At 39.1% G+C, this 144,179-nt stretch overlaps 3 protein-coding genes across 3 annotated transcripts; 2 read left to right on the top strand and 1 right to left on the bottom strand.

Annotated features, from left to right (window-relative positions):
• Positions 1-43,925: 43,925 nt before the first annotated feature.
• On the bottom strand, positions 43,926-88,993 carry LOC106085875 (neuropeptide F receptor). The gene is made up of 4 exons (XM_059362113.1): positions 88,688-88,993; positions 59,217-59,607; positions 54,325-54,494; positions 43,926-45,530 (listed from the first exon to the last, which is right to left on the bottom strand). Exons 1-4 carry the CDS (start codon positions 88,688-88,690, stop codon positions 44,661-44,663), a joined length of 1,434 nt encoding a protein of 477 aa, XP_059218096.1. The 5' UTR covers positions 88,691-88,993; the 3' UTR covers positions 43,926-44,660.
• Positions 88,994-115,135: 26,142 nt separating this feature from the next.
• LOC106085880 (sarcocystatin-A) lies at positions 115,136-120,163 on the top strand. The gene is made up of 3 exons (XM_013250324.2): positions 115,136-115,253; positions 115,335-115,450; positions 119,810-120,163. Exons 1-3 carry the CDS (start codon positions 115,185-115,187, stop codon positions 120,012-120,014), a joined length of 390 nt encoding a protein of 129 aa, XP_013105778.2. The 5' UTR covers positions 115,136-115,184; the 3' UTR covers positions 120,015-120,163.
• A 13,671-nt stretch (positions 120,164-133,834) lies between these two features.
• LOC106085879 (sarcocystatin-A) lies at positions 133,835-136,891 on the top strand. The gene is made up of 4 exons (XM_013250323.2): positions 133,835-133,974; positions 134,041-134,073; positions 136,166-136,281; positions 136,601-136,891. Exons 1-4 carry the CDS (start codon positions 133,906-133,908, stop codon positions 136,794-136,796), a joined length of 414 nt encoding a protein of 137 aa, XP_013105777.2. The 5' UTR covers positions 133,835-133,905; the 3' UTR covers positions 136,797-136,891.
• The last annotated feature ends 7,288 nt before the right edge of the window (positions 136,892-144,179 follow it).

The raw sequence follows: 144,179 nt of genomic DNA, 5'->3' as shown, positions 1-144,179 counted from the left end.
ACAAAATTGAATAGTGACTTATATTAATTAGACCACTCAATGTTCGTGCCGAATTTGGGTGCTTAAGTTTTCCAATTTTTACCGGATTGTGACGAAAGGGGTTTTACATATATACCCGAGGTGGTGGGTATCAAAAGTTCGACCCGGCTTAATGCCTTTTTACTTTTTGATATTTAATTTATTCTTTTGAGTCATTAATAGGCAAAAGTTCATTCATTCGTCCAAAAGGAAATATTTTTTTGAGAAATTCATCACCCTAGGGCACACTCTCCTAGACTTTGCTGTCGCTGGCTGGAACAGACGTCTTAGTCATTGTGTCCGTCATGAAAGGTTACTGTCTAATCGGAATACATGCTGACAGACTGAAGGTTGCAACTAACGACTTCTGCAGAAGCCATGACGATGTCGAGTAAGAGGAGATTATAGAGACTGTGTGGTTGTCCTGTACTGGCAGTCAAAAGGCATTTCACCTTAGGTTTCTCATTTCTTTGAGAACTTGTCGGAGTTAGCGGATATGAACATTCGCAAGTTGTTGAGCTTTTTAAAACTACCTGGATGGTTCAACGGTAGGAACTAGAAGATATCCATCTTTTCTGTTCTTGTGGTATCATTATGTATGCAAAGGTCTAAGTGAGTCTGATGGCAGATTGCTACTCAAACCTAATCTAACACATTATTCAAATCAAGTTTATGTATCCAATTTAAAATTTTTCGCACAAAGTTCCCAAAACAGTTTTCCATTTATTGCCAACCACTGTGTTACCGCCTTTGACAATAATTTGTTATAATTAAAATTGTATTTGATTTTCTTTTTGGAATCTTCAAAAATTCCCATCAAGTGATTCCCCAAAACTCCCATTAAAGTCATCATTAAATATTAATTAATAATTAAGTGGTTTTCGCAAAAAAAAAAAAAACTTTCTGACTTTTCTTTGCCATTTGGTGCAATTGACGTCATAAATATTGTCACTCATTAGGGGAGAAAAATTGCCATGAACAAGTTTAGAGCAGTTTTCGTTAAGCTTCAAAAATAAGAAAAAGTTTTGCCATCAAAAGAGCAACAATAAAACATTACCGTACACTAAAGTCGGCTCTTCGTTGGGAGTGTGCGGCACATTTATATATTTAGAAATAATCTCTGGGAAGTTGACAATAAAATAGATTTAACATTGAACTTGAGAAGATTTCCATTTAAAATTAATTAGATGTCATTTACAATTTGATCTCTACCAAATACAAGTCAAAATGTTTGGCCAAAAGGGCGAAGAAAAAACAAAAGCAACGAAAGCATAATGACCTTAATTAACGATAGCAATTAAAAGTAACAGTTATTTATATCATTTATAACTATTTGCGTATTGAGTTTTGTTGAATTGCTATAGCCTCCACCATAGGATGGAGGTATGCTAGTTTCGTTATACCATTTGTAACATCTCGATACATTGATCAAAGAGGGCGATACCAAAAACAGCCAATCTGTCATTAACTAAGAGCGGATGCAAGCAAAGTGCGCATGCGAACGAATCGCTGGGCAAACACTTAAAACTATGTAAAGACAAGTTGATTCGATTGCAGACACTGTCACTTATCTACTTTGGTCTATCTTTCTCTAGAACCAGAGAGTTCAACACGATAGCAGCAAAGAACCAACTTTATAGCACACTAGCTGACCCGAGCCCGCTCCGCTGCGCCTTCTTTTACTTTATATGGAACAAAAGTTTCCTTGGAATATTTATTTTCGACAATTAAAGATCTTGTACTGAAATACCACGGAAATTTGACTAACAGTTTAACAATATAAGTGCCTTTATCTGAATCCCACATGATCTTTATTGGTCTACGAATTTAAGTTTGGATGTAAGGTGTACTCCATTCTTATAATACTTCATTTCAGCCCGATATTCTCATGATGTCTGATTTAGTGGTGTTTTTAGGGGAGAGGTGGTCCCCCTGATACTTGGCCCTGAAAAAATATCGGCATCGTGCTCTTCTCTCAAATACCATACATTTAAACTCCATATTGTCATTGGCTTAAGAGGAGTTTACAGGATGAGGCGTCCCCCAAACACATGGCCCAAATTCGTTTTCTAATCTCAAATACCTTTCATTTGAACCACATATTGACATGGTCGAAAAAGTTTTTGGCTTTGGGGGTGTTTTGGGAAAGGGGTGATGCCCTAAATACATGGTCCTACATTTCCATATCAAATTCGTATTCTACTCCCAAATATCTTTATTTGAGTCCCATATTGCGATGGTCACTAAGAAATTGCTGTTTGTGGGGTATTTTGGGAAAGGGGTAGACCCCCAGAAAATTAGTCCCGAAAATGGGTATCAATTCTTGCTCTACCCCCCCAATTCCTTTCATTTAAACTCCACATATATCTATATATCATTTATTTGAACTCCATATTGCCATTGCCCTCAAAATTGGATATCAAATTCGTTTTCTAATCTCATTTAAACTCCTTATTGCAAAAGTCAGCAAATATGTCCGGTTTGGGGTATTGGCCCTAAAAACTATGAATATTTAGTTCCACTCTCCTTAAAACCCAAATTGTCTTGGTGAGCAAATACGTCCTATTTGGGGGTTGTTGTGGTGATGGGACGTCCGTTAGACAGTTGGCCCCTAATATAGATATCAGATATGCGGTCTACTCCCAAATACCTTTAATTTGAGCCCCATATTTCCATAGTCCGCAAACATTACCGGATTGGGGGGTGTTTTGGGGGATGGGCGGCCACTCAGTGAGTTGGCCTTAAAAATATATATCGGATACGTGTTCCACTTTAAAAACCCTCTTATTTGAGCCTATTGCAATAGTTAGAAAATACTTACTATTTAGGTGGTGTTGTGGGGGTGGGGTGGCCCATAGACAATTCTCCCGAATATTGAAATTCGTGCTTTACTCCCAAAGAACTTTCTTTTGAGCCCCATATTGCTATGGTCGTAAATTTGTCTCCTTTGGAGGATGTTTTTGGTGAGAGTCGGCCCCCCAAACACTTGGTCCCATTTTTGGATATCAGATTCGTATTCTACACTCAAATACCTTTTATTTAAGCCCCATATTCCCATGGTCAGTAAATAAGTCCTGTTTGGGGGGTGCTTTGGGGATGGGGTCCACCCCCCAGAAACGTGGTCCCACATTTGGATGTAAGATTCGTATTCTACTCGCAAATACCTTTCATTTGAGTCCCATATTGCCATGATCGGTAAATATGTCCGATTTAGGGGTGTTTTGGGGATTGGGTGGTGTTGTGGGGTGGGATGGCCCCATAGACAATTTTCCTGAATATTGATATCAGATTTGTGCTTTATTCCCAAATACCTTTCATTTGAGCCCCATGTGGCTATGGTCGTAAATGTGTCTCCTTTGGGGGAGGTTTTTGGGGAGAGGGGCCCACTAAATACTTGGTCTCATATTTGGTTATCAGATTCAAATTCTACACTGAAAACCCTTTAATTTGAGCCCCATATTTCCATGGTCAGTAAATAAGTCCAGTTTGGGGAAGGGGTGGACCCCCAGAAACGTGGTACCACATTGGGATATCAGATTCGTTTGTCTACTCGCAAATACCTTTCATTTGAGTCCCATATTGCTATGGTCGGTAAATATGTCCGATTTAGGGCTGTTTTGGGGGTTGGGGTGGTTCACCAAGCACCTAGCAATTGGATATCAGATACATTTTCTTATCCTAGATACCTTTCATTTGAGTCCTATATTGTCGTGATTGGTCCAAATATATGTTTGGTAGGTTTTAGTGTGGGGCAGCTCCCCTAGGTACCCCATCCGAAATTTGGACACCGAATTTTTATATTTAGGGTACTATATGAGAGCACACAAAATTTCGCTTAAATCGCACCATCCATCTCCGAGATCTGGCTTTTCTGAAAATTAGGGTAAGGGGGAGGGTCCGCCCCCCTTCAGATATCAAAAAATGTAGTACCCTTTATTCACCACGGGGTCATTATACACCATCTGTGAAAGTTTCAAGAAAATCGGTTCAGCCGTTTCTGAGTCTATAAGGAACACACAAACATATAAACAAACAAACAAACAAACCTACAAACAAACACAAATTGATTTTTATACATAAAATTAAATTGTAATTTGTATGATCTGGACTTAACTAAATCCAAAAACCAAACCTGGCCGTTTACACTGGGTTTTTGGGGCTATAAGTGCGTACATGCTTATACGTGAATGTGTATATCACACGCAACCATACACATATTACACGGTATTTATTTATATATTGTAAAACCTGCAAAAAACACAGGATTTAGCACTTAAATATCAAAAAGGTCATAAATCCGGATTTTATGGCCACTGTAATCGTACTCTTAAGAGCACCAACGAAAACAGATTGGTTGAGAATTATCCCCAGCATTGGAAAAATTTCAAACTATAAAATAAACACCCAATGTTACACCAACACTTGATTGTTGGCACAACTCATTGGTGACATTGTCAAGCGCATACTGATAAAGACAAGCCGAGTGTGTGTCTGATCGAATCAGCAGTAGGTAGTCGGGAAGTAGTCACAAGCACATACGAGGCGGGTTCGTGTGACAGAATGAAGTAGCCGAGAAACAGGTACGATAAATGGGGTTGGCGAAATGGCTTTATAAACAAGTTAAAAAGTTACTTTTTGGATCCAAACAGTACCATTTTTATACCCTCCACCATAAGATGGGGGTATACTAATTTCGTCATTCTGTTTGTAACTACTCGAAATATTCATCTGAGACCCCATATAGTACATATATTCTTGATCGTCGGGACATTTTATGTCTATCTAGCCATGTCCGTCCGTCTGCCCGTCCGTCCGTCCGTTTGTCTGTCGAAGGCACGCTAACTTCCGAAGTATTTTGCACAAATACTTCTTATTAGTGTAGGTCGGTTGGTATTGTAAAGGGGCCATATCGGTCCATGTTTTGATATAGCTGCCATATAAACAGATTTTGGGTCTTGACTTCTTGAGCCTCTAGAGTGCGCAATTCTTATCCGATTGGAATGAAATTTTGCACGACGTGTTTTGTTGTGATTTCCAACAACTTTGCCAAGTAAGGTTCAAATCGGTTCATAACCTGATATAGCTGCCATATAAACCGATATTGGGTCTTGACTTCTTGAGCCTCTAGAGGGCGCAATTCTTATCCGATTGGAATGAAATTTTGCACGATGTGTTTTGTTATGATATCCAACAACTGTGCCAAGTACGGTTCAAATCGGTTCATAACCTGATATAGCTGGGGACTTGACTTCTTGAGCTTCTAGATGGCGCAATTCCTATCCGATTTTGGTGCAATTTTGCATGACGTATTTTATTCTTACTTTCAACAACTGTGTCAAATAAGGTTCAAATCGGTTCATAACCCGATATAGATGCCATATAAACCGATCTGGGATCTTGACTTCTTGAGCCTCTAAAAGTCGCCATTATTATCCGATTTACCTGAAATTTTGTACGACGAATCCTCTCATGACCATCAACATACGTGTTTATTATGGTCAGAATCAGTCTAAAGTCCGATACAACTCCCATATAAATCGATCTCTCTATTTTACTTCTTGAGTCACCAAAGGGCGCATTTTACACAGGTCTCCATTATATAGTTTAATTGTGGTCCAAACCGGACCATATCTTGATATCGCTCTAATAGCAGAGCAAATCTTTTCTTATATCCTTTTTTGTCTAAGAAGAGATGCCGGGAAAAGAACTCGACAAATGCGATCCATGGTGGAGGGTATATAAGATTCGGCCCGGCTGAACTTCGCACGTTTTTACTTGTTTGCTCTTTCCGGCTCACAGAGGTCCAAACTAATCCCATACAATTTTTTTTTAAATGACTCGCGGGGGTACCGTGGTACATGCGATGTTGAAAAAGTATCATAAAAAGTACCAAGGTATGAAAATTATCATCCCTGCTGAGAAATAAAGAAATCGCATGTATCGGCAGAACAAATCGTAGGTACGAAAAGATAATGCAATGATTATGGCATGAAGAGTAACTATGTATACCGATCGACTCAAAATCACTTAATGATGCGATCTCTCATCTCTATCTGCCTGTCGGGCCGACCATGTGACATTGTGTACAAAGTACAGGTTGCAATGTTCATTCAATCATCTTCAAATTTGTCGAAGGTCAAACTTTTTTGGCCTAGACACGCAGCTTATTGAAATTAATGTGGTAATTTGGCCTTCGATCCTCACGAAATTTGCCATGGAGAATTCCCTTAAAGACTTGCGCCTTTTGCTTGAAATTTGGCACACTGAGCTGTGTAAGGTTCTTCAACATCCCTGTTTTATGTGCCATTGATCTGTTTTATTTGGATTTAGTTGCCATATATAACAATCCCCCGATTTAAGTTCTTCGGCCCATGAAATTTGGAATGGTTAAAGCAGAGGTTTTAGCGAGATCGTTGTACATCAACTCATGCATAAAACTGAAAATCGAACCGCAAATATTTTCGTAAATTCCAAAATATGAAGCAGGTCTCGGTTAAAGTTGAACAAGTAAAAGCGTGCTAAGTTCGAACGGTCCGCAGCTTGGGATCACTCCACCATGGATTCTGCTAAAACATTGGAACTTTATCTGGTTATAGACCGATTTGGTCCGTACTTGACGCAGTTGTTGAGAGTCATAACAAAAAACTATGTTCAAAATTTCTGCCAAATCAGACAAAAATTTCGACTTCCAGGGGCTCAAGAAGTCAAATCGGAACATCGGTTTATATGGTAGCTATATCTAGTTATAGACCGATATAGACCGTACTTAGCGCAGTTGTTGGAAGTCATAATATAATACTTTGTGAAAAATGTCATCCAAATCGGATAAAAATTGCGACTTCCAGGGGCTCAAGAAGTCAATTCGGATCATCGGTTTATATGGGAGCTACATCAGGTTTTTGACCGATATAGACGGTACTTAGCATTGTGTTGGAACAAACCACTATGTGCAAAGTTTCAGATAAATCGGGAGATCGGTCTATGTGGGATGGGGGTATAAAAATTTCGTCATTCTGTTTATAACCCCTAGAAATATTCGTCTAAGACCCCATAAAGTATATATAATCTCGATCGTCATGACATTTTAAGTCGATTTAGCCATGTCTGTCTGTCGAAAGCAAGCCAGCTTTCGAAAGAAATTTTGCACAATTACTTCTGATTAGTGTAGGTCGTTTGGGATTGTAAATGGGCTATATGACTTCCAACTACTGTGTTCAAATCTGTCCTTAACCTGTTTTAGGTGCCATTTAAACCGATCTGTGATGTTGACTTCTTGAGCCACTAGAGGGTGCGATTTGGCTGAAATTTTGTACAACAGCTACTCCCATGATTTTTAACATACGTATTAAATATTGAATCGGTCTATAACCTGTTACAGCTCCCATATAAACCGATATAGCTGTCATATTGACCGATCACCCTATAAGGAGTCTGAAGCCCATAAAAACTTTATTTATTACCCGATTTCGCTGAAATTTGCAACAGTGGGTTGTTTTAAGCCTTCCGACATTTGACCAAAATATGGATAAGATTGGTCTATATTTAGATATAGCTGCCATATTGACCGATCTCCCGATATAGGGTCTGAAGCCCATAAAAGTTTTATTTATTACTCGATTTCGCTGAAATTTAAAACAGTAGGTTATTTTTAGCCTCTTTATACCCGCCCTAAATATGGTTCAGATGGCTGCCATATAGACCGATCTCCCGATAATGGGTCTGAAGGCCATAAAAGTTTTATTTTTTATCAGATTTCGCTGAAATTTGGAGCAGTGGAACAGTTAAGGCCTCCCAACACCCGAACTAAATATGGTTTTGATCGGACTATATTTAGATAAAGCTGGCATATAGAACGATCTACCGATAAGGGGACCGAAGCCCATATGGTTCTGATCGGACTATATTTAGATAAAGCTGCCATATAGACCGGTCTGCCGATAAGGGGACTGAAGCCCATAAAAGCTTTATTTACTACCGGATTTCGCTAAAATTTGAAACTGCATTTTTCTGAGCCTCCCGATATCCGACATTAATATGGTTCAGATCGGTATATAATTGGATATATCTGCCAAAACGACCAATATTTTGTTCTTCAAAATTAAATAGTGTAACATATATTAGACCACTCAATGTCCGGGCCGAATTTGGGTGCTTAAGTTATTCATATATACCCGAGGTGGGTGGTATCCAAAGTTCGGCCCGGCCGAAATTATTGCCTTTTTTACTTGTTTCTTTTAATTTAGATACAAAAGTACATGCCAATCATGTGCGCCTAAGTAGAGAAATGACAAGAAATACGAGTTTGCTCAGCCACATTTCAATGGATGGATCAGATAGCCTCTTTAAAGTAATATTCCACAAATTTAAATCATCTCTTCCAACAAAATTTCTAAAAAATGCCTAACGTAATCAAAACAAGTAACAGGCAACCAAAAAAAAGTAGCATAAAAAATTTGTTTTCAGCAGACTTGTGTACTCAAAACAGCAGATTTTGTTAGTTGATATTGCAGAAAGAAATGTTTGCTAATACAGCAGCCCTATTTTGCTGAAACAGCAGTAATGTCCGCTTTCCCATTTTCAGCAGACAAAACCTGCTGTTTAAGCAAAAATTTTTGCTGTTATGAATAAGAAATTTGGTTGAGTGCGAACTGTCGTTTTTTGCAATTAAGGTAGAGATCGCATTTATTATCCAATCATCACGAAAATATGCATACATCACTTTCCAGGTCCAAAAATAGACGCTATGAATTTTGGGAAAAATCGGTTCAGGTTTAGATATAGCTTTTATATATATAATTTGCCCGATTTGCACTTACAAGGGTGAAACATAATTCTAAAACCACTCTGATGTTACACCCATGTTGACGTAATGAGGTTAGTAGATATATAGGAGATCATGGGTACCCAAAGATCGGTCCTGCTGAACTAAATGCGTTTTACTTGTTCTATTAAACACAACAAAACAATCGGCCACTTACTTCCACCCATACATTTTATTTTCCTGATTTATTTGATATCGTTCAAGTGTCTTAATCAAATCCATGGGATTGTCCTTAAAAATTACGAACTCATTTATTTTCTTTTTGGCTGCATCTCCACGTCTCATTTTGTCTACATTTGCGCACAAACTTAAGAAAGTCATGCCAAATGTCACGTTTCACTGGGCAGGCTATGTCAATGGATTCAATAAGTAAGTGACTTATTGAATCCATTGACATGAAATGTCAATAGAAATACATATCTCTCCGTCAACTCACCTCTAAATGGGGGTCGATTGCTTAACAAGTAGCACGTCAGCAAAATGTAATAACTTTGAGATTTTATTTTTTTTAGCACTATGGCAATGGGAAATGGACATAAAACAAGTAAAAACGCATTAAGTTCGGCTGGGCCGAACTTTGAATACCCACCAACTGGGAAATATAATCAACCACATCTAGTAAAAATACGGTGCACCATTTATCAACCCACAAAAGCTGCATATGAAACAGGGTTCGATCTGGAGCAAGCTCATTACGTACGTCGAGAGTCTAACACAAATCACGGTGCCAAATTTAAGCAAAATGCGGTAGTAATTGCTCCTCTTATGGACCCTAGAACCTAAATTAGAAGACAGGGTAGGGACAGGTTGGATGGCAGCTACATCCAAATGTCGTTCGATCACAACCATTCTTAGTATAGATCTTGAGGGTCCTGAAACAAAAATGACTGTGCTAGATTTCCGTGAAATCAGGCAATAAATGAGCTTTTTATGGGCCTAAGAACTTAAATCAGGAGATCTGTATATATGGCACATATTCCCAGAAAACGTTCGATCTTGACCACACTTGTTTTGGATGTCAAGGGTCTAAGAATAACTCGAAGTGCCAAATTCTAGCGAAATCTTATATATAAAATTAAATTTGTGTTTGTTTGTTTGTTCCGTATAGACTCAAAAACGGCTGAACCGATTACCTTGAAATATTCCCAGATTGTGTAGATTGGTCGGAGGAAAAATATAGGCTATATAATTTTTTGATATCGGGAGGGGGGCGGACGCTCCCCCTTACCCCTTACCCCAACAGAATATAAGTGGACCGATCGGGACAATATGGGATTCAGATGAAAGGTATTGAATAAAGAGTAGAGTACAAATTTCATAATAAATGTTAGGTTCAAGTATCTGGGGGGCCGCTCCAGCCCCAAAACCCCTTAAAATAGGTTTATTTGACGATCATGACCAAATGGGACTCAAATGAAAGATATTCGGGAGTAGATTACGAATATGGTCAGGAAGTAGGAATAGACTTTATAATTTATTGATAACGGTAGGGGGCGGACCCTCCACCTTTATCGCAAAACAACCACCCAAATTCAAAAGTGGACCGATACGGACAATATGGGTATCAAATGAAAAGAATGAGGGAGTAGATAATTAATCTGCCATACAAATTCATGTCGTAGTATAGGGGGGTCATCCGACCCCCATAAAAACGCCCAAAATGTGCACATTAGCCAATCACGGATATATGGGACTCGGTTTGTTTGTTGCGTATAGACTGAAAAATAGTAGAACCGATTTTCTCGAAATTTTCGCATATTGTGTAGGTTGGTCTGGAAGGAAACATAGGCTATATAATTTTTCGGTATCGGAAGGGGGACGGACCCTCCCCCTTAGGCCAAAAACCCAACCCAAAATCAAAAGTGGATCGATCGGGACAATATTGGTATCAAATGAAAGGTATTGGAGAGTAGAGTACGAATATGGTATTAAAATTTGAGTCAAATAACCCATCGGGCCGCCCCAACCCCAAACAGACATAATGAACGTTTATTCCAATGACGTTTATTCAAATGAAAGGTATTCGGGAGTAGATTACGAATCTGGCATACAAAATCAGATCGAAGTATAGGGGGTCACGCCACGCCTCAAAAACGCCATTAGACCCATTATGACTATATAATACTTGGCTGAACCGATTTTCTTAAAATTTTCATAGATTGTGTACGTTTGTCTGGAAGGAAACATAGACTATATACTTTTTAGATATCGGGTGGAGGCGGACCCTCCCCCTTACCCCAAAAACGTCACACATATCCGAAAGTGGTTCGATGGGCGCAATACGGGTATCAGTTTGGAGACCAGGAAACGAATACCGTATTTAAATTTGGGTCCAAGTACCCAGCGGGCCTTCTCCCCCCCCCCCCCCCCCCAACCCCAAAACTTCTCTAAGCAGATAAATTCGAAGTTCATAGCAATATGGGACTCAAATGAAAAGTATTGAGCAGTATATTACAAATATGGCATAAAACATTAGGTCCAACTAATGGAAGGTAGACCACCCCCAAATACTCCCTAATGGGTAAAATGTGTGTTAAATTTCAACGAATTTCAGCGTAATATATCCACCTTTTATGCGCAAATGCAAATTTTGGCCATGAACATTCAACTAAGGAACAGGGGCAAACTTCTCACTTATCAATGAATGCAGTCCAATTCAAATTTAAGCTCAATGATAAGGGGCCTCCTTTTTATAGCCGAGTCCGAACGGCGTGATGCAGTGCGAGACCTCTTTGGAGAGAAGTTTTACATGGCATAGTACCTCACAAATGTTGCCAGCATTAGCAGGGGAAAACCATCGCTGAAAAAATTTTCTGATGTTGTCGCCAGGATTCGAACTCAGGCGTTCGGCGTCATAGGTGGACATTTTAACCTCTGCGCTACGGTGGCCTCCTCAATGATGAGAGACCTTTTTTATTGCCTAGTTCGAACGGCGTCCCGCAGTGCGACACCTTTTTGGGGAAAATTTTTTAAATTACCATGCATGGCATTGTACCTCGCAAATGTCGCCAACATTATGAGGGGATAAAATCCGCTTTGTCCGATGCTCTCGCCAGGATTCGAACACGTTTAGCGTCATAGACTACAGTGACACGAATTCGATATCCGCATTCAGGGTGAAGTGTCCACACTCTATAAGAATATTAGAGAGTTAAAGAAGGCCCAGCGGAGCGGGCCCGGTTCGGCTAGTATCCAAATAAAATCTGATCTATACAATACTCGGTACGGATACTGAGATGTCTTTTACAGCACGCTGTGTCAAATTTCAGCGAAATCGCTTAAGAAATCCGCCTGTATGCGCATAAAACCTTTATGTGTGGCTATGTCAACATATAGTCCTATATAGCCTATATTCGAGCTTTACTTGCCTTTGGATAAAAACAAGAATCTGTGTTTTACGTCAATATCTCTACTTTTAAACACTGTAGAGTGTTTACAACAGAAACACAAACGGACAAACAGACAGACAAAGCTAGATCGTCTTAAAATCAATATAGGTTAGGTTAGGTTGAATGAGCATGATACCAGACATTAGATGTCTTAGTACCCGCCGAGACCAATTGTGGCCCATTGTGATTCCTCAATAGCTTTTCTCTCTTCGATCTGGGTGGATTAACTTTCGACCCCACTGACTGAACAATAAATAACAGACTTTCTGGATACAGTCCCCACCCGGATTGATTCTTTAATAGCCTTTCCCGCTTCAATCTGGGTGGATTAACTGCAGCCGTCACTGATTGCTTTACAATTAATCACTGTACCCTCTCGTACCACTTTGATGACAAAAGAATTCAATCTTCCTGGAGTCAAACCTCTTAACTACTCCAATGCCTGAAAGAAAAAAAGGATCCAGTATCTTATGCCTACTATGACTTAAGGTCGGACATTGGTATATTTCGATGTGTTGCAAACGAAATCATGAAACGAATATGCCTCCACCCTTCGGAGGCATTGTGGGTATAAAAATGTTCAACGACCAAACCCTGACCTTTGACAGTGAACTACTGAGTAACATGACCGTTATAGGTGAATGAAAACCATTACAAAGAATAATAAATTCATTCGGTTTACACTTCCTCACGTTCGTTAAAAAATCAAAGCAAGCGTCAGCTTCAGAAAAAACGCATAAAGCTTACATAATACCTTCAATGGCTGTTAACAATAAAACATGGCACACCGTGTTATCGATGTTATAATAAAATCAGTTTTTGATGTTAAACAAATTGGAGTATGGGTATAAGTATGAAATTGAATTTTAATTTGAAGCTTAAACTTGTGTGGACTACTTTTTCCCTGACGCCGTTGCCTTATGGTGAAATGATATGTTATGGAAATCAGGCAAAACCAAATATTAAAAGCATCGGAATGTTTTTTTAACATATTGTAAATTTGGGCAATATTTTCAACGGAAATCCAATTTGAAAGTAAAGGGTGATTTTTTTGAGGTTAGGATTTTCATGCAGTATTTGACAGATCACGTGGGATTTCAGACATGGTGTCAAAGAGAAAGATGCTCAGTATGCTTTGACATTTCATCATGAATAGACTTACTAACGAGCAACGCTTGCAAATCATTGAATTTTATTACCAAAATCAGTGTTCGGTTCGAAATGTGTTCATTCACCGTAACGTTGCGTCCAACAGCATCTTTGAAAAAATACGGTCCAATGATTCCACCAGCGTACAAACCACACCAAACAGTGCATTTTTCGGGATGCATGGGCAGTTCTTGAACGGCTTCTGGTTGCTCTTCACTCCAAATGCGGCAATTTTGCTTATTTACGTAGCCATTCAACCAGAAATGAGCCTCATCGCTGAACGGTGAATGAACACATTTCGAACCGAACACTGATTTTGGTAATAAAATTCAATGATTTGCAAGCGTTGCTCGTTAGTAAGTCTATTCATGATGAAATGTCAAAGCATACTGAGCATCTTTCTCTTTGACACCATGTCTGAAATCCCACGTGATCTGTCAAATACTAATGCATGAAAATCCTAACCTCAAAAAATCACCCTTTACAATAATTTCAAATGTCAAAAAAATTCTAACTTATATTAGGGGGGTAAAAAAATTAAATAAAAATAAATTTTAAGCTTTATATAAAATCGAAAAGGCGAAAAGAATTTCTTTTAATAAATTTTAATTTTTGTACCCACAACCAGTGTTGCCACTCAAGAAAATTATTTCCTACCAAAATTTAAGTAATATCCTGCCAGACGCGATCAAGACCTACCAAATTTTTTACAAGCCAAGAATGCGGTATATGTTTTTATACCCACCACCGAAGGATGGGGTATATTCATTTTGTCATTCCGTTTGCAACACGTCGAAATATCCATTTCCGACCCTATAAAGTATATATATTCTTGATCAGCGTAAAAATCCAAGACGATCTAGCCATGACCGTCCGTCTGTCCGTCTGTCTGTTGAAATCACGCTACAGTCTTTAAAAATAGAGATATTGAGCTGAAATTTTGCATAGATTCTTTTTTTGTCCATAAGCAGGTTAAGTTCGAAAATGGGCTATATCGGACTATATCTTCATATAGCCCCCATATAGACCGATCCGCCGATTTAGGGTCTTATGCCCATAAAAGCCACATTTATTATCCGATTTTGTTGAAATTTGGGACAGTGAGTTGTGTTAGGCTCTTCGACATCTTTTGTCAATTTGGCTCAGATCGGTCCAGATTTGGATATAGCTGCCATATAGACCGATCCTCCGATTTAGGGTCTAAGGCCCATAAAAGCCACATTTATGGTCCGATTTTGCTGAAATTTGGGACAGTGAGTTGTCTTAGGCCCTTTGACATGCTTCTTTAATTTGGTCCAGATCGGTTCAGATTTGGATATAGCTGCCATATAGACCGATCCTCCGGTTTAGGGTCTTAGGCCCACAAAAGCCACATTTATTATCCGATTTTGATGAAATTCGGGGCAGTAAATTGTGTAAGGCCCATCGACATCCTTCGTTAATTTGGCTCAGATCGGCCCAGATTTAGATATAGCTGCCATATAGATCGATCCTCCGATTTATGGTGTAAGGCCCATAATAGCCACATTCATTATCCGATTTTGCTGAAATTTGGGACAGTGAGATGTGTTAGGCCCTTTGAAATATTTCTTCAATTTGGTCCAGATCGGTTCAAATTTGGATATAGCTGCCATATAGACCGATTTCTTGATTTATGGTTTTGGGCCCATAAAATGCTCATTTATTGCCCGATGTCCCCGAAATTTGGAACAGTGAGTTAAGTTAAGCCCCTTGACATACTTCTGCAATATCGCACATGTCGGTCCAGATTTGGATATAGCTGCCATATAGACCGATATCTAGGTTTGAGATTTTGGGGCCATAAAAGACGCATTTATTGTCCGAAGTCGCTGAAATTTGAGACAGTGAGTTTGGTTAGGCTTTTCGACGTCCTTCTTCAATTTTGCCCAGATCAGTCCAGATTTGAATATAACTGCCATATAGACCGATCTCTGGATTTAAGGTTTAGGGCCCATAAAAGAGGCATTTATTGTCCGATTTCGCCGAAATTTGGGACAGTGCTTAGTGTTAGGCTCTTCGACATGTTTATGCAACTTGACCCAAAGCGGTCCAGATTTGGATATAGCTGCCATGTAGACCGATATCTCGATTTAAAGTCTTGGCCCCATAAAAGGCGCATTTATAATCCGATTATACTGAAATTTGACACAGTGACTTATGTTCGGCTTTTCGACATCCGTGTCGTATATAGTTCAGATCGGTATGAGGTATATGAGTATAAGGTATGAAATTTTCACCGAATTTTGATGAAAGGTGGTTTACATATATACCCGAGGTGGTGGGTATCCAAAGTTCGGCCCGGCCGAACTTAACGCCTTTTTACTTGTTACATCTGCCACAGTAGAGTAGGCCATTTTGACGTTCCATTTGCAACACATCAAAGCCTATAAACCTATCTTTTTAGGGTGGGGACACTCCGATCTGAATGCGGATATCGAATTCGTGCCATTGTAGTCTACGACGCTGAACGCGTTCGAATCCTGGCAAGAACATCGAACAAAGTGGTGTTTATTCCCTCTTAATGTTGGCGACAGTTAAGAGGTACAATGACATGACTGGTCATTTAAAAAATTTTCCCCAAAGAGGTGTCGCAAAAAAGGTCCCTTATCATTGAGTTTAAACTTTAATCGGAAAGCACTTATTGATGTATGAGAATTTGCCCCTTCTCGGTTCCTGTTGGTAATGTTCTTCTTTAGGGTATCTAAAAATTATATAGCCTATATTTTCTTCCAGACCAACCTACACAATCTATGAAAATTTTAAGAATATCGGTTCATCCAAGTATCATATTGTCATAATGGGTCTAATGGGGTTTTGGAGGAGTGGCGTGACCCCCTATACTTCGATCTGATTTTGTATGCCAGATTCGAAATCTACTCCCGAATACCTTTCATTTGAGCACCATATTGAAATGAACGTTCAATATGTCTGTTTGTGGGAGTTTTGGGGTGGGGCGGCCCGATGGGTACTTCCACTCAAATTGTAATACTATATTCGTATTCTACTATCCAATACCTTTCATTTGATACCTATATTGTCCCAATCGGTAAACTTTTGATTTTGGGTTGTGTTTTTGACATAAGGGGGAGGGTCCGTCCCCCTTCCTATACCGAAAAATTATATAGCCTATGTTTCCTTCCAGACCAACCTACAAAATATGCGAAAATTTCGAGAAAATCGGTTCTGCCGTTTTTCAGTCTATACGGGACAAACATACCGAGTCTCATATATCCGTGATTGGCTAATGTGCCCATTTTGGGCGTTTTTGTGGGGTGGGGTGACCACCCTACTCTTCGACATGAATTTGTATGCCAGATTCGTTATCTACTCCCGCATACTTTTCATTTTATACCCATATTGTCCGTATCGGTCCAATTTTAATTATGGGTGGTGTTTTTGGGAGGGTCCGCCACCTTCTATTATCAATAATATTCATAATCTACTACTGACCATATTCATATTCTTTGGTTTTGGAGCTGGGGCGGCCCCCCAAGTACTTGGACCCTACTTTATTATAAAATTCGTACTCTACTCTTGAATACCTTTCATTTGAATTCCATATTGTCGCGATCTGTCAACTTTTATTTTTGGGTAGTACTTTTGGGGTAAGGGGGAGAGTCCGCCCCCTCCCGATATCAAAACATTTTATAGCCTATGTTTCATTCCGGACCAACATACACAATCTGTAAAATACGGAACAAACAAACAAACCGACAAACAAACACTGAAGTTTTCCTAAGCTGGTCAAGCTGTAATAGTCTAAACAGAGTCCTCTCTGGCGACGAATCCTTTATAAACAAATCGATCGGCTGAAGTCCCATGATAACCTCTAGGGACATTGTCGCAGTAGTGTCGAAGGCATGAAGTAAATTTTGCAAATTTTGCCCATGAACATTCCACTAAGGAACAGGGGCAAACTTCTCACATATCAATGAGTGCAGTCCGATTCAAGTTTTTAGGCTCAATGATAAGGGGCTTCCTTTTTATAGCCGAGTCCGAACGGCGTGCCGCTGTGCGACACCTCTTTGAAGAGAAGTTTTACATGGCATAGTACCTCGCAAATGTTGCCAGCATTAGGAGGGGAAAACCACCGCTGATAATTTTTTCTGATGGTCTCGCCAGGATTCGAACCCAGGCGTTCAGCGTCATAGGCGGACATGCTAACCTCTGCGCTACGATGGCCTCCGAAAGCATGAAGTGCTTATATATTTTATTTGCTTGATATAATCTTGAAGTTAGATGGAAGCACGGTCGCTATGGTGCTCGGTGGGTCTGTTTGCGAGCGGGCACACTCTACTTCACGGTTAGGCACAGGGATTCCGCATTTGGTAGGTGACACACCCTAATACTTAGTCAGGCAGAGTAATTGCTCAGAGGCACACCCCAATACACGGGTGGCTAGGGGGCACACACTAATATACGTTACTGTTCGGGTGTCCGTCGGCTTCATTCAAGAAGACTTGGGCAAGATAATTTAGATTGTCCAAGCATAGAAGACATTGACGAAAATATCAACAGGATTACGACTGCACTGCTGGGGTCCTTCGAACATAGTTGTCCTCTTCGGGAAAGGAAATCAGCCCAAGGAAAATATGAAATTTAAAGAGGCTGGGGCGCGATAGTAATTGTCCACTTTGAAAACACTGTGCAGCCATTTCGCAACAGGCAATCATGCCAAATGGCTTCATCACCATTCATCTCATCATTGGTAATAAATTCTTGAAGTTCATATTTTTGTAATATCCTTTGCTTGGTTTGTTGGTTGCTAATAACTTTCGTTTGCGGTAAAAGCCCCAAGTAAGGGCCATTACCTTTAACCAATGTATAAGGTGCACATACATATTTATTGCTAATGGTTTTTGGGATTTGTGTTGGGATTCGGATCGATTCCATGAAGCTTTTCTTGTCTATGCAACACTTCAACTGTCATTCACACATAGAGAGAGAGAGAGATGCTTCCGAAAAATATTTAAACACATTATCAAACCCAACCGAATGACTTAAAGCCCATCACACTGCCTGTCCGACTATACGTCAAAGTCTTTCTCATCCGCCCATCATCTCAAACATACATAAAAGACGTTAGACTTTCATGACTTTTCGATTAGCATTTTTTATGAGTAAAAGTGAAAATATAAACATAACAAAATAAATATGTACATACAGTGGTGGCCAAATGATTAGGGACACTGTGTATAATATCGAAAAATTAGATTACTCAATGTTTTAAATTTCAGCGAAATCGGTTAAAAAATTAAGCTTTTATGGACCTTAGACCCTTTTGCTGGGGATCGGTATATATGACAGCTATACTTAAATATAGACCGATTTGATCGATATTTAGGTCAGATATCAGGAGGCTTGAGATAATCTTCTGTTTCAAATTTCAGGGAAATCGGGTAATAAATAAAGCTCTAATGGACTTCAGACCCTTTGTCGGCCGTTCAGTATATATGGCAGCTATATATAAATATAGTCCGATAAGGACCATATTTGGGTCAGGTGTCGGCAGGCCTAAAACTACTCACTGTTTCAAATTTAAGCGAGATAGGATGAAAAATGAGGCATTTTTAGTCATTAGACCCTTTATAGGGAGATCGGTCTATATAGCAGCTATATCCAAATATGATCCGATTTGGTCCGTGCAAGAACATAACCAGCGTTCATCAAAAAGATGTCTCTGTGCTAAATTTCAGCTCAATATCTCAATTTTTGAAGGCTGTAGTGTGAATACAACAGACGGACGGACAGACGGACAGACACACGGACATCGTTAAATCGTCATAGAATTTTACGACGATCCGAAATATATACACTTTGAAGGGTCGGAAATTGCTATTTCGATGTGTTGCAAACGGATTGACTAAATGAATATACCCCCTATCCTACGGTGGTGGGTATAAAAGAGTACCTGACTTTAACATAACATAAGGCCAGGACAAATTTCGTCCAATTTTTGCTGCGACAGCTGATTGGGAACAATTATGTAAATGCAAATACAAATTGCCCATGAACATTCCATTAAGGAGCAGGGAAAACTTCTCACATATCAACCAACCTCCTATTTATAGCCGAGTCCGAATGGCGTGCCGAAGAGCGACATCTCTTATGGGAGAAGTTTTAGTATTGCATGGTAACTCACAAATGTCGCCAGCATTAGGAGGGGATAACCACCACTGAAATATATTTTTCTTATGTTCTTGCCAGGATTCGAACCCAGGCGTTTAGCGTCATGGGTGGACATACTAACTTCTGCGCTACTAGTAATTTTCCAACTAGAATTTACCCCTTCTCGGTTCCTGGTGGTAATGTTCTTCCTAGGATAATGTTCTCATTAGGGGAGAGATGACAGCTCAGACATTTCGACTCAAATATGGATATCAAATTCGTGCAGCACTTCCTAATCCCTTTAATTTGAGCCCCATATTGCCATGGCCGGTGAACATGAACCGTTTGGAGGGTGTTTTAGGGCTGGGGCGGCCACCGGCACTTTTCACTGAAAGTAGATATCAAGTTCGTTCTTCATTCCCAACGGAAATGAAGCTCAGTTTAGGGCATGCTTAAGGGCGTATCCCAAAACACTTGGCTCCAAAATTGGATATCAAATTCGTTTTCTACTCTCAAATACCTTTCATTTGAGTCCCATATTGTCATAATGGGTCTAATAAACCATTTGAGGGATCTTTAGGAGGAAAAGCACCACCTAGACTTGAACGCAAATTTTAATGTCATATTCGTAATCTACTCCCTAATAACTTTCATATGAGTATCATATAGCCATGGTCGGCTAATATGCCCATTTGGGGGTGGGCTACCTGCCATTACTTGGACCTAATGTTTTATGCCATATTTGTAATGTACTGCCTAATACTTTTCATTTGATTCCCATATTGACACGAACTTCGAATATATCTGTTTAGAGCAATTTTGGGGTTGGGGGGACCGCTGGGTACTTGGACCCAAATTTTAATACCATATTCTTTTTCTGGTGTCCAATACCTTTCATTTGATACCCTTATTGTGCCCATCGGACCACTTTCGGATATGTGTGGCCTTTTTGAGGTAAACGCCGATATCTAAATATTATATAGCCTATATTTCCTTTCAAACAAACGCACACAATCTATGAAAATTTTAAGAAAATCGGTTCAAAATCTATCATATAGTCATAATGGGTTTAATGGCGTTTTTGAGGTGTGGCGTGACCCCCTATGCTTCGAAATCTACTCCCAAATACCTTTTATTTGAGCCTCATATTGAAATGAACGTCCAATATGTCTGTTTGGGGTAGTTTTGGGGTTGGGGCGGCCCGATAGGTACTTAAACTCAAATTTGGATACCATACTCGTATTCTACTCTCAAATAACTTTCATTTAATATCTATATTGTCCCGATCGATCCAGTTTTGATTTTGGGTTGTGTTTTTGGCATAAGGGGGAGGGTCCGTGCCTCCTCCGATCCTCAAAAATTATATAGCCTTAATTTCTTTCCAGACCAACCTACACAATATTCGAAAATTTCAAGAAAATCGGTTCTGCCGTTTTTCAGTCTATACGGAACAAACAAACCGAGTCCAATATATCCGTGATTGGCTAATGTGGCAATTTTGGGCGTTTTTGTGGAGGTGGGGTGACCCCCTATATTTCGACATGAGTTTGTATGCCAGATACGTTATCTACTCCCGCATACTTTTCATTTGATACCAATATTCTCCTTATCGGTCCACTTTTGTATTTTGGGTTATATTTTTGGGGTAACGGTGGAGGGTCCGTCCCCTTCCGTTATCAATTAATTATAAAGCCTATTCCTACTTCCTGACCATATTCGTAATCTATTCCCGAATACCTTTTATTTGAGTCCCATATAGTCATGATCGTCAAATAAACCTATTTTAAGGGGTTTTGGGGCTGGGGTGACCCCCCAGGTTCTTGGACCCAACTTTTATTATGAAATTCGTACTCTACTCTTGAATGCCTTTCATTTGAATCCCATATTGTCCCGATCGGTCCACTTTTATTTTTGGGTATTACTTTTAGGGTAAAGGGTTATCCAAAAATTATATAGCCCATGTTTCCTTCAAGACCAACCTACAAAATCTGTGAAAATTTCAAGGTAATCTGTTCCGCCTTTTTTGAGTCTATACGGAACTAACTAATGAAAAACAATGTGTTTATCATCAAAATAAATTTTTGTAAATTTACCACGGTGTCCTTAATCTTTTGGCCACCACTGTATAAACATACATGCCAGTCATACACATACATGGAATGACATTTCAAAGGAAAAAACTTTTAAGCAGAAACTTCAACTCCTTTTTTCCTTTGGCATTCCTGTAAATATTAGCTTGCCAAATATTTGAATATGAAAAAAATGTTTTTTTTTTTTAATATTTGCACTCCACTGTGTGCGTCTGTTTGTGTCATAATTCATTGGTATCCGCACTTCGCTGTGCGCTTTTAATTTCAATAAATCATGGGCGTTATAATCCAGCAACAAAAAGTTTATTGTAAATTTGCATACAAATTTCAAACATTGATTTAGGGCAAATTTGTTATTGACTCCTTGAGAGAGAGAGAGTGTATGAAGAAATGTAAACAAATTTAACAGTTTTGTGCAAGGATATGGATTTCCCAAATGAATGAACTAAACGTTGATTTCTTCAATGATAAGTTTATAGCTTTAGTGAAAAAATTAATTTCTTTGCTCTATGAGTATACTGGGTAAAATCATGAAGGAGCAGGGGGTTAACTTCTCACATATAAATGAGTTATGTCAGATTTAAGTTTAAGCTAAAAAATTAGGGACCCCTTTTAATAGCCGAGTCGGAACGGCGTGCCTCTGTGCGACATCTCTTTGGGTGGAGTTTTTGTATGGCATTATGCTAAGGTGGCCTCCACCAGTATACTGTATTCGGTATTATTATGATATTCATACAATCGCTTACCCCCTATTGTAGTGAGTATAAAAGACCCTTGCGTCGGTTTTACTAATGTGTTTTACTTGTATCTATTTGGGTGTTCCAAACAAAGAGATACAAGTAAAACACATTAAGTTTCGTCCGTCTGCCTGTCGCAAGCACGCCAACTTTCGAAGGAGTAAAACTAGGCGCTTAAAATTTTGCACAAATTCTTATTTGTGCAGGTCGGTTGGGATTGCATATCAGAGCCACGACGTCGGAGTCGGAGTCAAGCAATTTTCCCTGGAGTCGGAGTCGAAATAAATAGCTCGACTGCGAAATCGGACAATAAATGCGTCTTTTATGGGTCCAAAACCTTAAAACGAGAGATCGGTCTATATGGCAGCTATATCCAAATCTGGACCGATCTAAACAAAATTGAAGAAGAATATCGACGAGACCAAAAAAACTAACGGTCCCAAAGTTCGGCGAAATCGGACAATAAATGCGCCTTTTATGGGTAAAATACCTTCAATCGCGAGTTCGGTCAATATGGCAGCTATATCCAAATCTGGACCGATCTAAACCAAATTGAGGAAAAATGTCGAAGGGTCCATCACAACTCACTGTCCCAACTTAAAGACTATAAATGCGCCTTTTAAGGGCCCAAAACCTTACATATAGAGATCGGTATATATGGCAGCTATATCCAAATCTGGACCGATCTGTGCCATATTGCAGAAATATGTCTGAGGGCTTGACTTAACTCACTGTCCCAAATTTCGGCGACATTGGACAATAAAAGTGCCTTTTATGGGCGCAAGACCCTAAATCGACAGATCTGTCTATATGGCAGCTATATCCAAATCTAAACCGATCTGGGCCAAATTGAAGAAGGATGTACAAGGGCCTAACACAACTCACTGTCGCAAATTTCAGCAAAATCGGTTAATGAATGTGGATTTTATGGGCCAAAGGCCCTAAATCGGCGGATCGGTCTATATGGGGGCTATATCAAGATATAGTCCGATATTACCCATCTTCGAACTTAACCTGCTTATGAACAGAAAAATAATCTGTGCAAAATTTCAGCAAAATCGTATAGTAAATGTGGATTTTATGAGCCTAAGACCCTAAATCGGCTGATCGGTCTATATGGGGGCTATATGAAGATATAGTCCGATATAGCCCATCTTTGAACTTAACCTGCTTATGAACGAAAAAAGAATCTGTTCAAAATTTCACCTCAATGGCTCTATTTTTAAAGACTGTAGCGTGATTTCAACATACAGACGGACGGATAGATCGTCTTAGATTACACTGATGAATACACTCCCATCCTTCGTTGGTGCGTATAAAAACATATAAAATATAGAAAAATGCATGAAATCTTTATTTGAATCGATCGTGCAGTCCATATAATTTAATGTTTGAAGATTGTTTCATGCAAATGTTGACCGTGACTGCGCCTCAACTGGTCCATCGGCTTGATCCAGTTTTGGCATACTCTTTTCAACATTTCGGCCGATATCTCACGAATAAATCCTTCAATGTTGTTTTCCAATGCATAGCCCCACAAAAAATAGTCTACAGACATTAAATCGCACGATCTAGGCGGCCAATTAACCGGTCCCGAATGTGAAATAAAATGTTCACCGAACTCGCCTCTCAAAAAGTCCATTGTTACGCGTGCTGTGTGGCATGTGACACGGTCTTGTTGAAACCACATGCCATGCAAGTCCAGCTCTTGCATTTTGGGCAAAAAACAGGTTGGATATCATCTCACGTTAGCTCTCACCATTTACAGTAACGTTACGATTCGCATCATCATTGAAGAAGTACGGTCCAATGAAGCCACCAGCCCATAAACCGCACTAAACTGTGAGTTTTTATACCCTCCACCATAGGATGGGGGGTATACTAATTTCGTCATTCTGTTTGTAACTACTCGAAATATTCGTCTGAGACCAGACGAATTACCAGACGAATTACCGGGTGGAGTCAGTGTCGCAGGTTGTAATATTAAAGTATTACTTTACGCAGATGACATAGTAATTCTATCTGATTCCCCCAATGGTTTACAAACGATGATAAACTCTTTGCAAGGGTATTGCACTAAATGGCGTTTGAAAGTCAACTTATTGAAATCGAAGATACTTGTTTTTCGTAGAGGTAGTCGAATAAAGTCAGGTCTGAAATGGTATTATGATAATCAAGAGATTGAGATTGTAAACCGATACACCTATCTTGGAGTTGAACTTGCATACAATTTATCATTCAATACTCACTTACAGACTAAACTTTTGTCTTCCAAGATGGCTATAAATTCTACATGGTCGAAATATTTAGCCCAATCTAGAATATCGAAAAGTAATAAATTGAAGATTTTCACAGCATGCTCTAGATCAATAATGTTTTATGCATCACAAATATGGGGTTTCCAGAAATATGAATGTGTGGAGAAACTGCTAAGATTTTTCATTAAAAAAATGTTGTACCTTCCAAATAATACGCCAAACTATATCATGCACTTAGAAACTGGTCTACCCACTTTATATATGTCTACGTTAAAGAATCATTTTTGTTATGTCAGCAGAGTTCTGCGTTTAGGATCACACAGATTGCCACGAGTACTTGCAGAAAAAGTTTTGGAGTTGAAAATATATTGGGCGAAAGAATGGTCAAATATATGCGAAAAGATACAATACTTTCCTCCCAATCATAACGTCCCCGTTTGTTATTATTGGAAGGAGATTATTGACAATTTGAGTACTCACGAACGTAATGATTTTTGTAGCAGTGCAAATAACTCGCAATTCCATGATCTTTATTCTTGCTTACAATACAGTCAAATCCCTTCTTGTACTGCAGATCTATCTGCATATGCAACAGGTTTGATTATAAAAGCTAGAGGTGGCCTGCTTGACTTGAATGCCAAACATTTCACTGGAAGAAATAACTCAAATGTATTTTGTTCAATTTGTAATTTAAACCAGCCCGAAGACACATTACATTTTATTGGAGCTTGCCCTATTTTAGCAGAATACAGAACAATATTTTTTGGCAAGCGTGTTCTTGAAGAGAGTGAAGTTATTCAGATACTAAATGGCACGAATTTTCTTTCACTGTACAAATATATTATTGCAAGTTGTAAATATAGAAAATTAATTCTAAATGAATACAATATCTAATCACATATGAATTCTTTTTATTGTATAACTTAATATGAGAAAATGGCAAACAGCAAATCGCTAAGCCAAACATAGATGTAGAATACGAATCATTTATATATAATTTATCGAGGAAGTAACATAAGCAATTTGTAAACTCATCTATTAATTAAATAAAAAAAATAAAATAAATATTCGTCTGAGACCCCATATAGTATATATATTCTTGATCGTCGCGACATTTTATGTCGATCTAGCCATGTCCGTCCGTCTGTCCATCCGTTCGTCTGTCTGTCGAAAGCACGCTAACTTCCGAAGGAGTAAAGCTAGCCCCTTGAAATTTTGCACAAATACTTCCTAATAGTGTAGGTCGGTTGGTATTGTAAATGGGCCATATCGGCCCACGTTTTGATATAGCTGCCATATAAACCGATCTTGGGTCTTGACTTCTTGAGCCTCTAGAGTGCGCAATTCTTATCCGATGGGAATGAAATTTTGCACGACGTGTTTTGTTATGATATCCAAAAATTGTGCTAAGAATAGTTCAAATCATATAAACCGATCTGGGGTCTTGACTTCTTGAGCGTCTAGAGGACGCAATTATTATCCGCTTTGACTGAAATTTTGCATGAGATATTTTGTTATTACTTTCAACAACGGTGCTAAGAATGGTTTAAATCGATTCATAACCTCATATAGCTGCCATATAAACCGATCTTGAGTCTTGACTTCTTAGGCCTCTACAGGGAGCAATTGCTATCCGATTTGACTGAAAACTTGCATGAGGTGTTTTATTATGACTTCCAACAACTGTGCTGAGTATGATTCAAATCGGTTCATAACCTAATATAGCTGTCATATAAACCGATCTGGGTCTTGACTTCTTGAGCCACTAGAGGACGCAATTAATTTCCGATTTAACTGAAATTTTGTACAACGGCTTCTCTCGTGATCTTTAACATACGCGTCGAAAATGGCATGAATCGGTTTATAGCCTAATGGAGTTCCCCTATAAACCAATCTTACTATTTTACTTCTCCAGCCCCTAAAGTGCGCAATTCTAACTAGATTTGGCTGACATTTTACGCAATGACTTCTACTATGGTCTCCAATATTCAATTCAATTATGGTCCTAAATGAACCATAACTTGATATTGTTCCAATAACATAGCAATTCTTTTCTTTTATCCTTTGTTTTCCTAAAATGAGATACCGTGGCAAGAGCTCTACAAATGTGATCCATGGTGGAGGCTATATAAGCTTCGGCCCGGACGAACTTAGCGCGCTTTTACTGGTAACTTCTCATTTGTTTGTTTCAAATATAGGTGATGGGAAATTTAGGATAGTTTCGATACTATCGATATTTATTTTCTAAACTACTGAAAATATCGAATATTGCGATTATCGATAGTTTGCCAGCTCTACTACTTAAGCGTGTTTGTGGTTCAATATCCAACAATGTAAGTTTGGTGCGAAATTTAGTCACAATAGCCCGAGTAGCCGCTTAAGTAGGTCGATTATACTGACCATAAAATGGAAGAAGCTCGCGATGAAATTTCATAACAGAGCACTCATTTTGATAATAAAATTTAATAATTTGCAAGCGTTGTTCGTTTGTAAGACGATTCATGGTTACTTTACAGATCAAACGGAAGATATTTAACAGTGAAACAAAACACGAAACGTGCTGTTTAAAACAGTGTTGCCAAAAAGATGATAGTTAAAAAATCACCCTTTACAATATATACGGTTTTTTGTCGAAACTCTACATACTAAACTTACCCGGCTTAGCCCGCATACCCAATAGGGTGTAGGTTAACAAAAGTCCGCCTTTTCCCGACATAAGCCCGTCCCTACTTTTTGAATTTAACTTTTGTATCGCGAGCTTAACATTTGATTATGATGAGATTCATAGCGTATAATTCATAGAGATATCGTCGCCATATAAACCAAACACCAGCAAAACTAGCAAACTGAACTTTTCACTTCTTTTACTTAAACAGTAGTTTCCATGGCTTATCTCTTTATTCATCTGTAGGCTATTTTAAGCAGAAATACTTTTTGTAAATGTACAAAAATGTGTTTGGAGCATGTCGCTAAGATTCCTTACCAGAAGAAAGAAAGTCCTTCCGTGAATATAAAACAAAGTTTTTTTTTCTGTCTTCTCCTTGTGTATAAGAAATATCAAACTTTTTTGAGGACAAATTTGTTTACAACTTTTGTTTACTATTTTTTTTTCTTTGTTTGTCAGAAGTCATCATATCAACAATATTAACTATTAGAGTCGCATTTAAAGCCATAGCGTCTTTAGTTTGCCAAAAGTTTGTTTCTTGGAATTGCCATGACTTTTCTGTCTGTCTGTCCTTTTTACTACTGCATTTAGACTCGAACAAAAGTTAAGGACTTTTCCCAATCGTGGTTGGTCAATGGCTCCGACTGTTGCTCTTTTCTCATCTTCCAAAGTTCTAAGGAAATCCTTAAAGATTATCGTCATGGTTTCCACGAAAGAAGGTACTAAAGCAACAGTCTAAGAATATATACTTGGAATGTATACGAGTTCATTGAGGAAGGAACACAAAAACTTTTATCTGTTGTAAGAGAGATATTGAGCATTTATTGTTCAAAAACATCAATGGAGTTATTCTTGCTAATGGTACCACATTGTCGTTTATGATTGCAGTAAGTTTGTAAATAAAATGTTGTAGATAAATTGCGAAAATATATTCTATAAATTGCATGTTCAATTAGCATGTCCGCCTACGACGCTGAACACATGAGTTCCAATCCTGACGAGACCATCAGAAAAAAATTTCAACGGTGGTCTTTTCCTCCTAATGAAGGTAACATTTGTGAGATAGCTCCAAAGAGGTGTCACACTGCGGCACACCCTTCAGGCTCGGCTATAAATAGGAGGCCCCTTATCATCATTGAGCTTAAAACTTCAATCGGACTGCACTCATTGATATGTGAGAAGTTTGCCCCTATTCCTCAGTGGAATGTTCATGGGAAAGTTTTGCATTTGCATTGCAATAATGACTGAACTTTGTATACCCACCACCAAATTTGTAATTTTTTGCAATTTGCTAATGAGCATTCCATTAAGGATCAAGGAATGGGAATACTTTTCTCATGTCAATCAGAACTGTCCGATACAAGTTTAAGCACAATAATAAGGGACCTTCTTTTTATTGGGTTGCCCAAAAAGTAATTGCGGATTTTTAAAAGAAAGTAAATGCATTTTTAATAAAACTTAGAATGAACTTTAATCAAATATACTTTTTTTACACTTTTTTTCTAAAGCAAGCTAAAAGTAGCAGCTAATAACTGACAGAAGAAAGAATGCAATTACAGAGTCACAAGCTGTGAAAAAATTTGTCTACGCCGACTATATGAAAAATCCGCAATTACTTTTTGGGCAAACCAATATTACCAAGTCCGAATGATTGGCAGCAGAGAGACACCACTTAGTGGAGAAGAAAAAAACTCCCTATTCCAAATTTCAGCCAAATATCATAAAGAATAAAATATAAGCATGCCATGTTTAATTTGGACATTTCTCTATATGACAGCTATACCAATCTCTAGATTAAATATCTTAAGCCTATTTTATTCGATTTTTATCCGATTTGGAAAAGGGATTTTTTTAGACATATCTACAACTATTCCCAGTATGGTCCATATCGGTCTATCTTTAGGTTTAGGTCTCATACAAACGCATCCCCGATTTTTGGTATTTTTGCTCTGGAACCAACATTTTTATAAAATTTGGCAAGTGATATTTTCTCCGTAAGGAAAAGGGCAGATTCCAACCCAAGGATGAATCGACCAATATTATGACGAAGCTCCTATATAAGGGTATATTTCGAAAATAGAGATTTTTGCAACTAGTTTAGTGAAGTCTAGATTGAATTTAGAGTAGATAAATAGAATTCGCTTTGGGATATGTTTGGGAAATGGAAACAACGTTGAAAAGGGATGGACATTCTATTAAGGCACTTCTCACATAGAGTGCTGTCCAATTCAAGCTCAATAATAACGGACCTCCGTGTCCGAATGGCATGCGGTAGTGCGACACCTCTTTGGGGATACGTTTTTACATGGTCTCTATGCATGGCATAATACTTCACAAATGCCGCCAGCTTTACGTGGGTGAGGACTGCTCCCTAGATACTTGGAACCAATTTAAGTATCATTTGAGTTCCATATTGTTGCGATTGGCCCAAATTTATTTTTGCGCGGTGCCTTTGTGGTTAGGGGGAGGGTCCGCTCCCTTCCAATATGAACAAACTATAGAGTCTTTTGCTCCTTTCAGACCATATTCGCAATCTATAGCCCAATATTGTCATGATCGTCCTATGTGCCTACTTGAATGAAGCAAACTTCAGCCCACTGGATACTTAGATCCAATTTTTAATACCATATTCGTATCATTATACCTACACCTTTCATTTGATATACATATTGTCCCGATCGGTCCACTTCTAATTTTGAGGGTAAGGGGGAGGGCCCGCCCCGTTTCCGTTGTCAATAAATTAAATATGTATCCTCATGCTCCTTTTAGATCAATTTGTTAAAATTAAGAAAATCTGTTTAGTCGTTTTTATACCTACCACCATAGGATGGGGGTATATCAATCTAGTCATTCCGTTTGTAACACCTCGAAATATTCGTCTAAGACCCCTATATATACTTTATATTCTTAATCATCTCGACGTTCTGAGTCGAAATAGCCATGTCCGTCCGTCTGCTGAAATCACGATAGCGGCTGAACGCTTAAAGCTAGCCGCTTGAAATTTTGCACAGATACTTTATATATATTTAGGTCGTTGGGGATTGCAAATAGGCCATATCGGTTCATATTTAAATATACAATAGCTCCCATATAAACCGATCTCCCGATTTGATTTCTTGAGCCCCCGAAAGTGGCAATTTTTGTCCGATTTGGCTGAAATTTTGCACGTGACACAGCTGTTGAAAGTCTGAACAGTATCAGATTTTCAACAGCTGTGTCAATTACGGTACAAATCGGTCTATAACCTGATATAGGTCCCATATAAACCGTTCTACCGATTTGATTGATTGCACGTAGTGTTCTGTTATGACTTTCAACAGCTGTGCTAAGTATGGTTCAAATCGGTGTATAACCTGATATAGCTCCCCTATATACCAGTCTGTCGATTATCCTTGTACGGTTCGTAAGTTGTTTGTAAAATCAAATTATGACCTTCAACTAAATTTATTTTGTATACATTTTTAATAGAATCCATGGTGGTGGGTTCCGAAGATTGGGCTCGGCCGAATTTAGCACGCTTTTACTTGTTGAGTCTGTAATGAACTTACAAATTTATTTAAATCTTACATTGGCCTATATGTTCGTTTGGGGTTATTTTGGGTGCAGGGCGGCTTCCCAGAAACTTGGGTCCAAATTTTTTTCGGATTATCTTCCCCAATACCTTCCTCCGTTCAATGGCGATGCAAGATTTCAAAATCGGTTCAGATTTAGATATAGCTCCCATATATATGTATCGTCCGATTTGCACTTAAATGGTCGTAGTAGCTGCAATATTCCACCGATCTGCACAAAATTTGGCATGGATTGTTTTGTAACTGATCTTAATATATTTAAACAATGTCATTGAAATCGGTTCAGATTTATATATAGCTCCCATATATATGTATCGCCCGATTTGCACTTAAATGGCCGTAGTAGCTACAATTTACAACCGATCTGCACAAAATTTGCCACGAATTGTTTTGTTGCTGATCTTAACACATGTGCAAGATTTCATCCAAATCGGTTCAGATTAAGATATAGCTCCCATATATATGTATCGCCCGATTTGCACTTAAATGGCCGTAGTTACTACAATTTTCAACCGATCTGCACAAAATTTGGCATGGATTGTTTTGTTACCAATGTTAATATATTTGTAAGATTTCATTAAAATCGGTACAGATTTAGATATAAATAGCTCCCATATATATGTATCGCCCGATTTGCACTTAAATGGCCGTAGTAGCAACAATTTTCAACCAATCTGCACAAAATTTGGCACGGATTGTTTTGTTCTTGATCTTAACCTGCCTGCAAAATTTCATCAAAATCGGTTCAGATATAACTCCCCTAAATATGTATCGTCTGATTTGCTTGTAGGTTTTTTTTTGTGTTCCTTATAGACACAGAAAAGGCTGAATCAATTTTCTTGACATTTTCACAGATGGTGCATAATGATCCCGTGGTGAAAATACGGTACTACATTCTTTGATATCTGAAGGGGGAACGGACCCTCCCCCTCACCCTAATTCTCAGAAACGCCAGATCTCTTAGATGGCTAGTGCGATTTAAGCTAAATTATGTGTCCTCTCATATAGTACCCTAAAATAAAAATTTGGAATCCAAATTTCGGATGGGGTACCTAGGGGCCCGCCCCATCCTTAAACCTACCAAAAATATATTTAGACCAATCACGACAATATGGGACTCAAATGAAAGGTCTTTAGGTTAAGAAAACGTATCTGATATCGAATTGTCGGACCAAGTTTTAGGGGGACCACCCCAACCTCCAAAACACCCCTAAATCGGACATATTTACCTACCATGGCAATATGGGACTCAAATGAAAGGTATTTACGAGTAGAATACGAATCTTATATCCTAATGTGGAACCACGTTTCTGGGGGTCCATCCCTTCCCCAAAACCCCCCAAACAGAACTTATTTACTGACCATTGGAATATGTGGCAAAAATAAAAGGTATTTGAGTATAGAATTCGAATGTGATATCCAAATGTGGGGCCAAGTGTTTGCCTTTCCTCAAAAACATTCCCCAAAGGGTACAAATTTACGACCATAGCAATATGGGGCTCAAATGAAAGGTATTTGGGTGTAAAACACGAATCTGATATCAATATTCGGGAAAAGTGTCTATAGGGCCACCACACCCCCACAACACCACCCAAATAGGAAGAATTTGCTGGCTATTGCAATATGAGGCTCCAATAAGAGGGTCTTTAGAGTAGAACACGAATCCGATATATATTTTCAAGCCAACTCACTGAGTGGGTGCCCATCCCCCGAAAACACCCCTAAATCAGATACATGAGAATATCGGGTTGAAATGAAGAATTTTAAGAATGAAGTACACCTTACATCCAAACTTAAATTGGTAGACCAATAAAGATAATATGGGATTCAGATAAAGGCACTTATATTGTTAAACTGTTGGTCCATCGATATACTATTTTCGTAGCATGGTATTTCACTAAAACCTCTTTAATTGTCGAAAATAAATATTCAAAGGAAACTTTTGTTCCACATAAAGTAAAACAATTAAAAAGGGGTTAAGTTCGGCCGGCCGAACTTTGAATACCCACCATCTCGGGTACATATGTAGACCACATTTTATCAAAATCCAGTGAAAATTGCATACCTTATGTCCCAAGGCAGTTATATCGAAATATGATCCGATCTGGACCAAATACTAATAAGTACAAGTCATTGTTCTATTGTGTATAACAAAATATTGGTCTTTTTAGTAGCTATATCTAAAAACAAACCGATCTGAACTGTATAAGACACGGATATCGAAAAGCCTAACATAATTCACTGTGTCAAATTTCAGATAATCGGATTATAAATGCGCCTTTTATGGGGTCAAGATTTTGAATCAAGATATCGTCTACATGGCACCTATATCCAAATCTGGACCGATTTGGGTCAAGTTGCAGAAAAATGCCGAAGAGCCCAACACATTTCACTGTCTCAAATTTTAGCGACATCGCACAATAAATGCGCCTTTTATGGCCCCAAAACCTAAAACCGAGAGATCGGTCTATATGGCAGCTATATCGAAATCTAGACCGATCTGGGCCATATTGCAGAAGTATGTCAAGGGGTTTAACTTAACTCATTGTCCCAAATTTCGGCGACATCGGACAATAAATGCGCCTTTTGAGGGTCCAAAACCTTAAATCGAGAGATCGGTCTATATGGCACCTATATCCAAGTCTGAACCGGCCAAGTTGAAGAGAGATATCGAAGGGCCTAAGGCAACTCACTGTCCCAAATTTCAGCAAAATCGGATAATAAATGTGGCTTTTATGGGCCTTAGACCCTAAATCTGAAGATCGGTCTATATGGCAGCTATATCTAAATCTAGACCGATCTGGGTCATATTGAAAAAGTATGTTGAAAGGCCTAACACAACTCACTGTCCCAAATTTCAGCAAAATCGGATTATAAATGTGGCTTGTATGTTTGGCCTGAGACCCTAAATCGGAGGATCGGTATATATGGCAGCTATGTACAAATCTGGACCGATCTGGGTCATATTGAAAAAGAATGTTGAAAGGCCTAACACAACTCACTGTCCCAAATTTCAGCAAAATCGGATAATAAATGTGGCTTGTATGGGTCTGAGACCTTAAATCGGCCGATCGGTCTATATGGGGGCTATATCAAGATATAGTCCCATATAGCCCATCTTCGAACTTAATCTGCTTATGGACAAAGAAAGAATCTGTGCAAAATTTCAGCTCAATATCTCTATTTTTAAAGACTCTAGCGTGATTTCAACAGACAGACAGACAAACGGGCGGACATGGCTAGATCGTCTTAGGTTTTTCGCTGATCAAGAATATATTTATATACTTTATAGGGTCGGAAATGGACATTTCGATGTGTTGCAAACGGAATGACAAAATGAATATACCCCCATCCCTCGGTGGTGGGTACAAAAAGGCGCAGCTGAGCGGGCCCGGGTCAGCTATTACATATATATTTATATACTGCTCGTATTTATAATTGAAGGGTACGTGTAGGGTATAATATATGGTCGACACCGCCCGACTTTTGCCTTACTTCCTTCTGGATTCTACTTAAGAAAAGATTCATAGACAATGAAAACGGCATTCAGCCCGTTCTCTTATCTTAATTGTTCAATATACATTATCGACCAAATATACTCCCTGAGCAGTTTAATCCTCTGGCCGAACTCTGAAAATATTTCCAAGCCTTTCGATCTACTTTTTTTTCTCCAATTTCTGACATCTTGTTTCGATACGACATTCTCCATCGATAATGTTGTTCTCTCCATAGATATTTTGGTCTTACCCTTCTACGTTCACCTTCTATTATAGACTCACAAGACTATTTTCAATTCATTGTGATACCAAAATGTCACCATACTAAAGTCTCTATTGGAAATCGATGCCTCGAACGATAGTTCGAACTCACTACCATATTCAAACGAATCTTTAGTTGGGACTTTCTCATTTATTCTGACAATATGGCCGATACCCGATATAATCGTTCTCATACTTACCCATTATTCAATTCCACTTTGGTTCAACATTGTGAAAATCCTTTTTCAATAACTATGTTTTCCTTCTTATGACACATACTCACTTGTTATTTGAGGCGATTTGAAAATAAAATACAAGTTTACTCTTTTTCTTGTATAAAATAACAGTTTTTAATGTATTATATGGTACTCTGAAAAATATGATCAATAAAAACTCATTTCTGCAATGTACATATATCCATGGACTTTTCCGATGATGTATCCTAAGAGGAAGGATCAAAATAGAGGTCAAATTATGTACATCAAAACTAAATGGACATGGAACTAAGAAACATTTGTCAATTGAAACTAAACTACGATTTAAAATAGGCTGCTATATAAAGAATAGAGGTAAAACAATTCAAAATTTACATGGATTTTTCACACAAGTTCAACTTTACGGTCGATATATGGTAGTCACCCAAGTTGACATGGCCTACGAACTGAAATTTATTTTTAAAAAGCCTTTGCTACATATTTAACATTATAATCAAATGCCTATGTATCTTTCTTTAGTTTAAAAAATCACAACAATTGCAAATCCAACTCTAAGAAAGGAAACAAACAACTTTAAAGAACATAAAGCACATTATGTGGCAAAAGCAACAAACTAATGCTAAAAACCAAAAATTAAAACTTTAATCTTCTAATTTTACCATAATTGACTAAAAAGATTCTTACAAAATTGTCAGCATTAACAGAAATAAAATGGACTATATTCTAAAGAAAATCATTTCATTGGGCTCATATCAGAAATGATTTTCAGTGTATTGAGCAAAGGTTGCAAACGCTCTAGAAAACTCATTGTTGAGAATAATAAATTAAAACAAGAATTTATATGCAAAAGATGTTTTTCAAGATTTATTTAAGATTTATCAACATTAGATTTTTGTTTGTTTGGAAAGAAAAAAAAAAACATACTTACCACTGAAACGTGAATAATAACCTCCTTCAACGATCTCAGAAATCGAATATGAATTTAGCTAAAAATGCAACAGTCCTGACAATTCAGGTAGCAGATGCAGAGATTGTTGACTTAGGTTAGGTTAGGCATTAGTGGAAGCCTGCAGTCAGACTTAGTAAGCCATACACGCTACCATTTCAACTATCAGTAGCAAGATGCAAACTCTATGATGGAACCTTAAAGTAAGATATATTCCAATCTCTTCAAATGATTAAACTGTTCACATTATCAACACAGGGTAGCTGGCACAAAGTGTTACCAAGTACACACTAGTATATCTGTCAAACTAGAAATGACATCTACATGATATTTGTTTTATTGTCAGCTCATTATATTATTTGCAAGCCATCATATGCATTTGCTTTTGGGTATATTTAACAAGTAAAAGCGCTTTAGGTTGGGCCGGACCGAATATACCGTCCACCATGAATCGCTGCATGACTCATGCAAACAAAAATACCACGCTTGTAATTTCAGCCAAATCGGATAGTAACTGTGCCCTATAGAGGCTCAAGAAGCCAAATCGGGAGATGGGTTTATATGACAGCTATAGCGGGGTATAGACCGTTTAAGACCAGACTTGGCACAGTTGCTAGAAGTCAAAACAAAACACCCTATTCAAAATTTCAGCCAAATCGGATAGCAATTTCACCCTCTAGGTGCTCAAGAAGTCAAGACCTGAAATCAGTTTATATGGCATATCCGGCACAGATGTTGGAAGTCCTAACAAAACGCCACTTGTATTTTTTTTAACAAAATCGGCTAATAATTCCTATCTCTGAAGGCTAAAAAAGTCAAATCGGGAGATCGTAGCTTTATATGGTAACTACTAGCCGAACCGGGCCCGCTCCGCTGCGCCTTCTTTAATTGTCTAATATTTTTTTAGGGTGGGGATATCAAATTCTTGCCATTGTAGTCTATGACGCTGAACGCGTTCGTATCCTGGCGAGAACATCGGAAAAAGCGGTGTTTATCTCCTCTTAATGTTGGCGACATTTGCGAGATACAATGCCATGCATGGTCATTTAAAAAAATTTCCCCAAAGTGGTGTCGCACTGCGGGACGCCGTTCGGACTTGGCTACAAATAATAGGTCCCTTATCATTGAGTTTAAACTTGAATCAAAAAGCACTCATTGATTTGTGAAAAGTTTGCCCCTGCTAGGATCCTGGTGTTTTTAAAAATTAGGGTAATGAGAATTGTTTTAAGGGGAGGGATGGCACCTCAGACATTTCGACTCAAATATGGATATCAAATTCGTGCTGCACTTGCAAATCCCTTAAATTTGAGCCCCATATTGGCATGGCCGGTAAATATGAACCGTTTGGAGGGTGTTTTGGGGCTGAGGTGGCCACCGGCACTTTGCACTGACAATAGATATCAAATTCGTTCTTAATTCCGAACGGAAATGAAGTTTAGTTTTGAGGGTTGCTTTAGGGCAAAACACTTGGCTCCAAAATTGGATATCAAATTCATCCCATATTGCCATAATGGGTCAAATAACCCATTTGAGGTATCTTTAGGAGGAGCTATTCCTCCTCTTAACTTGAACGCAAATTTTAATAACATATTCGTAATCTACTCCCAAATATCTTTAATTTGAGTCCCATTAAGCCATGGTCGGCTAAAATGGCCATTTGGAGGTATTTGGGAGTGTGCGACCTCCCATTACTTAGAACTAATGTTTTATGCCATACTGCCAAATACTTTTCATTTAAGTCTCATATTGATATGAACTTCGAATATATCTGTTCAGAGGAGTTTTGGGGTTGGAGGGCCCGCTGGGTACTTGGACCCAAATTTTAATACCATATTCGTTTTCTGGTCTCCAATACCTTGCATCGGACCACTTTCGGTGACGTTTTTGGGGTAAGGGGAAGGGTCCGCCTCCACCCGATATCTAAAAATTATATAGCCTGTGTTTCCTTACAGAAAAACGTACACAATTTATGAAATTTTAAGAAAATCGGCCATGAGGCTGGCGTGACCCTCTATACTTCGATCTGATTTCGTATGCCAGATTCGAAATTTACTCCCGAATACGTTTCATTCGAAATGAACGTCTGCTTGGGGGAGTTTTGGGGCTGGGGAGGGTACTTAGACTCAAATTTTAATACCATATTCGTATTCTACTCTCCAATCACTTTCATTTGATACCCATGTTGTCCCGATCGATCCACTTTTGATTTTGGGTTGAGTTTTCGGCATAAGGGGAGGGGCCGTCCCCCTTCCGATATCGAGAAATTATATGGGCTATGTTTCATTCCAGACCAACCTACACAATGTGCGAAAATTTCGAGAAAATCGGTTCTGCCGTTTTTAGTCTATACGGAACAAACAAACCGAGTCCTATATATCCGTGATTGGCTAATGTGCCCATTTTGAGCGTTTTTGTGGGGGTGGGGTGACCCCCTATACTTCGACATGAATTTGTATGGCAGATTCGTTATCTACTCCCGCGTACTTTTCATTTGATGCCCATATTGTCGTTATCGGTCCACTTTTGATTTTGGGTGGTGTTTTTGGGGTAACGGTGAGGGGTACACCCCCTTTCGTTATCAATAAATTTTGAAGCCTATTCCTACTTCCTGACCATAATCGTAATCTACTCCCGAATACCTTTCATTTGAGTCCCATATTGTCATGATCGTCAAATAAACTTATTTTAAGGAGTTTTGGGGCTGAGGCGGCCCCCCCCCCCCCCCCCCAGGTACTTCGACCCAACTTTTATTATGAAATTCGTTCTTTACTCTTGAATACCTTTCATTTGAATCCCAGATTGTCCCGATCGGTCCACTTTTATTTTTGGGTAGTACTTTGGGGGTAAGGGGGAGGGTCCTCCCCCTCCCGATATCAGGAAATTATATAGTCTATATTTTCTTGCAGACCAACCTACACAATCTGTGATGATTTCAAGATAATCGGTTCAGCCGTTTTTGAGTCTATACGGAACAAACAAACAAACACAAATTGAATTTTATATACAAGGTACCAGGCTATAGACGTTTTCGGACCATCTATGATACAGTTGTTAGAAGTTAAAACAAAACACTTCATGCGAAATCTAAGCCAAATTTGCAGTGAATTGAGCCCTCTACGGGCTCAAGAAGTCATGATCCGAAAATGTTTTATGTGGCAGTTTTATCAAGACAAGGACCGATATGGGTCATTTAGAATTCCAACATCCGCTAAATCAGACAAGTGCTTAAAGAAATGAGAACCTAAAGTGAAACTCCTTATGACTGCCAGTGCGGGAAATACACATATCAGATGTTCCATAATCTCTTTTTCCTCGACGTCCTCACAGCTTCTGCAAAAGTCGTTACTTGTAAGCTTCAGTCTGTCAACTTGTTTTCCGATCAGAGAATAACCTGTCATGACGGACACAATGACTGAGACGTCTGTTCTAGCTAGCGACGATGTGGCCCCATAACTTTGGAATATTCACGACGGAAGAAGAAAAACTTTTAGACAATGGTGCCAATTCCCCGTACCCTTGAGTAGTTTAAATCCAGGAATTTTTAGTTCATGAACCACTACCCAACATACCCACGGTTCCTGGATAAGAAACACATCAGAAGGACCTTTAGAGCCGCCGCAGCGGTTTTACAATGGTGGAGATTTATGTGCAGAAACCGGACCGTAGTCAGGATTCATAATTTCCACAACTGTTGCGTTAGCCTCGTCTTCTTAGTCCGCCAGGAGTTCATCCTCACAAGATTCGTTCGATCTACTCATGATGAGTTTACTTACGCATCCAGAGGCAGTTGAGAAAGCAGTGGCACCACTCTCCTACTCACCACTCTTTCTGGACACTGAAAACTTTCGGTGTCGACGATTCCTCCTTAGATGCTTCCCCAGCTGCTGCTGTTGAAGTACCTGTTGGGTTCCTTCCTTTCCCGCGGGCACAAACCTTGATCCCAATCCAAGTGGATGACTCACCCACAAAGGGCTTGTCGGGTTCCATATTCCTTTAGTTATTCTTTTTGTAACAAATCAAAATATCCATTTCCGACCCTACAAAGTATATATATTTAGGATCGTTGTGAAATTCTAAGATGATTTAACGATGTCCGTGTGTCTTTCCACCCGTGTGTCCGCCAGTTGTAAACACGCTACAGTCTTTAAAAGTTAAGATATTGACTTAAAATTTTGCACAGACTTGTATTTCTTCTTTACGCAGATTATGTTCTTGCATGGGGCAAAAAGGACTACATTTGGACATAGCTGCCATATAGACCGATCAGACGATTTAGGATCTTAAGACTATTACAGGGACATTTATTACCGGATATCGGTGAAATGTGGCTTAGTGAGTTTTATTACACCCGCCGATATCCGCACCAAAAATTATTCAGATCGGAACGTATTTGGATATAGCTGCCATATTGACCGATCTGCCGATTTTGGGTCATATGCCTATAACAGGCGCATTGATTACACGACTTCGCTGAAATTTGGAACAGTGAGTTGTTTCAAGACTCTCAAAATTTTCTGAATATGTTCCTAATTTTAGCGATGAGTTTTTTTTTTATTCCTAAGACTCAAAATCGGCAGATCGGTCTTTATGGCAGCTATACTCAAATATATTCCAAAATTCCTATACCTAAATATAGTCCCAAATTTCAGCGAAATCGGGCAAAAAAATGCCCCATTTATGGACCCAAAGCCTAAAATCGGCAAATCGGTATATATCGCAGCTGTATCCAAATCTGGACCGATCTGAGCCTAATGGAAGAAGAATGTTGAAAGGCCTAACAGAACTCACTGTCGCAAATTTCGGCGAAATTGAATAATAAATGCGACTTTTATGAGCCCAAGAACTTAAATCCAGAGATCGGTCTATATGGGAGCTATTTCAAAATCTGGACCGATCTGAGCCAAATTGAAGATGTCAAAGGGCCTAACACAACTCACTGTGCCAAATTTCAAGAAAATCGAATAATAAATGTGCCAATTATGGTAGCTATATCCAAATCTGGACCAATCTGTGCCATATTAAAGAAGGATGTCGTATGACCCAACACAACTCACTTCACTCAAAATTTCGGAGAACTCGGACAATTAATACACCTTTTATGGGCCAAAGATCTAAAATCGAGAAGTCAGTCTTCATGGCAGCTACATTCAAATCAGGACCGATCTGCGCAAATCTAAGAAAAATATAGAGTGGTCTAACACAACTCACTGTCCCCAATTTCAGCAAAATCGGACAATAAATATGGCCTCTATGGGCCTAAGACCTTAAATCGGTTTTAGGCCCCTGGGGGCTATACCAAGGTATAGTCCGATGTTGGGCTATCTTCGAATTTAACCTGCCTATGGACAAAAAAAGAATCTTTGAAGTTTCAGCTCAGTATCTCTATTTTTAAAGACTGTAACGTGATTTCATCAGATACACGGACGGACATGGGTAGATCGTCTTAGATTTTTACGCTGATCAAGAATATATATACTTTATAGGGTAGGAAATGGATATTTCGATGGGTTGCAAACGGAATGACAAATTGAATATTCTCCCATCCTTCGGTAGTGGGTATAAAAATTGACTGATTCAATTTTTTTTATACCCTCCACCATAGGATGGGGGTATACTAATTTCGTCATTCTGCTTGTAACACCTCGAAATATGCGTCTGAGACCCCATAAAGTATATATATTCTTGATTGTCATGTCATTTTAATTCGATCCAACCATTTCCGTCCGTCCGTTCGTCTGTCTGTCGAAAGCACGCTTACTTTCGAAGGAGTAAAGCTAGCTGCTTGAAATTTTGCACAAATACTTTTTATTTGTGTAGTATGTCCTAAGTATGGTTTAAATCGGTCCATAACCTGATATAGCTGCCATATATAACGATCTTGGGTCTTGACTTCTTGAGCCTCCAAAGGGTGTAATTCTCGTCCGATTTGACTGAAATTTTGCGCGTAGTGTTTTGGTGTCACTTCCAACAACTGTGCTAAGTATGATTCAAGTCGCTTCATAATCTGGTATAGCCGCCAAATAAATCGATCTCGGGTCTTGACTTCTTGAGCCGCTAGAGGGCGCAATTCTTTTCCGATTTGGCTGAAATTTTGCATGAGATGTTTTGTTATGACTTCCAATAACTGTGCTTAGTATGGCACAAATCGGTATATTACCTGATATAGCTGCCATATAAACCGATCTGGGATTTTGACTTATTGAGCCTCTAGAGGGCGCAATTCTCGTCCGATTTGACTGAAATTTTGCTCGTGGTGTTTTGGTATCAGCTTCAACAATCGGTCCATGTTTTGATATAGCTCCCATATAAACCGATCTGGGATCTTGACTTCTTGAACCTCTAGGGGGTGCAATTCTCATCCGATTTGGCAGAAATTTTGTACAAATGCTTCTCCCATAACCGTCAACATAAGTGTCTAATATGGTCTGAATAGATCAATACCTTGATACAGCTCTCATATAAACCTATCTCCTGATTTTGCTTCTTGAGCCCCTACAAGGCGCAATTCTTATCCGAATGAACTGAAATATTACACTTTGACTTCTACAATATTCAGCATTCAGTTATGGTCCGACTCGGACTATAACTTGATATGGCTCCAATAGCATAACAGTTCTTATTCAATATTCTTTGTTTTGTCTAAAAAGACCGCGCATAGAACTCGAAAAATTCGATTCATGGTAAATGCAAATTTTGCCCATGAACATTCTACTAAGGAACAGGAACATTCCACTAAGGAACAGGAACATTCCACTAAGGAACAGGGGCAAACTTCTCACATATCAATGAGTGCAGTCCGATTCAAGTTTAAGCTCAATGATAAGGGGCCTCCTTTTTATAGCCGAGTCCGAACGGCGTGCTGCAGTGCGACACCTCTTTGGAGAGAAGTTTTACATGACATAGTATCTCATAAATGTTGCCAGCATTAGGAGGGGAAAACCACCGCTGAAAGTTGTTTCTGATAATATCGCCAGGATTCGAACCCAGGCGTTCAGCGTCATAGGCGGACATGCTAACCTCTGCCTCCTGCGATCCATGGTGGATGGTATATTAGATTCGGCCCGGCCGAACTTATCACGTTCTTACTTGTTCTATATACAATAGTTCGCTGTCTATAAAGAAAAATCCTGCAATGTACATCGCAAATGCGGTCAATAGTGGAGGGTATACAAAATACGGTCAGGCCGAACTTAGCACATGTTAACGGTATAGCACTATGATATGTGATAAGTATGATCTGGATCGGTTCCTTACCTTATATATCTGCTATATAAAACTCTTATTGGATTGAAATGAAATTTAGCATGATGACTTCTTCCGATTTCACTTCTTGAACACCATAAAGAAGGCATTTTAATTCCATGGTAGTGGGCATCCAATGTTAATGCGCTCTTACTTGTTATTGAGGGTGCTGGCTGTTCATTCGCAACCTAGTTCTTATCACAAACTAATCTGCATAACTTGAGGAAGTTTTATTATGTATGTTACTTGGTTTTAACATTCGATTAATGTAATCAGAATGAAGAAATGAGAAAGTTACGTTATTCGCGTAAACATAAGGTAGATTCTGGGCCTCATAGTTTACTGGAATTAATATTCCAGCAAAGAATTTAAGTATTTTTGTTTTTAGTACTTAGAGAACAGATCGAACTCTCGTAAATATTTTTTTCGATCTCAAGGTCTTTGCGAATTCTACTAATTAAGTGGGAAAGCTTGACAGGAAGACAAATTGGTTAGCAGTTTTTTATATTGCATTTTGTTAAATAGCTCTATGTACATATTACACAGTGTTAATAATTCAATTGTAAAATTTTATAAATATATTGGGTTGCCCAAAAAGTAATTGCGGATTTTTTAAAAGAAAGTAAACGCATTTTTAATAAAACTTAGAATGAACTTTCATCAAATATACTTTTTTTACACTTTTTTTCTAAAGCAAGCTAAAAGTAACAGCTGATAACTGACAGAAGAAAGAATGCGATTACAGAGTCACAAGCTGTGAAAAAATTTGTCAACGCCGACTATATGAAAAATCCGCAATTACTTTTTGGGCAACCCAATACATTGGTTTGGCATCAACATCCTCTGCCGCATACACATACATATATACTCCATTTTAATATGAAACAAACAATTTTGTAGAATCTTTTTTCTTTTTTGTACATTTAGGAATAGTTTATTTCAAATAGAAAGAAGTTGGTTTTTTTTCTGTCATTGGGCCTTTTTTGGGGCCAAAACATGAAACAAAAATACGACTATTTACATAAATCATGCAATAACAGAGATTACAGCCAATGAGAAATAGAAACAAGAACTTGGAAAGAAAATGAAATTGTTAAAAATTTATATCCACAAGGTTTCGCTATTGGTAAGATGGCGATATTGCACAATCCATATTGCCACAGGCTGTAGTATACTGGGGCAATTGCCACTCTTTAAGGCAGCAACGATCGTTAGATACAGCTTCTTCAGTATTCATTTGTAAACGAAGCTGTTGTAGCCTTGATTTCTATACGAAAGAGTTGTAACATTCTTATGGTTGTTGTAGCTGTTGTGGCATATGTTGTTGCAGTTACATCATTTTGTGGATGGAGCTGTTCTGGTAGAACTTTTCGATGGTGTCATTTTTGTTTTAGATTTTGTTTCTTAAATATAATTTCTTTTCTTATGGTTATTGTTGCATTCAAGTGCTTCAAGTTTTATCAATAACAGTTATTCGTTTCTTAAATCTGCATTGAATTTGATTCAATGACTTTTGGGTTTCTTTTTTCTTCTGTTTTTTTTTTCTTGTAAGTGTTATTGGAAGGAGAAGATAATTTTTAATTTTGTCACATTGTATTTTTGGTTTGGATTATCCTAGACTTTTTCTTTTCTAGAGTTGTTGCAGAGATCTTTTGCCCATTGCATTGAGATTTACCGTATCACCAGCGTAGTGGTCACCTCCATGGACAAGGGATTCTCTGTGAGGGCCACCGATTCGGTGATGCCTCCACCATTATTATTCATTGTACTCATACCCAAAGTGTTGCCCATCATTGTTTCCCCACCAGCCCCCACCGCTCCGGCAGCACTGCTCAACAGCTTAAGATCACCTTTTGTTATGTCGGCATTCTTCCGTTTCCGCCGCGACTGTGCACCTCCTGTTGTATGACCATTAAGAGCAATATTAGTGTTTTCTTTATAACGGCATAATAATTCTTGAAATTCTTTACGGAAATTATCATTCAGCCATCCATAGAGCAGGGGATTCGAGCAAGCCGAACTCATGCCAATCATATGACAAAAGGCATAGGCCACCAGCATGCTGTTGGTCACGGCTCCCCTCTTCATGTCCGCATACAAATTGAAGAAGTTCAACGGCAGCCAGGATACCCCAAATATCACAGCAATGCTAATGAGCAAACAATTTGTGCGCTTCATGCGTCGCCCCCTCTCGGTCTTGCGCTGCGACGACGCCTGCACCGTAACAACGGTAATGCGACTTTTCAATTTATTATAGATGCCAAAATAAGCCGCCGACACTATGAGTATGGGCACAAGATACTGAACGCACAGCGAGAACATGGAATAGTAGAAGCGTCCATGATTCAGCGGCCAGTCCTCTATGCAAAAGGATACTCCATGTATGCCCAGGGCCTGCAGCACAGGTGGTATGTCCGCATGTATCAGACGTTTGTAGATGAACATGGGTGAGGCCAGCAGCAGGGCCAGCAGCCAAATGCCTGCCAGTATGGAAACAGCTCCAACGAACTGTAAACTATCTCTTGTGGGATACACTATAACCTGTGTGGATGACAAGAAGAAGAAGAAGAAGAAATAAGAAGTCAGTTTTCTCTCAGTTGCTGCTGGGATAATGAGAAACTTAAACATTCACATCCTTCTTTGTTTATAGTGGTGTGGGAAAATGTTAATTAAAATGGGCAATCATGTGAAAATTGCCACTAACATGCACAGCAACATTTTTGCTTCCAAAGATGAAGAAAAAATTTAGTTTTTGGGGATCTGGATGTACTCCAAAACTGCAGCATACGTTGTGATTATAACATAGAGCTGTCGCCAAAAAATGCTGCATTTTTTCTGCTTCCTTTTCAGCGAATTTTATGGCTGTTTAGGTTTATTATTTTCAATGTTGTTTTTTAAATTGGTTTACAAAAGGGAAATTTAAAAAGATCTTGGGATATGTAAAGAAAAACTCAACATAAAGTCGACGTAGGAGTAAATGACCAAAGCCACTTCAAATGAAAAATCAACCAAAAATTCTGCAAGTGTATGACGATACTCCTTAAAAGCACTTAGCTCTCAGCACTCAAACAAGGCTATATACGCCTTTGAGGCTACAAAACATGCAATTCAATTATAACTACCCCAATTTACGGTACGGAATAGCTGTGAGCACCACACGAGCTGGAACATTGAGCTCCAATTTGTGTGCTGTTCATTGCTGTCACGAGAAGCTTAGCTGCGAACTACCGGGCGCGTACACAGGTTTCGGATAGTGGAATGCTCCATACGGAGTAGCTGCAACGGCAGTTGCGGACAATCAGCGGCATCGAGCGGAGAGTCTCAGTGAGAGGCCGGGCGGCACCGGCTCTTGCACAAATACTGAGTGCCTATGATACTTGATATGGCAAGGCGAGTTATTAGTGCCTTTAAATAACCAATGGCCACCCTGTTCCCACAGCGATCGGTCCTTTGGATCGGAACGAGCTTGCTCACCTATAGCAGCTTGAGAAGAATCGCCACCTCTACATGCAAATGTGGCTACAACAACAACTATCCAAGATGTAGGACAAGAACAAACTTCGTCACTGGATATACATGAAAATGGTGTTCTTTTAGAATACCGTAGCGCAGAAGTTAGCATGTCCACCTATGACACTGAGTACCTGGGTTCGAATCCTGGCGAGACCATCAGAAATATTCAGCGGTGGTTTTCCCCTCCTAATGCTGGCAACAATTCTGAGGTACTATGCCATGTAAAACTTCTCTCCAAAAGGGTGTCGCACTGCGGCACGCTGTTCGAACTCGGCTATAAAAAGGAGGCCCCCTGTCCTTGACCATAAACTTGAATCGGACTGCACTCATTGCTATGTGAGAAGTTTGCCCCTGTTCCTTAATGGCATGTTCATGGGCAAAATTTTCGCCCCAGCGCCCCATGTGGTTGGGGGCCTTATTTGTGCCCATGCCCCGACGGAAGACAAAGACGTGCAGACCAAGGATATTTTCTACGAGTGCCTAGAGGGAGAATACGACCATGATATTAAAATCGCTCTAGGAGATTTTAATGCGAAGATGGGGAAGCAAGACCTTTTTAGTCCAACCGTCGGAAAGTTTAGCCTCCACGAGATAACGTCCAGTAATGGGTTGAGCCTGACAGATTTCGACGCGGCAAAAAAATGGTAGTTAGTAGCACCAGATTTCAACATAAAAATATTCACAAAGCCACATGGCTATCACCCGATCAAAACACGAGAAACCAAATTGCTCACTTTGTGATAGATGGAAGGCATTCATCCAGCGTGTTAGATGCGCGATCGATCCGTGGAGCGAATAAAGATTCGGGTCATTACCTTGTTGCGTCAATGGTTCGCACCCGTTTGAACATGACGAGGAAAGTACGATATGACACTGCACGGAAGCTGGACATTGAAAAGCAAACAACAAATAGCAGCGGCATACTCCACTCGACTAACCCAACTGCTTGATGAAAGCACTCCTTGTTCCGATGATATAATGGCGCAGTGGCAAACTATTGTCCACTCCATGGAAAATGCCGCAAAATCCGTTCTTGGGTACCGGAAGCCTCCTCCAAGAACCCATGGTATGACCAAGAGTGTCGAGATGCTAGTGAAGCCAAGAATGCGGCATATAGAACAACCCTGCAATCAGTAGCAACGCGCCAGATGAAGGAGACGTATCGAGAGAAAAGGAGAGAGGAGAAACGTCTATTCCGCAGAAAGAAAAAGGATATGGAAAGACTTGAGTGTGAGCGAATTGAAATGTCAGAATGAAGTCCGGAAATTCTACCAAAGAATTAAACATCAAACCGAAGGCTTTGGTGCAGGCACATCCTCCTGCAGAGACAAAGAAGGAAATCTGGTAACTGCATCTGATACAGAAAACTTCACTAGCATCTGATACAGAAAACGTGCTGAGGATATGGAGAGAACATTTTACCCAACTGCTAGTGTCCGACGTTGGCGGCGAAGAGGATACCGCAGTACCAATCCCTGATGATGGTATAGGATGTTTACCTCCTAGTCAGGATGAGGTCCAAGTAGCAGTGACCCGACTAAAGAACAACAAGGCAGCAGGAGCCGACGGATTACCCGCTGAACTATTTAAGACCGGAGGATGGATAAAAAGCGCATTTATTGTCCGATGTCGCCGTAATTTGGGACAATAAGTTGTGTTAGGCCCTTCGACATCCTTTTTCAATTTCACGCAGATCGGTCCAGATTTGGATATAGCTACCATATGGACCGATCTCTCGATTTAATGTTTTGGGCCCATAAAAGGGGCATTTATCAGCATTTATGTCCGATGTTGCCGAAAGTTGTGACAGGGGGTTAAGTTAAGCCCCTCCACATATTTCTGCAATTTGGTCTAGATATCTCGATTTAAAGTCTTGGCCCCAAAAAAGGCGCATTTATAATCAAATTTAACTGAAATTTGACACATTGACTTATGTTGGGCTTTTCGATATCCATGTCGTTTATGGTTCAGATTGGTTTATTTTTAGATATAGCTACTAAAAAGACCAATAATTTGTTGTATACAATTGAACAATGACTTGTACTTTTTAGTAATTGGTCCAAATCGGATTATATTTCGATATAACTGCGATGGGACATATGGTATGAAATTTTCTCGGGATTTGGATGAAAGGTGGTCTTTTTATGGACTGATTCGGGTGATACTAGGCATGGATACTAGAAGTCATAACACAAGTCTGTGTTCCAAAATTCAGCCAAATCGGATGACAATTGAGGCTTCTATTGGCTCAGGAAATCAAATCGGGGGATCGGTTTAAATGGAAGCTATATCAAAATCTAAGCCGGTATGACCCCAACAAACTTCATTAATAAGAAGTGTCTGTGCAAAATTTAAAGCGGCTAGCTTTAAGCGTTCGAACGCTATCGCTTTCGACAGACGGACGGACAGACATGGCTAGATCGACTCAGAATGTCGAGACGATACAGAATATATATATTCTGAATCGTTTTAAGAATATTCTTTATGGGGTCTCAGACTACTATTTCGAGTTGTTATAAACAGAATGACTAGATTTGTATACCCCCATCCTATGGTGGTGAGTATAAAAACATTATCTTTTGACACAACTACGTACAAAAAAATGTTTTCCATATCCTTAACCTTCACTAGAAAATATGCCAAGATTTTTCCTTCTACTTTCTTTCTTTTGAAAGTTGTTGATTTTTCTTGACATTTCATTTACTATTGCAGAGAACGACCTCGATTATGAAGCACTCTGACATTCTATCACCTACATCTCATTGTAGGTGGTCACACGTACCAACAAGGCACAAACAAAAGTTTTGCCACTTTCAATGTGACATAGTATTCACACCATAATGATCTGCAAAATGTTATTGGCATTCTATTACTATGGAATTTCCACCTCAACTGGACAATAAACTGACAGTTGCTAAAAAGGAAATTTTCCTGGAAATTTGCCATACTGTACAATTGGAATTAAAAATAAAAAAAAATAAAAATCTGCATAATTGAATTTCATTTGTTGAAAGCAAAATTGCAATCTAAGTTTAGAAAAGTGCAAAGAAATGGAAAAATCTGCTACGCACAATGATTTATTTTCAAGGAGAATAATCTTAAAGTAGACTAAATCTTAGTGCTTGGCCAGTAAACCGGAAGTTGTAAAATTGTAGCACAAAATGAAAACAAATCATATTATGACTGAAAAGGAGCTATGGTCCTTGTCTACATTTGGCGATTTTTTTATTTGGACTAGGGCCCGCTCCGCTGCGCCTTCTTTCACTCTCTTATTTTATCTGAGCCAAATACCGGCACGGTCAGGAAAAAAAGCCTTATTTGGGGGTGCTGGTACGGCATTTCCAATATTTCGCCCCAATGTGGATGTCATATTGGTGCTCTACTCCCAAATTTCTTTTATTTGAGTCTTATATTGCTAAGGTCGGTGAAAATGTCCCTTATGGGGGTGTTTTTGGGGCAAATCGCCCCATCTATCTCCGAGTTGGGCTTTTGAAAATAGTGTAAAGGAGGGTCCCACCATTAAAGTTTAGGTGTTAGTTCTACTTCATTCTCTAGGTTTTGGTGTTGGATTGGAGTAGCCAAACTCTTTGCCCCGAAAGTGGGGGCAAAGGATTTCCATCCGCCTGTCTGTTGAAACTTTGCGCAGATTCTTTTTTTGTCCATAATCATGTTAATTTCGAAGATGGCCTATATCGGACTATATCTTGATATAGCCCGCATATAGCCACACTTATTATCCGATTTTGTTGAAATTTGAACAATGAGCTGCGTTAGGTCCTTCGACATCCTTCTTCAATTTGGCCCGGATCGGTCCAGATTTGGATATAGCTGCTATATACACCGAACTCTCGATTTTAGATTTAGGACCCATAAAAGCGCACTTAATGTCCGATGTCGTCGAAATGTGAGGCTATGACTTATGTTAAGCTTTCCGTCATCCGTGTCGTATATGGTTCATATCGGTCTATATTTAGATATAGCTGCCAAAAACCACCAACATTTTGTTCTACAAAATTGAACAATGACTTGTCCATGCCGAATTTGGTCCAAATCGGACCATATTTCGTTAGTGTTGCTATGGGGGCATAAATTAATAATTTTTTCCCGGATTCTGACAAAAGGTGGTTTAGATTTATACCCGAGGTGGTGGGTATCCAAAGTTCGGCCGGCCGAACTTAACGCCTTCTTACTTGTTTTGTATTGGTTATCTATATTCAAAATCATATTTCATAGCTACCATTTGGGATAGCACATTTTTAAAGATTCGCAGGTCCTCTTGTGTCGATCCCAATTTGAGGGTAAATAGTGTAGACTCATACCAAAGACACTTTATTGCTGTGCTATTTCAGATTCCTATCCCGATCGACCTTCATTTACTATTTTTGATTCCCTTTTTAGGCTAGGATGGCGATTGCCCTCTGACACGTCCATTCATTTGAATACTCGGTCGTCCTACATGATAGTTTAGTGTATTAAGCGTCGGGGGGACCGACCCTTTCCCCCAAAAGACGATATACATGTCCGTCTGAACGGCAGGACGTGTCCCAGATACTTGAATCCTTATATCAACATTATATTCGAACATTACTGTCATAGACCTTTTATTTAGTTCCCATATTATCCCGATCGAACTACTCGTCTTATTGAAGCGTATTAGGTGAGTGGGAAGGTCCCAGACTCTGTCCCAAATGTGCATATCAGATTCGTAGTCAACTCTCAAACACCTTTCATTTTATATCGATTTTGTGACGTTAGACATTTCTGCCCATTTTGGAGGTTTTTGGGGTTAGAGAGGCCCCGTAGACACCTTGGACTATATTCGTGTACTCAACTTCCAAACATCTTCCATTTGATATCCATATTGTCCCAATCGGTAAATATGTCCTGCTGGAGAGTTTTGGGTGGTGGGTAGGCCCCTCAGACATCAAGGAATAAAATTTTATGTCAGATTTTTACTCTTCTTTTAAATACCTTTATTTGATACCCATATTGCCCAATTGCGGTAAAAGTGTCCTTTTGGGTGGCGTTTTTGGGGGTTGGAACCTCCCGACACTTATGGTGACATTTTTATGCCAAGTTTGTACTCTACTCTTAAATACGTTTCATTTGATACCCATATTGCCCAAAGCGGTAAAAGTGTCCTGTTGGGTGGCGTTATTGGGAGTGGGAGCTCAACTCTTAAATACCTTTCACTTGATACCCATATTGTTCCATTCGGTAAACATGTCCGTTCGGGTGGGGCGTCCCCCAGTTTATTTGATTCCAAAATTTAATACATATTTCATGTTTTTGGGCTATCATAAGGTAGCATGCAAAATTTCGCTTAAATCTGTGCACTCATCTCCGAGATCTGGCGTTTTAGAAAATGGGAATATGGGGGAATGTCCGCCCCCCGTCGGATATCAAAAAATTCCGATCGACTCAGAATCACTTTCTGATTCGATTTAGCTATGTGCGTCTGTCCGTCCGTCTGTCAGTCTGTCCGTCCGTCCGTCTGTCTGTCCGTCCGTCCGTCCGTCTGTCTGTCCGTCCGTCCGTCCGTCTGTCTGTCCGTCCGTCTGTCTGTCCGTCCGTCTGTCTGATCGTCTGTCCATGTTAATTTCTGTACAAAGTGCAGGTCGCAGTTTCCATCCGATCGTCCTTAAAGTTGGTACAGGCATGTTTTTCGGCCTAGAGACGAGGCCTATTGAAATCGGAAAAAATCGGTTCAGATTTGGATATAGCTCCCATATAAAGGGTGATTTTTTTGAGGTTAGGATTTTCATGCATTAGTATTTGACAGATCACGTGGGATTTCAGACATGGTGTCAAAGAGAAAGATGCTCAGTATGCTTTGACATTTCATCATGAATAGACTTACTAACGAGCAACGCTTGCAAATCATTGAATTTTATTACCAAAATCAGTGTTCGGTTCGAAATGTGTTCATTCACCGTAACGTTGCGTCCAACAGCATCTTTGAAAAAATACGGTCCAATGATTCCACCAGCGTACAAACCACACCAAACAGTGCATTTTTCGGGATGCATGGGCAGTTCTTGAACGGCTTCTGGTTGCTCTTCACTCCAAATGCGGCAATTTTGCTTATTTACGTAGCCATTCAACCAGAAATGAGCCTCATCGCTGAACAAAATTTGTCAAAATTTGAACACATTTCGAACCGAACACTGATTTTGGTAATAAAATTCAATGATTTGCAAGCGTTGCTCGTTAGTAAGTCTATTCATGATGAAATGTCAAAGCATACTGAGCATCTTTCTCTTTGACACCATGTCTGAAATCCCACGTGATCTGTCAAATACTAATGCATGAAAATCCTAACCTCAAAAAAATCACCCTTTATATGTTCGTCCGAGTTTTCAGTAATAATGCAATAAAATGGTCATTGGTTAACCGATTCTTTCGAAATTGGGCAGGAAGAATTCTTTTATGACTCCCGACATTGCGACATGAATTTCATGGAAATCGGTTTAGATTAAGATATAGCTCTCATATATATATATCGCCAGATTTTCACTCCTAGAGCTACTGTAAGCGCATTTATTGACCAATATTCCCAAAACTTCGTACAACGCTTTCCTCGGCGTCTGTTACAGTATGTGAGAAGTTTACTCGAAATCAGTTCGGATTTAGATATAGCTCCTATATATATGTTCGTCCGATTTGCAGTAATATTGCAATAAAATGGTCTTTTGTTAACCGATTTTCTCGAAATTTGGCAGGAAGGATTTTCTTTTGACTCTCGACATTACGACATGAATTTCATGGAAATCGGTTCAGATTTAAATATAGCTCTCATATATATATATATTTAGCCCGATTTTAGCTTCTGGAGTCACAGCAAGCGCATTTATTGACCGATCTTGCCAAAATTTTGCAAAACGCTTTCCTCGATGACTGACTTTTGATATTACTGGTGAATTTCATAGAAATCGGCCCAGATTTAGCTATAGCTGTCATATATGTATATCGATAGATTTTCATCCCAAGAGCTACTGCAAGCGCATTGTTTGACCAATATTGCTAACATTTTGCACAACGCTCTCCTCGACGATTACTACATTATCTGAGAAGTTTGCTCGAAATCGGTTCAGAATTAGATATAGCTGTTATATAGATGTTCGTCAGACTTTGAGCAATTTGCAATAATGTTGTCATTTGTCAAACGCAGTTATTATAGTTTAAACATTTTTGCTCTCGGAGGTCCATCAAAATAGGTTCAGAATTAGATATAGCTCACACTTTGTACTATGGGGTAGTTGTAGGGTATTATACAGTTGGCACCGCCCGACTTTTGTCCTTCCTTACTGGTTTTAATATAGCGTTGTTGCTAAAAAATACAACATTTTCCCCAAATCCTTTTCATAGAATTTTATTCGTTTTTTATATTTTCAAAATTGGAATTTAAATAAAATCTTGGGAGCTAGTAGGAAAAACGCAACGTAAAGTTGGCATAGAAAAATTTACCATAAAAACTATAACAGGAAACCAGACCAAAAACTCTGCAAGAGTATAAGGAAAATTCTCTGGAAGTACTCAACTGAAATGGTCAGAAATGTCGTATGGAGTATACAACACTCAATCAAGGATTTGTCGATTTGAAACTACAAAAATGCTATTCATTTATAATTCCCCTTATATGTATTCCGTGGAAGCGTTTCAACATAGCATATTCAATGTTATTCTTCATTATTCTACTACATTAAGATGTAGGAATGGAACAATCTTAGTCACTTTGGAAGAACACAAAGTGCTGTTCTTTTATAATAATGTCCAATTTATGTCGCTGAGAAAATAATAACTTAATGAACTCATATCATACCTGATATCTATCAAATGCTATGGCCGTTATTGAAATGGTCGACACAAATATGCTGAGCGCCTGCAGCATAGCAATCATTTTGCACAAAATCGCACAAGAACCAAATGGCCAATATTTGGATAAAATTTCCATTAATGTTAAAGGCATTGTAACCAAGCACAGCAGTAAATCTGAAAAGAAAAAAAGAACATAAAAATCACACATTAAATTGACAAATATAATTAACGTTTTCATCGAATGAGCCAAACTGACGTTCAGGTTGCTTTTTTATGACAACATACTAAATAAAAAACACCATTAAAAGTTAAAGCTGTGGTATTTAAGATTCAAGTGGGTCGACTAGGGAAGTTAAATGAAATTTGAAAATACGACATTATTTGGAAGCGGTTCATAAATTATTCATAGAGATGTGTTTCTACCGGGTAAATACCCAACGCTTGGGTATTTATTGGTTATTACCCAATATATTCCTTTTTGGGTATTTAAAAATTTGCAGATATCTTGGGTATATAAACATTGCGCAAACAATTTTTGATGATTTCGTATTCTTTGTATATAAACCTGATCTTCTGATCTCATAAAATCGGATTTTAGTTATATATAGCCGCTATATAGACCGATCTTCAGACTCAAAGTCTTGAGGCAATAAGTTGGTAATTTATCATCCGATGAAATTTGGCACAATCCCTTTTGGACCCAATACTCTATGTCGGGAGATCGGTCTATATGGCAGCTATATCCAAATATGGTCCAATCTTGACGATATTCAACAGAAAGGTTTAGAGAGGTAACAAAACGCACTTTTACATCATCATTTTATCAAAATCGGATGAAAAATGCTCCTTTTATGAGCTCAATACTCTATGCCGGGAAATCGGTCTATATGGCAGCTATATCCAAATATGGTCCGTTCTGGACGATGTACGAAACAAAGGTTTGCAAATGCAAATTTTGCCCATGAACATTCCACTAAGGAACAGAGAAAAACTTCTCACATATCAATTAGTGCAGTCCGATTCAAGTTTAAGCTCAATGATAAGGGGCCTCCTTTTTATAGCCGAGTCCGAACGGCGTGCCACAGTGCGACACCTCTTTGGAGAGAAGTTTTATATGGCATAGTACCTCACAAATGTTGCCAGCATTAGGTGGGGAAAACCATCGCTGAAAATTTTTTTCTGTTGGTCTCGCCAAGATTCGAACCCAGGCGTTCAGCGTCATAGGCGGACATGGTGGCGCTACGGTGGCCTCCACGACACACAGGTTTAGAGGTCTATAAAAAGCTGTTTCAAATAGCATCTAAATCGGATAGAAAATGCTCCTTTTATGAGCCCAATACTCTATATCGGGAGATCGGTCTATATGGCAGGTATATCCAAATATGGCTTGATCTGAACGATGTTCGGCACAAAGATGAAGAGGTCTATTAAAACGCACTGTTTCAAATTTTATCAAAATCGGATGAAAAATTTTCCTTTTATTGGCTCATTACACTATATCGGAAGATCGGTCTATATGGCAGCTATATCCAAATCTGGACCGATCTGGACCAAATTGAATATGGATGTCGAAGGGACTAATACAACTCAACGTTTCAAAGTTCGGCGACATCGGACAATAAATGCGCCACTTATAGGCCCAAAACCTTAAATCGAAAGATCGGTCTATATGGCAGCCATATCCATCTCTGGACCGATCTGGGCTAAATTTAAGAAGGGTATCGAAGGGCCTAACACAACTCACTGTCCCAAATGTTGTAAAAATCGGACAATAAATACTGCATTTATGGGCCCACAACCTTAAATCGGCGGATCGGTCTTTATTAGGGGCGAAGTCAAGATATAGTCCGAAAAAGCTCATCTTCGAACTTAACCTGCCTATGGGCAAAAAAGGAATCTGTGCAGAGTTTCAGCTCCATATCTCTATTTTTAAAGACTGTAGCGCGATTTCAACAGACAAACGGACGGTCATGGCCAGATCGTTTTAGATTTTTACGACGATCAAGAGTATATATACTTTAAAGGGTCGGAAACGGATATTTCGATGTGTTGCAAACGGAATGACAAAATTAATATAGCCCCATCTATCGGTTGCAAAAATATGCAAAAATTTTCTTATCGTTGTCTTAACGTATATTCAATGGAACGAATTTCTGTTCTCAATTTTTTTTTTCCGATGCTCCAAAAATTTATGCATTTGCATATGTTTCCGATGTCTTGCCAAAATGGAATTGCAAGCCGCAGTGCTTCGCTACATCCTCATATCACATTTTAATAATAGATTATTATACTCTCCATCTCAGAGTCCATTTGTAGCGCCTCGATTTGTCGATCTATAAAATGTCCGTCTGACTATCTGTTAAAATCGCGATAGCGATCGAACTAATGAAGCTTGCCATTTGAAATTTCGTCTATTTGGATTAGGTCGGATTAGGATTATTGGATTAGGTCGTTAGGGCATATCGGATTATATTTGAATAAAAGCCGCAGTTCTTATCCAATTTGAAATTTTGCACTTTTACTTTTCCTATGACCTGCAACATGTATGCCCAATATGGTCTGAATCGGTTCATATCGTGAAAAAGTTCTCACGTCAACCGGTCTCCCAATTTTACTTCTTGAGCCTTGAGAGGGCGTAATTCTTCCAAATTTTGTTCACAGAATTTCACTATGACCTCCAATGACCAAACTAACGATATATGAACGAAATCTATCCATAACCTGAAATAACTCCCATACAAACTGATCTCCCAATTATGCTTCTTGAACCGCTGAAGTGGGCAGTTCTTATCGATTGTGGGTGAAATTTCTTCTTTTTTTGTTTCTGTCTGTGAAGACAAACTGTGCAAAGAACTTGACAAACTAAATCCCTTGTGGGGAAAAAATATTCGTTTTTGCTTGTTATACCCTACACCAAAGGATGGGGGTATACTAATTTCGTCATTCTGTTTGAAACTCCTCGAAATATTCGTCTGAGACCCCATAAAATATATATATTCTTGATCGTCATGACATTTTAAGTCGAACTAGCCATGTCCTTCTGTCCGTCCGTCGGCCCATCCGTCCATCTGTCTGTCGAAAGCACGCAAACTTTCGAGGGAGTGAAGCTAGCCGCTTCAAATTTTGCACAAACACTTCTTGTTAGTGTAGGTCGGTTGGGATTGTCAATGGACTATGTCGGTCCACGTTTTGATATAGCTGCAATATATAACGATCTGGGATCTTAACTTCTTCTTCTGCTAGAGGGCACAATTCTTATCCGATTTGACTGAAATTTTGCATGAGGTGTTTTATTATAACTTCCAATAACTGTACTGAGTGTGGTTGAAATCGGTCCATAACCTGATATAGCTGTCATATAAACCGATCTGGGGTCTTGACTTCTTGAGTGTCTAGAGTGTGCAAGTATTATCAGATTTGTCTGAAATTTAGCATGAGGTATTTTGTTATGCATTCCAACAACTGTATTAAGAATGGTTCAAATCGGTTCATGAGCTGATATAGCTGCCATGTAAACCGATCTGGCGTCTTGACTTCTTGAGCCACTAGAGGGCGCAATTATTATCCGATTAAGCTGAAATTTTGCATGCGGTGTTTTGTTATGACTTTTAACAACTGTACTAAGAATAGTTCTAATAGGTCCATAACCTGATATATATCCTATCCGATTTGGCTGAAATTTTGCACGACGTGTTTTGTTATGACTTCCAACAACTGATTTAAGAATAGTTCATATTGGTCCATAACCTGATATAGCTGCCATATAAACCGTTATGGAGTTTTGAGTTCTTGAGCCACTAGAGGGCGCAATTATTATCCGATTTGGCTGAAATATGGTACGACATGTTTTGTTATGACTTTCAACAACTGTGCTAAGAATAGTTCAAATCGGTCCATAACCTGATATAGCTGCCATATAAACCGATCTAGGGTCTTGACTTCTTTAGTCACCAGAGGGTGCAATTATTATCCGATTTGGCTGAAATTTTGTACAACGTCTTCTCTCATGACCTTTAACCTACGTGTCGAATATGGCATGAATCGGTTTATAGCCTAATACAGCTCCCCTATAAACCGATCTCCCTATTTTACTTCTTCAACCCCTAAAGTGCGCAATTCTTGCTGAAATTTTACACAATGACTTCTACTCCAATATTCAGTTCAATTATGGTCCGAAATGAACCATAACTTGATATTGTTCCAATAACATAGCAATAATTTTTTTTTATCCTTTATTTGCCTAAAAAGAGATACCGTGGCAAGAGCTCGACAAATGCGATCCATGTTGGAGGGTATATAAGATTCGACCCCGCCGAACTTAGCACGCTTTTACTTGTTTTTCTAATATTTTGAAGCTGCTGGCCTGGCGCTGAATCCTAGACAAACCAACATTAATTGATTTGTTTAGCATACTTGTTTCCTTCTTTCAATAGACTTTCCTCGAGCCTTATTTAATTCCTATCAATGTGCATGTCCGTTTAAGTTATTCGTGGTTGGTATTTCCCTGACACTTGTCCCAAATACGGATATCAGATTCGTATTCTACTTCCATTGACCTATCTTTTGGGTACCATAGAATCTGGGTAGGGCGACATGTTTTTGTGAGGGATGGCCACCCATACACTTCCGCAAATACTCTTCTCTCAAAGTCCTTTCATTTTAGTTTCATATCACAGCTACAAAATCTTTGATACACAATATTGATTCTAATTTACCCCAAATAAATATGTCAATCTCCACTTTCTCGTGTTGCTCATATTGATTTTTTTGGTTGTAAATAAACATGTCAATCTTTTTTCAAAACCTTCTTCTTTGTAATCCTTCCATTAGTATTTTATGTTGCCCATTAAACCCCAGGGTCCTTACAACTATAATCACGCTGAGATGTTGGCTTACCTGATACAGCTAAATTCAATATGAATAGATTGCGGGCAGTGCGCATCATGGGTTTTCGCACCACTGCTATGACCACTAGTATATTTCCCAATGCTCCAAATATGATGAGGACACAGTAGAGGGTGATGAGGACATGATACCATAAACCATCAATGCTTCGGTTACGGGTGAAACGCTCCAGCAGTATGGGATCCAATGTGAGGGTATCATTATTTGCTCCAATTGATGTGTTTAATTGCTGTAGATTGTGTTGTCCGTCATCTGTTACCTCCATCATGGAGGATTCCTTACTTTCGACACTTTCACTGGAACTCAGCATGTCCATGGACATGGATTCAGTTTGCAGGACAAAATTGCTAAGTCCCAAATCCGAGTGATTCATATTGATAATCTGCAAAAGAAAGTGACACAAGGGCATTAAGCATTGATGGGTGGTGGGTGTCTGAGGAAATGGATTGGTAAACATTGAAAATAAATGTTTATATTTAAGCAGCAATTTTATCATCTGCCATCATTCCTATTATTGGCGATAGTGTCATAAATATTTGATTGTGTGGTTACTCCCTACACGGTGGAGTGTCTGCTTCAATATGTACTTACCCCTGTATGAGTACTCTGTTATGTTCGTTTATTCAAGTTAGTGAATGGTCTTATCTTAATCCTCATAAATTGGTATTTATTAATGAGCTACTGAAAATGAATATTAGGTGGAATCGAGGAAAATCATTTTTTATAGAGATTTGATGACAGTGAAACTTTGATAGAACAAGGATAAATTGCTTCGACATATTGGTTTATGACACTATGGTGGGCTAGATTATATTGACATTCTGAAATCAGTACCACCACAATGATTGTAATCGAATTAAACCCACAACACTGAGCTCGATATTGTCTGTGTGTAGAAAGTTTGCTAAATAGAAGTACAAGCGTGTTAAGTTCAGCTGGGCCTAATCTTGTATACCAAGTCAAGTACGATTTCTCTTCGTAGGTGCAAATGCAAATTTGTCCATGAACATTCCATTAAAGAACAGAACTTATCCCTAAAGAGGTTTCGCTCTGCGACAACACGTTCGAACTCGGCTTTAAAAAGGAACCTAAACTTGAATCGATGATATGTAAGAAGTTGCCTCTATTCCTCTTTGTAGGTAGGTTAGGTTGAAAATAGGTTGCAGATATTAATACGCCCCAAGACACTATGGACATACACCTAAGCCACTAATCGGCTTTTTGTGCGCTCTAAATACCAACACATCTAAGTTAGGAATTCCGTGTTACTTACAAAATCCTTAATTGTTTTCCATGCCACTCCCCTAAGATGGTTTACGCATGTTATAATATCCCCACCTTAGTGCCGGTATCTGTGAAACGCAAAAGCCGAGCAATGACAAAGGAAATGCTCCAACGTCTCATCATCATCCCCACATGCCCTACACATGCTATATCTTGCCGCACCGATTTTACATAAGTGAGCTGGTAGTCCTAGCTATACTGACCCCCTTCTTTCTTCCTTTCAGTAATAGCCTCGTCTTCTCTCGAAAACCTGCTCCCATCATCAATCCATTCTCCCGTCGCCCTAAATCTCATAGCCGCAGTGGCTGCCTTACACTTAATCTGTATGTCAATGGGTCGAATATCTAGAATGGTCTCCAGTGCCCTAGTGGGCGTGATCCTCATCGCTCCGCCCATGCCAAGACAACATATTCTCTGAACCTGTTGTATGGTCCTTATGTTGCACTTTTGCTCCATAGCAGTCCACCGAACTACTGAGGCGTAGTAAGTATTGGCCTAATAACGCTCCTGAAGAGCCAGTGGACTATCCTCGGGTTCAGGGCCCATTTCGAGCCTACGACCGCTCTACATAGTGTCCAACATCTGTGAACCTGCCCACTACGCTCCTGAATGTGACACTTCCTGTCCAAGATCACGCCTAAGTATTTGACCTTGTCAGGTATCAAAATCGTCTTATTGAGGAAACGTGGTGCCTTAAATTGGCCCACCTTTGTTTTCATCGTAAACATTGAGATCTCTGGGTCTAACCCAGTCATATGCCAAATGCAAAACCCTTTTGGCCCTTCGTCAGAGATGGTTCGGATTCTTACCCCTTAGATGTATTATAACATACGCAGACGGGCTCACATCCCTTCTCAGGCAGCATCCGTTATAGGTCAATTATGGCGGTCACCCATAGGAGTGGCGATAAAATGCCCCATGTGCCAATTTCTCTCTTATATTTATGCCATGAGACACACAATTTATCCACCTGTTCCTTAGCATATGATTTATCCAGTCTCTAAGGACCGGGTCCACTCGGTACTGGTCTAAGGTTGGATCAGCGTGTCGGTCTGCTCATTGTTGAGAGCCTCCTCGATGTCAATGAATACCGTCAGGGTGTACGTTTTGGTATCGAAGGATTCTTCTATTTTATGCACAACCTCGTGCTGGGCACTCTCCACCGACCTTCCCTTGACATTGGCATTGTTTGTATATTAGCAGTTCGCTGGATGTCCTACTCTTTATCATTGTGTCCACAATACGTTCCATGATTTTGAGTAGAAAGGACGTAAGACTTATAGGTCTGTAGGCCTTTGGTGTCGCATAACTTGCCTAGGCAGGGGTGGTATTTATATTCCAGTCCGGGAATATAAATACCACCCTTGCCTCTTTCCACGCTTTCGGAGTATATACAAATCCTAGGCACCCTGTGAAAATAGTTGCCAGATGAGGTGGCAGATAGTCTGCCTCTTTCTGTAGTAACGCCGGAAATATTCCATCAGGTCCGGGTGACTTAAATGGTTTGAAGTTCCTTAAGGAATCCTTAACCATAAATTCCGTAGTTACAAAGCTTTGATCAACATCGTTATTCAAAGATTTCGGTGTCGTATCCTGTGGAAAATTGGGTTTCCTCAAAATCCTCAACATGTCCTCCATAGTCTCTGCTCTCACTCCCATGTTATCTACTAAAGTTTCAGTTTGGACATGGGTTTTTGAGAGAAACTTTTTTATCTTGGCGGCGTCATTTACGCTATCGACCAGTTCGCAGAAAAGCTTACAGGAGGCACGTTTTGCCGCTCTGGTAATCTTATGGTATTCCTAGAGTCGTGTGTAATACACATCCAATAAACTTCGGTTTTTTTTACGACATGCTCTATTAAAGGTCTGCGAACCTCTTTCCCAATATTGCGAATCTTCCCGTTCATCCAGGGTTTTTCTTGGATTGATTTTCTTTTCCGAAGAGGACAACTATCTTCGAAGGACCCCACCACTGCAGTCGTAAACCTGTTGACATTTTCGTCAATGCCTTCTATGCTTCGACAATCTTAATTATCTTGCCCAAGTTTTCTTCTGAGTAGCCAACGAATTTTGTCCAGTTGGGTTTTCAACTTATTCCAGAAGATTATTGGATTCGTCGCTGGCTGAGCTATTCTAAACCTAATGTAGCGATGGTCAGAGAAAGAGTGTTCCATGGAGACGCTCCAATACTGAACCCCATCGGTTAGATTTTCCGAACATATCGGCCCCGTTTATTAGTGTTGGTACTACCCCACAAAATGTGGTGAGAGGTCGCATCGCACCCTATTAGTACCTCGCTTCCTGTCTAATTTATTTTCTTCACCAGCAGTTGCAGCTTTGACATAGCGGTATCGGAGAGTTGAAAGGAAGATAAAGTGATGCCAGGTATGCTCCACCGTCTCCCTGTCTCGTAACTGTTGCATCCGACAACGACAACTCTGAGAAAAATATATAATTAAAATTTTTATAACATATAAAGCAGGTCCTCGGCCTCAATTTGAGGATTTCTGCCTATCCTAGTCTTCCCAATCTTGAAAAAGACAGCCTTGCTCCCGTAGTGCGTCATGCCCTTAGTCTTAGCCCAACTCGTCACGGAGTTTTGATAAATGCCAACGACAAGGAGAGTTCCTTCCTCCTTCTACTACTTATGGAAGATCTCTCACTTTTCTGCGACCAAACCTTAGTTTTGCATGACCAAGAACTCCAACATGCGTTCCGTCGCAAATTTACTGCCCCGTCCCTTGATGAAGACCGTCGCCTTTGTGAGCTGGGGGATGTCCATCTCCCAGGGAGCGTGGATACCTCTGACGAGCTGTTTGACGGTGTCAATACTTTCCGCCGATCCAAAACGCAGCGTAAAGTTGTCCCCTCTATACTCGCACCTCATCATTTGTATGGGTGGACCCTCTACAGAGTTCCACACATGTTTGAAAATCCGATCGTTAACCAGTTGTGCGCTTGAAGCATTACTCTCGACTACAGGTGCCAAGGCACCTTCCCCTATAGGAGGGAAGGACAACACGCTTCGATCTGACGCCACTGCCGCAGATGTTGGGTCTTTCGAGTCCATTTCTAGCCTACTCCAAAAAAGCTTTAAAATGTTTTTGTAGTAGGTACTACCTATTCCGAAATACAGATATATTTTTATACCCACCACCGTAGGATATGGGGTATATTCATTTAGTCATTCCGTTTGCAACACATCGAAATATCAATTACTGACCCTACAAAGAATATATATTTCGGATCGTCGTAAACTTGTAAGACGATTTAACGATGTCCGTGTGTCTGTCCGTCTATCCGTCAGTCCGTCTATCCGTCTGTCCGTCTATCCGTCCGTCTCTTGTAATCACTCTAGAGCCTTAAAAAATTGAAATATTGAGATGAAATTTGGCACAGATACGTCTTTTTGATGCACGCTGGTTAAGTTCTTTAACGTCCAAATCGGACCCTATAGTTGCTATATAGACCGATTTTCCGATAAGGGGTCTAATGCCCATAAAAACTTTATTTTTCATCCGATTTGAATGAAATTTGAAACAGTGAGTAGTTTAAGGCCTACCGACAACTGACCCAAATATGGTTCGGGTCGGACTATATTTAGATATAGCTGCCAGATAGACCGATCTCCCGATAAAGGATCTGAAGATTATAAAAGCTTTGTTTATAACCCGATTTTGCTGAAATTTGCAATGGTGGGTTATTTTAAGCCTCCCGACATCTGATCTAAATATGGATTAGATCGGTCTATATTTAGATATAGCTGCTATATAGACCGATCTCCCGATAAAGGGTCTGAAGCCCATAAAAGCTTTATTTACTACCCGATTTCGCTGATATTTAAAACATTGGGTTATCTCAAGCCTCCCGACATCTGACCCAAAGATGGTTCAGATCGGACTATGTTTAGATATAGCTGCCATATAGAGCGATCTCCCGATAAAGGGTCTGAAGCCCATAAAAGCTTTATTTACTACCCAATATTTAGAACAGTGGGTTATCTGAAGCCTCCCGGCATCTGACCCAAGTATTGTTCAGATCGTACTATTTTTAGATATAGCTGCCATATAGAGTGATCTCCCGATAAAGGGTCCGAAGGCCATAAAAGCTTTAGTTTTTTTTCCGATTTCGCTAAAATTTGGAATAGTGCGCAGTTTTAAGCCTCCCAACATCCCACCCAAATATGGTACAGATCGGACTATATTTGGATATAGCTGCCATATAGACCGATCTGCCGATATAGGGTCTGCAGGCCATAAAAGCTTTAGTTTTTAACCGATTTTGCTACAATTTGGAACATTGATTTATTTTTCACCTCCTGATACCCGATCTAAATATGGTTCAGATCGGACTATATTTAGATCTAGCTGCCATATAGACCGATCTGCCGATAAGGTGACTGAAGCCCATAAAAGCTTTATTTATTACCCAATTTCGCTGAAATTCGAAACAGTGAGTTTTTCTGAGGCTCACGATATCCTACTCATATGATTCAGATCGGTTTATAATTGGGTATATCTGCCTAAAATACCAATATTTTGTTCTACAAAATTTTATAGTGGCATATATATTAGACCACTCAATGTCCGTGCTGAATTTTGGTCCTTAAGTTATCCAATTTTCACCAGATTGTGACGAAATGGGGTTTACATATACCCGAGTTGGTGGGGTATCCAAAGTTCGGTCCGGCCGAACTTATTGCCTTTTTACTTGTTTTCTTTGAGGAGCGAAAGAAATACACGTCCGCTCCACTTAACGGCTACAATTCTATTCAAGTTTTTGGGTTAATCTTCGTCGAAATCGCATAAAAATTTATTTAAATGGGATGAATCTTTTAAGTTACTGTAAACAGCACAAATATCGCTCGTATGTAAAAACGTTCTGAGTACGTATTACCTTAAAAATGCCAAGCTTTACGATATACCTCTCAGTTGGCAGATTGCAACTCAAGGTTTGTCCAATCTCAAAATATAAAAGGCAACCCTCGTATATAGGCAACACCGCCCGACTTTCGCCTTGTTTAAAAAGTGTAATTATGCAAAAATACGAATCTTTCGAGCTCACAATTTTTCAATCTGCATGTCGCTCAGCATGAGAGCCACCATAACATAATGCAGTAACAAAATCTTAGCTGTCCTTATGACAACTCGATGCGTTCATATTACTTTTCTGAAAACTGTAGTGTCTTAGTTTTTAACGACACTCAAAATTGCAATTTAATACTTTCACATATTATAAAAGAAATGTCGAACTTTATATCCAAGCATTTTCCTTCGACGCTTTGCATGACAACACTATAAACTAAGTTTTAGTTGTTACACGTTGGTGGTACAACAACTCTGTGTAAACTTTGTAAGTTCTTTGTGTGAGACTTGCATAGCTCATGCAAATGGCAAATAGACTCCTTTCGCGTTCAACCTTCATAGTATCCTAATGTTAACGTTCTCATCCTTTGCTGCTACATTGTTTGGCTGCCGTAGTTTGCTTTGTTTGTCGCCGGCAGCTAATAACTTAATGCTATTACAAATGTAGGTACACATTTCGACATGTGTCGGAATTTATGTGATTTTATTGGATGTTTTCCGATGTTGTATTTGCTTTAACGCCATAACATGCCAGCACCAGCAACGGCGTTCTGATTGCGTTATCAAAGGCCATATGTATACATCTACAAGTACATTTGGAATAAACTGAGTTTTCCAAGAAGTGTGCTTGTTATGGAAAACGATGAAAGCATAACAAATTGTGGAGTTAGTTTTGTACAACAGAACTTTCATAGCCTTTGTGTCAAATAGTGCACACAACTCGTTATCATGGAAGGTGGTGCTAAATTGTAAATTTTTGGGTATATCTATTGTATATGGGAGGGATAGAGACAACGTTGACATTGATTTATATTATTTTCGAAGCAATGTGTTTATTGTTTCATAGGACTTAATGAAAAATAATATTCTATTAAGTTCCACATATTTTAGATATACCTACAAATCACAACAGCATACCGCAAAACCAAATCACTGGCAATCATCATATAGACAAAAAGTTCCTTTGTAAGTCTCGTTTTGTGTTTTTATACCCTCCAACATAGGATGGAGGTATACCCATTTCGTCATTCTCTTTGTAACCCCTCGGACCTTCCCCCTTACCCCAAAAGTACTACCCAAAAATAAAAGTGGACCGATCGAGACAATATGGTATTCAAATGAAAGGTATTCAAGAGTAGAGTACAAATTTCATAAAAAAAGTAGGGTCCAAGTACCTGGGGGGCCGCCCCAGCCCCAAAACCCACGATCATGATCATATGGGACTCAAATGAAGGGTATTCGGGAATAGATTACGAATATGGTCAGGAAAAAGAAATATGCTTTGTAATTTGTTGATATCGGAAGGGGGCGGACCTTCCCGTTACCCCAAAAATACCACCCAAAATCACAAGTGGACCGATAAAGACAATATGGATATCAAATAAAAGTTATTAAAGAGTAGAATACGAATATGGTATAAGAAAATGGTATCCAAAATTTCTAAAAACAGACAAATTGGTCTTCCATATCTATATGAGGAATAAATGAAAGGTATTCTGGCATACAAAATCAGATCGAACTGTAGGGGGTCACTCAACCCACCAATAACACCCCAAATGGGCATATGAACCATCATTACTCTATGGGACTCGGTTTATTTGTTTATTCCGTAGAATTAAAAAAAGGAAACATAGATTATATAATTTTTAGATACCAAATTGTGGCTGATCCTCCCCCTTACACCAAAAACGCCACCCAAATCCAAAAGAGGACTGATGGGCACAATATGGGTATCCAATGAAAGGTATTGGAGACTGGAAAATGAAAATCATATTAAATTTTGGGTCCAAGTACCAAGCGGGCCGTCCCACTTCAAAAACTCCTCTAAACAGAAATTTTCCACGTTCCTATCAATATGGGACTGAAATGAATGGTATTCGGCAGTAGATTACAAATTTGGTCCAAGTAATGGGAGGTCGCCCCACCCCTAAATACCTCAAAATGGGCATATTAGCCGACCATGGATATAAGATACTCAAATGAAAGGTATTTGGGTGTAGATTACAATATGACATAAAAATTTGCGTTCAAGTCCAGGTGGCGCTTTTCCTCCTAAAAATACGTCAAATGGGTTAATTGACCCATTATGGCAATATGGAACTCAAATGAAAGGTATTTGAGAGTAGAATACCTCCCTATTGTATAAAAGCTATTTGGGGTGGATTGCACATTTTGCCCATGAACAGTCCACTAAGGAACAAGGGCAAACTTCTCACATATCAATGAGTGCAGTCCGATTCAAGTTTAAGCTCAATGATTAGGGGCCTCCTTTTTATACTGGCATAGTACCTCACAAATGTCGCCAGCATTTGGAAGGGAAAAGCAACGCTGAACATTTTTTCTGATGATCTCGCCAGGACTCGAACCCAGGCGTTCAGAGTCATAGGCGGGCATAGGCTAAAGTAGCACGATATTCACATTGAGGGCGAAGTGTCCCCACCCTAAATAGATATTAGAGAGTTAAAGAAGGCGCAGCGGAGCGTACCCTGTCCAGCTAGTGTAGAATAAAATTCAACTAAATTTATTTTGCATAAATTATTAGCAGAATCCATGGTGGTGGGTTCCCAAGATTCGGCCCGGCCGAACTTAGCACGCTTTTACTTTTCAGAGTCATAGGCGGGCATAGGCTAAAGTAGCACGATATTCACATTGAGGGCGAAGTGTCCCCACCCTAAATAGATATTAGAGAATTAAAAAAGGCGCAGCGGAGCGTACCCTGTCCAGCTAGTGTAGAATAAAATTCAACTAAATTTATTTTGCATAAATTATTAGCAGAATCCATGGTGGTGGGTTCCCAAGATTCGGCCCGGCCGAACTTAGCACGCTTTTACTTATTTTTATACCCACCACCGAAGGATGGGGATATATTAATTTTGTCATTCCGTTTGCAACACATCGAAATATCCATTTCAGACCCTATAAAGTATATATATTCTTGATCAGCGTTAAAATCTAAGACGATCCAGCCATGTCCGTCCGTCTGTCTGTTAAAATCTCGCCACAGTCTTTAAAAATAGAGGTATTGGGCTGAAACTTAGCACAGATTCTTTTTTTGTCCATAAGCAGCTTAAGTTCGAAGATGGGCTATATCGGACTATACCTTTATGTAGCCCCCATATAGATCTATCCGCCGATCCGTTTTTATTGGCCTTAGACCCTAAGGCCAATAAAAGCCACATTTATTATCCGATTTTGCTGGAATTTGGGACAGTGAGTTATGTTAGGCCCCTCGACATCCTTCATCAATTTGGCCCAGATCGGTCCAGATTTGGATATAGCTGTCATATAGACCGATCCTCTGATTTAGGGTTTTAGGCCCATACAAGCCACATTTATTATCCGATTTCGCTGAAATTTGGGACAGTGAGTTGTGTTTGTCCCTTCGACATCCTTCGTCAATTTGGCTCAAATCGGTCCAGATTTGGATATAGCTGTCATATAGACCAATCCTGCGATTTAGGGACTTAGACCCATAAAAGGCGGATTTATTGTCCGATGTCGCCGAAATTTGGGACAGTGAGTTTTGTTGAGCCCTTCGACATCCTTCTTCAATTTAACTCAGATCGGTCCAGATTTGGATATAGTTGCCATACAGACCGATATCTCGGTTTTAGGTTTTGGGGTCAGAAAAAGCGCATTTATTGTCTGATGTCGCCGCAATTTCGGACAGTGAGTTTTATTGGGCCCTTCGACATCCTTCTTCAATTTCACTAATATTGGTCCAGATTTCGATATAGCTGCCATATGGACCGATCTCTCGATTTAATATTTTTGGCCTATAAAAGGTGCATTTATGGTCCGAAGATGCCGAAATTTGGGACAGAGAGTTAAGTTAAGTCCCTATACATATTTCTGCAATTTAGTCTAGATCGATCAAGATTTGCATATAGCTGCCATATAGACCGATATCTCGATTTAATGTCTTGGCCCCAAAAAAGGCGCATTTATAATCCGATTTAAGTGAAATTTGACTTATGTTAGGCTTTTCGACATCCATATTGTATATGGTTCAGATCGGTTTATATTTTGATATAGCTACTGAAAAGACCAATATTTTGTTATACACAATTGAACAATGACTTGTACTTATTAGTATTTTGTCCAAATCGGATCATATTTCGATATAACTGCTATGCGACATAAGGTATGCAATTTTCACTGGATTTTGATGAAAGGTGGTTTACATATATACCCGAGGTGTTGGGTATCCAAAGTTCGGCCCGGCCGAACTTAACGCCTTTTCATTTGTTTGGTTTTTTTTTTTTTTTTGTTTGGTTCAAGTTTTTTGTTTGGCCCAAATTCCTTCTACTTTAGGAAATGTTAAACTCTAATGAATAACAAATTGTTCTCTTTCAAAATGGTATCATCGTTCACGTATAAGTAATCCAAGTACGAGTTATTGTACAGCGAATCTTGAAAATTGCGTGCAACATGTTGGTTTCCTCGAACAAAGCTGAAAGGCACGAAATGGAACAAAGCTCTTACAATATTCGCACAGAATGCCAACAATTCAAAATAATCCATAAGTGGAAGCTTAGCAAGGATGTAACAGTCTTGCACATAAGTCAACATGAATTTATTAGTTTTTATTTTTGGCAGAAAAATTTGCGATTTTTATTTGAAATTTTACACATACATATTGTGTTTTGTGTAGATTTTGCAACCTATGAACGTTTACAATATTCCAAGAATATGTTCATGTCATTTATTTTCAAAAATTTTACTAGAATGTTCGTTCTCCAGTTGGCATTTATTAAATTGCTTTAATTTCTCAATGCTTTAGGTAGACATGAAATTTAATTAAATTTTAAAAACAGTAACAAACATTACTGGCATGTCTGTTGATGAGACAAATACGCAATTCGAAAAAGCAATTTAATTAATGTCAAAAATGTTCATTATACGTAATTAAAGCACAGTGAGAATGCGGTTAGGCATACTTATTAGGATTAGCGATGCCAACTGTATAACTGTGAGCTTTATGGCCAATGGACGCCAATATTATTATTCCCTTCCTCATTCAATTACTTTTCGGAATATTGATTTAATAAATGGTAAGTATATGTAAACTCGATTCTATTGACAAATCATTTTACACATATGGAATGGCGGAGTTGTGTAACCCCCATCGTTTTGTGTCGGATATAAAAAAGTTATATTTTTACCGTTTTGTCTTCCTCTAAGTCCGCGAAAAATTGTATAACCTACACCACTACTGTGTTACAGGGTATTATAACTAACACCCAGAAGGAAGATAGATAAACCCATTGATTAGTATACTGATCGACTAAAAATCACTTTCTGATTCGATCTAACTATGTCCGTCTGTCCACGTTAATTTGTGTACAAAGTACAGGTCGCAACTTCCATCTGGTCACCTTAAATTTGGCACAAGCATTTCCCTGGGCCTATAGACGAAACTTATTGAAATTGGAAAAAATTGGTTCAGATTTGGATATGGCTCCCATATATATGTTCACCAGATTTGAAGTAATAATGCAATGAAATGGTAACTTGTTAACATATTCCCATGTGAATGTCATAGAAATTTTGTTTAGTTTTTAGATATAGCTCACATATACACAGATAAGAATAATTTTGAAAAACAACAACTTTGGTCGAAAGAACAACTACGAAAGTTGTTAATTTTCCTGCAACAATTTTTTATATTCTCCACCATAGGATGGGGGTATACTAATTTCTTCATTTTGTTTGTACCTACTCGAAATATTCGTCTGGGACCCCATAAAATAAATATATTTTTGATCGTCGTGACATTTTATGTCGATCTAGCCATATCCGTCCGTCTGTCCGTCCGTCCGTCTGTCTATCGAAAGCACGCTAACTCTCGAAGGAGTAAAGCTAGCCGCTTGAAATTTTGCACAAATACTTCTTATTAGTATAGGTCGGTTGGGATTGTAAATGGGCCATTTCGGTTCATGTTTCGATATAGCTGCCATATCAACCGATCTTGGGTCTTGACTTCTTCAGCCTCTATAGGGCGCAATTCTTATCCGATTGGAATGAAATTTTGTACGACTTGTTTTCTAATGATATGCAATAACTGTACCAAGTATGGTTTAAGTCGGATGATAACCTGATATCGCTGCCATATAAAACGATCTTGGTCTTGACTTCTTGAGCCTCTAGAGGGCGCAATTCTTATCCGATTGGAATGAAATCTTGCACGATGTGTTTCGCTATGACTTCCAACAACTGTGCTAAGTTAATTTCAAATCGGTCAATAACCTGATATAGCTGCTATATAAACCGATCTTGAATCTTGACTTCTTAAGCCTCTAGAGGGCGCAATTCTTATCCGATTTGAATGACATTTTGCACGACGTATTTAATTATGACTTTCAACAACTGTGCCGAGAGATCGGTCTATATGGCAGGTATATCCAAAACTGAACCGATCTGGGCAAAATTGAAGTGTGCTATCGAAAGGCCTAACACGACTCCCCGTCCCAAATTTCGGCGAAATCAGATAATAAATGTGACTTTTATGGGCCTAAAACCCTAAATCGGCGGATCAGTCTCTATGGGGGCTATATCAATATATAGTTCGATATAACCCATCTTCGAACTTAACCTGATTATGGACAAAAAAAGAATCTGTGCAAAGTTTCAGCTCAATATCTATATTTTTAAAGACTGTAATGTGATTTCAACAGACAGACGGACGGGCATGGCCTGATGGTCTTAGATTTTTACCCTGATCAAAAATATATATACATTATAGGGTCTGAAATGGATATTTCGATGTGTTGCAAACGGAATGACAAAATGAATATACCCCCATCCTTCGGTGGTGGGTATTAAAATATATGATGGGCTTCTAAATGATTTTTCCACAATTCTAGTATTTTGGTACCAAAATTGGTACTATTTGGTACTTTTTTGATAGCTGGAGCTAGAGGTCCAATATTTATAGCTACAGCTTAAAAATAAATAATGGATGACTAAATGATCTATTAAATTTTACCTTTTGGTACCTTTTGTACTTTCTGTTCAGATGGAGTTAAAGGTCTGCAATTTAGCATGTAGGCACAACTAAGAAATACATGATTGGTTACTAAATGATCTATTAAAAATTGATAAATTTTGGTACCATTTGGTACTTTCTTTACAGATGGAGCTAGAGGTCTGAAATTTCACATATAGGTACAAGAAGGAAATATATAATGACGAAACGTTACATTCAAAATTCGTACATTTTGGTACCAAAAAGTGCAAAATAGTACGAAATAGCTTAGCTTCGCCTACAGCGAACGGGGATTGCAAAAATTTAGCAATTTTACCAACATTATCGCATTGTTAAAAAAAATCACGACATGTGGAAGAAAGCGTAGTGATTGTGGTGTAATTGGTATTTTGAAAAATATTTTGGGCAAATTCAAGATATTTTTTATTTGTATACTAGCATAACCGGGCCCGCTCCGCTGCGCCTTCTTTAACTCTCTAATATCATTTAGGGTTGGGATCCTTCGCCCTGAATGCGTATATCGAATTCGTGCCACTGTAGCCTATGTCTGCCTATAACGCTGAAGGCCTGCCTTCAAATCCTGGCGATAACATCGGACAAAATTCAAAGTGGTGGTGATCCCCTCTTAATGCTGGCGATATTTGCCATGCATGGTCATGTAAAAAATTCTCCCCAAAGAGATGTCGCACTGCGGCACCGCATTCGGAATCGGCTATATAACAAAGTCTCTTATCATTAAGTTTAAACTTGAATCGAAAAGCTCGGTTCCTGGGTAAATGTTTACTCCACTCCCAAATACCTTTCATTGGAGTCTCATATAGACATGTGTAGGCTCATATGCCCATTTGGGGGTACTTGGGGGTGGGGCCACCTCCGAATAATTGGACCTAATTTTCGATGTCATATTTGTAATCTACTGTCGAATACCTTTCATTTGAGGTGCATATTGACATGAGCGGCGAATATGTCTGTTTAGAGGAGTTTTTGAGTTGGGGGGATATTCGCTGTGTAGTCTCCAAAACCTTTCATTTGATACCCATATTGTGCTTATCGGTCCACTTTTGGTTTTGGATGACGTTGTTGAGGTAAGGGGTGAGGACCTTTAGGGTTGGGGCGGCTCCCCAATTACTTGAACCCAATTTTTAATATGAAATTCGTTCTGTACTCCTGAATACCTTTCATTTGAATCCCATTTTGTCCCGATGGGTCCACTTTTATTTTTGAGCAGTACTTTTGGGGTTAGGTGGAGGGTCCGTCCGATTATTCTATTTGGTATTTTCTTTACAGAAGGGGACAGATTTATGAAATTTTTTACGGAATTTTAACAAAAATTTCATAATTTTATAAACTGTGTCACTACCTAGGTTTTTGGAAGTCCTACACTAAAATGGGGGTACCTAAATAGTTTATTACATTATATTTCAATCCTTTTTGTATACTTTCGTTTGTTTTTTTAACAAATACTGCAATAACTAGGTGATTTGTTCTCCAATTATCACCTAATTTGGCAAGAAAGTGTATCTTATGATCTTCAATCGATCTTCTAAAAATGTTGCACAGCAATTTCCTCTATGACTCCTGTATAGATTTTGATCGAAATTCCATATTTCAAATTCAAGCAAAAATCAAATTCAATAAAAACATTTGAAGCCAATTGAATGGATTTTTTATATCCATAGGGCCTGTTTTTGTTGTTTAGTGCACAAACAATCCTTGTTGTTAGAAACTACATACATTTTTGATACTTTGATATGCCCTGGCCGTAATACCAACACAATTGTGTATTGGTCAATGCAGTTGAATAACACCCAAACAGAATGGACAAAACACATAGCGGATATTTGCACATTCAAATTTGCATCTGCTATATGGAGCAACTGAACAATAAACTGCTCAAGGCTACGAAATTGTTTTCAATAAAATGCATACAATTGAATATTCTAAACTCCTTAATTAGGAGGTCTATATTTAAATGTAGAGCGTGTAGTTAACTTCCTTTAATTTATGGAATCTGATTTATGGGCGCATAATTGCGAAATTGCCATTCAATTGAATTGTTTGTGATTTGAGTATGGGTTGTATATCATTTAATAGTAACAATAGTGAAAATCATGATATTTAAAGAAGATATTCTTTAAACTGTTAAAAGCTACGAGGGAGGTCCCAAAAGTAGCCGACCTAACAAAGAACAAATAAAACGGCATTAAGATCGGCCTGTCCGAACCATCCCATGCTGCCATGGGATTTAAGGTTTTAGGCCCATAATAGCCACATATACTACCCGATTTTGCTGAAATTTGGAACTGTGAGTTGTGTTATGCCCTTCGACATCTTTCTGCAATTTGGCCCAGACCGGTTCAGATTTGGATACAGCTGCCATATAGACCGATCTCTCGATTTAAAGTCTTGGGCCCATAAAAGACACATTTCTAGCCGATTTGCTGAAATTTAGAACAGTGAGTTGCGTTAGGCCCTTCAACATTCTTCTTCAATACGGCTCAGATCGGTTCAGATTTGGATATAGCTACCATATAGACCGATTTCTCTATTTAGGGGCCATAAAAGGCGCATTTATTGTCCGATGTTGCTGAAGTTTGGGACTGTGAGTTAAGTTAGATCCCTCGACATCTTACTGCAATATGGCCCATATCGGTTCAGATTTGGATATAGCTGACAAATGGACCGATCTCTTGATTTAAGGTCTTGGGCCTAAAAAAGGCGCATTTATTGTTCGATTTCGCCGAAATCTTGGACAGTGAGTTGCGTTAGGCCCTTCAACATTCTTCTTCAATTCGGCTCAGGTCGGTTCAGATTTGGATATAGCTCCCATAAAGACCGAACTCTCGATTTAAAGTCTTGGCCCCATGAAAGGCACATTTATAATCCGATTTTGCTGAAATTTGACACAGTGACTTATGTTAGGCTTTTCGACATCCGTGTTGTATATGGTTCAGATCGGTCTATATTTGGTTATGGCTACGAAGAAGACCAATGATGTATGTTTCAAGTTGAATAAAAATCAAAAACTTTCTTTTCACTAATGCTGCAGATTCTATGAACAATATATTCGCAAATGATTTTAGGTTTAACTATAGTTTTTTTCTAACGAGGATCTACTAATGATTTTGTTGTATATCAAGGTTTAAGGTGTCCTAACCAAGGTAGTAGCCAGCATTGACATAGGCATTTTTTTGTTGTTGTTAATTTAATTTTAATTGTGATGTTCAGACTTTTTAATCCAATTTGGCTAAAATTTTTGGCATATACCGGTACAATGGCTTTCTTCGGCGCATACATACTGGCATATATTTTCAGACTTTACCGTGCCAACCAAAATGACACCTATAAGTCTCATGTATTGGCATCTGATGAATTTTGACAGCCCCTATGTGGCAATAAGTCAAGGCTAAAGGTGATCGTATTCCTCCATACATTTTTGTCAGCTACCACATAACTTGAAATTAATTTTTAATTTAATATTGCGTAAGTAAGTGTCACGAAAATATTACAATGTGCTTTTGTAAACAACATAAAATTTCAATTGCAAATTTGCAATTTACAAAAAAGATTTACATTTTTATTGATATTGACAAACACCACAGAATACATCATGCATGTGCATTTCAGCAGAATAGTTAGTACATATTATATTCCTGCTGCTCAGCTAATGGCATGTTCTGGGAAATTTGCCTGAACATAGTCATTAAAATATTTTCTACGTTCAAAAGCAAAAAATTGTATAGCCCTCCCTCCCCAACCATGTTGCATATTGTGGGTACAACATTTTTTTTTTTTTTTTTTTTTTTTTTTTTTTTTTTTTTTTATTTTAATTGCAACTAGCTTTCAATAAGAAGCTAACAAGCAATTTTTTTCAAATTTAACATAATTATCATTGAAAATATGTAAATTTTATATAATCTATCTGAAAATTTGTTTTACATTGGAAACAAAAAGAAAATAAATAAGTTTAAAGCTCATGATATTAAGAGATCATAGGGTTTAGTTCTATTCAGTCTACGTCTGGTACTTGGATCATTGAGATTAATGGCTTCTGGATTTACATGAAGGCGTAATCTGGCATCATGTTTCGTTGCTGCAATTGATATTTCCTCTGACACTGTGTTCATGCGGAGGTCTCTATGGAGATCACTGTTGCGAACATACCAAGGGGCGTTAACTATGCTCCTTAGTACTTTATTTTGAAAATTTTGAATCATGTAGATATATTTCTTATGCGTGCAACCCCATAGTTGGATGCCATATAGCCATATTGGTTTTAATTGTTGATTATATAAAAGTAATTTGTTTTGAATGGAAAGTTCAGATTTCCTGCCCATAAGATATTTGAATTTGAATTTGAATTTGGGTACAACATACATAGGTTTTAATTACTGCATACGAGTATGCTTTGGTTATTAAAAAGGTTCCCAAACATGTAATAACCACCATTTACATAGAGTTGCAGTCTCTTCAACAGTTTTCAGTAGAATTTTAACAATGTTACATTTCATTGAAACTTTACCTTATACGCAAGGAAGACATTGCTTGCGGAATTATATCGAATTAAATTTTAATTGTAACTTACTTCAAATCCTTTCATCTTGCTTTTCAGAAAGAAGAGAAATTGAAAGACGTGAGTGAATTCAAATATTCAGTAATCGAAATATTAGCCAGAAATTCTACCAAAGAATTAGACATTCCACATCCTCCTGCAGAGACAAAGAAGGAAATCTAGAGTACAGATACAAATAGTGTGGAAACAACATTTTTCCCAGATCCTGTCGGCGACAAGGATACCATATGTTCTGTTCCTGATTACAGAACGTATACCACCTAGTCAGAAGGCTAACGTAGCGAAGAGGTTAGCATTTCCGCCTATGGCGCTGAACGGCTGGGTTAGAATCCTGGCAGGAACATCAGACAATTTTTCAGCGGTGGTTATCCCATCCTAAAGTTAACGAAATTTGTGAGGTACTTTGCCATGTAAAAACTTCCCCCAAAGAGGTGTCGCTCTGCACGCCCTTCAGATTCGGCTATTAAAAGGGAGGTTCCTCATCATTGAGCTTAAACTTGAATCGGACTGCACTCATATGTAGGAAGTTTGCCCCTGTTCCTTAGTGGAATGTCCATGGGCAAAATTTGCATTTTACCCGCGTTCGAATCCTTACGAGAACATCAAAAAAGCGTGCTAAATTCGGCCGGGCTAAATCTTATATACCCTCCACCATAGATTTTGTCGAGGTCTTTTCCCGATATTTCTTTAAGGCAAACAAAGAATAAAAGAACAGAATTGAGTTAATATTGGAGCTATGTCAAGTTACAGTTCGATTTGGTTCATAAATGAGTTGAAGACCATAGTAGAAGTCAACGTGTAAAATATCAAACAATTCGAGTAAGAATTGCGCCCTTTAGGGGCCAAAGATTGGTTTATATGGGAGCTGTGTCTGGCTATAGACCGATTCGGACCATATTTGACAAGTATGTTGAAGGTCATGGGAGAAGCCGTTGTACAAAATTTCAGCCAAATCGGATAATATTGGGTTGCCCAAAAAGTAATTGTCGGTAATATAGTAGTAATATAGTCGGCGTTGACAAATTTTTTCAACGGCTTGTGACTCTGTGATTGCATTCTTTCTTCTGTCAGTTATCAGCTGCTACTTTTAGCTTGCTTTAAAAAAAAGTGCGCGAAATTTTGTTTACATTTGTTTGTTTGGCGTCAATTTTAATATGGGTACCACATGTATTGAAAGAAATTCATTTAACAAACCAAATCAACGCTTGTGATATGCACCTTAAACGCAATAAATTCGATCCGTTTTTAAAACGAATCATAACTGGAGATGAAAAATGGATTGTTTACAACAACGTTAGTCGAAAACGATCATGGTCCAAGCATGGTGAACCAGCTCAAACCACTTCAAAGGCTGATATCCACCAAAAGAAGGTTATGCTATCTGTTTGGTGGGATTGGAAGGGTGTGGTATATTTTGAGCTGCTTCCAAGGAACCAAACGATTAATTCGGATGTTTACTGTCAACAATTGGACAAATTGAATACAGCCATCAAGGAGAAGCGACCAGAATTGGTCAATCGTAAAGGTGTCATATTTCACCAGGACAACGCTAGACCGCACACATCTTTGGTCACTCGCCAAAAACTGAGTGAGCTTGGCTGGGAACTTTTGATGCATCCACCATATAGCCCTGACCCTGCACCATCAGACTACCATTTATTTCGATCTTTGCAGAACTCCTTAAATGGTAAAACTTTCGGCAATGATGAGGCTATAAAATCGCACTTGGTTCAGTTTTTTGCAGATAAAGGCCGGAAGTTCTATGAGCGTGGAATACTAAATTTGCCAGGAAGATGGCAAAAGGTTATCGAAGAAAATAGCAATTATATATTTGATTAAAGTTCATTCTAAGCTTTATTAAAAATGCATTTACTTTCTTTTAAAAAATCCGCAATTACTTTTTAGGCAACCCAATAATTACGCCCTCTGGAGGTTTAAAAAGTCAAGATCCCAGATCGGTTTATATGGCAGCTATATCAGGTTATGGGCCGATTTAAAGCATACTTAACACAGCCATATCGAAACACGTTGTGCAAAATTTCAGCCAAATCGGATAGAAATTGCGCCCTATAGACGCCCAAGAAGTCAAGACCCCAGATATGTTTATATGGCAGATATATCAAAACATGGACTGATATAGCCCATTTACAATCCGAGCCGACCTGCACTAATAGGAACTATTTGTGCAAAATTTCAAGTGGCTGGCTTTACTCCCTCGAAAGTTAGCGTGCTTTCGACAGACAGACGGACGGACTGATGGACGGACAGACGGACTGACAGACGGAGGGACGGAAGTACGGATGGACAGACGGACGGACGGATGGACCGACGGACGTACATAGCTAGATCGAAGAATATATATACTTCATGCTGTCTTAGACGAATATTTCGATGAGTTACAAACAGAATGACGAAATTGGTATACCCCCATCCTATGGTGGATTGTATAAAAATATTTTCAGCGGTGGTTATCCCTTCCTAATGCTGGCGACATTTGTGAGGCACTTTGCCATGTTAAAACTTCGACCCAAAGAGGTGTCGCACTGCGGCACGCCATATGGGCTCGGGTATAATTGAGCTTAAGTTTGAATCGGAGAGCAATCATTGATACGTGAGAAGTTTGCCCCTGTTCCTTAATGCAATGTTCATGGGCAAATTTGCAGTTTACCATCTAGTCAGACTGAGGCCCAAGTAGCAGTAAACCGGCTGAAAGAACAAAGCAGAAGTCAATGTCTAACTATTTGGGACCAGATGCGACACGGCAATGAAGCGTATGCATCAACGCGATTTGATTAGCAAAACGCATATCCAATGATTGGAATAACAGGAGACAAGACCATATGTGCGGTGGCAGAAAGAAGGAACCAGGACGGAATCCAGCTCGAGCTTCTGGCCACGAAGTACTTTCCGGGTGTTCTTGCGTAGCCGAAGGTTAGATGTGGCCGAATGTCATATAGATGTTCCTGTAATACAAAACAATGCCGAGTCACTGTTTGTTGTTGAGGATATGATAACGAAGGGTAAGATGGTTTTGGAGGGACCGGATGGCATACTGCCTGCTCTTTTCCAAAGGCCCGGACATATGCCATGCAACTCTTTGAGGTGATTTTTATACCCTACATAATTACCTATTGAACTCTATTGATTTTTTTATAAAAATCGAATGAGTTATAAATTAAGATCCCATGTATTTCTTTCAACCGATATGTCAATTTATGGCAATTGCAATTTACTTCAAACTATATAAAATTTAGTGTTCTAATTGTCCTGTCAAACGTGTATATGCAGCAGAGCGGACCGGGTACAGCGAGTATATGGCTGTACCCGGTCCGCTCTGCTGCGCCTTCATTAGCACCACGAGAAAAATAACTTTCTCGAAGACCACCATATGTATCTCCCCAGTGCAATTTGTTTATCTACTACCAAATACCTTTTATTGAACCCGATTGACAAATATTCACATTTTGGAAGGTGTTTTGAGGGTAGGCAACTGCCTATCACTTGAACCTGATTTTTAATACCCTATCCGAAGTCTGGCTTGGTTTTCCCAGAGTACTTGAGAGCGGGTAGCTCTTTTTCTTCTTCAGCATTTTAGCAGTGTTATGCTCTTCGGGAGATCTTAGTCTTTTTCCAGATTCCGTAGAAATGCTTGGAATGTCAGTTATATCCCTTGCAGCATCCTGCACTTTCGCCCGATTACGCTGCCGGTACATACTTCTCTGTCTCCTTCGTGGTGCACCGGATCGCTTTCTCGGTCTGCTTGTGAGCTTTGCAAAGCCATCGCTCACTTCTGCTGTCATCCCAATGCTCTCATCTCTCGATTCGGCTGCGATGACTGCTTCATTGACACAGTCGCTGTATAAATCCGAGTTAGAAACACCACCTTTACTTAAAGGCTGGGGACGAGCTATACATCCCTCTGGTTTATCCATCTCTTCCTCATTAATTAGTCTGACGACTTGTTGTGCGCTTGAAGCAATACTCTCGACTACAGATGCCAACCCACACCTATAGGAGGGGAGGACAACACGCTACGATCTGACGCCACCACCGCAGATGTTGAGTCTTTAGAGTTCATTTCTACCCTACTCCAATAGGCTTTAAAGGATAGTCCACTGGCTCTACAGGAGCGTGATTAGACCAATACTTACTTACGCCTCAGTAGTTTGGTGGACTGCTATGGAGAAAAAGTGCAAAATAAGGACCATACACAGGTTCAGAGAACATGTAGTCTTGGCATAGGCGGAGCGATGAGGACCATGCCCACTAAGGCACCGGAGATCATTCTAGATATCCGACCCATTGACATACAGATTAAGTGTGAGGCAGCCACTGCGGCTACGAGACTTAAGACGATGGGAAAATGGATTGAGAATGGGAGCAGCTCATACCATCGCTATATAATCGAGGCGACGATAGGAAACCTGGAAGGAAGGGTAGAGGTTTCCGATCGGATACTTGGGATGAACCTTGAAGTCGAGTGCGAGGCACCGCTGCCATCTGCACAGTCTTGGATTGAGGGAATCCTAGTATTGCAATCTGGAAGATCATGTTACACGGATGGATCAAAGCTAGAGGACAGAGTGGGCCTGGGGGCTTACATTGAGAACCCAGGGACTGAGATCTATTTTAAACTGCCTGACCATAATACGGTCCTGCAGGCGGAGATCCGGGCGATCACGTAATGCGTGAAGTGGTGTGGTGCTAACGCCAGGACGTCGAGTGTGAACATCTTTACCGACAGTAAAATTGCCATAAGGGCAATAACAACCAGGACGGTAAGGTCACGAACAGTCTTGCAGTGTAAGAAGGAGTTTAACGTCATCTCTGAGGATGGCAAAATCCGCATCGTTTGGTTGCTGGGCCATAACGGAGTAAGGGGGAATGAAAGGGCAAACGATTTGGCGGTGAAGGCCAGAGTACTGCCGTCAATAAACTTGGTTAACCCGAAGGCTTTCGGGTCGACGCAGTCCGATTTAAGGGAGAGAGGGAGACGAGGCTATTACTGAAAGGAAGGAAGAAGGAGGTCAGTATAGCTGTTGGTATCATAACGGGACACATAGGACTACCAGCTCACTTATGTAAAATCGGTGCGGCAATTGAAAAAGCCTGTGTAGGGCATGCGGGAAAGATGATGAGACGTTGCAGCATTTCCTTTGTCATTACCCTGCTTTCGCGTCTAACAGAGACACAATACCAGACATGAGCCAACTTAGGGAGTGGTATTGAAAACAATTAAGGATTTTGTAAGTAGCACGGAATTCCTAATCCTTTTTAGTTTTTAGAGCGCACAACAAGCTGATTACTGGCTTAGGTGTATGTCCATAGTGGCATGGGGCGGATTTAGGGCATCCCACTATCCGCAATTTGTTGTCGGCGCGCTGTAGATCCCAGCTGAGCTTCTCTTGATGATCTTGAAAACCACCCGTGCCGGGAGGGAGGGAGTCATATAGTCTTCTGAAGGGGGTAAAGTCTATCTGGCGAAGGTTTTCGGTATCCTGAAGCCAATGGAGATGATTTAAATGCGTCTGCCCAATACGAATGTTTGCCCCTGTTCCTTAGTGGAATGTTTATGGGAAAAATTTGCATTTTGCAATACGAATGTCAGTATATATGCGGACCGAAATCTCTAGCATTGGCATTCGAGGTCGAGACTGGTTAAATACAATGGGCTTATTTTAACCATCGGCAAGGCTGTTGGTGGGGGGAAAACGAAGCGCCTCATAACCCAGAAATCGCCAGCTTATTGCCTGTGGGAGCTTCTGGGCAGGTATGAAGCTTTGTACGATGACCGAGAGAATATGACGTGTACCGGTCTCCCGATTTGATATTTTGAACCCCTGGAAGACGCAATTAATATGCAATATGTCTGGAATTTTGAACGCAGTCTTCTGTTATGACTTACAACAACCGTGTCAAGTATGATTGATTGGTCTACAACCTGATATAAACCAATCTCCCGAGTTGACAACTTAAGCCCCTGCAAGCATCTGTTGCCATCCTATTTGACTGAAATTTTGCACATTGTGTTGTGTTATGACTTCCAACATCCGTTATAAGTATGGTCCAAATCGATCTTTAACCTGATATAGTTCTCACATATAACGATCTCCCGTTTAATATCAAACGGCTCCTAGAAGCTTAAATTTTTGCCAGCTTTGGCAGATATTTGGTACAGGAAGTACACATGTGCCCTTTAACTAAGTTCTTTTCTGAACACTTTTAAGCGAATCCATGGTCTTGGTCTTTCCCCATACAAACTAAGCGAGAAATTCCGCTTAGTGGGTAAATAAAACACCCCTATTATAAGAAATTTTATTGAGTTCTGTATTAATTTTTCCTTACCAACATATCATCAGTCTCTACCCGAGGCATTGAGCAGATTCTTATGAACTACTATGGAAAGAAATACCAAGAAAGTACTGCTATACACAAGGCTGGTAAATATGAGCATGTGTATCTAAAATTTCAAAGAAAAATGTTCAATGTCCATAGGAAAACGAAAAACTGTTGAATTGTTGTTGATGTAACACATGCTTATCTTGCAGGATGCTGCATCCTTGCAAAATACGCACACAAGCATACTTCAAAATGTTGGCATTCTGCGAATTCTGGGAGCTTTCTACGGCATGAGTTTGTTTTGGTTTATCTGTGCACTTTCTCTCTGTGACAGCCAAGAAAGTTACTACTTGGCAAGTATTTTCCAATTTCTTTAACAAATGGACTTGCCCATTCTGGGTTTGAATTATGGAAGTAGAAAAGAGTTTTCTTCTTTACTCCATGATGTTATTTTCTTAAGCCTTTGTAAACATCCTACATTCGAAAGGGCAATTTGTTATCTTTACGTTTTTTTTTTGCGCACAGAAGTTCACTCTACGAAAAGTAAACATTTTTTTTCCTGTGCGCACAAAGTGATAATGATAGTAAAAGCAAGTGAAAAAACAATTAAAAGCGTGCTTGGTTCCGCTGGGCCGAATCTTCTATACCCTCCACCATGGATCGCAATTGTTAAGTTCTTTGCCCGGAGCTATATCAAGTTATTGAACCGATTTAGACCATACTTGGCATATGTTTTGGAGGTCAACACAAAACACTTCATCCTAAATTTTAGCCAAATCCAATAATAACTGCGCACTTTATAGGTCCAAGAGGTATTACCGGGAGATCGGTTTATATGAGAGATACATCCGGTTATGAACAGATGTAAACCATACTTATAATAATTATTGGATATCCAAGCTAAATACATCATGTAAAATTTCAACGAAATCTGTAAATATAGCGCCATCTAGAGGCTCAAGAGATTGTGTCCCGATTTAAGTCATACTGAACACAGTTGTTAGATGTCATAACAAACCACCTCATGCATATTTTTATTTGCCAGTCGGATAAAAATTGCGCCCTGTAGAGGCTTAAGAAGTCAACATCCAGGATCGGTTTATAAGGCAGCTATATCAAAACATGGACTGATATGGCCCATTTATAGAGATGGAACCGTTTAATTGGATAAATACCTGGGTATTTTCCCATATACACCCAAAAGCTGGGTATTTATAATTTTTCAGATATCTTTGATATAAAAACATTTTCCAAACAGTTTTTGATGTTTTTGTATTCTTTGTATATAAACCTGACCTTCTGATCTCATCAAATCGAAGTTTAGTTATATTTAACCGCTATATAGACCGATCTGCAGACTTAAAATCTTGAGGTCATATTTCATCCGATTTCAATGAAATTTGGCGCATTGAGTTCTGGTAGACCCCTACCCATTTCTGTGAAGTGTGGTCCAGATTGGACCATATTTGGATATAGCTGCCTTATAGACCGACCACCCGACCTCCTGATTAGGGTTTTAAGGCCATAAAGGATCCATTTATTACCCGCACAGTGAGTTCTGGTAGGCCCTAACCCAATCCTGTCAAATGTGGTCAAGATCGGACCATATTTACATATATCGGCCATATAGACCGATCACCCGACATAGGGTACTGAGTCCATAAAAGTCGTATTTTTCATCCGATTTCGATTAAATTTGAAACAATGCGTTTTGGTATACCTCTTCACCTTTTTGTTGAATATCGTTCAGATCGGAGCTCATCTGGATATAGCTGCCATACAGACCGGTCACCCGATATATAGAGTATGAAGCCTATAAAAGGAGCAGTTTTCATCCGATTTCGATGAAATTTGATACAGTTAGCTTTGATACCCCTCTTCACCTTTTTTTTTTTGAATATCGTCCAGATCGAACCATATTTGGATATAGCTGCCATACAGACCGAAATGAAATTGAATATATATATACAGGGTGGCTGATGAAAGCCGCTACCAAAAAAAAATGTAATAACTTTTTTTCTATTTAATAATAATAATTTAATAATTAATTTAATTAATTAATTAATTAATTTAATTAATAATAATTTAATAATTAATTTAATAATTTAATTTAACATGAATAAAAGAAAAATGTATTCCATACACCGAAAAAAAAATGTAGCAATATTCATCATTGTAGCAATATTCATCAGCCACCCTGTAGAATATTGAGCCTATAAAATAAGCATTTTTCATCCGATTTCGGTGAAATTTGCAACAGTGGGTTTTGGTAGACCTCTATACCTTGTTGTTGAGTGTCGTCTATACCCAAATATGGTCCTATCTGGGCGATATTACCATAGCTAATTAAAAATCTACATACTTTATTGGGTCTCAGATCAATATTTCGATGTGTTACAAACGAAATAACGATATTAGTATACCCCCATTCTATGGTGGAGGGTATAAGAAACACACACCGTTTACAGTATAGTTTGATGCTTGAAAGTAAAAGAAAAATCAACAGTTTAAGTGAACAAGAGAAAAGATTACAAATAGTGTGGGGTCACCTAATTAAAAGCTGGCAACATCTGGGCCTTCATTATGCTACTAATGGACTTATTTAAATTTTATACGCATCTACAACTGCGGGGGTTGGGTTATTTTAGGTTACCTTCAAACAAATAGTCAGGACGATTTTATGCTGAAGGCAAATGAATGCTAGTCTTTTAGACTTGTGGCATTGATGCTGAAAGTTAAAGCAGAACTTTACATTATATGTCGTAGTTACATTTGATGTGAGGAAATAAGGGGTGAGAAGTCAAAGTTCCTACATAGTTTTGCCACATTGTTCATTAAATAGACAGCAGAAGCATGTTGGCAGATGAATTTCAGAATCAACGGCGTAACGACTCTGACTTGACGAAATATATACACCCAGAAAAATTAGTGTGGTTATATCAGCAAACACTGTCTGCTGACCTTTAATTAAAACAAGTAAAAAGGCGTTAAGTTCGGCCGGACCAAACTTTATATACCCACCACCTCGGGTATATTTGTAAACCACATTTCGTCAAAATTCGGTGAAAAATGCATACCTTATGCACCATAGCAGCTATATCGTAAAATGTTCCCATTTGGACCAAATACTAATAAGTACAAGTCATTACTCAATTGTGTATAACAAAATATTGGTCTTTTTAGTAGCTATATCTAAAAATAAACCGATCTGAACCATATACGACACGCATGTCGGAAAGCCTTACATAAGTCACTATGTCAAATTTCAGTGAAATCGGATTATAAATGCCCCTTTTATGGGTCCAAGACTTTAAATCGAGAGATCGGTCTAAATGGCAGATATATCCAAATCTGGACCGATTTGAGCCAAATTGAAGAAGAAAGCCAAAAACCGTTACTCAACTTACTGTCCCAAATTTCGGCGACATCGGACAAGGTTAGGTTAGGTAAGAGTGGCAGTCCTTTACAGACTAACTTAGACAATTTTATGGTCCATTGTGATACCACAGTAGCGACAGACCAAGGCTTCTGGCGGGAATCGAACCCATGACCCCCTGCATTGGTAATCCAAGCACTCTACCAACTCGGCTACCGAGGCGCCTGACATCGGACAATAAATGCGATTTTTATGGGCCCAAAACCTTAAATCGAGAGATCGGTCTATGTGGCAGCTATGTCCAAATCTGGACTGATCTAGTTCAAATTGAAAAAGGATGTCGAAGAGCTTAACACAACTCAGCGTCCCAAGTTTCAGAAAAATCGTATAATAAATGTGGCTTTTATGTTCCTAAGACCTTAATCAACGGATCGCTCTATATGGCAGCTATATCCAAATCTGGACCGATCTCTGCCAAATTGAAGAAAGATATACAAGGTCCTAACACAACTCACTATCCCAATTTTCGGCAAAATCTGACAATAAATGCGGCTTTTATGGGTCTAAGACCCTAAATCGGCGGATCGGTCTATATGGGGGCTATATCAAGATATAGTCCGATATAGCTCATCTTCGAACTTAACCTGCTTATGGACCAAGAAAAGAATCTGTGCAAAGATTCAGCTCAATATCTCTATTTTTAAAGACTGTAGCGTGATTTCAACTGACAGACGGGCGGACATGGCTAGATCGTCTTAGATTTTTCGCTGATCAAGAATATATATACTTTATAGGGTCGGAAATGGACATTTCGATGTGTTGCAAATGGAAGGACAAAATGAATATATCCCCATCCTTCGGTGGTGGATATAAAAAAAGTGGATCTTCGGCCAAATTTTCACCAAAAGTTCTGCGTTGCGGTAGGTTGTTTGCTGAAATTTGCAACAGTGAGTTATTTTAAGCCTCCCGACATCTGACCTAAATATGGTTCAGATCGGACTATACTTAGATATAGCTGCCATATAGACCGATCTCCCGATAAAGGGTCTGAAGCCCATAAAAGCTTTATTTATTTCCCAATTTCGCTGAAATTTGAAACAGTGAGTAGTTTAGGGCTTCCCGACCACTGAACCGAATGTGGTTCAGATCGGCCAATATTTAGATATAGCTACCATATTGACCGATCTCCCGATAAAGGGTCTGAAGGTCATAAAAGCTTTATTTATAACGCGATTTCGCTGAAATTTAAAACAGTGGGTTATTTCAAACCTTCTGACATCTGAACCAAATATGATTCAGATCGGACTATATTTAGATATAGCTGCCATACCGAGCGATCTGCCGATGAAGGGCCTAAAGCCCATAAAATCTTTATTCTTTATCCGATTTCGCTGAAATTTTTAATACAAAATTGAACAGTGACTTATATTTATTAGACCACTCAATGTCCGTGCCGAATTTGGATGCATAAGTTATCCAATTTTCACCAGATTGTGGCGGCCCGGCCGAACTTAATGCCTTTTTACTTGTTTTCGTTGATTATTATTATTTTCTTTTTGGCTTGTTGGCTCTAACCATGTTCAACCATGGAACTTTGCTCGCAATTGAAAATTTTTTTAAAGTTTTTTTTTTAACATTTAAACCCCAAAAGGGTTTTCATGCTACTTGAGTTTTTTGCAACAATGAATTTTTGTTTGGACTCTTCATGCTATGATGGTTCATAAAATGGAAACAATGGACTATGGATTACATATTTTGCTCGGTCAGTCAATTCTCGCCAGTTACCAAGTAACTAATCGTTATCTAAGTGTTACTTACCATTTTTATTTTTGAATACAAAAATTTTCCAGGAACGTTGAGCAACTAAAGTTGACACGTGTCACGCTGTTTGTTGGCCTGTTGGGTGGGTCCTTGAACATTTAAACATCAATAAAGCTTTGATAACCTTTTCGATGTAACTCCTGGTTGTGTGGCAGGAGGAGTTTCAAATGGTTTTCGTTGTTATGCATTACATTCGCGTTGCTTGCTTTCTCGCTTCATTTTTAGTTTCATTTATTTTGCAACATTTGCTTTAATTTTTTCCGTCAATAACCATTAACACTTTCCATTTAAAGAGCTGCGTTTTATTTCTGAAAATAAAGCAAAAGAGAAAAAATGCCATGCTTATTTAAGCTTCAGTACAAAAAACATTAAATAAAAGTCAATATTTTCCGTTAGCATAGTAGTAAAAATTATCTAGGGATTACATATCGTTTTGAAAGAAATGAGAGAATTGTATGGCACCTAATATCAAGTAAAAAGGCATTAAGTTCGGCCTGGCCGAACTATGGATACCCACCATCTCGGGTATATATGTAAACCACCCTTCATCATAATCCGTTGAAAAATTCATAATTTATGCATCCATATATCTGATTTGGAACAAATTCGTCACGGACATTGAGTGGTCTAATAAATACAACTCATTGTTAAGTTTTGAAGAACAAAATATTGGTCTTTTTGACAGCTATATCCAAATATAGATAGATCTAACCCATATAAGACACGGATATTGAAAAGCCTAACATAATTCACTGTTTTAAAAATCAGTGAAATCTGACAATGAATGCACCTTTTATGGGCCCAAGACTTTAACTCGAGAGATCGTTCTACATGGCAGTTATACTCAAATCCGGACCGATTTGTAGAACAAAATATTGTTTTTTTTTTGCAGCTATATCCAAATATAGATCGATCTAAACCATATAGGACACAGATGTCGAAGAGCCTAACATAAGTCAATGTGTTAAATTTAAGCGAAATCAGACGCTATTTATGGGGCCAAGTCTTTAAATCGAGAGATCGGTATATAAGGCAGCTATATCCAAATCTAAACCGATCTGGGCCAAATTAAAGAAAGAAAGAAAGATTAATTCGACAGATCGTTCTATATGGCAGCTATAGCCACATCTGGACCGACCAGGGTCAAATTAAGCAAGTAAAAGCGTGCTAAGTTCGGCCGGGCCGAATCTTGGGAACCCACCACCATGTATTCTGCTAAAAATTTACCTTCTTTCTTTCTTTAATTGGCTGTAACAGAACATTTGTTCCACTAGCCGAACGTAAAATGGCGTTCCAAGCGCCTTGATCTTCTGCGCTCATTCTAAAATCTCTGACACCAAATTTCTAGGAGTCTCCCACCACTTGATCTTTCGATTGGGCTTTTCCGGTTTCCCGGTTTGCGTGTACTTCTTCATCCATTCTGACAACATGACCTAGCCAACGCAGCCGTTGTATTTTGATGAGTGTAACTATGCTATCGTCGTCATACAGCACATACAGCTCATTCGCTTTATCAGCGTGTCGCCTCCGGTCTTAAATAGTTCAGCGGGCAACCCGTCGGCTCCTGCTGCTTTGTTGTTCTTTAGCTGGGTCACTGCTACTTGGACCTCATTCTGACTAGGAGGTAAACATTCTATACCATCGTCATTGATGGGTTCTGCGCTATCCTCTTCACCGTCAACGTCGGACACTAGCAGCTGGTGACAAGGTGTTTCAGTCTCCGACTAACCACAAATCCACAGTCAAATTAATGCCTCGTGTTATGGCAGCTATAGTATAGTTCGTCCCCGTTCGGTGTTGTAGTGACGCCATTCCCAGGCAATATCTGCCTTCTACTCTCTCTAATACACCCGCCAGCGCATAAACTACACCTTCTCTATAAAGAGTGCGGACATTTCAGGTGCAGATCCGCAAATTGTCAACGTTTGTTGGGGTCCGTTGTTACTATTCCTTTGTTTCTCATAGCAGTTCTCATAGTTTTCCGGGGGCGGGTTACTGTCCCAGCGCCCCAACCTCATGGGTTTTATGGGATCGGGAGATCGGTTTATGTGGGATCTATATCCGGTTAAAATTGTAGCCATATTGAACAAAAATTGCGGCTTCCAGGAGCTTAAAAAATCAAATCGAGATGTCGGTTTATATGGGAGCTATTTTAGGTTATAAACCGATTTAGACCGTACTTGGCACAGTTTTTGGAAGATATAATGGACCACTATCTGCAAAATTTTAGTCAAATTGGACAAAAATTGCGGCATCCAGGAAATCAAGAAGTCAAATCGGTAAATCGTTTTGTATGTGAGCTATATCCAACTCTGAACCGATGTGGCCCATTTGCAAACCCCAACGATTTACATCAATGAGAAGTATCTGTACAAAATTTCAAGTGGCTAGCTTTACGAGTTCGATCCCTATCGTGATTTCGACAAACGTTTGGACGGACATGGCTAGATTGACTCAGAATGTCCAGATGATGGAGAATATGCATAGTTTATGGGGTCTTAGATCACTATTTAGAGGTGTTACAAACGGAATGACTTGATTAGTATACCCCCATCCTATGGTGGTGGGATGTGGAAGGGCTTAACTCACTGTCCCCAATTTCGGCAAAATCGGACAATAAATGCGTCATTTATGGGCCCAAAATCTTAAATCGGTAGATCGGGGTATATAGCAGCTATATCCAAATCTGGATCGATCTGAACCAAGTTGAAATAAGATGTCGAAGGGCCTTACATAACTCACTGTCCCAAACTTCGGCAAAATCGGACAATAAATCGCCTTGTTTGGGCCCAAGACCTTCAATCCAGAGATCGGTGTATATGGCACCTACATATATCCATATCTGGACCGATCTGTGTCAAATTCAAGAAGGATGTCGAGTGGTCTAACACAGCTCACTGTCCCAAATTTTAGCAAAATCGGATAATCAATGCGTCATTTATGGGCCCAAAACTTTAAATCGGTATATATAGCAGCTATATCCAAATCTGGATCGATCTGAACCAAATTGAAAGAAGATGTCGAAGGGCCTTACATAACTCACTGTCCCAAATTTCGGCAAAATCGGACAATAAATGTGCCTTTTATGGCAGCTACATATATCCATATTTGGACCGATATGGGTCAAATTGAAGAAGGATGTCGAGTGGTCTAACACAACTCACTATCCCAAATTTCAGCAAAATCGGATAATAAATTTGGCTTTTATGGGCCAAAGACCTAAAATCAAGAGATGGGTCTATATGGCAGCTATATCCAAATCTGGACCGATCTGGAATAAATTTAAGAAGGATATGGATGGCCTAACACAACTCATTGTCTCAAATCTCAGCAAAATCTGATAATAAATGTGGCTTTTATGGACCTTAGACCTTAAATCGAGATATAGCCCGATAGATATAGATCATCTTCGAACTTAACTTCCCTATGGACGAAAAAAGGAATCTACGGAAAGTTGCAGCTCAATATTTTTATTTTTAAAGACTGTAGCGTGATTTAAACAGAAAGATGGACGGACATGCTAGAACGCCTAGATTTTTGCTAGATTTTTATGACGATCAAGAATATATGTACTTTATAGGACCATTTATTAACCAATCTCGATTATATTTCTTTGAACTATGCTCTCCCATCCGAACCGAATATGGTCCAGATCGGATCAGTTTTCGACATAGCTGCCATATAGACCGTTTTTTCGAGATTGGATCTTTAGCCCACAACAGCCACATTTATTGGCTAATTTCGTTAAAAGTTTAAAAAGTGAGTTGCAATAGGCCTCACGCTGTTCGAAACGAAGATGGTCCACATCGGACTTTATTTCGACATAGACCAACTTAAGGTTTAAAGCGCATTTATTTTCCGGTTGAGCTTAAATTTTAAACGGTGAGTTGCAGTAGGCCACCCAATGTTCCAAACGGAAATGGTCGACATCGGTAAAACGAGCATTTATTATACGATTTCACTGAAATTTGGAACACTGTGTTGTATTGCAAATGCAAATTTAAAAATTCCATTCAAGAACAGGGGTGAACTTCTCACATATCAATGATTGATATCCGACTCAAGTTTAAACTCAATTATAAGGAACTTCCTCTTTGCAGCCGATTCCGAAGGAGTACCGCATTACGACACTTCTTTGGGGAGAAGTTTTCACATGGCGCAGTACCTCTCAAACGCCGCCATCATTTAGAGGGGATAACCACCGCCTAAATATCTCGCCAGGATTCGAATCCCGGTGTTAAGCGTCATAGGCGGACATACTTACTCTCCCTCTGCCCTTTGGTGGTGGTACCACACCCACAAGTCCAGAATCAAATAAAGTCTTTGTAATTCATTAAAATTGCCCATATAAAAGTTGAACCAAACCTGCTCCGCTGCTCTCACTATTACAATATGGGGAGCAAAAGTTGCCTTTCGGCCCTCTGGCATAGCTGCTTCTGACATTTACCATCCGGAAGTATTACAACATCATGCGTATAACAAAAGGGTTCGTACATACATATTTTCTGCTGTGTGTAATTATAATTCTTGTCCTTTTTAAACCCTTTTACATTTCATTTATTTTGACATTATTGTCAGGTAATGGAGAAATACAATATGTTTATTCTTTTTTTGTTATATGTACACCCCAGGGACGTAGTCAGGATTTTATTTTTTTTTGGGGGGGGGGCATATTAGAAATACAAAATAATAAAAAGTACGTTATATGCGCTAACTTTCGAGAAATAGTAATGTGGGGGGGCTCGGGCCGGTCCCCCCACCCCAGCTACGGCCCTGATTCATACATATTTTCATTAAACTTTTTATATATGCACAGTTTGTTGTGCCTTTTTTTTTTTGAGGTTCAAATTAAATTTTCATATTGACTGAAATAAGAAGTGATTTCTCGCACACGCTTTCTGACATTTATTAAAACCAATTTTAAATCAATGGATATTAATTTTCATGATTAAAAACAACCTCATGTGCCTGAAATTATATTCTACGGTAAATGTGAGTTGTGTTTCCTACAACGGAATGTTACAAAACAATGTCATATAAACGAATGATATTTGCTCCAATTATAGGTTTATTGCATTTTATTCCATGTTTAATAATGAATGAATGAGTTTTAATATAACCATCATGTATTATTAAAGGAAGAGCAGCAAAACAAATGAAAATCCCAGGAAAGTGGTGGTATAAATGATACAATGTTATCATTTTTGAATTTTATTAAATTTCCACCAGTAAGGAAAGACAAAAGTGGGGCAGAACCGACTATGTAATACTAATACCAGCACTGCGCTTTTCAGCTTATTCTATGCTATTATGAGACCATATTAACTTAATGTATGGTACCCATGTATAAAACTGGCAAAATTTTGATCTTGCGCGCCTATTGAGTTATCAAATAGACCCTCATGAAGAAACTTTAAACAAGTTAAAGCTTTTTAAGTTCGGTCGGCCCTAATCTTATATACCCCCATCATAGATCGCATTTGTCAAGTTCTTTGCCCGGCATCTCTTTTAAGCAAACAAAGGATAATGCATAAGAATTGCAACGCTATTGGAACTATATCAATTTATGGTTCAATTCGGACCATAATTGCATTGAATGTTGGGCACCATAGAAGAAGTTGTTGAGTAAAATTTCAGCCAATTCGGATAAGAATTGCGCACTTTAAGGGCTTAAGAAGTAAAATCGGGAGATCGGTTTATAAGGGAGCTGTATCAGGCTATAGACCGACTCAGATCATATTTGACACATATGTTGAAGGTCATGGAAGAAGCCGTTGTTCAAATTTTCAGCCAAATCGGATAAGAATTGCGCCCTCTAGAGGCTTAGAGAGTACAATGGGGAGATCGGTTTATATGGGAGCTATATCAGCTATATAACCGATTTAGACCATACCTGGTCTAAATCTCTTATAACCTGTTATTTTTGTTTGTAGTTAAGACAAACCAAACATTTTACGTAACATTTCAACCAAATCGGTTTATATTTGAACCCTCTAGGGGCTCAAGAAGTCAAGATCTCAGATCGGTTTATATGGCAGCTATATCAAGTTATGTACCAATTTGAATCATATCTAGCACAGTTGCTGAAAGTCATAACAAAACACTTCATGCAAAACTTCAGCTAAATCGGATAAGAATTGAGTCGTCTAGTGGCTCAAGAAGTCAAGATCCGAGATCGATTTATATGGCAGCCAGGAACGTAGCCTAGGGGGGGGGGGGTTCGGGCCGAGCCCGCCCCAAAATGATTTTATCCAAAGAAACATATAAAATTAAACTTATTCTAAACAAAAATTTCATTAACATTTTTTATAATAACAAAATTTTATATTTATAATATTCTGCAAGGGTAACATTTTGCTGAGGCCAGGACAGCCTTAAAATAATTTTTCTTAAGGCCAAAATTGTAGTTAATTTCTTAGTAAAAAGAAATTTTTAATGTAATTTTTTCTAAAAAAATGTTAATGATATTTTTTCAAAACAAAATTTCAGCGTAATATTCTCTTATGACAAAACATCAGTACGGACCGGAGCCTCTTCAAAATTATTAAGATAAAATTTCTTTTAAAATTTTTCTATAGACAAAATTTTTGTAAAAACTAATTTATTTAAAACTTTTTCCAAGGACAACATTTTTATAAAAAAAAAAATATAAAATTTTTTCTACAGACAACATTTCGATGAATTTTTATTAGGGACAATGTTTCAGTGAAAAACTCTCTCAAGATTATTTTTTAAAAACAAAATTAAAATTTGGTATTAATATTTTTAAAGTCTTTTTATTATGCTTCTCTGTCACAAACAACATTTTCCTAAAATTATTTCTATAGACAAATTTCAATAAATATTTTTGAAGACTTAATTTCGACCTATTCACAGAATCGAGGGTCAGGGGTCCCTCGATTCCGTGGTCCGATTTTGATGAAATTTTGTCTCTATATATAAGAGACGCGTGTTTGACTGATTAGCTGACTGACTGATCAACGCCCAGCCCTAACGGCTAAGGCTAGAGTCATAAAATTTGGCACGAATGTGGGGTTTGGGTCGTAGGCGCGCGATAACACGGGGTTTTGTGATATTCGTACGTTTAGGTACTAAAATGTACGAAATGGTGACTTTTTACCCAGCACGAACGGATGGGGCTAGAATTTTGGAATTGAATTTTAAAAAAATTTTCCAAAATAGTATCGGAAGTGGAAAAAATGGTACGTTTGGTACTGCGGTTGGTACTTTTTGTTTGGTAATTAAGCTAGAGATTTGAATTTTGCAATTTAAGTAAACTATGACAACTCAAATTGGGATGCCCGATATCTAAAAATTATATAGACTATGTTTCCCTCCAGACAAACGTACACAATCTATGAAAATTTTAAGCAAATCGGTTCAAAAAGTATCATATAGTCATAATGAGTTTAATGGCGTTTTTGAGGTGTGACGTGACCCCCTATACTTCGATCTGATTTTGTATGCCAGATTCGAAATCTATTCCCGAATACCTTTCATTTGAGCCCCATGTGGAAATGAACATCCAATATGTCTGTTTGGGGGAGTTTTGGGGTTGAGGCGGCCCGATGGGTACTTCAACTCAAATTTAAATTCGTATTCTACTCTCCAATACCTTTCATTTGATACCTATATTGTCGCGATCGGTCCACTTTTGATTTTCGATTGTATTTTTGGTATAAGGGGGAGGGTTCTCCCCCTTTCGATACCGAAAAATTATATAACCTATGTTTTCTGCCAGACCAACACAATATGCGAAAATTTCGAGAAAATCGGTTCTGCCGTTTTTCAGTCTATACAGAACAAACAAACCGAGTCCCATATATCCGTGATTGGCTAATGTGCCCATTTTGGGCGTTTTTGTGAAGGTGGTGTGCACCCCTACACTTCGAAATGAGTTTGTACGCCAGATTCGTTATCTACTCCCGCATACTTTTCATTTGATACCCATATTGTCCTTATCGGTCCACTTTTGATTTTGGGTGGTGTTTTTTGGGTAACGGTGGAGGGTCCGCCCCCTTCCGTTATAAATAAATTATAAAGCCTATTCCTACTTCCTGACCATATTCGTAATGTGCCCATTTTGATTCATCAAATTCATGTCGAAGTATAGGGGGTGCACCCCACATCCACAAAAACGCTCAAAATGGGCACATTCCTCCCGAATACCTTTCATTTGAGTCGCATATTGTCATGATCTTCAAATAAGCCTATTTTAAGGGGCTTTGGGGCCGGTGCGGCCCCCCAGGTACATGGACCCAACTTTTATTATGAAGTTCGTACTCTACTCTTGAATACCTTTCATTGGAATCCCATATTATCCCGATCGGTCCACTTTTATTTATTGGTAGTACTTTTAGTGTAAGGGGGAGGGTCCTCCCCCTCCCGATATCCAAAATTTATATAGCCTATGTTTCCTTTCATACCAACCTACACAATGTGGGAAAATTTCAAGGTAATCGGTTCAGCCGTTTTTGGGTCTATACGGAACAAACAAACAAACACAAATTGAATTTTATATAGAACTAGCTGAACCCGGCCCGCTCCGCTGCGCTTTCTTCTACTTTATATGGAACAAAAGTTTCCTTGGAATATTTATTTTCGACAATTAAAGAAATACCATGGAAATTTGACTAACAGTTTAACAATATAAGTGCCTTTATCTGAATCCCACATGATCTTTATTGGTCTACGAATTTAAGTTTGGATGTAAGGTGTACTCCATTCTTAAAATACTTTATTCCAGCCCTATATTCTCATGATATCTGATTTAGGGGTGTTCTCGGGGGTGAGGTGGTCCCCCAGACACTTGGCCCTGAAAAAATATCAACATCGTGCTCTTCTCTCAAATACCATATATATAAACCCCATATTGTCATTGGTGTAGGGAAGTTTACACTATGAGGCGTCTCCCAAAAATAGCCACATATTGGCATGGTCTTAAAATTTTTACCCTTTGGGGGGTGTTTTGGGGAAGGGTGATGCCCTAAATACATGGTCCTTCATTTGGATATCAAATTCTGTTTCTATTCCCAAATACCTTTTTTAGGGCCCTATATTGCGATGGTCAGTAAAAAATTGCTGTTTGTGGGGTATTTTGGGAAAGCGGTAGACCCCCAGAAAATTGGTCCCAAAAGTGGGTATCAATTCTTGCTCTACCCCCCAATACCTCATCAGTGACATGGTCGGTAAATATGCCCGATTTAGGGGTGTTCTGGGAATCGGGTTGATCCCCCAAACATTAAGCCCCGAAAATATATCAGCAACGTGCTCTATTCTCACATATCTATATATAATTTATTTAAACCTCATATTGCCATTGGCCTCCAAATTGGATATCAAATTTGTTTTCTAACATCATTTAAACTCCTTATTGCAAAAGTCATGGGGTGACCCCATAGACACTTTTCCCGAATATTGATATCAGATTCGTGCTTTACTCCCAAAGACCTTTCATTTGAGCCCCATATTGCCATGGTCGTAAATTTGTACCCTTTGGGGGATGTTTTTGGGGAGAGGGGGCCCCCAATCTATTGGTACCATATTTGGATATCAGATTCGTATTCTACAGTCAAATACCTTTTATTTAAGCCCCATATTCCCATGGTCAGTAAATAAGTTCATTTTGGGGGTGTTTTGGGGATGGGGTGGACCCCCAAAAAACGTGGTTCCACATTGGGATATTAGATTAGTTTATTACTCGCAAATACCTTTCATTTGAGCCCCATATAGCCATGGTCGGTAAATATGTACGATTTAGGGGTGTTTTAGTGGTGTTTTGGGGGTTGGGGTGGTCCCCCTAACACTTGGTCCGACAATCGGATATCAGATACGTTTTCTTAACCTAAATACCTTTCATTTGAGCCCCATATTGTCGTGATTGGTCTAAATACATGTTTGGTAGGTTTTAGGGTGGGGCGTCCCCCCTAGGTACCCGATCCGAAATTTGGATACCAAATTTTTATTTTTTGGGCACTATATGAAAGCACACTAAATTTCGCTTAAATCGCACCACCCATCTCCGAGATCTGGCGTTTCTGAAAATTAGGGTAAGGTGGAGGTTCCGCTCCCCCTTCATATATCAAAAAATTTAGTACCCTATTTTCACCACGGGAGTTTCTTCTGAGTTATAGACTCAGTCAGGAAAACACAAACATACAAACAAACAAACAAACCTACAAACAAACACAAATTGATTTTTATATATAAGATATGGAGAGAACCCTTCTCTAAAATTTGGCGAGACCGATTACAAATACTTGATAATTCTTGATTTCATATTTCTTTTCCAAAATAATAGGAAATTTCTCTTAATAACGGTTGATTAAATTGTTGCTTTTGTTTAGTATATCTTGGAATAATTTCGCCGAAAATTCTTAATGCTCTCTCATCAGACATAGATAATGGATTTTGAATTCTGTTTTGAAAATTCTGCCAGTAATGGCTAATATAAACCAAAACATGTGTATATTTTTTTTTTTTTTAATTTTAGATTTTCAACAATGTTTACGCTTTCATCATGCGAATTTGCCATTATTTCGCTGCAATAACCATAACAATAATAACAACAAAACCTTGAAGCATTTGTAGTTTTGAATAATTTTTAAACAATAAACGAAGACAAGACCAATCAATCCTTAATAAAATATGTTGTGGCAATCTATCAAATATTTAGGAAATGCAATTCCACCCATTCATCCATAAAATTGCCATATGTAATGGAATGCTTAGGATATCGTCTTTGTTCCTCATGACCTGGAAAAAAATCTTTTGAAATGCATTCCCACCATCATCAACATCCATCAGCGTCTAGATGCCATATGTAATAGCAGTAACAGTAGCACCCCTCCGCGCACCTCATTTCTCCAACACCTGATATCAGTTCACACATAAATTTTCTTTGGGTGTTTTCTTTCCCTAAAGAAAAAGCAACTTGCTGATGATTTCTTCTTGTTTTTTATTTATTCAATGATAATAAACACGCGATTTTATTACTTTTTTCCAAGTAACAACAAACGTTTGGCCACTGCACCACCCCAGAATGTTTGGTTTCTACTTGCTTTCCATGTATTATTGTTCGACATATTGGCTGTTTAGCAGTGCTGGTGGAGGGCGTGAAGATGGACCACAATCTCTTTGGTTCGGTGAACAGTAAACAGTGGCAAAGCAAAGCAGACGAGGATGCTACGAGCTATCACTTAGCAGTTTATTAAACGTTCCGGTTCTAAATTTTACTCTGTACCACAGGAAGTTTTAGATCGCAAAATTGAATTAGTGGCGGGGAAGAGTATCTACGCCACAGTGGTTTAAGATCTGGGAAATTGCAATTATATGAGATAATTAATCAGCCCAAAGCAGATACTTAGACCGCTTTTAAAAAAAGAATTGCGGATGAATCAGTGCTAAACATAAATTCATCTAAAATTATATTGGGTTGCCCAAGAAGTAATTGCGGATTTTTTAAAAGAAAGTAAATGCATTTTTAATAAAGCTTAGAATGAACTTTAATCAAATATACTTTTTTACACTTTTTTTCTAAAGCAAGCTATAAGTAACAGCTGATAACTGACAGAAGAAAGAATGCAATTACAGAGTCACAAGCTGTGAAAAAATTTGTCAACGCCGGCTATATGAAAAATCTGCAATTACTTTTTGGGCAACCCAATAATTAAAACAAGTAAAAGCGTGCTAAGTTCGTCCGGGCCGAATCTTATATACCCTCCACCGTGGATCGCATTTGTCGAGTTCTTTCCCCGGTATCTCTTTTTAGGCAAACAAAGGATAAAAGAAAAGAATTGCTATGTTTTTTTGGAACAATATCAAGTTATGGTTCATTTCGGACAATAATTGAACTGAATATTGAAGACCATAGTAGAAGTCATTGTGTAAAATTTCAACCAAATCTAGTAAGAATTGCGCACTTTAGGGCTGAAGAAGTAAAAAAGGGAGATGAGTTTATAGGGGAGCTGTATTAGGCTATAAACTGGCACATGCCATATTCGTCATGTGAGAAGACGTTGTACAAAATTTCAGCCAAATCGGAAAGGAATTGCTCCCTGTAGAGGCTCAAGAAGTCAAGACCCCAGATCGGCTTATATGACAGCTATATCAGGTTATAGACCGATTTGAACTATTCTTAGCACAGTTGTTGGAAGTCATAACAAAACACCTCATGCAAAATTTCAACCAAATAGAATAATAATTGCGCCCTCTAGTGGCTTAAGAAGTCAAGACCCCAGATCGGTTTATATGACAGCTATATCAGAATTTAGACTGATTTAGACCATACTTGACACAGTTGTTGGACGTCATACCAAATTGATATGTGTAAAATTTCAGCCTAATCGGATAAGAATTGCGCCCTCCAGAGGCTCAAGAAGTCAAGACCCCAGATAGGTTTATATGGCAGCTGTACCAGGATATGGACCGATTTGAACCGAACTCAGCATAGTTGTTGGAAGTCATAATAAACTACCGCATGCAAAATTTCAGCCAAATCGGATAAGAATTGTGCCCTCTAGTGGCTCAAGAAATCAAGATCCAAGATCGGTTTATATGGCAGCTATATCAGGTAATGGACAGATTTTAACCGAACTCAGCACAGCTGTTGGAAGTCATAATAAACAACCTCATGCAAAATTTCAGCCAAATCGGATAAGAATTGTGCCCTCTAGCGGCTCAAGAAATCAAGATCCCAGATCGGAAAACGTGGACCGATATGGCCCATTTACAATCCCAACCGACCTACACTAATAAAAAGTGTTTATCCAAAATTTCAAGCGGCGTGCTTTACTTCTCCGGAAGTTAGCATGCTTTCGACAGATGGACGGACGGACAGACGAACGGACGGACATGGCTAGTTCGACTTAAAATGTCATGACGATCAAGAATATATACACTTTATGGGGTCTTAGACGAATATTTCGAGGAGTTACAAGCAGAATGACGGAATTAGTATACCCCATCCTATGGTGGAGGGTATAAAATGGGTGCGAATATTAATCCGCGCCATCTCACTATGGAGACCAATAATGTAGCGCAGAGGTTAGTATGTCCGCCTATGACGTTCAACGCCTAGGTTCGAATCCTGGCGAGATCATCAGAAAAAAATGTTCAGCGGTGGTACCTCCTAATGCTGGCAACATTTGTGAGGTACTATGCCATGTAAAACTTTTCTCCAAAGAGGTGTCGCACTACGATACTCCGTTCGGACTGGGCTATAAAAAGCAGGCCCCTATTGGGTAGGCTAAGTCGCGGAATTTAAGATTTGCTTATATTTGAAATGAAGAATTTCGACCACAATCTGTACATATTGTGGGAGTCATGGGGGCCACCGTAGCGCAGAGGTTTGTATGTCCGTTTATGACGTCTGGGTAAAACCCCTCGTGAAAATATCAGAAAAAATTTTCAGCAGCTGTTGTTCCCTTCTAATGCTGGCGAAATTTGTGCAGTACTATCCCAAGATCAGAAGCCATGTAAAAAGTGTTTCCCCAAAAAGGTACGGCACGCCGTTCGTACTCGGTTATAAAATGAAGGTTCCTCATTATTGAGCTTAAACTTAAATCGGACAGCACTCATTGGTATGTGAAAATTTGACCCCTGTTCCTTAATGTAATGTTTATGGGCAAATTTGCATTATGGGAGTCATAGAAAAAATCGGTCGAAAAATTCAGTTCCAAACGCTCTAGAAATACAAATCGGGCAATACATACATATATATGGGAGCTACATTTAAATCTAAATCGATTTCTATGAAATTCACCAATATTGCCAGGAATAAGAATTCATGTTCCAAAATTCGTGAAAATCGATTAGCTAATGATAGCATTATTTCAATACTAGCCCAAAAACTAGCAGACAGACGGACAACAGATCTACCTTCCCTTTTTCTTGCACAAACAAATGCATTAATTTATAATATTCTGCACCACAGTAGTGGTGTAGGATATAAATAAAGAGTTCAGACCTTTTAAATAAATTTAGTTTATCAAAATCGACAGCTGGAGACTTTTGCGCCAGCATAACATGATCATGGGATCCGATTTAGGTTTTGACGCAATGATGAGGAGGCCTTTCGCGTCATGGCGTACGTGCTAACTTGTACGTCACTGTGACCTCTCAGCAGTAACTAGAATCTATAGAACAATCCACAAATCTTCTATCTAAAAGGCGAACCCTCACAATTACCACAAAAATACTCCGATTTCATCGAAATTTTGTTTTACTTGGCAAACCTTAAACACGAAAATGGTATAAAACGTTGGGATTGAATAAGCCACCTACAAAACCCCCCAAAATAAACAAGTAACACAATTGGATATATATGGGCTCAATGGTGAAGGAATTTAAGACTAAGGTGCACATTTGATACATAAAATTTTGGCTCCAAGTGTCTGGTGGCCGCACACCCCCAAAATCCTTAGATATTTACCGAATAAAACCATATGGGTATTAGACCACCCCATAAGAAAGATTTTTTTTGCAAATAGAGAAACGAATGCCCTCCATTTCTTCCCTTTGAGATAGGTACAGATATCTCTTTGAAATTTGAAATGGTTAGAGGAGCTGAGGTGTTAGCGAGACTGTGTTCATACATTTTTATATGGATTTTCGAGCACTATCCAGCGAAGAAGTGCCGAGATCACCACCTTTAGGGGCCTGCCAAGAAACGCCGGGCTTTGAAATTTTGCACATCATCTCGATAAATACTCTTAAATCTGAGTTATTAAATTTTTGGTTGGTATTTTTACCCAAGCTCGGCAAGGTAAGTTATGCGACACCAAAAGCCCATAGACCTATAAGCCGTACGTCCTCTCTACTTAAAACCATGAAACGTATTGTAAATAATATACCAAGGAGTAGGACATCCAACGAACCGCTCAAATACAAACAGCGTGCCAATATTAAAGGAAGGACGGTGGAGACTGTCCTGCGTGAGGTTGTGCATAAAATAAAAACATCCTTCGATGGCAAGACATAACCATTGGCAATATATATAGACAACGACGGAGCTTTTAACAATAAGTGGACTGGAACATCGATCCAATCCTTAGACCAACCATGTAGCCCGGGTGCTTACAGGGTGGGGAAACCATATGCTAGGGAACAGGTGGATAAATTGTGGATCTCATGATGTAAATATAAGGTAGAAAGTCGCACACCACGCGGGGCTGTTTATCGCCACTCCTATCGGTGAGAGCCAATGAACATTCAATTTAGAAACAGGGCCAAACTTCTCACTCATCAATGAGTGATGTGTTATTCAAGTTTTTAGACCCAACACCATGGGATGGGGGTATACTAATTTAGTCATTCGGTTTGTAACTCCTCGAAATATTCATCTAAGAGCCCATAATGTATATATATTCTTGATCGTCTCGAAGTTCTGAGTCGATCTACCCATGTCCGTCCTTCTGTCTGTCGAATTCACGATAGAGGTCGAACGCTTCAAGCTTGCCGCTTGAAATTTTGCACAGATATTAAGTATCAATGTAGGTCATTGGGGATTGCAAATGGGCCATATCGGTTCAAACTTAGATATAGCTCCCATATAAATCGATCTCCCGATTTGACTTCTTGAGCCCCTTCAAGCCGTATTTTTGTCCGATTTGCATTATCCATGGTAGTGGGTTCCCAAGATTCCGCACGGCCGAACTTATTACGCATTTACTTGTTTACGCTAAACAATAAGGGGCCCCATTTTTATAGCCGACTCTGATCGGCGTCCCGCCATGCAACACCTCTTTGGAGAGAAGGTTTTACACGGCTTCTAGCCATGGGATAGTACCTAACAAGTGACGCCAGCATTAGGAAGGGGAAACCACATCTAAAAGTTTTGTCTGGTGTTCTCGCCAGGATAAGAACCCACGCTTTCAGCGTTATAGGCGGACATGCTTAACGGTGACATCCATTGTTACCACTATAAATAACCTATTACGGATGATGACTGAGGTGGGATGTCAACTCATCTAAGGGGTAAAGAGGCAAATCAGCTAAATATACAGAAAGGCCGAACTAGGAGTCTGAGGAGAAGACTGAAATCTGCCAGTTCATGAGGAAGACGAATGTAGGTCATTTTGACTCACCACGTTCCCTCAATAGGACGATTTCGATATCTGACATGATACTTAGCAGTGATCTTGGACAGGAAATTTAATTGGAATTGTCACATTCTTAATTGGAAGTGTCTATGAAGATAGACCATAGTCTTGAAATATTAATTAACACCTCAGTATTTTGGTGGACTGCGATGGAGAAAAATTGCAACATAAGAATAATACAACAGGTTCAGAAAACAAGGATTGACGCCCCTCTGGTATAGCCATCCGGAATTTTATTCATCACAGATAGATCAAAGCTAGAGGAAAAATTTCGCCTGGGAGTCTTCATGGAGAAGCCAGGGACTGAGATCAGTTTTCGACTATATGACCATAATACGGTCTTGCAGACTGAGATCCGGGCGATAGCGGATTGTGTGAAGTGGTTTTAACACATCGAGTGCGAATATCTTTACGGACAGTAAACTGACCATTAGGACAATCATAGCTAGGACGGTAAGGTCACGAACAGTTTTGGAGTGTTAGAAGGAGGTTAACACCTTCCCTGAGGAACGAACCCTGATTAACCCGAAGCCTTTCGGATCGACGCAGTTAAGGGACTGGGCGACGTGGAGTGATGAAGAATTCGGTATTCCGACTAAAATCCAAAGTGTAGGCCCGCATTATAAGAAGACGAGAATATTGCTGAAAGGAAGTAAGACGGAGATCTCATAACGGAACATATAGGACCACGAGCTCATTTATGGAGTATAGGAACGGCCAGAGACAGCATGTGTAAGACATGTTTGGAAGATGATGAGGAGTTGGAACATATTCAATGTCATTGCCCGGCTAACAGTCATAGGCACTTACTTTAGGTGGGGACACAATACCAGACATGAACCGTTTTAGGGGCGTGGTTTTTCCATACCTTACAACAAGTCGGTTATTAACTTAGGTGTATGTCCATAGTGGCATGAGGCGGATTAATATCCGCACCCTTTTTATACCCACCACCGAAGGATGGGGGTATATTCATTTTGTCATTCCGTTTGCAACACATCGAAATATTAATTTCCCACCGTATAAGGTATATATATTCTAGATCAGCGTTAAAATCTAAGACCATCTAGCCATATCCGTCCGTCTGTCGGTTGAAATCACGCTACAGTCTTTAAAAATAAAGATATTGAGCTAAAACTTTGCGCAAATTCTTTTTTTGTCCATAAGCAGGTTAAGTTCGAAGATGAGCTATATCGTACGTTATCTCTATAGCCTCCATATAGACCGATCCGCCGATTAAGGTTCTTAGGCCATAAAACCCACATTTACTATCCGGCCACCCGATATCCTTCTTCAATTTGGCCCAGATTGGTCCAGATTTGGATATAGCTGCCTATGGACCGATCTCTCGATTTAAGGTTGTGGGCCCATAAAAGTCGCATTTATTGTCCGATTTCGCCGAAATTTGGGACAGTGAGTGGTGTTAGAGCCTTCGATATTCTTCTTTCATTTGCCTCACATCGGTCCAGATTTGGTTATAGCTGCTATATAGACCGATCTCTCGATCGAAGGTTTTGGGCCCATAAAAGGCGCATTTGTTGTCCGATTTCGCCTAAATTTGGGACAGGGAGTTGCGTTAGGCTCTTTGATAACTTTCAGCAATTTGGCCGAGATCGTTTGAGATTTGGATATGGCTGCCATATAGACCGATTTCTCGATTTAAGGTTTTGGGCCCACAAAAGGCGCATTTATTGTCCGATTTCGCCGAAATTTGGGACAGTGATTTGTGTTCGGCCCTTCAACAGTCCTCTTTAATTTGGCCTAGATCGGTTCAGATTTGGATATAGCTGCCATATAGACCGATCTCTCGAGATAAGGTTTTGGGCCCATAAAAGGCGCATTTATTGTCCGATTTCGCCGAAATTTGGGACAGTGAGTTGCCTTAGGCTCTTCGACATTATTTTTCAATTTGGCCCAGATCAGTTCAGATTTGGATATAGCTGCTATATAGACCGATCTATCGATTTAGGTTTTGGGCCTATAAAAAGCACGATTTCGCCGAAATTTGGGACTGTGAGTTGTGTTCGGTCCTTCGACAGTCCTCTTTAATTTGGCCTAGACAGGTTCAGATTTGGATATAGATGTCACATAAGCCGATTAAAGTCTTTGTCCCATGAAGGCACATTTATAATCCTATTTCGCCGATATTTGACACAGTGACCTAAGTTAGGCTTTTCGACGTTCGTGTCGTATATGATTCGAATCGGTCTATAATTGGATATAGCTACCAAAAAGACGAATATTTTGTTATACAAAATTGAACAATGACTTGTTAAACCACTCAATATCCTTGTCGAATTTTGATAAAGCTACTATGGGGACATAAATTAGAATTTTTTACCGGATTATGATTAAAGGTGGTTTGCGTATATACCCGAGGTGGTAGGTATCTAAGTTCGGCCCGGTCGAACTTAACGCCTTTTTACTTGTTACAACCTAATCTAGCCTAGCCAAATCCATCCTTCCGCACGTCTGTCGAAAGCACGCAAACTTTTGAAAAAATAAAGCGGTGGTTATCCCCTTACATATGCTAGCGCTACATATGTGAGGTTTGCTGCCATATAAAAAGTACTTCCCAAAGAGATGTCGCTCAGCGGCACGCCGTTCGGAATCGGCTATAAAAAGGAGGTCCCTTATCGTTGGGCTTAAACTTGTATCGGAGAGCACTCATTGATATGTGAGAAGTTTGCCCCAGTTCCTTAATGGAATGTTCATGCGCACATTTGCAATTTTCAAGATTTGCACTAAGCATCATCATATTACAATATCGGATTCGGTAGTAAAAAGTTATATGGACTAGTTATATGGCCGGGTTGAATCTTAAGAACCAACCGCCATGGAATCTGCCAAAAGTTTGGAAAAACTGAACTTAGTTGAAGGGCATGATTTTACTTTATGTAAGAAAATTAAAGCTTCCAGGAGTAGAAGAAAGCTATTCGTTCATGGGTTTATATGGAAGCTATATCTGATTATAGATTGACTCGAAATTGATAGTCGTCACAAAACTCTACGTGCAATATTTCAGCCAAATTGGCCAACCATTGTGGCTTCTAGGGGATCAAGAAGTCAAATCGGGGGATCGGCTTATATGGGAGCAATATTAGGTTATACATCGATTTGGACTATAACTGGCACCAACGCCGTTCGAACTCGGCTATAAAAAGGAGGACCCTTATCATTGAGCTTAAACTCGAATCGGACTGCACTCATAGATATGTGAGAAGTTTGCCCCTGTTCCTTAGTGGAATGTTCACGAGCAAAATTTGCATTAGACTTCAATTGGATAAACATACATAGCTGCCACACAAATATATAGGACGATCTCACGATTTTTGTACCTGAGCCCATAGGTGGACTATGTTTCCAAATGATTTGGCCGAAATTGTATATACATGGTTGTCAAATCGTGATAAATCGACCGAATTAGGATAAAGCTTCCGTACAGACCAATTTCACGAAGTTACTTTTTGTTGAAATTATTAAAGCCTTTCTAGTTCAGATGTGAATACATAGTTGATGTTGTAGTTAGTTTATGTATATGATTAGAAATATTCATAAAGCGGTGGGTAACCAAAGTTCAGTACGGTCGAATTTACAAAATTTTTATTTCTTACTTGATTTTTTAAAGAAAATTGTTGAATCAATCTTACCAATTGGAATTAGTCAATACATCCTTTTACCACTTATTTGAAGAATAAGATTAGGTTTGAGTGTAGGTAGTCTCTTTAAACAAACTCACTTAGAACGTTTGTGGTCCATTTTGTTAGCACAGTAGCAACAGAAGAAAATCTCTGCTGGGAGTAGAATCCTAGACCACCGCGCACTATCAACTTAGCTTCCAGAGCGTTTTTTTAATAATTATAAAAAAATTTTAATTTTTTGAAACATATGGAGAAATCCGCTATCGAAAAGGACTTTGAATAGCATATCAATTTATACCAAGATGCGTTTCACTGTTCTGTTGTCCACTCTGATGGCCATGCAGCTCTAAGGCAGCCAAGCGACAAATAACGCTTGGGGAATTATCTGTCAATACGCGGTATCATAAAAATGCTGTAAATATTCGCCACGCCAAGCCGTACAAAAGCAACACCCACAATCACATTGAACAAAATCAACTTAACCCTCATGCGGGGGGTGCCATAAAGAACACATCTCATAAAACCATAAAATTCTCACTTATTTTTATGGAAATATTAAATATTTACTTTTTTGCGTGCTGGTTTTATGGGCAATTAATCCACCTAATGCTTACATATGTTTTGCATCTTTCTTTGTTTTCCTTTATTTTATTTAGTTTTTTTTTCAATGTATTTAAAATTTCCAAAATTTTTAATTTAAATTTTAAAATTTAAGCACTGCATAATGGGTTGCATTTTTTTTTAATATTTCACTTTTTTGATTTTATCGTTTTTCGCCATTACAGCTGTCACCAACTTTCTGTTTAAATTTGCCATGTCATTTCCATGATTTGATTTAACATATTCACTTGCACTGCTTTAAGAAAAATATGTCCCTCGAGCAACGTTTAACTTCAATTGAAAATAAATTCAAATTTTTTTTACTATTTCTATGAATTTTTCTATAATTTTTATGCCATTTGTTGTCCGTTAACCGTTGTTGCTCTTAGCATGGCCAAAAAGTTACTGAATCTTCTGTTAGAAATCACCGACCGACCGGCCCATGGCATTCAATTAAAAGTTCGTTGTCGTTTGGCTAGATTCCCCGTTTGGTCTGAACATTTTGTGCTGCAAAAGCAAGGATGCGAATGAAACGGCACACAGCTGCGGCACGCACATTCGGCCATAAAGCTTTCTTATCACTCTGAGAAGCTTTTGGCATATAAACAGAGAGCAATGTGAAAGCTTTTTGGCGGGAAAAAGCCGGAAACAGTGGTTTAACATAGCATAACAAGAGGTTATGCTATTAAAAGAGTTTGTTTTTTATTTTTATTACAAAAATGTTTCTCTAAATTAAAATTTCCCATCTAAACCAGATTAAAGAAATACAATTTAATTGAAATTTTGAATGGAATTAAATGTTAACAAAGGCAGTTTATAATCAACAACGAAAAGATGGAAGGTGTTGATTTGTCCTTCTCGGGTCTTTTCCAGGATTTGACGCAGTGTAAATATCTGGTCTAAGGTGGTAAGCCAGGTTTAAGGCCATACTGATAGGGCTCAATTATTTCGTTGACTTCTTACTTTTATCTTTCACACAGTGCGCTCGATAGTGGTCAATACCTACCATATTGACCCTTTACGGCACATAGTATGCTGAGGTTCCAATCATCGGGTGTGCGTTCTTCAAGACAAATTGCGCAGACGAGCTGATGCATACGCCTTATCAGCTGGTTGCCTCCTGTTAAACATTTCTGGCGGCAACCCATCGGCTCCTGCTGCCTTATTGTGTTTCAGCCGGGTTACTGCTACGTAGACCTTGTTCTGACTAGGTAGTAAACCTTCTATACCATCATCAGTGATTGATTCTGTGGTTTACTCATGATAACCATTATCGGATACCAGCAGCTGGGACGAGTGTTGCTTCCATATTCTCAGCACACTGTCTGTATCAGTTACAAGATTTCCTTTTTTAATACCCTCCACCATAGGATATACTAATTTCGTCATTTTGTTTGTAACTACTCGAAATATTCGTCTGAGACCCCATAAAGTATATATATTATTGATCGTCGCGACATTTTATGTCGATCTCGCCATGTCCGTCTGTCTGTCCGACCGTCCGTCCGTCTGTCTGTTGAAAGCACGCTTACTTCCGAAGGAGTAAAGCTAGCCGCTTGAGTAAAGCTAGCCGCTTGCACAGATACTTCTTATTAGTGTAGGTTGGTTGGTATTGTAAATGGGTCATATCGGTCCATGTTTTTATATAGCTACCATATAAACCGATCTTGGGTCTTGACTCCTTGAGCCTCTAGAGTGCACAATTCTTATCCGATTGGAATGAAATTTTTCACGACGTGTTCTGTTATGACACCCAACAACTGTGCCAAGTATGGTTCAAATCGGTCCATAACCTGATATAGCAGCCATATAAACCGATCTTGGGTCTTGACTTCTTGAGCCTCTAGAGAGCGCAATTCTCTTCCGATTAGAATGAAATTTTGCACGACGTGTTCTGTTATGACATCCAACAACTGTGCCAAGTATGGTTCAAATCGGTCCATATCCTGATATAGCTGTCATATAAACCGATCTTGGGTCTTGACTTCTTGAGCCTCTAGAGGGTGTAATTCTTATCCGATTTTAATGAATTTTAGCACGAAGTACTTTGTTATGATATCCAACAACTGTGCCAAGTATGGTTTGAATCGGTCCATATTCTGATATAGCTGCCATATAAACCGATCTTGGGTCTTGACTTCTTGAGCCTCTAGAGTGCGCAATTCTTATCCGATTGGAATGAAATTTTGCACGACGTGTTTTGTTATAATATCCAACGATTGTGCCAAGTATGGTTCAAATCGGTTCATAACCTGACATAGCTGTCATATAAACCGATCTTGGGTCTTGACTTCCTGAGCCTCTAGAGGGCGCAATTCTTGTTCGATTCGACTGAAATTTTGCACGTAGTCTTTTGGTATCACTTCCAACAACTGTGCTAAGAATGGTTCAAATAAGACCATTTTTTGATATAGCTGCCATATAAACTGATCTTGGGTCTTGACTTCTTGAGCCTCTAGGGAGCGCAATTCTTGTCCGATTTGATTGAAATTATGCACGTAGTATTTTGTTATCACTTCCAACAACTGTGTTAAGTATAATTCAAAGCAGTTCATAATCTGGTATAACTGCCTTATAAACCGATCTTGGGTCTTGACTTCTTGAGCCTCTAGAGGACGCAATTCTCATCCGATTTGACTGAAATTTTACACGTAGTGTTTTGTTATCACTTCCAACAACTGTGTTAAGTATGATTCAAAGCAGTTCATAATCTGGTATAGCTGCCATATAAACCGATTTGAGATCTTGAATTCTTGAGCCAAAAATATGGTCCGAATCGGACTATAACTAGATATAGCTCCTATATCATAACATTTCTTATTCGATATTCCTTGCTTGCCTTAAAAGAGATACTGCGCATAGAACTCGACAAATGCGATCCTTGCTGGAGGGTATATAAGATTTGGCCCGGCCGAACTAAGCACACTCTTACTTGTTAAAGACTATGGCTTCATTACTGCAGACAGAGTGACGGACTTAGCCAGAATTTTATGAAGATAAAGAATTAACTTATGAATATATCCTTATTAGGGTGGGTCAATTTTTTTTCGAACAATCTCACCAATTTTTTCAAATCAAAATGGAGCTCCAAGTTTTTAACAACAAACTTTTCTTACTACCTTATTACAGTTGGGAAGAAACTATCTGAAGACCCGGAAGATCGATTTTGATTTAAGACCAATGTTTACATTGCAAATTATTTTTGAACTCTTAGAGATTACATTTTTTGTTTATCCATTAAAAATTGACCCATCCTTATCTCCTCCTTGAAATGCGATTGACAGACGGACAAACGGTTCATATCCCAAATGCCAAAACCATAAGGAATGGATATTCCTAGTTCGAGGCGTTTAAAACGGAGTTATGATCTGCTTAAAACTGAGTGTGGGCTCATGTTTTAAGTAAATATATTGCTTTTCGTTTTAATCCTATTTGTTCTATGCGCACTTAAGTTGACTACACAAAAACACACAAAGGCCATTACATAACAAATTAACATTGACATTGGAATTTTATATCATAACTTAAGACATAGCAATCTCGTTGAATGCTTGCAAATAGGCTCATTGTTTTCTCATTATTGGGGTGGGCAATTAAAGCACATATTTATAAATGTTGAACTATTAGCATTCTTTCTGTAGGCATCCATAAGCAAACAACGTTCATCTGGTCGCAAATATTAAGCGAGCGATAAAATCTTAATAAACAAAAATGAAAAGTATTTTTTTAATTGCCAATTTGGTTGCTGTTTGCAAGGCGATTAACGCTCGATCTCATGACAAGGTAGACATTGATTTGAAATTAAGCATCTAAAAACTTAAAAATTTAACCTATCTTGTTTAATCGTGTATACATTTGTTGTTTTTAGGAATTACAACTACTTGGCGGCTTTATAATTTGGAAGAAATAAACCGTTCTGAGCCATATGCGACACGGATGTCGAAAAGCCTAACATAAGTCACTGTGTCAAATTTCAGTGAAATGGAATCATAAATTCGCCTTTTATGGGGCCAAAACTTTAAATCGAAATATCGGTCTATATGGCAGCTATATTCAAATCTATACCGATGCCTGCCTATTTAGAAAGGGGCATCGAGTCGCCTAATACTACTCACTGTCCCAAATTCGGGCGAAATTGGACGTCTTTTATGGCCCCAAAACCTTAAATCGAGAGTTCGGTCTATATGGCAGCTATATCAAAATCTGGACCGATCTGAGCCAAATTGAAGAAGAATTTCGAAGGTCCCAACATAACTCACTGTTCCAAATTTCAGTTACATCGGACAATAAATGCGCCTTTTATGTGCTCAAAATTTAATTCGAGAGATCGATCTATATGGCAGCTATATCCAAATCTGGACCGATATGAGCCAAATTGAAGAAGAATGTCGAGGGGCCCAAACAACTCACTGTTCCAAATTTCGGCGACATCGGACAATTAATGCGCCTTTTATGGCCCCAAAACCTAAAACCGAGAGATCGGTCTATATGACAGCTATATCCAAATCTGGACTAATCTGGCCCAAATTGAAGAAGGATGTCGAAGGGCCTAACACAACTCACTGTTCCAAATTTCAGCACAATCGGATAACAAATGTGGCTTTTAAGGGCCTAAGACCCTAAATCGGCAGATCGGTCTATATGGAGGCTACATCAAGATATAGTCCGATATAGCCCATCATCGAACTTAACCTGCTGATGGACGAAAAAAAAAGAATCTGTGCAAAGTTTCAACCCAATATCTCTATTTTTAAAGACTTTAGCGTGATTTCAACAGACGGACGGACAGACGGACGGACAAAGCTAGATCGTTTTAGATTTTTACGCTGATCAAGAATATATATACTTTATAGAATCGGAAATGGATATTTCGATGTGTTCCAACCGGAATGACAACATGAATATACCAACATTCTTCAGTGGTAAGTATAAAAAAACACATAAAATTCAGAAAAATGCATGAAAAATGCATGAAATCTGTGTTTGAATCCATAGTACGGTCCATATAATTTTATGTTTGAAGATAAATTCATGCAAATGTTGACAGTGACTGCGCCTCAAAAGATCCATCCGCTTAGTCCAATTTTGGTATACTCTTTCCAACCTTTCGGCCGACATCTCACGAATAAATGCTTCAATGTTGTATTCCAATGTGTCAATTGAAGCGGGCTTGTTATACCCTTAACCATAGGATAGCGTATACTAATTTCGTCATTCTGTTTGTAACACCTCGAAATATTCCCCTGAGACCCCCTAAAGTATATATTCTTGATTATCATGTCATTTTAAGTCGATCTAGCCATGTCCGTCCGTCTGTCTGTCGAAAGTACGTTAACTTTTAAAGGAATAAAGCTAGGCGCTTGAACCCTTGCACCAATACTTTTTATTAGTGTAGGTCGGATGGGATTGTAAATAGGCCAAATCGGTCCATGTTTTGATATAGCTGCCATATTAACCGATCTTGGGTCTTGACTTCCTTGACTTTGCACGTGGTGTTCCGTCATGACTTCCAACAACTGCGCCAAGTATGTTTTAAATCGGTCCAAGATCTGATATAGCTGTCATATAAACCGATCTAGAATCTTGATTTCTTGAACCACTAGAGGACGCACTTCTCATCCGATTTGGCTGAAATTTTGCACGAAGTGTTTTGTTATGATTTCCAAAAACTGTTAAGTGTGGGTCAAATCGTTTCATAACCTGATATAGCTGTCATATAAACCGATCTGGGATCTTGACGTCTTCAGCCTCTAGAGGGCGCAATTCGAATCCGATTTGGGTGTATAAGATTAGGCCCGGCCGAATTTAGCACACTTTTACTTGTTAAGTCTATAGGTAACATAATAGATGGCATTAAACCACCCTAAACGTAAATATTGCATCTAATTGATCGGATGACTCAAAAAATTAACAATAATATTAAAATTGTATATGACAACTTAAGTCATATCAATATTGTTGGATGATTATCGGCACACGATTGCCATTCTACAGACAATACTGGCTCTTTGGTGGTGTGCAATTAAAGCACATATTTATAAAAGTCAAACTATTGCCAAGTTATAAGCAGTCGATCTGTAAGCATTCATAAGAAAACAACGTTAATCTGGTCGCAAATATAAAGCGAGCGCAAAAAAAAAAAAAACAACAAAAATGAAAAGCATTTTTATAATTGCCATTTTGGGTGTCGTTTGTGTTGCGATAACCGCTCGACCCAATGAGGTAAAACTTGATTCGGAAATAAACTATAAGCATTTGTTTGTTAAATTGTTTATATACCAGTATTTGCTGTTTTTATTTTAGGGATTACGACTTGGTGGTGTCACAAATTTGGAAGGTGAAAAACTTAAAGAGGCTGAAGAAGTTTTGGAGAATTCGCTGAAAAAATTAGCGGCTGGAGAAAAGGGTCCACACTATAAGTAAGTACATGTTTAGGCATATTATAATGGCTTATAATGTAAGTACTCGTACACTGGTCGACAAAATTAATGCAAGTTTAAGTTGTTAAGGGCAATACACGTTCAAAAGCACGGAGGTACAATTACTTGAGGGTACAACCCTCACAATCCTAAGAGCAATCTTGAAATATTTTGATCGATAATCCTATAAAGTATAACTTTTTCCATCGATTTGATGTACTAAGTTAATCTAGCCATGTTCTTCCGTTTGTCGCAATAGCAAAAATGTAGCAATCCGTTGGAGATTTTATAAAAGTGATTATACCCACCGCCGAAAGATGGGGGTTATATTCATTTGGTCATTCCGTTTGCAACACATCGAAATATCCATTTCCGACCCTATAAAGTATATATATTCTTGATCAGCGTAAAAATATAAGCCGATCTAGACATGTCCGTCCGTCTGTCTGTTGAAATCACGCTACAGTCTTTAAAGTAGAGATATTGAGCTGAAACTTTGCACAGATTCTTTCTTTGTCCATAAACAGGTTAAGTTCGAAGATGAGCTATATCGGATTATATCTTGATATAGCCCCCATATATACCGATCCGCCGATTTAGGGTCTTAGGCCCATAAAAGCCATATTTATTATCCGATTTTGCTGAAATTTGGGTCAGTGAGTTGTGTTAGACCCTTCGATATGCTTCGACATTCATTAACTTTGCCTAAATCAGTCTAGATTTGGATATAGCCCCCATATAGACCGATCCGCCGATTTAGGGTCTTAGGCCCAAAAAACCATAAAAGCCACATTTATTATCCGATTTTGCTGAAATTTGGGACAGTGAGTTGTGTTAGGCCCTTCCACATCTTTCGTTTGTTTTTGGTCCATTTAAGGCTCATTTTTTACGCGATTTGTGTGAAATTTGGAACACTGGTTATTGAGAGGACTAATACAACTCGCTGTTCCAAACTTCAGCGAAATCGGAAAAATGCATCTTATATGGGCTCAAGGCCCTAACATATCTAAATATGGTACGATAAGGACCATATTCGTTTTGATGTCTAGTGAACAAGTACAACTCTTTCTTGAAAATTATAGTGAATTCAAGGGGGGTTATATTAAGATGTCGACCATATCTGGACCCTATTCGCTATGGATGTCAAGGTTATCAATGCAACTCACTGTGCTAATGTTCAACGAAATCGATTACTAAATTCGCCCTTTAAAGGTCTAAGAATTTGAATCGGGTGTTAGATATATATGACAGCTGTATCCAAATATTGCCCGATAAGAAACACACTCAGCACATATAATGATAAGCTTAGTGCAACTCACTGTACCAATCGGGAGATTGGTGTATATGGGGGCTATATTATGATATAGACTGATCTGGACCACATTCTGCACAAATATCAAGGAACTTTACACAGGTTGTGCCAAATTTCAGCGAAATCGGATAATAAATGGATATGAAAGAAGTCGACAATTCTTTGCGCTGTATCTTTTTAAGGCAAACAAAGAATAATGAATAAGAACTGTCTTGCTGTTGGAGCTATATCAAGTTATGGTCCGATTCGGAGCGTAAATGAATTGAATGCTGAACATTGAAGAAGTCATTGTGTATTATTTCAGTCCATTCGGATAACAATTGCGCCTTGTAGGTGCTCAAGAAGCAAAGTCGGGTGATCGGTTTATAAGAAAGCAGACCATATTGAACACGTATGTTGAACCTCATAGCAGAAGCAATTGCGCAAAATTTCTGCCATATCGGATGAGAAAAGCGCCCTCTAAAGGCTCACGAAGTCAAGATTCTAGATCGGTTTATATGGCAGCTATATGAGGTTATGTAACGATTTGCGTCATTCTAAGCAGAGTTATTGGAAGTCATAACAAAACACCTCATGCAAAATTCCAGCCAAAACGGATGGGAATTGCTCCCTCTAGCGGTTCCAGAAGTCAAAATCCAAGATCGGTTTACATGGCAGCTATATCAGGTTATGGACTGATTTGAACCATAGCACAGTTGTTGCAAGTCATAACTAAACACCTCGTGCAAAATTTCAACTAAATCGTATAAGAATTGCACTCTCTGAAAGCTGAAGAAGTCAAGATCCCAGATCAGTTTATATGACAGCTATATCAGGTTATGGACTGATTTAAACTACACTTAACACAGTTATTGGAAATCATAACAAAACACGTCATGCCGAATTTTAGCCAAAACGGATGAGAATTGCTCCCTCTAGCGGCTCCAGAAGTCAAGATCCAAGATCGGTTGATATGGCAGCTATACCAGGTTATGAACCGATTCGAACCATACTTAGCACAGTTGTTGGAAGTGATATCCAAACACAACGTGCAAAATTTCGGTCTAATCGAGCGAGAAATGCGCCATCTAGAGGCTCAAGAAGTCAAAACCCAAGTTCTGTTTGTAAGACAGCTATATCAAAACATGGACCGATTTGGCCCATTTACAATCCCAACCGACCTATACTAATAAAAAGTATGTATGCAAAATTTCAAGCGGCTAGCAATAGCGAAATAAAGTAATAAAAGTGCTTTAATAGTCCCAAGTACCTAAGTCTGGAGATCGGTACATATGGCAGCTAGACGTCGAGTGTGAACATCTTTACCGACAGTAAAATTGCCATAAGGGCAATAACAACCAGGACCGTAAGGTCACGAACAGTCTTGGAGTGTACGAAGGAGATTAACGCCTTCTCTGAGGATCGGAAACCCGCATCGTTTGGGTGCCGGGCCATAACGGAGTAAGGGGAAATGAAAGGGCAAACGATTTGGCGGTGAAGGCCCGAGGACTGCCGTCAATAAACTTGGTTAACCCGAAGCCTTTCGGGTCGAGCAGTCCGAGTTAAGAGAGTAGGCGACGAATGCGCATGCAACATTGTGGAAAAGCGAAACGGTCGGTAGGACAGCGAAAATCCCATGGGGGGTTCCAGATCGTGAGAAAACGAGGCTATTACTGAAAGAAAGCAAGAAGGAGGTCAGTATAGCTTTTGGTACCATAACGGGACACATAGGACTACCAGCTCACTTATTTAAAATCGGTGCGGCAAGTGATAACATGTGTAGGGCATGCGGGGAAGATGATGAGACGTTGGAGCATTTCTTTTGTCATTGCCCGGCTTTCGGTCCAACAGATACCGGTACTTAGGTGGAGACACAATATCAGACGTGAACCAACTTAGGGGAGTGGCATTGAAAACAATTAAAGATTATGTAAATAGTACCGAATTCCTAACTTTTCTTTTAAAAGGTTACTTTATAGTTTTTAGAGCGACCAACAAGCCGATTACTGGCTTAGGTGTATGTCCATAGTGTCATGGGGCGGTTTAATATCTGGACCCTCTTTTCAACCTAACCCAAACTGATTTGCGTCGTATTGAACAGGGATGTCGAGGAGCCCAACACAACTTGCTATACCAAATTTCAGCGAAGAAGAAAAATAAATACGCATGTCATGGGCTCAAGACCTTAAATTGAGAAGTGGTTCTATAAGGCAGTTATGATGAAATAAAATCCCATCTTAACCATACTCGGTGCGAATGTCGAGGGTCTTAATGCAACTCAATGTGCGTAACTTCAGCGAAATCAAACATTAAATGCGGGCTCAAACCTTAAATCGAGACATCGGTTTATATGACAGCTATATCCAAATCTGAACCGATCTGGTCCAAATTGAAGAAGGATATTTAGGGGCCTAACACAACTCACTGTCCAAAATTTCAGCGCAATAGTATTATAAATGTAGCTTTAATGATCCTAAGACCTTAAATCGGCAAATCAGTCTATAGTGGGACTATATCAAGATAGTCCGATATAGCCCATCTTCCAACTTAACCTGCTTATGGACAAGAATCTGTGCAAGGTTTCAGCTCAATATCTCTATTTTTAATGACTATAGCCTGATTTCAATAGACACACGGACGGACAGAGGGACGAAAGAACAGATGGACGGACATGGCTAGAATATAAATACTATAGAGGGTCGGAAAAGGATATTTCGATGCATCGCAAACGGAATGGCAAAATAAATTAACCCCAATCCTTCGGTGGTGGGTGTGAAAACCTAACCATTAACTTATTTAAGATTCTAAATGCATCTATTATGGCTCGTAAATTTTACATATTTTTTGTATAAAAAATCATATTTCGGATATGCACTCAAAATTCGTTTTCTTACACCAAATTATACCTAAATACAAATTTTGATCAAATCGGTCCATTAAAAAAAAGTGCATATATATCCGCTCTCTAATTATTAGTAATAAAGGTCTATAACTTGTTTAAAAAATGTGTAAACGGTGTAATTTGCATACATCTAATAATCATTTCTGTTTCTTTTTCACCCCTTCAGACTTGGAAAAATGTATACAGCCTCAAGACAAACGGTATCTGGTTTGTTGTATAAAATGAACGCTGACATCATTGACAGTGAGAACGAAGAAAACAATAAAAACTGTAACGTCACCATTTGGTCTCAACCATGGCTGGAAAATGGCATTAAAGTAACATTTAACTGCGGCAAAGATGATGAATTAACGTTTAGGCATAGCGCCTAGTTATATTGAACCGAAGGTTATACATTTTTAAATCAAGTTAAATTTTTTTGATTTTTATAAGAAAGATATTATCATTTATTTTCTTGAAAGTCAGGCTGTGAAGAACAAAGAAATTAAAAAATAAAAAAAGAAATCAGCTTGAACCTAAACAGACGGGTACTATATCTTAAAATTGAATTTTAGAAAAAAAATAAAAAAATATGTTACTCAAGGAAAAATATTATCAAAATACTCTACAAACAAAACCGCCCACTGTGCTACGACCTCTGCGGCTTATGTTATCGCAAGCAAAAAATTTTGTAGTAATTGTTTTTTAATTAGAATTAGAAATTGAAATACTTGAAACATGCATGCCAAAGGCCGAACATTCAAACACAATATTATTGTCATAAAAGTAAGGATGGGTTTATGTGGGCAAATCCGACATTTGGATGCCCTGCACCACATTGTGTATGCAGGCATGAAAATTAAAATTTCGATCAAAACCCGTACACATATACATGGCATAGACACTCATGTGACATCGGCGGAGTAATAAAATTGACAAAACGGCTGCATTGTTGTTTCGGGCAGATCATTTATTTTCTGCACCATATTTTATATATAAAATTCAATGTGTGTTTTTTTTCTGTAGGTTTGTTTGTTGTATATTTGTGTATTCCTTATAGACTCAGAAACTGCTGAAGCGATTTTCTTGAAATTTTCACAGGTGGTGCATAATGATCCCGTGTTGAAAATGGGGTACATTTTTTGATAGCTGATGGGGGGGCGGACCCTCCCCCTTACCCTAATTTTCAGAAAAGTACTCAGCACATATAAAATTCTTACCAAATGTGGAAAGAGTTGCGTTCTATAAAAACTCAAGAAGTCAAGTAGGGAGATCGGTTTATATGGCGGCTATATCAGGTTATGCACTGATTTAGAACATAATAAGCGCAATTGTTGGAAATAACATCAAAACGATATGTGCGAAATTTCAACCAAATCGGGTAAGAATTGCGCTCTCTAGAAGCTCAAGAAGTTTAATCGGGAGATCGGTTTATATGGCAGCTATATCAGGTTATGAACCGATTTGATCCATACTACAGCACAATTATTGGAATTGATACCAACATCGTGCAAAGTCCCAGCCTATTTGAATAAGAATTGCGGTCCCTAGAAGCTGAAGAAATCAAGACCCAAGATCGGTTTATATGGCAGCAGTATCAAAATATGGACCGATTTGGCCCATTTACAATCCCGTCCGTCCGTCTATCTCTGGAAAGTACGCTAACTTTCGAAGGAGTTAAGCTAGCCACTTGAAATTTTGTACAGATACTTCTTATTGATGTACGTCGTTAGAGATTGCAAATGGGTCATGTCGGTTCAGATTTGGATATAGCCTCCATATAAACAGATCCCCCTAATTGATTTCTTCGACCCCTAGGAGCCTCAATTTTCCTCCGATTTGGCTAAACTTTGGAACAGAGACCTGTGTTATGACTTTCAACATACATGCCAAGTACGATCCAAATCGGTCTATAAACAGATATAGATCCTTTATAAATCCTCATAAGCCTCAATTTTCATTCGATTTGGCTGAAATTTGGCACAAGAACTTTTGTTATGACTTTAACAATCGGTTCCAAGTATGATCTGAATCTATAAATGAACTGATATAGCCCCCATATAAACCGATCTCCGGATTTGATTCCTTGAGACCCTAGAAGCCTCAATTCTCAACCGATTTGACTGAAATTTGGAACAAAGACTTGTTTAATGACTTCCAACATCCATTCCAAGTATAATTCGAATCGGTCTTTGAACAGATGTAGCCCCCATATAAACCAATCCCCGGATTTGATTTCTGGGGCCCCCAAAAGCCTAAATTTTCACCTGATTTGGTTGAAATTTGACCCAAAAACCTTTCCTATAACTAACAACATCAGTGCCAAGTTTTATCGGAATTGGTCAATATGGTGATATAGGTCCCCCTAAGTACCAATATTCCTATAAGATCAATTCTCAATTTAATTGCTACAAAATAATTTAAATACAAACCCACATAATAAGGGCAAATTTTTAGCGGAATCAATGGTGCTGTGTACTCAAGATTCGGCCCGGCCGAACTATCATTTGGCAATATCTCAAATATTTAGTTCAAAATTATTCTCCCCATGCATGTGCCGCTTAATCTTTTACACGTAATTCTGTATTTATAAACCTATGAAGCTTATCTTTTCAAATTAATTTGCGTAACAAATTAAACAAAAAAAAAACATTATTATACGCCAGTAAGTCTAAGCTCAAATTCCGATTACTTTGGTTGCTACAATTTCTTGAACCAATACAGCTGCTGATAAGCAAAATTAATAGCAATTTAATTTCTGAGCCCCTGGAAGGCGCAATTGCCTGATTGGGTCTAAATCTGTCTAACTTAACATATTTTTACCTGTTATACCCACCACCATAGGATGGGGGTATACTACTCTAGTCATTCCGTTTGTAACACCTCGATATATTGATCTATGACCCCATAAAGTATATATATCGTCTGGACATTCTGAGTCGTAGGACGGTCTCGACATTCTGAGTCGATCTAGCCATGTCCGTCTGTCGAAATCACGATAGCGGTTTAATGCGTAAATCTAGCCTCTTGAAATTTTGCACATATACTTAATATTGATGTATGTCGTTGGGGATTGCAAATGGGCCATATCGGTTCAGATTTGGATAAATATAAACCGATCTCCCGATTTGACTTCTAGAAGCCACAAATTTAGTCCAGTTTGGCTGAAATTTATCATGTGGTCTTCTGCTATGGCTGCCAAAAACTGCGTTAAGTACGGTCCAAATCGTTCAAGAACCTGATTAGTCTCCCATCTAAACCGATTTCCCGAATTGACTTCTTGAGCCCCTGGAGGTTCAAGAATTTTTATTCGATATGACTGGAATTTTGCACGTAGTGTTCTGTTATGACTTTCAAAAATTGTGCCAATCGGTCAAAATCCAGATGTAGATCCCATGTAAACCAGTCTCTCTATCATCCTTGTTCGATTCCTCGATCTTTAATTTTTGCTGGTTCGACGGAAGTTTGGTATGTAGGATAAAATTAATCCCTTCACTTTGACATCCAGGGATTTAAGACAAATGTCAATAAACACTACATCCTTTTCCCCATCCAATTCCAAATTTCCTTTCGCCAACGCAATGCACTGCATTCATAGGGGACTTTCCCTGCATGTTGTTTGATAGAAAAAAATCCTATGTGGCGATCCAGATTATGAGAAGACGAGGCTATTGCTGGGAGAAAGTTAGCAGGAGGTCTGTATAGCTTTCGGTATCATAACGGGACACATATGACTATGAGCTCCCATATGCAAAGTAGGTACGGCAAGTGATAGCATGTGCAGGGCAAGCTTTCGAAGCAGTAAAGCTAGCCCTTGAAATTTTACACAAATACTTGTTATTAGTATAGGTCGGTTGGGATAGTAAATGGGCCACATCGATCCATGTTTTGATCTTGGATCTTGACTTATTGAGCCACTAGAGGGCACAATTCTTATCCGATTTAGCTGAAATTTTGCATGAGGTATTTTGTCAAGATTTCCAATAACTTAGTATGGTGGATATCGGCCCATAACCTGATGTAGCTGTCATATAAACCCATCTGGGTTCTTGACTTTTTGAGCCTCTAGAGGGCGCAATTCTATCCGATTTAGCTGAAATTTAGCACAACGTGTCGCTATGATTTCTAACAACTTTGTTTAGCACGGTTAAAATCGTCCTATAACCTGATGTAACTGCCATATAAACCGATCTTGAATATTGACTTCTTGAGCCAATACAGAACGCAATTCTTATCCGACTGGGCTAAAATCTAGCATGACGTGGTTTGTTATGACTTTCAACAACTGCTCCAAATATGGTTCAAATCGGACCATAACCTGATACAGCTGCCATATAAACCGATCTTGAATATTGGTTTCTTGAGCCAATACAGAGCGCAATTCTTATCCGATTTGGCTAACATTTTCCGTGACGTGTTTTGTTATGACATTGCATTTCATTAGGAACGTCGGTATCCGTACCAAAGATGGTCCAGATCGAAACATATTTTGATATAGCTGTCATATAGACTAATCTGGCGACTTTGGGACTTAGGCTTACAAAAGGCGCATTTACTGCCCGATGCCTCTGAAATTTGGAACAATGAGTTGTATTGAAACTCCCAACAATTGTCCCGATAAAGGTCCAGATCAGACTATATTAAGATATAGCTGCTATATAGACCAATCTTCAGCTTTATGGCCTAAAGAACATAAAAGTGCTCATTTATTCTCCCATTTTGCTAAAATTTGAAACAGTGAGCTGTTTTAAGACCACCGGCATCCAACCCAAATATGGTCCAGATCTGACCATATTTAAATATAGCTGTCATATGGATCGATCAACCGAATTAGGGATCGATCAACCAAATCACATAAACAGCACACTTATTGCCCGATTTCGCTGAATTTTTGCACTGTTAGATCTTTTCGGCACCAGAACCAAATATGATTAAGATCGGACTTTATTTGGATATTAATATAAATATAGCAGTGTTATAATACATTTTGATAATGAAAATATCCATGGTGGTGGGTATCAAAAGTTCGGCAAGGCCGAACATAATGCATTTTTACTTGTTTTACTTCATTGATGAAAGTCAAAACAAAGCCAAAACAAAACCAGTTGAGAAAGGCAAAAGTCGGACGGTGCCGACTTTATAATACCCTACACCTACCCTACGAACATATATATGGGAGCTATATCCAAATCTGAACCGATTTCTGTGATATTCACCATTAATATCGAGAGTCCCAAAAAAATCCTTCCTGTCAAATTTCGAGAGAATCGGTTAACAAATGACCATTTTATTGATGTATTACTACAAATCGGACGAACATATATATGGGAGCTATATCCAAATCTGAACCGATTTGTGGAATATTCATCACTAATATCGAGAGTCCTAAAAAAATCCTTCCTGTCAAATTTCGAGAGAATCGGTTAACAAATGACCATTTTATTGATGTATTACTACAAATCGGACGAACATATATATGGGAGCTATATCCAATCTGAACCGATTTGGGGAATATTCATCACTAATATCGAGAGTCCTAAAAAAATCCTTCCTGTCAAATTTCGAGAGAATAGGTTAACAAATGACCATTTTATTGATGTATTACTACAAATCGGGCGAACATATATATGGGAGCTATATCCAAATCTGAACCGACTTCTATGAAATTCACCAGTAACATCGACAGCCATAAGAAAATCCCTCCTGTCGAATTTCGAGAGAATCGGTAAACAAATGACCATTTTATTGCTCTATTACTGCAAATCAGACGAACATATATATGAGAGCTATATCCAAATCGTAACCGATTTCTGTGAAATTCACCAGTAATATTAAGAGCCATAAGAAAATCCTTCCTGCTAAATTTCAAGAGAATCGGTTTCCAAATGACCATTTTATTGCTGAATCACTGAAAATCGGACGACCATATATATAGGAGCTATATCCAAATCTGAACCGATTTTTATGAAATTTATCAGTAACGAGAGTCTTAAGAAAATCCTTCCTGCCAAATTTCGAGGGTATCGGTTACCAAATGACCAGCCAATTTCATTAGGCTTTGTCTCTAGGCCGAAAAACATGCCCATACCAAATTTGAAGACGATCGGATGAAAATTGCGACCTGTTGTTTGCACACAAATTAACATGGACAGACGGACGGACAGACGGAATCAGAAAGTGATTCTGAGTCGATCGGTATACTTATCAATGGGTCTATCTCCCTTCCTTTTGGGTATTACAAACAAATGCACTAAGTTATAATACCCTGTACCACAGTAGTGGTGTAGGGTATAAGTTTTGTTTATCTGGTTCAAAATTATGCTATAATAACGGGTAAACTAGCTACGAGTATGTTGTACTGCAAACCATAAACATTGCATCAACGTTTTGGTTTCCTCAAACGCACCTGTTAGAAACGAAACGGAATGAATTTTTGAAAATATTTTCATAGAATGCCAACAATTCAAAACTAATTCTTTAATGTGAGCTTGCCAAGGATGTGGCAGTCTTGCTCTAGGACTATTGAAAATGTTCATACGAAATTTTACACATACACACGATATTTGCATATTTACAAGCATTCTATGTTTGCTATATTGTAATAATATTTTGGTGTTATAACCATTCAAAAATGTAGCTGGAATGTTCTCCAAATGGCGAATGAGCATTTATAAAATCTCTTGAATTTCTCAATGGTTCACGTAGTCATTGACATCATGTATTTCAAGGTAAGAGGGAATATAAAATTTAATTGCATTTTATTAATCAGTATCAATCATTTAATAAGACATAACTGTTGATGAGGCAAATATGCAGTTCGCAGGAGCAATTTTGTTAATGTCAAATATCACTGTTATTCCTATATGTGAGATGTGCGGGTATATGGTCAAAGGAGGTCTATAGGTGGTCCATAGTCAAAGTCAAATCGACCACTATATATTGGAGCTTTACCCAGGGATCCGAAGTGGGTACCTTTTTTCCGCTCCCTCTCCGGCACAATTTTTTTCGCTCCCCTCCACTTTCGCTTTTTTATATATAAACTACGACTTTTTTATACCCTCTACCATACGATAGGGGTATACTAATTTCGTCATTACGTTTGTAACGCATCGAAATAATGTGCTGAGATCCATCAAAGTATATATATTCTTGATCGACTTGACACTCCAAATTGATTTAGCCATGTCCGTCCGTTTGTCTGCCTGTCAAAACCACGTTAATTTTCGAAGGAGTAAAGCTAAACGCTTGCAAATTTCCACAAATGCTTCTTACAAATGCAGGTCCATTGGGATTGTAAATTCCATTAAGGAACAGGGGCAAACTTCTCACATATCAATGAATGCTGTCCGATTCAAGTTTCACCTCAGTGATTAGGTGTCACCTTTTTATAGCCGAGTCAGAACGGACTGCCGCAGTGCAACGACTCTTTGTGGAGAAATTTTTACATGGCTGCCATACAAAGAGGTACAGTACCTCATAAATGTCGCCAGCATTAGAAGGAAGTTACCAACGCTGAAATTTTTTTCAAATGTTCTCGCCAGGATTCGAATGCAGGCGCTCAGCGTCATAGGCGGACAAGCAAACCTTCGCCTTACGGTGGCCTCCTGAAACCGGATAAATAAAACGCTAAAAATTCATACATTTTGTTTCACTTATCCGTTATTTTCCACAGGATACGAAGGGACTCACGGAGACACCGGAATCTTGGAATAATGACGTTGATCGAAGGTTTATAATAACGGAATTTATGATGTAAGAATCCTTCAGGAGCTTCAAACCATTTAAGTCACCCGGACCTGATGGAATATTTCCGGCGTTACTACAGAAAGAGGCCGACTATCTGGCGCCTCATCTGGCCAAAATGTTCACAGCGTGCCTAGGATTTGCATATACTCCGAAAGCCTGGCAGGAGGCAAGGGTAATGTTTATTCCCAAGCCCGGCAAGGCAAGTTATGCGACACCAAAGGCCTACAGACCCATAAGCCTTACGTCCTTTCTACTCAAAATCATGGAACGTATTGTGGACACAATGATAAAGAGTATGACATCCAGCGAACTACTCAAATACGAACAGCATTCGTATTTCAAGGGAAGGTTGATGGAGACTGCCCAGCACGGATAGTGCATGAAATAGAAGAATCCTTCAATGCCAAAACGTACACTCTGGCGGTATGCATTGACGTCGAGGGGGCTTTTAACAATGTGCTGACTGACACACTGATCCAATCCTTAGACCAGTACCGGGTGGACCCGGTCCTTAGAGACTGGATAAACCATATGCTAAGGAACAGGTGGATAAATTGTGTGCCCCATGGCATACATATAAGGGAGTAAGTGGCACAGGGCACGCCACAGGGGCATTTTATTGCCACTCCTATGGATGACCAACATAAATGACCTATTACGGATGCTAACTGAGGAGGGATTTAAACCCGTCTGCTACGCAGACGATGTTGTAACACTTCTTAGGGGTAAGGATCCGAACGAGCTATGCAGAAGGGCCGAAAAGGTCATGCATATGGCATATGACTGGGCTAGACCCAGAGGTCTCAATGTTAACCCATAGAAGACTGAAATATGCCTGTTCACGAGGAAGACGAAGGTGGGCCATGCAGGGCCTGCCGGCGGATATCCGGGCGATCACGGAATGCGTGAAGTGGAGTGGTGCTAACGCGAGGACGTCGAGTCTGAACATCTTTACCGACAGTAAAATTGCCATAAGGGCAATAACAACCAGGACGGTAAAGTCACGAACAGTCTTGCAGTATAAGAAGGAGATTAACACCTTCTCTGAGGATGGCAAAATCCGCATCGTTTGAGTGCCGGACCATAACGGAGTAAGGGGGAAATGAAAGGACAGACGATTTGGCGGTGAAGGCCAGAGGATTGCCGTCAAAAAAACTTGGTTAACCCGAAGCCTTTCGGGTCGATGCAGTCCCAGTTAAGAGAGTGGGCGACGAATGCACTCGCAACATTGTGGAACAGTGGAACAGTCGGTAGGACGGCGAAAATCCTATGGGGGGATCCAGATCGTGAGAAGACGAGGCTATTACTGAAAGGAAGCAAGAAGGAGGTCAGTTTAGCTTTTGGTATCATAACGGGACACATAGGACTACCAGCTCACTTGTGTAAAATCGGTGCGGCAAGTGACAGCATGTGTAGGGCACGCGGGAAAGATGATAAGACGTTGAGGTATTTCCTTTGTCATTGTCACGGCTTTCGCGTCTAACAGATACTAACACTTAGGTTAAGACACAATACCAGACATGACACAACTTAGGGGAGTGGCATTGAAAACAATTAAGGATTTTGTAAGTAGCACGGAATTCCTAACTTACAATTTTCTTTTTAGAGGTTACTTTATAGTTTTTAGAGCGCACAACAAGCCGTTTATTGGCTTAGGTGTATGTCCATAGTGGCATGGGGCGGATTAATATCTGCACCATCTTTTCAACCTAACCTAACCTAATCAACCAGACTTTGGAGATGTGGTGATAGTTCCTCAGACAAGTGTTCAGCAACAACTGCTGAGAAGTCTCCTGATTCCCCAACCCCACCGCTTCTATGGACCTTCAATTTCAACTTGTTGAATCCCTAGGATGCAACTCCTTCGCACTTTTTGTGATCTGCGAAAGTGGTAACTTAGTATGAATACTGCATGTCTTCGGTCACCATCAGCCTCATCCAATCTGCCAATCATCAAGTCAGTGGTTGAAAGATTGGGATTACAGTTCATTAGTCTCCTAAATATGGATTCAGGATATGAGGAAATCCTTGGTATCCAAGCATGTGCCATTGGTCGTGTAGGAATAACTTTCTTCTTGACTAAATGCTCTGTGGCGCCTGACCAGATCTCGACAATTTTCTTTGGGGCGCAACTAAACCTCTCAATTGATCGTTTATCCCCAAAAGCAATTAGTTTTTTAGCGGCTCCGATACCAACCTGCATCATCGCAGGCTAGTGAAGGCCCAGGTAATTTCGCAAGGACATCGGAGTATACAGATGACAGTCCATTGAGTATCCCAGCCCTGTACTTCTCCCTTGATGACTACTACCATCACTTTGCTGTCCCTAGTGACATTACCAAAGGTTCTTGGAACCATATTACTACTGTTCGCCTCAGTTCTTTTAGGCATGGGATGCCCTCCTGATGACCGCAGCCTATTGCCGGACTGCAGTGCCGTTTCCGAATCTAGACGTGTAGCCTTTGGGCTAGCCTGTGCATCGAATCTCCGAGCCCACTTAAGGGAGACTCTCTTCTTATCGGTAAGGACCATTCGGTTTTAGGACCATTCGCCTCCGAATAAACCAAGTCTCCGAATAAACTTGAGAGCGATGCGCCTTTTATTATTCCAACCTCTTAAAGAGCATATTGGTTTGCCAGAGAAGACCGATGGCCTACGCAAATCATAGGTATGCGAAGATAGAATAGGTTTTGCCTTGTCCCTAAGACTCGAACCAGGTGTATTTATTAAAAGCCCCTGCTGACCAAACGTCTGTCGGCTAGTGGAGCCTGGAGCAGCAGTAGCAGACAACATGCTACGGCTTCATACTACCACCACAACTGTTGGGTCTTTGGAGTCCATTCTAAGCCTACTCCTGGGCTCTTGATCCGCCGCTTCACTGGAAACAGATCATCAACAGCCTACTGGATAACACTATCGTAGCTATCCTTCAGTGACTTAACGGTACCGACCGTTTCGCTTTTTCACAGTATTACATGCGGGTTCGTAGCCCACGCTCTAAACTCGGACTGCGTCGACCCGACAGGCTTCTGGTTAACCAAGTTTATTGACGGCAGACCTCTGACCTTCACTGCCAAATCGTCAATCATCATCATCAATAGTAAGTATGTGTGCAAAATTTTCAAGCGGATATATTTTTCGTGATTTCCACCATCACGATTTCCACAAACAGACGGACGGACATGGCTAGATCGACTGCGTTCAGTGGAGTATGTAGACTTTTCCGTGTCACTTTATATGCCTTATGGGGTCGCATATCAATATTTCGAGGTGTTACAAACCAAGTGGCTAGATTCCTATGGTAATGGGCTTACAAGGAACATCTGAGCAACCCCCTTTTCCAGCAGCCTTCCAACAAATTGATTTAGTATATCTCTCATTAGAACAGACACAGAACAGACTAGACATAAATCACTCTCTAAATGATTTCTATAAAATAAAAGTTTCAAAAAAACAATGTAAAGGTGATAAAGGCTCGTTAGTGAGCAATTGCTCAAGTCATTGCCACAAGCCAAGCAAGTCTTAATGAATAATAATAATAATTAATTACGCCGCCTAAGCAAATTCCAAGAAAACTCATAGTAAAATCAGCAAAAAATGAAAAATGTTGATTTAATATTAAGAAGCAGCCTATTTTCCTGGAAAAATTAGTTAAAATAAATTTAAAAATCAGCAAATAAAAATTTCGAATCTAACGAGCTGACCCATTGAAGACATAAACAAATTATATAAAAGTACTAGAACACTATTTTTTTGAAATTGCTGAAATGGTTACGCTAAGTACACCCATGACCTTTAATGCACATTCCATTACAGAACATCCGAGACACTTCTTACTGCCCCATTTCAAGTTTTAGCTAAGTAAGAAACTATCTGGTCTAGAACCTGATACAACTCCATTATAAGCCCATCTCCCAATTTGAGTTCTTGAGCAACAAGGGAGCACAGTTCTTAAGCTATTTAGCTGAATTTTTTCGCTTTTTATACCCTACACTTCCACTGTAGTACAGGGTATTATAACTTTGTGCATTTGTTTGCAACGCTAAGAAGAAGAAGAGCTAAAGCTATTAATAAGTATACCCATAGGTTTAGAATCACTTACTGATTAAGCTATGTCCGTTTGTCGGTCTGCCCATGTATTGTTGCGTTCAAGATACGGGTCGCATTTGTCGCGTAATTGTCACAAAATTTTGCACAAGTCAGTTTTTCGGTCCAAGAACAAGCGCTATTGATTTTGAACAGAATCGGATCAGGTTTAGATGTAGCTCCCATATATCTGTTATATTCGATATGGCTTTTTACTTCTAAGAGGTAAGGATCCGAACGAGCTATGCAAAAGAGCCGAAAGGGTCTTGCATATGGCATATGAGTGGGCTAGACCCAAAGGTCTCAATGTTAACCCAGAGAAGACTGAAATATGCCTGTTCACGAGGAAGACGAAGACGCACCTCGTTTCCTCAATAAGACGATTTCGTTATCTGACTAGGTCAAATATTTAGGTGTGATCTTGGACAGAAAACTGAATTGGAAGTGTCACATTCAAGAGCGTACTGAGAAGGCTCACAGATGTTGGGAACTATGTAGACGGGCCGTAGGCTCGAAATGGGGCCTGAATCCTAGGATAGTCCACTGGCTCTACAAGAGCGTTATTAGACCAATACTTACTTACGCCTCGGTAGTTTGGTGGACTGCTATGGAGAAAAAATGCAACATAAGGACCATACAACAGGTTCAGAGAACATGTTGTCTTGGCATAGGCGGAGCGATGAGGATCACGGCCACTAGGGCACTGGAGACTTTTCTAGATATTCGACCCATTGACATACAGATTAAGTGTGGGGCAGCCACTACGGCTATGGCACTTAAGGCGATGGGAGAATGGATTGAGGATGGGATCAGCTCATACCATCGCGGTATAATCAAGGCGACGATAGGAAACCTGGAATGAAGTGGAGAGGTTTCCGATCGGATACCAGAGATGAACCTTGAAGTCGGGTGCGACGCACTAGTCATCGGCACACTCTTGGATTGACCGAACCCTAGTATTGCCATCTGAAAGATCATGTTACACGGATGGATCAAAACTAGAGGGCAGAGTGGTTCTGGGGGTTTACATTGAATGAAAACCCAGGGACTGGTTTGGTCCTGCAGGCGGAGATCCGGGCGATCACGGAATGCGTGAAGTGGTGTGGTGCTAACGCGAGGACGTCGAGTCTGAACATCTTTACCGACAGTAAAATTGCCATAAGGGCAATAACAACCAGGACGGTAAGGTCACGAACAGTCTTGCAGTGTAAGAAGGAGATTAACGCTTTCTCTGAGGATGGCAAAATCGGCATCGTTTTAGTGCCGGGCCATAACGGAGTAAGGGGAAATGAAAGGGCAGACGTGATAGCATGTGTAGGGCATGCGGGAAAGATGATGAGACGTTGGAGCATTGCCCGGCTTTCGTGTCCAACAGATACCGGTACTTAGGTCGAGACACAATATCAGACAACTTAGGGGAGTGGCATGGAAAACAATTAAGGATTTTGTAAGTAGCACGGAATTACTAACTTAAAATTTTCTTTTTAGAGATGACATTTTATTTTTTAGAGCGCACAACAAGCTGATTATTGGCTTAGGTGTGTGTCCATAGTGGCATGGAACGGATTAATATCTGCACCCTCTTTTCAACCTAACCTAACTTAACCTAACTAACCTAACCTAGTTAAGCAAAAACCCTCCGACTATGGCCTAGATATCTTAATTTAACTCTCATATAGACCGAGTCCTATATTTAAGGCCTTTGGCCCAAAAAATCGCACATATCACCCAATTTCGCTGAATTTGGACACAGTGAGCTGTGGTTTAGATCGGGCAATTTTGGGTATATCTTCCATATGGGCCGATCTTCCGGTTGAAGGCCATGCTTCCATAACATGGTACAGTGTACAGTACAGTGATCTAAGTTAAATCCCTACACACCCTCCCCGAATATCGCGCTAATGGGATCTTATTTGGATATAGCTGTCATCTATATCGATAACCCGATTTACGATCTAGAACCCATAAGAGACCCTTATATTGCCGCGTTTTCTCTGGAATTTAAGACAGTGAATTGTAGGGAGTTTGGTTCAGATCAGATCATATTTCGATAGAGCTTCTATGGGTTCAAAAATTAAACATATTTCACTTGTTTCTAAGAAATGTTGCTTGTATAACTACTCGAAGTGGTGGTTATTCAAAGTTTGGCCGGGCTAAACTTAATGTCTTTTTACTTGTTTTTTCTTCAAGTCAAATTTGAAAAATTATCAGTAACGTGTTTTTTGTTTTATTTTTAATAGAAAATGTTCTCACAGTATATGAGATTGGGTGGGTTTGGTTTTTGTTGATGTAATTACTAATCTATTAATCAAATCTTTGAAATCGTTCTAAGTATTTTAAGAGATAATCACTTCTGAATATTAACTATAAATAGTCTGGAAATTCACATCATACTCAGTGTGAATTCTGAACGCTTAGGTCGTTACAATTTCTTTAAAGCTTTTAATAAAAATGCATAAAATTTTCATTCTTGCCGCCTTTGCTGCCATTTGTGTGGCTGCAAATGCTGTTAATATACCTGTAAGCTCTAAAAATTTTTAAATAATAAATTGAAAATTATTTACATATGTAATATTTTTATTTTAGGAACCCAAAGTTGGAGAAGTCCAGGCGGAAGAGGTAAGGATCCAAAGCCATATATTTAAAATATTCCGTTATATATACCAACCTAGGATTAAATATATATGGAAGCCACTGTAGCGCAGAGGTTAGCATGTCCGCCTATGACGCTAAAGGCCTGGGTTCGAATCCTGGCAAGAACATCAGAAATAATTTTCAGCGGTGGTTATCCCCTCCTAATGCTGGCGTCATTTGTGAGGAACTATGCCATTTGAAACAAATAAAAACGTGCTAAGTTCGGCCGGGCCGAATCCTATATACCCTCCATCATGGATCGCATTTGTCGAGTTCTTTCCCGGTATCTCCTTTTAGACAGATAAAGGGTAAACGAAAAGAATTGCTATGCTAATTGAACTGAACGTTGGAGACCACAGTAGAAGTCAGTAAAATTTCAGCCAAATCGAATAAGATTTGCGCCTTCTTGGGGCTCAAGAAGTAAAATAGAGAGATCGGTTTATAGGGGAGCTGTATCAGTCTACAGACCTATTCAGACCATATTTGACACGTATGTTGGAGGTCATGGGAGAAGCCCTTGTACATAATTTCAGCAAAATCGGATAATAATTACGCCCCCTAGAGGCTCAAGAATTCAAGATCCCAGATCGGTTTATATGGCAGCTATATCAGGTTATGGACCAATTTGGACCATATTTAGCACAGTTGTTGGAAGTCATAACAAAACACCTCATTCAAATTTTCAGCCCAGTCGGATAGGAATTGCGCCCTCTAGTGGTTCAAGAAGTCAAGATTCAAGATCGGTTTATATGGCAGCCATATCAGGTTATGGAACAATTTGGACCATATTTAGCACAATTGTTGGAAATCATAACAAAACACGTTTTAGCCAAATGGGATAGGAGGTGCACCCTTTGGAGGCTCAAAAAGTCAAGACCCCAGATCGGTTTATAAGACAGCTATATCAAATTATGGACCGATTTACACCATAATTGACACACTTGTTGGAAATCATAACAGAACACCTCATGCAAATTTTCGGACAAGAATTGCGCCCTCTAGTGGCTCAAGAAGTCGAGATTCAAGATCGGTTTATATGGCAGCTATATCAGGTTATGGACCGATTTGAACCATATTTGGCACATTTGTTGGAAGTCATAACAAAACACTCATGCAAATTTTTAGCCCAGTCGGATAGGAATTGCGCCCTCTAGAGGCTCAAGAAGTCAAAATTCAAGATCGGTTTATATGTCAGCTATATCAGGTTATGAACCAATTTGGACCATATTTAGCATAGCTCATAACAAAACACGTTGTGCTAAATTTCAGCCAAATCGGATAGGAATTGCGCCCTCTTGAGGCTGAAGCAGTCAAGACCCCAGATCGGTTTATAAGACAGCTATATCAGATTAAGGACCGATTTGAACCATAATTGGTACACATCATAACAGAACATCTCATGCAAAATTTCGACCAAATCGGATAAGAATTGCGCCCTCTAGTGGCTCAAGAAGTCAAGATCCCAGATCGGTTTATATGGCAGCTATATCTAAATATGGACCGATATGGCCCATTTACAATCCCAACCGACCTACATTTATAAGAAGTATTTGTGCAAAATTTTAACTCCTTCGAAAGTTAGGGTCATTCGACAGACTGACGGACAGGCGGACATGGCTAGATTGACTTAAAATATCATGACGATCAAGAATATATATGCTGTATAGGGTCTTAGGCGAATATTTCGAGGAGTTACAAACAGAATGTCGAAATTAATATGCCCCCCTCCCAATGGTGGAGAGTATAAAAATGGTATGGCACCCCTGTAAAAACTTCCTCCCAAAGAGGTATCGCTCTGCGGCATGCTGTTCGGACTCGGCTGAAAAAAAGGAGGCCCCTTATGATTGGAATTGAATCAATCCGCACGCATTGATATAAAAGAAGTTTGCCCCTGTTCCTTAATGGAATGTTCATGGGCAAATTTGCAGGATAAGGTATATCACCTACAGAAAACTTCTCGAGCTGCTTAATACATATTTTCCTTTATTAAAAATGCAATTAACCCTGGCTCCATAATTTTAAGTTTCCTTTGAGGATAACCTATAACATATATTCGTAAATATTTCCGTTATTTCAGTTTCATGCACTTGGCGGACCCGAAAAATTAGAAGGCGAACAATTGAAGGAAGCCGAAGCAGAGTTAACCAAATCGTTGACGAAACTAGCTGCCGGAGAGGAAGGCCCACACTACAGGTAATTTTTATATATCCTGCATGAAATTCCATAGTATGCACAGTTATTGAAAGTCAAAACAAAACATCATGTGCAAATTTTCTGTCAAATGGGGTTAAAATTGCGCCCCCTAGAGGCTGATTTAGAATTTCGAAACTATAACTATACCTTGCTGTGTCAATCAATATTTCGATGAGTTACAAACGAAATGTCGGAAGTTAGTATACCCCCATACTATGGTGGAGGATATAAAATTGACAATTATAAAATTAATTTATAAAAAAAAAAATATATATTAAGGGTAATATTTTTTGTTCATTATTTTTCCTTATATACACAGCCTGGGTAAAATCCATTCTGCATCTAGAACAGTTGTTGCTGGTCTACGGTACGACATCAATGCTGATCTTGTTGACAAGGAGGGCAAAACTAAAAATTGCGATGTCAAAATTTGGTCGAAGCCTGTGAACGAAGGCAGCGAAGTCACCTTCAAGTGTAATGAAGAACCTGAGCTTCTTAGACACCACGATGCCTAACCTTTTTCTTTTGATATCTATCAAATTGTAGGTGGTTATAGTTGCCATATATACAAAAGTGTCTAAATAAAGAACACTAAGAATAATTAAGCAGATTTCCTGTTTTGGTGATTTTTATTTTCTTTTTCCAATGTACAACGTTTCAGTTTGCAAACACATTTGACATAAATTAGCTTATTAATTACTTAGGACTTATATGATGATAATTTATTTCCTAGGCTTTGGGAGAATGTCCAATCATGAAATGATAAACAAATAAAAATAGCATTCCTACCAACAAATATCTATTGTCCATTAGCCCAATAAACGCGCCTAACAATTAATATGGGCCTAACAAGAATGTATAGATGGAGATTGAAAGGACAATGAAATTCCACTTATATTAGTCTTGGCGAAAAATGAGATACTTGTTTCGCTCACACCCCAACTTATCGTTTATATAGGGATATTTGTATTTATATTCCCAACAATACAAACATCCAAACAAGACGAACTAAATTTACTTTTATCTTTTCTGGCTGTTTGTATGGGCTTGTGAAGCCATTCTAAAAACTTCTTCAGTTGCAGTAGCTTCTTGATTGTTAGCAAAATATTGTGAAGCCAAAAATTTCTTAAAGTAATGTAAAATATTGTAATTCGTATGTTTTTCGAAGCATAGATGGAAATAGATATTGTAATTTGGATGGGATGGGTGGAAGGAATGCGCATAAACCGCTGGGTCGGGATGAAACCCATCACCATGGGTTTTGCTAAAAAAAAAGTACACAAAAATGAAACAAGAACAAGTAAAACAAAACAAGTTCGGCCGGCCACCATCTCGGGTATATATGTAAACCCCCTTTCGTCACAATCCGGTGAAAGTTGGATAACTTACTTTCCATTAATTGTTATTTGTTCCACTAGCCGAACTTCCCCTTGATCCAAGCGACTCGATCTTCTGCGCTTATTCTTATATCTCTGACACCAAGCTTCGAGTTGTCTCCCACAACTTGATCTTTCCATCGGGCTTTTGTTCTTCCCGGTTTACGTGTACCACCATGTTTGCCTTCAAAAAACTTCTTTGCTGGAGCTCCTTCATCCATTCTGACAACATGACCTAGCCAACACAGCCGTTGTATTTTGATGCGTGTAACAATGCTATCGTCGTCATACAGTTCGTGGTTTATACGTCGCCTATATTCTCCATTAACGCAAACTGGTCCATATATTGGGTTGCCCAAAAAGTAATTGCGGATTTTTTAAAAGAAAGTAAATGCATTTTTAATAATACTTAGAATGAACTTTAATCAAATATACTTTTTTTACACTTTTTTTCTAAAGCAAGCTAAAAGTAACAGCTGATAACTGACAGAAGAAAGAATGCAATTACAGAGTCACAAGCTGTAAAAAAATTTGTCAACGCCGACTATGTAAAAAATCCGCAATTACTTTTTGGGCAACCCAATACTTTACGAAGAATCTTTCTCTCAAATACTCCAAGCACTGCCTCATCTGCTTTCAAAAGTACCCATGCTTCAGAACCATATAACAGCACGGTTAGTATCAGTGTCTTGTATAGTGTAATCTTCGTCTGTCGAGAGGTGGCCTTGTTTCTAAACTGCTTACTTAGTCCAAAGTAGCATCTGTTTGCAAGTAATATTCTTCGCTTAATCTCAAAACTGGTGTCATTCGTTACGGTTACGGCGATGCCGAGGTAGATAAAGTTACTGACTGTCTCAAAGTTGAGGTTCCCAACTTTCTCCATTTTCTTTATTTGCTCGGTTGTACGAGGCATTTTGGGAGTTGAATCCTTTTCCAGGATTTGGCGAAGTGTGAAATATTGGTTCAGGTTGGATTTACAAGGTCTAAAGCCGCATTGATAGGGCCCAATTATCTCATTGACTTTAGGTTTAAATCTTTTACACAGTACGCTCGAGATTATCTTGTATGCGATGGGGAGGAGACTTATTACTCTGTATTTGGCACAATCTGTCTTGTCTCCTTTCTTGTGTACGGTACATAGTATGCTGAGGTTCCAATCATCGAGTATGCGTTCTTCTAGCCAGATTGCGCAGATAAGCTGATACATACGCCTTATCAGCGTGCCGCCTCCGGTCGTAAATAGTTCAGCGGGTAAACCGACGGCTCCTGCTGCCTTGTTGTTCTTTTGTCGGGTCACTGCTACTTGGACCTCATTGTGACTAGGAGGTAAACATTCTATACCATCATCAGGGATTGATTCTGCGGTATCCTCTTCGCCGTCAACGTCGGACACTAGCAGTTGGGTAAAATGTTCTTTCCATATCCTCAGCATGTTATCTGTGTCAGTTACCGGATTTCCTTCTTTGTCTCTGCAGGAGGATGTGCCTGCACCAAAGCCATTGGTTTGATTTTTAATTCTTTAGTAGAATTTCCGGACTTCATTCTGACTCCTGTTCATCTCTTCTTTCTGCTAAATAGACGTTTCTCCTCTCTCCTTTTCTCCCGATCTGGCGTTGCTACTGATTGCAGGGTTGTTCTATATGCCGCATTCTTGGCTTCAGTACCATCTCGACACTTTTGGTCGTACCATGCGTTTGAACATGGCAAGGAAAGTACGATGTGACACTGCACGGAAGCTGGACATTGAAGAGCTGCAAACACAACAGATGGCAGCGGCATACTCCACTCGACTGACTCAACTGCTTGATGAAAGCACTCCTTGTTCCGATGATATAATGGCGCAGTGGCAAACTATTGCCTACTCCATGGAAAATGCCGCGAAATCCGTACTTGGGTACCGGAAGTCTCCTCCAAGAAACTCATGGTAGTTGAATAACTTATACACCCAAATTCGGCCGCCGTTTTAAATTTCAGCGAAATCGGGTAATAAATAAAGCTTTTATGGGCTTCAGACCCTTTATAGGGAGATCAGTCTAAATGGCAGCTGAATCTATATATGGATCGATCTAAGCCACATTTAGGTCAGGTGTCGGGAGGCTTAAAATTGCCCACTGTTTCAAATTACAACGAAATCGGGTAATAAATAAGGCCTTATGGACTTCAGACCCTTCATCGGGAGATCGGTCTATATGGCAGCTATATCTAAATATAGTCCGATCTGAACCATATTTAGACCAGATGTCGGGAGGCTTAAAATAACCCACTGTCGCAAATTAAAAATAACCCGCCGTTTTAAATTTCAGCGAAGTCGGGTAATAAATAAATTTGTTATGGGCTTCAGACCCTTTGTCTGGGGATCGGTCTATATGGCAGCTATTCCTAAATATATTCTGATTTGATTCATATTTAGTTCAGATATCAGGAGCCTTAAGTTAAATCGTCTTAGAATTTTGCGACGATCAAGAATATATATACTTTATAGGGTTGGAAATGAATATTTCGATGTGTTGCAAACAGAAGGACAAAATGAATAAACCCCCATCCTTTGGTGGTGGGTATAAAATATTCTACGGACGAATTAAACATCAAACCTATGGCTTTGGTACAGGCTCATCCTCCGGCAGAGACAAAGAAGAAAATCTGGAAATCTGATACAGATAGTATGCGCAGGATATGGAAAGAGCCAGCTGCTCGTATCCGATGATGGTCGCCATGAGTATACCGCAGACCCAATCCCTGATGATGGTATAGAATGAGTACCACCTACTCCAAACGAGGTCCACATAACAGTTACCCGGCTGAAACACAATAAGCCAACAGGAGCCGATGGGTTGCCTGTTGAATTTTGGCTGGAAGAACCCACACCCGATGATTCGAACATCAGTTTCCATGGGGGGCAAGGCAGTATGTACCAACTACGGAGATTTAGTCCTCCTCCCCATTACATACAAGATACTGTCAAACGAACTGTATGAAAGATTGAAGTCAAGTCCAAAGTCAATAAAATTGGGTCCAATTAGTGCGTCTTTAGACCTAGAAAATCCATCATAAACCATATATTTATACCGCGCCAAATCCTGGAGAAGACCCGAATAGGACAAGTAAACACCTACCATCTTTTCGTTGACTACAAAGCCGCCTTCGACTGTTCTATACGTTCAAAGGTATTTCAAGTCATGTCTGAACTTGGTATTCTTGCAAATCCGATGCAACTTTACAGGATGACGCCTTCTGATACACGGTCCTCAGTTAAAATAGGGTAGAACCTCTCCGAACGTTTCAGACAAGGAGACAGCCTATTTCAGACAAGGAGACAGCTTATTGTGTGATCTCTTTAATATCCTGCTGGACAAGATTATACAAGGTGCAGGTGTGAATAGACATGGCACACTACTCACAAGACGACATCGATACTATAGGTCGGTCACCGGAAGATATAATAGCAGCCTTTGAATGTATCGAAAGAAAATCAACGAAAGTGGGTTTGGCAGTTTATGAAGATAAGACAAAATGGATGAAATTAAATCACAGAAAGCCCTGTTAGAAAGTTGGGAACTACAAATTTGAGATAGTTAGCAACTTTATCTACCTCTGCACAGCCGTAACACGAATATTTCGAAGTGTTACAAACGGAATGAAGAAATTAGTATACCCCCATCCAATGGTGTAGGGTAAAATAAAAAAGGTGGAAAATTTTTAATTAAAAGCCGTTATACATTGGGATTATACAAAACGAGAGAAAACGCACTTAGTTCAGCTGAGCCACATCTTGAGAAGCCGTGGTGGGTTCTTGGATTTTATTAAAAATATACACAATTTGTACATGAATTATTATTGAAGAAATCAAATCAGGTAATGATTGAAGCTTATAGGGCATCAATAAATATAATAAAGAGAATAATATGGAAATTCGGAGGCCACCGAAGAGCAGAGGTTAGCATGTCCGCCTATGATGCTGAACGCCTGGGTTCGAATCCTGGCGAGACCATCAGAAAAAAAAGGAGGCCCCTTATCATTGAGCTTAAAAACTTAAATCGGGCTGCACTCATTGATATGAGAGAAGTTTGGCACTATTCCTTAGTGGAATGTTCAAAGGCAAAATTTGCATTTGCATAATATGGAATCCATATACAAGGGCTTTAGAAGCCAGAACGAGAAATAGGTTGATATGGGACTATAACAATTTATGAATGTTATGAAGTTATTGCAAATGTAAATTTGCCCATGAACAATACATTGATTCCCCTTAATAAATTTCGATCACATCATTCAAAAATTTAGGATTCGAGGAGCTTAACAACTCAAGTTATATATATACACCAAATTCTTTGGTTTCGATTTTTCTTTGGATTTTTCTCGAAATTTCTTGATTTGTTTACTTAAATTCAGAGCTGATTCCGAATTCATGATGAATACGTTTCTCTTTAATAAAACCGTCATTAAAAGCAATCCCTGATTTAGCTTCACCTTAAAGATTGCCATTAAAGCATATTGATGTGTATATAAAATTTGTCTATGCTTTATTCTTTGTAGAACATATGCTAGAATATTGAATCAGCCAAAATGGCATGTGTGACATTGTATTCAAGCATTAGTTGATGCTGCCATGGTGGGGCATCATTCAAAGATGTCTGGCAAGTACTAATTTGGCAAATTATTGGTATCGGAAAAGACCACAAGTCATACCATTTCTCATGTGCAGGCCTTCGTTGCCTCATCCACATTTGGAAAAAAGATTATTTTCATTTCTTCAATACACTTCGTTCGTATGTTGACAAATTGCACCATTCAATCAGATCAGACATTTCCCTCTTTCGACATTTGTTGCGAAACATCTAGAAAAGCCTACACAGCAATTGATATAAGCCTCATAAAGATATGAAATACTATGCTACGACAATCATAGATTCCTATGTATTTATATGACAATGAACTTCCATTTGTTAATGTCTTCTTAACTAGAAAGGCAAACATCTTATGGTCAAAGCCGCACAGACGCTTTTATAAGGATTTTTCTTATATTTCTGCAGAAAAAGGAAACCTCAAATACATATATATGAAATCAAGTGTTTATCTTATATCTTTCGTTTCAAAGCACGTGCAAAATATTTTAACGTCAAAATTCTTTACTTCTTAAATGTAATTGGAATGTTTTTAAGTATAACCTGACATAGACGTTGGATAGACCATTCCTCTCATTTCTTTGAAATATTTGATAATATTTCAAAAGATTATACGAAATAAAAGTACAAGTATTTAATAAACTCTATTTAGATGTAGGACTAACTGTACCCGGCCCGCTCTGCTGCGCCTTCATTAGCACCATGCGAAAAATAAGTTTCTCACTTACTACCATATGTATACCCCAGTACAATTTGCTTATCTACTCCCAAACACTTGTTATTGAACCTCATATAGCCGTTATTGAAGAATTTTCATATTTTGGGAGGTGTTTTTGGGGTACCTTAAGGAGGCATACGAAATTTCGCTTAAATCGATGCACCCATCACCGGGATCTGACGTTTTTGAAGATGTTGGTAAGGGGAGGGTCCGCCCCCTTCGTATATCAATAAATGTGGCACCATTTTTTCATCGGTGGCTCAAATTCTACTATCTGTGAAAATTTTATGAAAATCGGTTCAACCGTTTTTGAGTTTATCGGAACAGACAAAGGTATTCGGGAGCAGATTACGAATATGGTCAAGAAGGAGGTATAGGCTTTATAGTTTGTAGATATCGGAAATGGGGCGTCCCTCTCCCTTACTCCGAAAGCAACCAAAAATAAAGGTGGATCGATCGGCACAGTATGGGACTCAAATGAAAGGTATACAGGAGTAGAGTACGAATGTTATATTAAAAATTGGGTCCAAGTAACAGTCCCGACCCCAAAACACTCTAAAATGCATTTATTGGACGATAATGACAATATGGGACTCGAAAGAAAGGTATTCGGGAGTAGATTACGAGTATAGTCAGGAAGGAGGCATTGGCTTTATAATTTGTTGATATTGGAAGGGGGAGCGCCCTCCCCCGTTATCCCAAAATCAAAAGTGGACCGATAGGGACACAATGAAAGCTTTTGGACAGTAGAATATGGAATCTGGTATTAAAAATTGGGTTCAAGTATTCAAGGGGTGGCCCAACTCCTAAAATTATAGTGGACTCAAATGAAATGTATTCGTGAATAGACTACGCATATGGCATAAAAAGTAAGGTCCAAGTAATTGGGTGTCGTTCCACCCCAAAAAGTATCCAGGTAGCGATTTACAATAACTTCTAAAAGCGCTTCAAATAGAAGAGGCGCACAACCTTCCTATGGACGCCCCTACCAAATGGGTGTATAGACCTATCACGACAATATGATATTAAAAATTTTATATGAGGTTGTGGCCCGATCGGTCCACATTGGTTTTTGGCGGTGCTTTTGGGGCGGTTTTAGGCTTGGGACGGCTCCTTCGATACTTGGACCCAATTTTAACTATCATATTCAAACTCTACTCCCAAATACCTTTAATTTGAGTC

This window comes from Stomoxys calcitrans, chromosome 2 (assembly GCF_963082655.1).
Source record: "Stomoxys calcitrans chromosome 2, idStoCalc2.1, whole genome shotgun sequence".
Classification (NCBI taxonomy): domain Eukaryota; kingdom Metazoa; phylum Arthropoda; class Insecta; order Diptera; family Muscidae; genus Stomoxys; species Stomoxys calcitrans.
Note: the sequence above shows the minus strand (reverse complement) of the source record. Positions and strands in the feature narration are given on the sequence as shown.

What these genes read in the sequence shown, in the direction of transcription:
- LOC106085879 (XM_013250323.2), top strand. Translation starts at nt 133,906, where the DNA reads ATGCATAAAATTTTCATTCTTGCCGCCTTTGCTGCCATTTGTGTGGCT. An exon ending in GAGAAGTCCAGGCGGAAGAG is followed by an intron (nt 134,074 to 136,165) that starts GTAAGGATCCAA and finishes CCGTTATTTCAG; the next exon opens with TTTCATGCACTTGGCGGACC. An exon ending in GAGGAAGGCCCACACTACAG is followed by an intron (nt 136,282 to 136,600) that starts GTAATTTTTATA and finishes TTATATACACAG; the next exon opens with CCTGGGTAAAATCCATTCTG.
- LOC106085875 (XM_059362113.1), bottom strand. An exon ending in ATTGAATTTAGCTGTATCAG is followed by an intron (nt 54,495 to 59,216) that starts GTAAGCCAACAT and finishes TTTTCTTTTCAG; the next exon opens with ATTTACTGCTGTGCTTGGTT. An exon ending in TAGCATTTGATAGATATCAG is followed by an intron (nt 45,531 to 54,324) that starts GTATGATATGAG and finishes TCATCCACACAG; the next exon opens with GTTATAGTGTATCCCACAAG.
- LOC106085880 (XM_013250324.2), top strand. Translation starts at nt 115,185, where the DNA reads ATGAAAAGCATTTTTATAATTGCCATTTTGGGTGTCGTTTGTGTTGCG. An exon ending in TAACCGCTCGACCCAATGAG is followed by an intron (nt 115,254 to 115,334) that starts GTAAAACTTGAT and finishes TTTTTATTTTAG; the next exon opens with GGATTACGACTTGGTGGTGT. An exon ending in GAAAAGGGTCCACACTATAA is followed by an intron (nt 115,451 to 119,809) that starts GTAAGTACATGT and finishes TCACCCCTTCAG; the next exon opens with ACTTGGAAAAATGTATACAG.